General features: G+C 40.8%; 3 protein-coding genes and 1 non-coding gene across 9 annotated transcripts in view; 3 read left to right on the plus strand and 1 right to left on the minus strand.

Moving 5' to 3' along the window:
- Positions 1-52284: 52284 nt before the first annotated feature.
- pxylp1 (2-phosphoxylose phosphatase 1) lies at positions 52285-79414 on the minus strand. Of its 3 annotated transcripts, none has more exons than XM_004562815.3 (6): positions 79291-79414; positions 74640-74798; positions 62889-63077; positions 61353-61479; positions 54226-54365; positions 52285-54115 (listed from the first exon to the last, which is right to left on the minus strand). In XM_004562815.3, exons 2-6 carry the CDS (start codon positions 74719-74721, stop codon positions 53088-53090), a joined length of 1566 nt encoding a protein of 521 aa, XP_004562872.1. In that variant the 5' UTR covers positions 74722-74798; positions 79291-79414; the 3' UTR covers positions 52285-53087. The 3 variants fall into 3 exon arrangements, with proteins under 3 accessions (XP_004562872.1, XP_076748282.1, XP_004562873.1); XM_076892167.1 differs by lacking the exon at positions 79291-79414 and adding an exon at positions 74247-74366 and having other exon boundaries at positions 74640-74766; XM_004562816.3 differs by lacking the exons at positions 74640-74798; positions 79291-79414 and adding an exon at positions 65026-65152.
- A 13575-nt stretch (positions 79415-92989) lies between these two features.
- On the plus strand, positions 92990-93062 carry trnak-uuu (transfer RNA lysine (anticodon UUU)). Its single transcript has one exon. It is a non-coding gene; the product is annotated as a tRNA-Lys (tRNA).
- Positions 93063-93442: 380 nt separating this feature from the next.
- LOC101470053 (solute carrier family 25 member 36-A) lies at positions 93443-108070 on the plus strand. The gene is made up of 7 exons (XM_004562814.3): positions 93443-93898; positions 96400-96564; positions 98007-98084; positions 100236-100336; positions 103729-103795; positions 105017-105306; positions 105399-108070. The coding sequence occupies exons 1-7, from the start codon at positions 93858-93860 to the stop codon at positions 105590-105592; spliced, it is 936 nt and encodes a 311-aa protein (XP_004562871.1). The 5' UTR covers positions 93443-93857; the 3' UTR covers positions 105593-108070.
- Positions 108071-116653: 8583 nt separating this feature from the next.
- The window catches only part of LOC101469014 (SPRY domain-containing SOCS box protein 4), a 65138-nt gene continuing 37612 nt past the window's right edge, over positions 116654-144179 (plus strand). For 2 of the 4 annotated variants that reach the window (XM_023153236.2, XM_004562810.4), the window contains exon 1: positions 116654-116998. The gene's annotated coding sequence lies outside the window, so the exon portion shown is untranslated. The remainder of the gene's footprint in view (positions 116999-144179) is intronic. The other 2 variants (XM_012922322.4, XM_024804816.2) reach the window with 2 other exon arrangements.

Raw genomic sequence — 144179 nt, forward strand, 5'->3', positions numbered from 1 at the left:
GGACGTAGTACTTTTTACCCCTGAGCTGTAAAAGGGAGATGGGACAATGTTGCCACCTAGCCAGATCAGCAACAAATTTTGACTTCGGCCTCAAAGTAAAAGTCATAAGTCAAGTTTTTTTGAATGGGATAACTCAAAAATGAGGCTGTGTAGGGTTTTCAAATTCATCCTAGAGCTAGTTTGAATCCCTGTGAGGTCAAGGTATTTTTAGTATCTAAGTTTAACTTAAAAATGTGACATCAATAGACTGCACGCATCGGATTGCCCTGTGAGTGACATCACTGGATGGGGTCCTTTACAAGAATCAAACCCACCATTTTTTAAACCTGGCAACAAGCGAAATGGCCACACACAAACCAACGTCGAACGACAAAGTGCAGATGTTTTTGTGCTTGGTGGTTGACAACAGAATCCAGAGGGAGCTAGATGGAGTGATCCAAAATGTGAAACTGTACCACAAAGTCTCCAAGCACCATTTATTTGTGCCATATATACAAATGGCATCATGGCACTTTGCGGCTGCCTTACTATAATGGCCCCACCCACAGTGGGTGATACTCAGTTGTAATGGAAAATGACCAAGTAGACCAGTAGAGCTGAGTTGAGTCGAGCCAAATAGGTAATAGTGGAAAACAGGCATGAAATGTTGGTTTTTCCCATTATTTATCTCCAGTCTGTAGCCAGCATCCTTGACGGTTGTGTGCAAGGAATGGGTAACCTGTAAATCTGTAAAGGGCCCTAGTTATGCCGAACAATATTTACAGGCTTTGGAAACAACACTAACATAATGCTGTCATCCAGATAACTTCTGTTTTTTCCAAGGAAAACCTTCATTATTTCAGCAAGACGCTGTCCAAACCACACACTGTGCATGTATTCCAACAGCATGACTCTGTAGTCAGAGAGTCCAGGTGGTAAACTGCTGTCCAGGCCTGTCACCCACTGAAAACATTTGGATCGTGGTGAACCAAAAAATACGACACAGGAGGCCCCGAACTGTTTATGAGCTGAAATTCTATATCAAGCAACGATGGGAAAACAAGACGAGTAATCTCTTCAGTTCGCAGATACTTGTAGGATGTTTTTTTTTAGAAACAAAGAATTTACGCAACACAGTTCTGAAACATGGTTATTTGTGAACAAACCCGGGACGTTCTGTCAAAAAAACAGAAAGATTCTGTCCCAATACTTTGAAAACTTAACAAAATCCACATTGCCTGCATGTGTTCTCTCACCACTTTCTCTATTTATGCTCCTACACTGTGGATAAGTCTTAGTAATGCTTTAATTTCTGCATGGGGATCATTGTGTTTAATATGTTTAAGCTCTAAAATAAGTAAACACCTGACCCTTGACAATTACGTAAGCACGGTAATATTCGTCCAAGTGTTTATTTTTTGATGGAGCCGTGCTGTTGGATTTGACATCTTCCACATGTGTCTGTGCTCAGTCCAGTTCCCAGGTCTTTGGAAGGTGGAAAACTCTGGAACACACTGTGGGTCATAGCCGCGTCCAACTTTCCCTCCCCAGGTCTCCACTCAAGAGACCGGAGCAGAAGTTTACTCTGTGTCCGACACATCGAACAGAAAGCACACTTGGACGTGGATGTGAGATCATAGCACATTTGTCTTGCTTGACATCCATCGGTGATTTGTCCACAGTGTAGCCGGTGCCATTGCATTTACAATCCTCTCTTTTCTTTTTCCTTTGTGTCCCCCTTAGCTCCTCTCATTCCGTCTTTCCTTCACTTCCTCCCTGTCGGAACCCCAATGCAAAGCATCGCCTTTTAATGTGGCAAGCTCTAAGAGAAAAAAAAAGTTATTTTCATGCCATTAGGAGAGCGGCTGTTTTCCCCTCATTTCCACACAAACGGTCGATGGCGTGGTGCCACAGCCAATGCCAGTCTTTGTAGCTCTTCCAGGTGGGTGATTTATGCGTGGCGCTGAGCCCCCAATGCGCCACCGAGCCTCTGTCGCCTCCCTTCTGCCAGGCTTGGCCCCTGCTGGGATATAAATCCTTCTCAGACGCCATGGCCAACGCCAGCGAGCAAACAAACTTTTTTCTCCCCTCTTGTTTTCTTTTCTTGGAAATACACCCTCTGTGTTTTCTTTAACTCGAGCAATGAATTGATTTTATCTTCCAGTTTATGCCCATCTTTCCTTTTTTTGATTCATCAATTCCTTTTGGCACGAATATTAAGCAGGGACTTCTCGCATACCAGGACAGAAAATTTAATTAGAAGAAGAAAAACAGAAGCCACTTTGATTGATTTTTCAGTGTTAATCCAAAACATATTTCAGGACTGAAAGTGCTGCTAGCTGATGCTGTATTCTTATCATTTAGATTTGACCATGGAATATAAACTCTGAAAATCTGATTTTCCACCAGCATTTTATACTTGTCGATACAGAAACGCATTCGAAACAATTAATATTAATGGAATATGCCATTTGCAAATATAATCAGCACTTTTTACATTTGCAAACCTCACTTCAGTTGGATAAACATTACAATGTTACCTCCAAAAGCAGCCTAATTAGTTGGACGACCTTTTGTAGTTTTGAAGAATAATTCAGAGGGAGTAATCAGAGATTTCATTCGTTTTAAGGTGGAGTGTTTAGTTTCAAACCTGAGGAAAAGGCTCAGTCATTAAATAAGTTAAAGAACTATTTGTGGCAAAGCAGATAAAATGAGAAACACGCACAACTTTATTTCAGTCTCTTAATCACATAGAGGCCATCTACCAAATCATCAAGCATTTAAAGTAACATTACTGGAAAAATCACACTGCCACTCCATAGACCTGTTAACAGAGTTGTTTCATATTAAACTTATAGAGTAAAAACCCTCCTTTCTTATGCACAGAGCATCATGTACCCCAATTTTGCAAGTTTGTAGTCCTTCACATGCCATTCATATCAATATCCTTAGAATGCGCACTGACATTTTTTGCTACTGGAAAGCACGCAAAGCCTCCTTGAAAATAACTTGTTTTTCCAGCTAACTTCACCATTTGCTCCCTCGTTCTTCCTGTTCTTGTACAACCTCTCTGTCCCCTCTCTCTCGCTTTCCATCTTCCTCACTCAACTAGAAAACGAAAAAATATATAATCTTATAATGATTATAAAACGGGTCTAAACTTGCCTGTGCTTAAATCATTCTCCAAAATGATGAACATCAGTGTTTTGGATAGCTGCCCCAAACACTGTGTTTAAATCACTGAAAACAGTCACTCCCGAGCACCTCTTCAGCAATATATCTTCTGGAGGATTGCTCCCCCCATCCTCACACCAGGACAAATGTGCAGGCAGATCTAGGTACTTTCTACTTGTATGGGTTAATGGTGACGGTTTTTGCAATGTGAAAGACAAGGCAATGTTTAGTGCTAATTAGCTAAAGTTAGCTAGCTAAATAATACTAATCATTAGTTTCATAGATGTTTTAGTGAGCTTTCTGAAGCAGTAGTGAGAAAGCGGCAAAATAACAGATAAACCTTGACTAGAAATGTATTGCAAATGTCTTGTATTCTCAATCATCCAGGTAAGTAAATCTCCAAAAGTTGATTCTGTTCACCTGGACGTAGCGTTTTGTCCCACTGAAAACGCATCCAGATGAACAGAATCAACTTTTGGAGACTTGAATAGAAATTTATAGAATACCAAAGGTGACAGCTATCACACCTTATCAGCTCTGTAACCTTTTTTATGTACAGTAAAAGGACAAATTGCAGGAAAGAATTTTAAAACCATATTTGGGGGCAAATTCACAAAATTTTACATTTCGTTTTTAATCAAAATCCACTTTGTACTTGCACATTTGTATGTCCCAGTGACCACAACAAATTTAAAATTATGGCTTGGTGTGATGTGGCTGCTGTGGTTGAGTAACAAGGCTATACCAACCCTTGGCTGGCAGTTGTTAACAAACTAAGTGGCTTGTTGGTGGATCCATTTCACCAGCCTTGTTTTTGTCCCACAGGTGGGTGTTAACATGCTTTCACAAGAAAACTATGAATAATCAAGTTTGTTGTGGTTGCAAATCATACTGAAATGATTATACGTAGCTCGATCATCTGATTCATATGATGACATACTGCAGAACTGAGAATAGCAAATTAAATGAAATTAAGTGTCTATTATTCTCCTTTCAGTGCTTTTCCAGAACAAATCTGACAAAAGGTGTTGGCATGAGAAGAAGTAAAAGGCAAGGCTAATTGTTTCAAGGTTGTCTGATTTTTACCCAAAGGGTCAGCCACACTCACTTTGTCCATTCTATGACTGCCACAGATGTTGATGTGCTATTTTAGGGTTTTTTTGTAACCTGTAAAGAAGAAGAAGAAAAAACCCCCAAAATGATCAACTACTAATACGCTCACGCTCATGAAATAAAGATCAGGGGTTGAATCTGTTTTGCCTTTGTTTTCATAGCCTGAGTGAACTGTGCAAAGTGCTGCGCTGTAAGTTTAATGATATTTATGACCTCACACTCACACATCTGTCTCCAGCTGTCACATGCGTCTGTGAAGACATGCAAGCTTGCTACACAGTGACATACAAATGCGCACGCACAGACACACTCCCACACAGACCTAAGCACCGACAAACACACACACACACACCAGCCGATGCAATATGCATGCTGGCATAATAAATAGAGATGGGAAGTGGTGCTGCTGCAGACAGGCTCTCAGAGAGAGAGGGAGCGATATCAGGACAGACTTGAAAGAAGGTCAGAGGGTGGAAGAGTGCAGGAAAACTGCAAAAAAAAAGTGTTTTGGACAAAAAGAAGTGGCTGGTGTTTTGCACTACAGAATAATAAATGGATATATGTGCGTGCGCGCGCGTGTGTGTATTTCGCTCAGTGGGACCAGATGAAGTATTCCTCAGTGTCCGTGGCAATCGACCAGAGCAGCGCAGCTCCAATGATGGATACCACCGCACTAATCGCTCCTCCGATGCCTTCTGTTTCTCTCACACATACTTTGCTTCACTCTCACTCATTCATTTATCTCTCTCCTTTTTTTTCCTCCCTCGGTCTCAGTCCCCTCACTCTCTCCCCCAGCTCTCCCAACACTGCGGCACACAAACAGAAACAAATCACAGATTTAATGAAATTAAGTTAGGAGGGAGGCCCGCCGGAGGGGGCGTTCGTTTCACATCTCCTGACAGCTGCCGCAGTGGCGCACCTCAGCCACCTGACTGAATCTATGGCCCCAGATGACTCCTCCAAAAGAAAGTTTCAGACCCACTCGTCTATTCGCACACGGAAAACTGCATCCAGGCACGTAGCTTGCAGAAATTGCCCTTTGGGGAGGATAAATCATTAAGGCGGTGGTTTCCAAAATGGAGGCCTGGGACCAGAAGAGGTCCTTGAGAGGGGATCTACAACCTTCACTGTGAATATTCTGGAATTTGACAGACATGTAAAGGAAACTGAGTCCTAGCAAGTGACTTTCCTTTTTATTAAACATCTTTTTTTTTCATATACCTTTTGAACATGGGCAAAAAAATCAATCTGTTTAATATCAAAATTTGCATACCTAATTTAAATGTAGTCACTATCCCCTTTGTGCAGTTGTCCACTGTTCCCAGCACTCCTGCTATTTTCAGCATGCCCACTCAGAGTTATTAAAGCAGTGACACATCAACTTAAATGTCAATTTTGGAAAATGAGCCAGTCTTTTCTCTTAGATTTCTCCGGAAGTTATAATAGAGTCAAAACCATGTTACACACCTCCATGAAGGTCACCCTCCCCACCTGATGCTTTCTCCTCAGGCTTAGACAGTGCAGCTCTTACTCTGAATACTCTTTTTCTGTTTTACTGGATCACAGTCAGAAGCACAATCTGGTATCCTTTATAATGTTCTTCCTATATCCACGATCAACGTTGCAACTGACCAGTGTCATTGTCTGAGGATTCGATTAACATTAGCCAAGAAGTTAGCTAATGTCATTAAAAGCTATCCCTTGCAAACCAACACGAAGAACTTAAATTTGGATAAAAGCAAACCTGAATTTGAATTCAGGTTTACAAATTTAAGATTAAAAATGCTCCAAGAGACATCAGGAACAGATAAACAGTGAAGAAGTCTAATGATCAAAGTAGTGGATGAAGCCTAGCACTTTTTGTATGAAAGGTTTGCACCTTGTACGTTGCATTAGACCTTTCTTTAAGGGCAACCAGGCTGTTGTGGTTCTTGGCCTAACTAAAACCAAGGAAATGCGATGCTTATTAAAGAAAAACAGACACCAAACCAACTGGGAAATACTTTATGACATGAAGTGGGTGATTCCTGATGCAAAATCTCAACAGCCTTACATTAGCTTATCAGAAAGGCATAGGAACAACTAGTATATAGAGTAAATGAATAAAATAATGCTACAAAAGTTGAGCACAAATAGCGGCTGGATAAGTTATAAAGCAGGCAGCGTCATTGAATTCTATGTTGCGTATGGATAATGATATTTCCTCTCCCCACTGTCAGCACCAGCTGTCCTTGACTGGAACATACTCAGTCCAACATCCAATCTGTTATTGAAGCAAAGCACAGAAGTAATATGTGCTCCTGCCTTGAAGATTTGCCACAGATTCATCACTATATCATATTGAGTAGCAGCGCATATCTGCTGGGTGGGACGCATTTAGCTAAATGGTAATCTGTGGTGCAGCAGGCCCTGATAGGGAAAAGTGTGGGAACCACTGCAGTGAATCTCCAGCAGACATACTTTTAAACAGATTGTGAAAGTGTCCTTTCAGGAATGATACACCGGGGTGTGCTTGCATGCGGTTTCTTAAGTGTATCCTCGCAGCACAAAGGCCCACAGTTCCTACAGGACCCCCGGGTTCTAACTGGACATGCATGCTGACAGGGGAGAGATGGAGGAGGCGGGAGGAGCAGAGCAGGACAGCGGGTGTTGGGGGCAGAGTGGTCTCTTCTGATCCCCTACTTTGTTTTGGAACCACTCGAAAGCGCTTGCTTGAACAAATACACACTTCTCCAACCCACTAGCTTATTTAAGACACCTTCCCCCTTCCTCCCTCATCCCTCTATCCTCAGACCCCATAGAGGGCCTGTCACCGGCACTGTTTTTATTCTTTTTTCTTAAGACTACTCTGTTTGTTTTCCAAAATAAAAGGCTCATTGAGTTGTGCGGTAAATGTGAGTATGTGTGTTGGTAGTCGTTTTTGCTCTTGCTAGTAGAACCTTAATGACCTGAGTTTCACTTTGCCCAGCTGTCTCCACTCTGCATCAGCATTTAATCTGCACAAAGGCTACAAGACCACCCCAATGGGTCACACCGCAGAAGCACACACACACAAACGTACATATTTTGCTCACCAGGTAATTATGAATCGAGGGACAGAGCAGAACAGTCATCCTTTCCTCCCCCTCCTCCCATCCCTCCTCTGTCTTTACTTCACTGTTTCCCTAAGTCTATTCCCAAGGTTGAACACGGAAGCAATAAGTGTGTGCATGTGTGTGTGTGTGTGGGGTGGGGTGGTTCAAAGCGAACTTTGTGAATTATGAGGAGTACAGGAGGCTGCGCTGCAACTTAAACAGCTGAGTTAGCAGATGGGAGACAATGCACCTGAGGGAGACGGCGGGGAGAGAAATGAAGGCCTGGAGATCAAATCAAGACCTCGAGAATCTCATTCGAAGAGCAGAGGAAGTGCAACGCACAGGGTGATACGTAACTGCAAAACAAGACGCGTGGAGGGAGGTGGAAAAAAAACACAACTCGGTGATATTTGATGTCCTCCGGATATTGTTCTGAGCTGTTTTTATAAAGCCAAAGTGTGCTGTTGGGTTAAGTGTGCATCCACACTGCAAGAAACCCAAACCAATGTTATCAAAGCCAAAACATGCAGGCCAGAGGCCCTTAGCACACAGAGCAATGAAAATGCTCTCAGTGACACACCCTGTTAGTCTACAGGCCCTACAAAACTAGGTTGTTTCTTTTTATCTTCATTTATCTGAAAAATAACAGCTGTTCATTTTTGTTTTCTGTACTGTAAGTGCTATTAACAAAAAAGCATGCATATCAAATAACATGAGGCTAAATTAATGCTCCAGTGAGTCAATCGTGCCAACCTTAACCCATAGACGAGCCTGTCAGTCCAGACATAGAGCAAAGTTGTAAAGTTTAGCGGAGCAGGTAGCGTTAGTGCCAGTGTTGGGCAAGTTACTTTGAAAAAGTAATTAATTATAGTTACTAGTTACTTCCTCAAAAAAGTAATAGAGTTAGTAACTGAGTTACAAGATTCTAAAAGTAATTAATTACTTGAAAAGTAACTATTGCATTACTTAAAAAAAAAAAAAAAAAAAAACAAGCCTCTGGGGTCCAGGGTATAATTGGCCATTTTAACCACTTTTGATTTTTCCCTCAACATTTCACCTTTAAAAACTATTTACTTTGCCTTGCTTGGTATCTTGGTATTCTTTTCCGCACAACCTCACGCGTCTGAATTTACAGTTATGTTTTCATTTTGACATACTGTATTAACACAATTGATCTAAAATCAGACAAAAAACATCAAATTCGAGTAGAAAAAGGGATATTTTCACTGTAACAACCACAAACATGTTCATTGAATCATATTTCATAACCTTAAATGCAAATATAAATTGTGAATTTTAAAATCATATGCACAAGTTTTGCAAGGAACAAGTTATTTGCAACCAATGTCATGTCTATTATTTTTTGATTGGTTGACATGGTGCATTTTTCCACCAACACGAACGGACGTTTTTTTGTTTTGTTTTTTTATTATTTGCTCATAAGCAGAGAGTGCTTGCTTGCGCTGTCCTTAGCAAACGTGAATAAAATACTGAGGAAAAAACACAGCGTATATATTGTTTATCATGACTCTGGTTTTACGTGGCCCATCAACACAATTTAAAAACTGATATATATCACCTTGTTGCTTTGTGATCTTGAAGTGGTCATGTGATTGGCTCACCACGACTACTATACTCTTCCTCAGTCAAACAGCAGCACTCATGCGATTGTTTTCCCCCTAGTTCAAGGGTGTTGTGCCAAAAAGTGATCGTCTGCCAGAAAGTAATTGCCGCCCGCGGGAGCACGCGCAGCTGCTTAAAGCTGTAGCGCCCGGATTACTTACAGCTACTTCTGTGCAACTGATATAAGCGACGGTTGGTCTGTTTGTTGAAAAATAGTAACGCAACCGCACCGCATTTTCTTGTTAGTAACGGTAACAGCGTTGTAACGATAGGAATAGTAATTAGTTAGATTACTCGTTACTGAAAAAAGTAACGCCGTTACTTGCAACGCTGTTATTCCCATCACTGGTTAGCGCAAATGCTCGGAGAGCAACAAAAAGCAGAGAAGCAAAAGGAAAAGTGAAAAACGAATCAGTAAATTTCAATGAAGAATTAAGTCCTCAACAGTTTGCCCATCTCCAGTGATTTGCTCAACAATAAAATAAAGCCCGACTGGAAACTGAATGCTGTTAGCATTAGTTAGCTGTCTTTATTCAGACATTAAGTGGGTAGATAAACCAAGGATGCTGTTTAGTAATTACCAATGGCCTACAGCTAAAAGGCTGTTTTAAACCTCTTCGTCGGCCCTTCTGTGAAGAGTTTGGATATTCTACTGTATCTGTGCCTGCGGCCCATAAGTGTATTCAGTTTGTAGGTGTGGTCATGAACTGTGATGCACTAAAATTTTGCCCTATGTCACCTCTGATGTGAACTTTAGAAACAAGGAGAAAGAACTGCTTAATCTAAAAGGGATAGGAGTAAGAGTTTAAACGCTCTTACCTGAGACCAACTCTAACACCTCAGCTGTGGCGGTGATGAGACAGCATACAGGGATGAGGTCCAGAGTACGGACAACAACTTGGTCTACAACACTTCTAAGACCAAAGAACTGAATGTTGACTTCGGGAAGTCCAACCTGCAGCCCAACTGCATAAATGGGGAGTGCGTGGAGAGGGTGTCCAGCTTCAGATTCCTGGGTTTGCACACAGACGACATTTCCAACGGAACTCCAATACATCAGAGGTCGTCAGGAAGGCCCAGCATGGTCTCAAATTTCTGTGGATCCTCAGGAAGAATTTACTGATATGGTTGCAGCTGGTTAAAAAGTTTGAACAAAGTCAAAACATCCCAGGTAGAATATAGTTTTGGTTTTGTTATGTGGGGACATTTTGCAGCTTAAGTTACTTTAGTTGTTGTTTAGTAAGTGTTGAATAGTCATTTTAGAGTTTTACTTAAAATTGTCATGGAAAACAAAACCTTGGCTGGTTTTGTGCCTGCATTTTACCTCTGTGTCGCAACTATTGCACTATAATGCTACTGCTTGCACCGCGTTTCAGCAGATTCGGACTATTAGGAAGTGTGACATCATTGACAGAGACTCATTGGAAAAGGATGAAAACTTGCCTTCATTTGCTTATACTTACAAATGCTGCTACCTGCAGTTTGCAAGCATCAATACAACAATGTTCAGTATTTTTTCTATATCGTTAGAAATATAATTATAGCTGATTTTGAAATATCATGATATGATTTGGAGGTTGTATCATCCATTCCTAGTGCCTCTTGGGAATGTTATGGCCACACATACATGCATGGAAATGACAAAAAGAGAGGAACAACCGGAGGGAAGTAACTTTACCATTAAGGGACTCTTCTTGGTCATCAGTCAGTGCATTCTGTTCTGTTTTGGATCATTTCAAAAACATTTGGCTTCTCTATCTCCAACCCAAACAGAGGCCATCAAGTCATATTTCATGGGGAACTAGCTCATACAGAGAATGTCCTCTCGGCTGTATTAGTTATTTCAGCAAGTGTCCAATAATGACATGTGTTTATGTTTAAGTTGCAAAGACCTCTAGCAGCTGTAGTTATGACTGTTTTTCCACCGGGAGTCGAAGAGGAGTGTCCCTGTTACGGATCCATGAAGTTCAATAGGAGGTGGGATAAGTCAGCGAAACATGGGAATTCATCAAAGAGACAACACTAGTTTGTTTTCTTTACTACAAATAATGACTGTTGGATATTCAAATTCAAATTCAAATTTTATTTGTCACACACACACAACCATACACAGTATGAAATGGGGGTGAAATGCTTGTAGCTGTACAATGCCCGACCATTAAATGGCAGAAGAAAAGTTTTTCAATATTTACAATTTACAGTTTACTACAAAATTTACAAATTAACTTAGGAATTTACAGTAAATACTTGTATTTACTGTATTATAGGATACTTGTAACTATCATTTTTACTTAAGTTTATCAGTAGATAAAGTAAATACTTTATCTACTGATAAAGGTTTAGTAATCTTAACAGCGCTATTGTTGTAGTCCCACCCTAGCCAAGTCGTTTTTGTTACCATATTTCTAATGAAATCCTGGAAGGAAATATTTTAATCTTCCCACTTGGTCAATTGTTGACAACTGTTTTCTGCTAAGAATGTTATGAAAGCCCCTCACACCTCTATTCTCAGAGGCAGGGTGTCTGACTTTCTGGAGTGATTGGAAGCACAGTTTCAAGTTTACCGAGTCCCCGAGGATCCCATTCTCAACCAGATACAAGTAACACTCAAAGGCAGTGGTCAGACTGCCCTTAGGTTAGCCCAAGTTGAGATTTGTGTGGTGGAGGAAGTCTTGTGCAATGATGCTGCAGCAAAGAGAACACACTGTAGGCAAAATGGGGACTCTGTCTGTCTTCAGGACAGAGTGGTTTCGGGGAGCTGTAAATATTGTTGAGCTCTATGGATTCTTACGTGTAACAGCTGCTAAGTCTCTGGAAAGACATGCTGAAATATATTTTCTAAATTGCACGTGCTGAAAATGGACATCTTTATTGGGACTTGTGCAAGGGTGAAATTCCCAGGTGAGGAAAATAGTTTCATGTGCCCCTACAAAATTTCTGGTAAGTAATGCTGATGCTACTTTTATCTATTACATGTACACACATGAAATTTGGGACATACATGACATTCCAAGACGTACAGAAGGATCTTGGCACCATTTTCCAAAGCAAACAGAATGTATGTCATTTACTTTTACAGTTTCTAGTGCAGTAACAACACTTGCATCCTCTTTGATGAATCTTATCTCAAGAACAGCAAATAAGGTTTGCTGTCTTCCAGGACAATCTCAAGTGCATGGAAGAGATTCCAGTAGACAGGAAGTTATCTGAGCAGAGCTGGACAGGGCAGAGATGTCCTTAATCTATCAGCAGGACCAGTATCTGCTCCTTAATGGAGGTAGGATCAGGATGATCCTCCAAAGTGACCTCCAGCAGGTAACTGGTATGAATGTCGCTGACCAAACAATCAGAAACACACTTTATCAGGGTGGCCTAAGGGCCCAACATTGTCAAGTCCGGTGCTCAGTGCCCGGCACCGTGGAGCCCAGTTGGAATTGCCATAGAACACCAGAATTGGCAGGTCTACCTCTGGCACCCTGTTCTTTTCATAGATGAAAGCAAATCTGGAGAAGCCATGGAGAATGTTGTGCTGCCTGAAACATCGTTCAGTGTTTTGTGGCGGTAGTTTAGAGAGGCATATCCATAGAGGGACACACAGACCTCTGCAGGCCAGGCAACAGCACCTTGACTGCCACTAGGTATTGGCATTAAATCTTCGGAGCTACTGTCACACCCTACACTGGTGCAGTGGCTCCTGGGTTATTTCTGCCCCATATGGCGAGAGTATGCAGGCATTTCCTGGAAAAGAACTGATACCACTGACTGGCCTTCATGCATGCCTAATCTCAATCCAAAAGAACACCTCTGGGACATCTGGGAAGCAGGCAGGTTGCACCTCACACAGTCCAGAAGCTCGTTGAGTTCAGATCTGGGAGCAGGTCCAGTCCTCTGCAGGTCCATCATTTATATTTCCATCAAACAATGTTGCATCCTTTCATTCCTAACAGATTACACAACCCATATCTGTACAGATATCAACATGATTTGTTTCCTTCTTGAGGTGTGATGTGTTTTCAAAGTGTTCCTTTAATCTTTTTGAGCAGTGTACATACAACACACACTGAAGAAAGTGCAAGATGATACGCAGCGGTTAATTTTTAATACATTTAGCCCAGTAAAATAAAAAGCCTTTATTACTTTTAAATTGCTATTTTGAGTGTCTGAACTTGAATCTTCATATTATTTTTTGTTTGTGATTTACATGCCAGTTTTAAGGCATAGTTAAAGCACCACCCACTGACGGAAGGGTTGTGATCTACATTATCCTATGTAGATGAAATAAAATGCCTCTAAAGAATTAGAACTGTAAGACTCTTGGAAGCAGCAAAGTCTGCTAAGGTGTGAGTGTCAAGTAATATTTACCTGCTGTTTTACCCGTTCTACTCATTTCCATATTTTTATCTCGGACTCTCAGTGCAAAATAATCCTTACTTTTGGCTGGGTTTGTACTGCCTCCAAGCTGAAAGCAAGGCTGTGCGCGCTTTATTAAGTCATAACTTCATTAGACATTAGTGAGCATGCCGGGCGGCACTGCTATAGCTCACCTGGTTGAGCAGCCAACTCATATGCTAAAGGCTACTAGAAGTTGTTGTGTTCAAGTCTGCTGCAGACCATTTCCTGTGTGTCATCCCTGCTCATCATCTGTACTGTTGTGTCAAACAAAGGCTAAAAAAGTCCTATTGCACATCATCGTGACTGTATGCAGCAAAACTTGAATGCCTTTCTAGGGAGGAAGCAGCTGGGTTGTATTTCACAGATTCACAAAATATCCTGAAGATGAGTCCAACACCATCAAATCATTTGCGGCCAAAGCCCAAATATCATTGCCCCAAAGATCAGCATTTCTTCCTGCAGTGTGAAATGGATTATTACTTTTTCTCTTGTGCTGTTTAAATAAAGATAATTACACCAAGCGAGGAACTTACTTTATTACTTAATGAAAAACAAATCCGACATTTCTCGCCGGCCACTAAATTAAGTTATTATGTAAGTGTTATCAAAAAAATTCCACACCATAAGATTCAACTGTGGAATTACTGTGAATTATTGACAGGCTACATGTGGTTCACAACACAATGGAGTTATGGCAGCATGTGTTTCACTCATACACACACACACAAATATGCACAGTGGGAAGGATGTATCAGTCCCCACAGTGTGATCAATTGGCGGTTCACAGCAGAGAATTGATGGACTCCATGTTGAATGGGGTGTGTGTGTTTGTGTGTGTGATAGAGCCATTATTGATATCATATGGCTGCCTGCGGCTCAAATCAATAGCTGTTTCTCTTCATAAAGTTGTTTTGACCGCATGTGCTATATGAAACCCAACCACACACCCACCGGGCCCGATTCTATACAGTCGTCACACACAGAGACAAAGCAGCCAGCGCTTATAAAAGCGTGGCATTTCTTCTTGAAGGGCAATTAAAGACCTCGGTGTGTTCCTAAACTGGCCCCTCAAAACACCACAAAGCATGCTTTCCATTATAACGCCATTCTTTTAGACATGTGATTCATGCAGGACTTATATGGCCCCGCGTTGAACAAGTTCAAATGTGCGTATAAGCCCCGCAGTCCTCTCTTGAGCTCTGACCTCTTGACCCCCCGATCACTCATTCATTCCTGATTGTATAAAGAACGGACTGTCAACTCCTTCCCTGCTTTGCTTTCTGTCATCCGCCTCTGCTCCCTGGTTAGTAAGTAGCCGGTGGGGGCTCCTTGCACTTTGACACTCTGAAAGCCACATTCAGTCCAGTCACCTGAATCACACATGTGAACGCACACAGACCTCTCCTTGTCCCGTGTCAGCGGAAACCTCTCTTACCCCATGCAGTCACTTCTAATCACCTCGCTTTCAGCTGTGGAGAGGAAAGGGAAGAGAACGACGGAAAGAGGAATTAATAGGAAAAGAGAAAGAGGGAGAGAGAAGCTGTTACTAGTATTTGAACGTGTCGTGCGATTATAGATATTCCGTTTTTGCCTCTGCCGAGCCTGTTTCAATTGGAATAGTTTTAATAAGTTTACATATAATATGCACATATTTAGTTCTCTCCAGTGATTTTGTTTATTGTTATTTATTTTAAATAATGTAAGTGTCACAATGTTCTAAATTAGTAGTACTATACCAAACTTTATCCCTACTCATAAGGCAGCATATAAACCAATTATGTAGCAGACCAATAGGAAGCTAGACTCAGTGTCTAAGAGTGACTTATTGTCATGTGAAAAAGAAAATACACCCTCTGGACTGGATGTGATAGTCCTGTTAGATGACCCCATTTTTGGTCAAGCTTTAGCTTTTGAGAGGTGGCCTATGAGTCCTGTACAGTGGAGTTCATGATTAACTCAATGGCTGCATGGTGCCCAAGCCCTTTTTCTGCAAAGCAAGCCCAAATGATCACCCTGCCACCACCGTGCTTGACAGTTGGTAGGAGGTGTTTGTGCATTATAGCCAAACCTCGTTGCCTGGTCTGATCTCTCCAAAGGACATTGTTCCACGAGTCTTGCAGTTTGTTCAGATGCAACTTTATAAACCTAAGCTCTTCTGCTATGTTCTTTATAGAGAGAAAAGGCTTTTTCCTGCAACCTTTCCAAACAAGCCATACTTGTTCATCCATTTTTTATTTGTATTGTCATGAAGTATACAATTTAACATGCTGACTGAGGACTGTAGAGTCAGAGATGGAGCTCTTGGGTTTTTTGCAGTTTCTCTGAGGATTGCGCAGTCTGACCTTGGGTTGAATTTGCTCAGACATCATTCCATGGAAGATTGGCAGCTAAATGTTTTTCACGAACGATAAACTTTTGATGAACGATAAAGTTTCTGGTCTTAGAAAGGTCTTAAAACCCTTCCTGCATTGATGGGAAAAAACATTTGCTTCAATAAGATCATCGATGATGTATTTCTTCCATGAAATTGTATTAACACACACCTGAATGCTCCAGACCAGCAAACTGCCAAAACCTCTGATTTTATAGAGGTGATCACACTTGCTGATGATCAACTAATTAAATGCATTTGATTAGCAGCACCTGGCTGCTACTTACCATCTAATGTAAGCTGTCATTGTATGCTTAGTTTTTTTATACCCTGCTCCTGCCTTTTTCCCACTCCCTCCCATCATACCAAGTTTGAAACGCTATCTACCATATTGAATAAAGAAATACCAGAATTTTTTTTTAAATAAAATCCCATCTAATACAGCTTAGAATTTTTTGACTTTTGAAAGGTTAAGTTCAATTCAATTCAATCCAATTTTATTTATATAGCGCCCAATCACAACAAAAGTCACCTCAAGGCGCTTCATCGGTACAGAGAAAAACCCAACAATCATATGACCCCCTATGAGCAAGCACTTTGGCGACAGTGGGAAGGAAAAACTCCCTTTTAACAGGAAGAAACCTCCGACAGAACCAGGCTCAGAGAGGGGCAGGGCCATCTGCTGCGACCGGTTGGGGTGAGAGAAGGAAGACAGGATAAAAGACATGCTGTGGAAGAGAGACAGAGGTTAATAACAGATATGATTCGATGCAGAGAGGTCTATTAATACATAGTGAGTGAGAAAGGAAAAACTCCCCGGCAGCCTACGTCTATTGCAGCGTAGCTAAGGGAGGATTCAGGGTCACCTGGTCCAGCCCTAACTAAATGCTTTAGCAAAAAGGAAAGTTTTAAGCCTAATCTTAAAAGTAGAGATAGTGTCTGTCTCCCGAATCCAAACTGGAAGCTGGTTCCACAGAAGAGGGGCCTGAAAACTGAAGGCTCTCCCTCCCATTCTACTTTTAAATACTCTAGGAGCAACAAGTAGGCCTGCAGAGCGAGAGCGAAGCGCTCTAATAGGGTGATATGGTACTACAAGGTAATTAAGATAAGATGGGGCCTGATTATTTAAGACCATGTATGTGAGGAGCAGGATTTTGAATTCAATTCTGGATTTAACAGGAAGCCAAGGAAGGGAAGCCAAAACAGGAGAAATATGCTCTCTCTTTCTAGTCCCTGTCAGCACTCTTGCTGCAGCATTTTGGATTAACTGAAGGCTTTTCAGTGAGTTTTTAGGACATCCTGATAATAATGAATTACAGTAGTCCAGCCTGGAAGTAATAAATGCATGAACTAGTTTTTCAGCGTCACTCTGAGACAGGATATTTCTAATTTTAGAGATATTGCGCAAATGGAAGAAAGCAGTCTTACATATTTGTTTAATATGTGCGTTGAAGGACATATCCTGGTCAAAAATGACTCCAAGGTTCCTCACAGCGTTACTGGAGGCCAAGGTAATGCCATCCAGGGTAAGAATCTGGTTAGATACCATATTTCTAAGATTTTCAGGGCAGAGTACAATAACCTCAGTTTTATCTGAATTAAGAAGCAGAAAGTTAGCGGCCATCCAGGTCTTTATGGCTTTAAGACATTCCTGCAGTTTAACTAATTGGTGTGTGTTATCTGGCTTCAAGGACAGATAGAGCTGGGTGTCATCGGCATAGCAGTGAAAATGTATGCTATGTCTTCTAATGATGCTGCCTAAGGGAAGCATGTATAATGTAAACAGAATTGGTCCTAGCACTGAACCCTGTGGAACTCCATAATTAACCTCAGTGTGGAAGAGGACTCTCCATTTACATGCACAAATTGGAGTCTATTAGATAGATATGATACAAACCACTGCAGTGCGGTACCTGTAATACCTACAGCATGGTCTAATCGCTCTAATAGGATATTATGGTCGACAGTATCGAATGCTGCACTGAGGTCTAGCAGGACAAGCACAGAGATGAGTCCACTGTCAGAGGCCATAAGAAGATCATTTGTAACCTTCACTAAAGCTGTTTCTGTGCTGTGATGAGCTCTGAAACCTGACTGAAACTCTTCAAATAAGCCATTCCTCTGCAGATGATCTGTTAGCTGTTTGACAACTACTCTTTCAAGGATTTTTGATATGAAAGGAAGGCTGGAGATTGGCCTATAATTAGCTAAGACTGCTGGGTCTAGAGATGGCTTTTTGAGTAAAGGTTTAACTACAGCTAGCTTGAAGGCCTGTGGTACATAGCCGATCATTAGAGATAGGTTGATCATATTTAAGATCGAAGAATTAATTAATGGCAGGACTTCTTTGAGCAGTTTTGTAGGAATGGGGTCTAAAAGACACGTTGATGGTTTGGAGGAAGTAATTATTGAAGTTAACTCAGAAAGATCAATTGGAGAAAAAGAGTCTAACTTAACATCAATGGTACTAAAAGTAGCTGTAGATAATATTACATCTGTGGGACGATTATTGGTAATTTTTTCTCGAATGATAAGAATTTTATAGGTGAAGAAGTTCATGAAGTCATTAATAGTTAGCGTTAAAGGGATGGTTGGCTCAAAAGAGCTCTGACTTTTTGTCAGCCTGGCTGAAGAGAAACCTGGGGTTGTTCTTATTTTCTTCAATCAGTGACGAATAGTAAGATGTTCTGTTAAGTGAAGACATCAATTCCTCATCAATTAAGGCCATACTTTTAAATTAATTACTTCAGTGCTTATGAAACTTTTTAAGGATTTGTGGTTATCTTGTTAACTTAGTAAAATATAGAACATTTAGTAGAAACTTAGCTGTAGATGTAACCCAGCACTATGTCATAACTTATCTTTTTTTGATACTTAACCAGAAGTCAATCTTTTTTTTTCAACTGGAGTTTTCTCTAAAACTTTATATATTTTATTTCAAATCATTGAAATACTTTAATAAAAAGCATTGCTTTTTTAAACTAAAACACGTATGCACTGTATATATAAGAAGATATGGAGTGACACTTTAAACTGGTATTAAAACAAAGGATAAATATAAAATCAAACATAAGCATCAAACTGGGTTTATAGAGACGTAATTCAACATCTCATAATACAAACACGTTCACAACAACAGCCATCCATTTGATGTATGGTCCATGTATTAATCCAGTCTGTAGCCAACAAATGTAAAGGAAAGATTAAACCGATATTTACATAGCTTGTTTTAGACGTTTAGAGTTTATTTCTGTTTCAGAGCTACGGCAGATACGCGGTTACTGCGAAAAGCAGTGCAGCCAGTTTTACTCCCTCTGATTGTCAAAACCAAAGCTGATGCTTCTCTCAAGAGAAACATGGAAAATCAAGATTTTCTGTAGCTGTGTCAACATGCAGTATTTATCTTTTTGTACGGAGTAAAACACAGCACCTGGCAAATACTCCTTCTGTTGCTTGAAGATGAGCGGCCACAAATTACAAAACTGAGACTGAAGCTTACATTGTTTATCAATAAGTCAATGTAAATTGTTAGTTGCAGCCCTGAAAGAGGTCAAAGTGATGTGTTTTTCTGAGTGACATTTTAGGAAAGTGCATTTGGACTTCAGGTTTAACAGCTCATACTTTTAAATCCATTACTACATGAATATAATCCATATCTGGTGTTGCATTATTTTATGACACTGCTATTGTTCATATAGAGATGGGGAGTACTGCATCCATCGCTTGAGAACAAACTGTTTATGGATATGAAAATGTATCAGATTGACACTAATGTATGATCCATGGATATATTTCATCCTGCAGGCTTTGTGTTGAGTTTGTTCAGATGAGACTGCAGAGTTACAGTAAGCTAATAAAATGCCACTGAATTCAACTGAACTGACAAAGAAAGAAAGAAAGAAAGAAAGAAAGAAAGAAAGAAAGAAAGAAAGAAAGAAAGAAAGAAAGAAAGAAAGAAAGAAAGATCTATGAGGACAGAGGGAGAAACATCTGGCAGAAACATTAGACCCCTGCAGACCCATCACTTGGCCAAAGCCAAGAGACAAATAACTCTACGTCAAACACAAAACACACAACACTCATTTTATTTCTTTTTTACCAAAGACTGTTGTCCACACAACATACCTCGTATACTGGTTTAACACATAAACAGCGATATTTGTGCAATCAGCGGGTATCCCTTTTCATCTGTGGTGGACGGTCCCCTCCCCTCCCGTCAGCAGCTACAGCTATGCACTGTGCAAACATGGCGCTGAAAAGCCATCCATCACCTCCTGCCGCCAACCCCCCCCCCCCCCAAATTTCAAAACTCTCTTTCCTGTAGTTATGATTGGAATGAAGCGGAGAATTCCTGAGGAGGGAACAGCAAGACAGGAGAATGTAGAGTTTAATTTGAAATGGGGGGGGGGGGGGGGGGGGGGGGGGGTGTGTCAAGGATAGCATGAAGGTGGAATTTTTGTTGAGCAATAGAGGTGGTCGAAGTGTTTCTGTGCCGTCTTTCAGTTCTTATTTGACCTGTTCTCTTTTTTATCATCTGTTTCTGTCATATTTCTAGAATTGTTTCTAGGTTTTTTTCTTCATGCACCACTGAATCTTATGAATGCACTCCTAATGATTCAACAGTTCATCCAATAGCAGCAATTTAGCTCTTCATCCATCACAGGTACTCCGACAGTGATAAAGGATGAGATGTCTGTCACTGTGGCTGCCAAGACCAAACTCTGGTTGAGCTTGATTGATCTATCTCGCTGTGGGCAGGATAGGGAAAATATGTAGTTTGCACACAGGAACCTGTCAAACCAGAGCAACCCAGGGGCAAAACAGGTAACACGTTCGAACTGGCATCCGAGCCCCAGGGCTACGGCGACCCCAGCCCCCTGACAGCCAGTGACAATGGCACAACCAGATGCCTGACAAGAGGAAAGCTGCCATAGTGCAGGTTTTTATTTAATGAGCTTTGAATTCAGTCTATTTAAACTCAGTCTATTCTATTTAGTAGTACAAATGAAGTATGTATGTTTCACTGTGTAGTAAAATAGTCTCAGTTCTCTTTGCTGTTAGCATAGCTCTGCAGGCATGTTTCTCAGTTTGATCCTGATTAAAATACTATAAAAATAAGACACATTATTTACACATAACTTCATTGGCACACCTGTCCAAATGTTCATTAATGCAAATATCTAATTAGCCAATCAGATAGCAGCAATTTAGTGGATTTAGGCATGATCAAGGCAACCTGCTGAATTGGCATGGTTATTGTTGCCACGTCTGAGTAATGCCTGACACCTGCTGAGTCTGAAACTGCTGATCTACCTGGATTTTCCCACACTGCCATCTCCTTGATTTATAGAGAATGGTTGAAAAAATATTAAGTACCTGCATTAAGCTAATAGAAAGGCAAAAGAAACTAGAACTCTTTAGGGTACCTCTTCTGAATATCAATGTATCCAGAAGAGCATCTCTGACTGTACAACACATTGAAACGTCAGATTAATGGACAACAACAGCTAAAGTCTACACCAGGTCTTACTTCTGTCATTCAGAGGCTATAATTCACACAGGCTTACCAAAACGGGAGAACAGAAGCTCGCATCCCTACTGATGAGGGTCAGTTTCTGATAAGTCTCAATTTCTGCTGCAACATTCAGATGGAAGAGTCAGAATTTGGCAAAGAAAGCATGAAAGCATGGATCCAGCCTGCTTTGCATTTGGGTCATAGTCTACCACAGCCTTGTTGCAGACTATGTCCATCCCTTTATGGCCTTTATGATTACAGCATATAATTTTATTTATTTATTTTACATTCCTAAACAGAAAATTTGATTTTATGGGAGGAGGTCTACTTGTTTTTTTAAGGACTGTTTATAAAGTTATTTCTGTTTCACCATAAAAGCCACAGAATATATATAAGGAGAACAAGACAGGAGCACCACAAGGTGAGACAGAAAAAAATGCCATTATTGGGTTTTCAGGTATTATCAGCTTCCTTGACCGCTGTTTGCTTATAAACTGCATTTAACTGATGTTAGCCTGATGAGCTGTTAGCTCTCCTTCTATCAGAATGTATGGTTCTGCCAACACACTGCTGCAGCGTGACATACTAAACATACAACATCACAGAATTTCATAATTGGCCCATTATCGGACTGGGATCCAATAAATATCACTGGTGAACTTGTGTATCAATGTACTGTAATGAACTTTTAATGTTTTACTATCATCAGGTCAACTGTCCAGTACTTGTATTATGAAAAATGACTCCAAAACCTCCCTATTAATGACTAATGACATCTCTGTTACCCTCAAATGTACCTTTAGGACCAATTAGCAAATGTCAGCAGCCTCACAAGCTACAAGAAATGCTGTCTCCATATATCTAAAAGACCTGAATTACTGATTTAAAAAACACTACATGTCCATTAAATCCACAAAATCTAGAAGAATATTGTATTTCTTGCAGGTCTCGATAATTGTCATGAGTGGTTATGACTTATTTCATTGATTGTTTTTTTAGCCGCAGGAGACTCCTGGCTAGCTTTCATAGCAAAGCCCAGCCTCAAAAGGAACTTAACCTTTAAAATGTGTACATCTAACCTAACCTGGGGAATACTTGGTAGTATTTAACTTTCCCCCAATCAGTAAAACAGACCCAAAGGGAAAAAGCCATGTGGCCGACCTTGAGGCCAGACTGTATTGCATATCCTTAAAAAACAAGTGAAATCTATTCGTCTCCATGTCTGGGGACCATGCTCAACAACCACACCATAACTTAGCAACAGGAACGGTGCAACACATAAGAAGCCTTGCAGGATATGCGTTTAGCAGCGCTCTCCAGTCTGAACGGCAGCCATTGCGGACAGGCTATCCATCCTGTGTTTGCGGAGGCTGCATTAGTGCGCTAAGACAAGGTTGCTATCACATTCCCCGCAGTCAAGTCCCACTGTGAGCGTCCAGGGCTAGGGGAGGACAGCTGCCAAAGCTTCTCATCCAGCGGCTGCTCGTGTGTCCCGGGCCACGCATGACGGAATTGCACGGTTGTTGTAAAGAGTCTGAGTCAGACTGAGTTACCAGGCTGAAAGGCATTCCCTGTAAAATCACAGCGGGCCTTTGGCTTTTTCAGAGAAGTAGTGTGTGTGTGTGTGTCTGTGTGTGTCTCTGGAGGTTCAGAGGTGGAAGGGATGATATAGTATATGTGTGTCTTGTGCATTCATCCATGCGTGCCTGTATATGTGAAAGGCAGAGTGGGAGTTTTTAGTGAACACACAAACTTTGTCTGACGTACACACACCTACATCCACTATCTCTCATGCCCGGGCCCCTCCTGACAGATCCGACCTGGCACTTTGGATTTAAGAGTTCTTCAAAACAGAGGATGACTTAACAGGTTGCGGCACTAGAGGATGACCTAAAAAAGCATTAAACATAAAACACGGGCTTTCAAGGCCTCGCGCTTTCTCGTTCTTGTCCATTTCTACGGCCCTCTTGCTCCCTTATTTCTGCCTCTTCTCTTCTGCAGCTTAATGAGGTGAGGAAAAGTCAGAATGTGTGTAAGTGTGTGTGTTGGCTGTATGCATGTAAGGTGAAATACGGCGGCAAAGTGCTTGTTATGACAGGGTAACGAGTGAGACAGGCCAGAAGCAACTGGTCGTGGAGAAAAACGAAACACACGCACGCCGCGGCAATGACACAAACCTATGGCGCATGACAGATTTGAATCACATTTTCACACATAGTAACAGCAATAAAGAAACACGAACACAGAGTGGGTGAGTTTTTCTAATGAGCAAGCCAATACTCTGACTCTGAACCCAAACTCGGAGTGAAATATGTTACTGAGCTTTCCAGAAGGAATAAAACACAGAAAGTTCACCCAAAAAGGGTACAGCAGAAATGCACCCGTGCAGCCAAAAGTCGAAGTGAAGAAAGTGAATTGTAAATTGTGTCGCTGACCGCATAATAAGGACGGGTTTGGGCGCACACATCGGCGCCCGGGCTGCCTTGTAAAAATCTGCTAATTTTGAGCGACAAGCAGTTCAACACACGCTAACTGAACTGTGAGTCGGCACTCAATATCAATTAGAAGAAACCCTGAACAGGGGCAAATAAAGACGTCCACGTGAAAGGCATCGACAGAAAACTCCACTGACTCATTAGAGGCCCCCGTGGACTGTGGCTACTCGATGATCCAAAATGCGCACAGGGCAAAGTCAGTGGCTTAATGAGACTTGAAGGATAAATAAACTCCCACTGCGGTGACACAGGACAGACCAGCCTGACCGCTGCTTTGGTTCTTCTTTTAGCGTGAAGCTCATTGTGAGGCGAGGAGCCCGACATATAAACCATCCGTCGTCAAGCGTAATGGCTTCCTGCTCATCACACAGCAGCATAAAGACCATAATGTATGCTCAAGATCTGGTAACCATGACACTTAGAGGAGATAGTCATATGTGCTGGAATATTGTCTATGTTCTGCCATCTGCTCACACACATACACACTCACTTCAAAAGTCATTGGTTCTGACGGGGTGGACGTGAGTTAGGATGAGACTAGGCAGAGTAGCCGGCTCTCCCGTTCAGAGAGCAGTGGAGGAATGTCAGGCTAAATAAACACAGTGTCTGCGGGAGAACTGCGGCAGCCCTCCCGAACTCCCCTACATCATTCCCCACGGCGATGGAGAAGGGAAGGGCGGAGGGCGGCACAGAAAGGTACTTAACACTAAACAGCACTTCACAAGAGCGCATATATGTCAGGGAACACGTAGACACACAAGGGGGTTGAGTGATATAGGCTCGAGGGCATGTAGCTGTGTATGCAGACTGAAAAGGTGATAAATGCTGTATTCTTAAAAATGAACAAATCACTTTTTTTCATTCTACTTTTGGGAGAATAACTGTGTTTTTAAATTGTTGTGAAATGTTTCATGGATACTTACACTAACATAACCATATATATAACCAGGGTGTGTGAGTTATAATGTGTCTGTTACTAAAGTACACACGTCTATCTGTATGCACCTGAGCTGAACTGTGACCAAGTGACCTGTTTTTTGTTTTCATTTTAGATGCTTCAACCATTTATTTGATGCATTCTATACTTTTATTTTTTTCCCAAAATTGTTGCACAACGTTTACATGTTGTCTTCATTAGCATGGGCATTGTGTTTTACTGCTGTTGCACATCTATTCTACTAACAAGGATCTTTGCAGGGAGAAAAATATTTTTTAAAAAAACAAAAGATTAAAAGAAAAGAAAATGTAAACCAGAAAAAGAGAATATATAGATGAGTCATTCCTGGACTGTTGCTCATCTGAAACCGGTCACAGCAGATGGCTGTCTGGTCCTACTGGAGGTTTCTTCCTGTTAAGGGAAGTTTTTAATTCCCACTGTCGCCAAGCACTTGCTCATCTAATTGTTGGAGTTTTCTCTGTATTATTGTAAGGTCTTTACCTTCTACCTTATAATATAAGGTGCCTTGAGCCTTATATGTCTATATAATTACAATAAATTGAACTCCAATTCCTATATGACCAAGAGTAGAAACTACATGAGAAAACCTAAGCCCTAAAAGAAAACCATAGGCTTTTTTTCTGATCTGATCCTCTCTAAGTTGCATTGTTTGTTTTTTGGAGGCGACAGGTGGCAAGTGAGCTGAATTTTTCTTTTAAAAACACAACCAAACAGGTCAAGTAAGACAATAACGCTGCTGAGGTCAGTGATATAATTTTACACATAACTGTGTCATGCACATGCAAGACTTGCACATGCCGTGTTATCATCAAAATTAAAAGAGAAGTATATATTTTACAACAAAATCAGGACAAAGCAGCAGTAATCGACAAATTTATCTATGACTACTTGGCTTCTGAAAATATAAAAATAGTGTCCAACATTTTTTTGTTATTTAAAACTGTCTATTTCTTGCCTTTCTGGCCTATCTGGGTCTGCCCCTGGTGCTCAAGCAGCTAAACACAGCCAAGCAAGACTCAATGTAGAATTTAACCTATAGAAATGCACACAGGCATATGAACAGTTCTGTCAATATTAAAACAACACACAGAGAAGGAGATGTGCACATTTCACTCACTCTACTTGAAGAGGAAAGTTCTTGTTAGAAGAATGTTGTTAAGTCTTCTAAAATAACAGTCTGTGGATGTTTAAGCTGCTAAGTCTCTCCGAGTCTTTCTGACATGAAGTTTTTAAGTTGATAAATGCTCGATGGCTCATTGAATCTCTGAGAAAAAGAGATTTTGTCTACTAGCTAACCATTGTGCTCCTGCACATTCAGAGTCTGAATTCCTCTTTGTATAAAGCTTTCACTGGATTTAATTTAAAGTTGCTGCCATAGTTTCAGTTTAGTAAAATCCTTACTCCACATCAGAACTTCAGATCTCCACTATTCTTGCAGGAATTGCTATTGTTGGTTAATAAAATAGCTAATGTTTACTTAAAGGAACAATCAGTTTGTTTTTTGTTTTGTTTTTTAACTTTTTGCACTTGCTGCCTTCCCTCAAACTTAGAATTTATCCATTAAATATACACAGGAGCAGGTGCCGCTTTGTGGAAATCACCATGTTGCCATTGCCTCATCATCTTGAATACAGTGACTGCCATGGACATGGCCATCTTTCCTAATTGTGTTTTATTTTATTGGCAAGAGAGAGACTATCGACTGTAACACTTGGTACGCAAAAGGCGGAAAATAACTCTTAGGCATTCTCCTCACTGCCAACCTCATCTGCTGAACTAAAGTCAGTGCTCTAACACATGAAAACGTGCATAAACATCTGTATTTAGTCCCAATACTTTCACAGTTACAGCAGATTAGACAGATGTACATGTACTGAAGTACATCCAACAATGTTAGATGTACTTCAGAGTAAGTTTCACTAATGCTGGCTAACAGCGCCAAAAACAGCTGCTCGCACTGACAGAAAAGTTCAGGATGTCCTCAACAACTCACCTCAGCATCACTGTCATCAGACAGAAGTGAGCTTCGCTGACTAATCGACTCATATCAGACTCCATTCACAGTTTTACACTGTCCTCCAGAGTAAATAGATGTGGACACATACTGACAGCTGGGGTAAACGATGGACTGACAGCCTACTCTCACTACAGCATAACAGCAACTAGAGTTTTTTCTCCTATAGCATCCATGTAGCTAGGCTTATGCACTTGAATTGGGAAGTGTAAGAAAACAGAACTCAGTTGACTGCAATCTACTGACATCTAGTGGTGGGATTTGACATACTCGACCTTTAATGACATTGTAAACGTTTTATGACTTGACTGGAGTCAAAGGGTTTTTGAATTCATTTGCCCCTCTCCTGGCTAATCGCTGTCTCAGTTAGGCCTGGCCTCCTGCAGACATGTGGGAATATTTCCTGTAAGAGAGTTAGAGGAGCCCTGTTTCACTTTAATCACATTTGAATCCTATAAAAATGATTATGTCAGCACATTAAGAGTCCACCAACTGGACTCTTAACCTGATAGTTACATTTTTTAATGAATTAATGAAATATGAACAGTGAAATCAATTCATCTGAAATACCACGCGCCTTGTGTACAGTGTTAACAAACCGCACTATTCTCTCTCCTTACTCGGCGGTGTATATGGGTTCAAACCAGAGCCCAAAAAAACGATTTCTACATTAACAGCGCCACAATATATCATCCAGCAGTCTACTCTGCGCATGAAGGCAGACGGCAGCTGCCCAGTGAAAACATACAGTTGCACATATCAAACACACATCTCAAATACAGGGTCTGCATAACATCACAGCCCAGCCGCTTAAATGAAGCAATGTTGGGAAAAGTAAGTGCAAAGCAGAGCGGTGATGTTTCTTTTGTGGGAAAATGCCATGTCATTATCACATTACCAAGGCCACTGTCTGTGAATGAATGTCCTAATGCGGTTGTGTTTACACACATCTGATAGGACGGGAGGCGTGCATGCATGGGTTATCGGCATGTGTCTTGCAGGGAGGGAGGGGTGTCCCCGTTTTCTCCCAGTTTGACTCCCACATGACAGACTTTCCATCTCCTGCTTCTGCTTTTTGTCTCTCCGCCGCACTCTGACATATTTAGGCAAAGGCGTGACGAATCGTCTGCTTGAGACATCAGCTGAAAGGGTGTAAAAGCTCAATATCGAAAAACAAAGAGGCGGGGTGGGTGGTGGGGGGACGACCCACCAAAACAGCAGCAACAGAGTTATATTTGGATTTAGTGTTAAGACAGGCTGAGTGTTCTTACCCTCCCTGCTGTAAGTGCTCCATAAGTATGTAGATGTCATATTGGAAATTGTTTCCATTTATAAGACGTGAGCTTTAGCAGAGATAGTTCCTGTAAAGACAGATAATCTGCTTCTATATTGGGCAAAAGGGGTCTTTTTCTTGGCTCTCTCTTGACTTTTTATTAAATTGTGTTAAATGGACCTTTAAAATGTACTCACATTTTTTCCTCTTTTTTATTCAGAGCACTCATTCATTTAAAAGCAATAATAAGCAGATCTTAGCAGTGGCTCTTATTAAGCTGTGTGTGTTAAGAGTTTGAGACACCAGAGATCTGACGTGTTCTGCCCTATTCTACACCAGCACTCGAACCACTCTGATTCATGAGGCGTAGCTCCTTGAGCAACAGAGTAAATGCTCACCTTTGCTGACAAGAGTGCCCACAAGCCCTGTCAGATATACTCTGAATAAGAACAGCACTCAGTGTTTGCCACCATTCTCAGGTTTGCCTGAATCCTGACATACCAAATGATACATCCCATCAATTTTATTTACCTTCTCGGTTAGCGGATAACGTTTTGGCTCATGGTTTGGTTTGTAGCTTTTGGGCACAAGTTTTGGGAGCTCAAAAGATGAAATCCCTTAACCTCAGATTCAGCTGATTGGGGTGACCGTGGTTGAGGTGGTTGGGAAGCTCATCTTGTAACAGGAAGGTTGCCGGTTTGATCCCCACCTCTGCCTGTCTTGGTTGTTGTGTCCTTGGGCAAGACTCTTCACCTACTGGTGAGGGGCTGATGGTGTGATATGGCAGCCTCGCTTCTGTCAGTCTGCCCCAGGGCAGCTGTGGCTTGCCTCCACCAGTGTGTGAGAGTAAATGAATAGTGGAATTGTAAAGTCTCAAACAGTGCTTTATAAATGCAATCTGTTATTATTATTTTTCACTAAGAGTGACCTCCACATGCACTTGTGGATCATTTTTAGAACATCTGCTATTTAAAGTCCAGTTACATCGTCTTTTATTTGTGCCTCTGTGATGGGATCTCATCCAGTGTGTCAAAATGGTGATGCTGTAAGTTGTTTTCACAAAGCATTAAACAAAGTCTAACCCTGTCAATATTGCTTAAACTACTCCTTGGGAAACTGTGGACTGCTTGATTGTACCTACTCAGCTCTCACCATCAGTCATGATGCTTCCAAAAAAGCAAAGTGAAGTTGATTACAGCAAACGTGTCAGATCTTTGATAAAATTGCACATCGCGAGTGGTAAATGGACAGGAATCGTAGGTCTATTGTGCTTTTGTAAGCACTTCAAACTTTTTTTTTACTGAAAGCCTTATTCACCCTTTCACACGCACATTCATGCAGTGGCTTTTTATCGTATGCCTTTAAGCTCTTTGTAACTGTCACACACATTCACATAGGAGTGCATCAGGAGTTCAGTAATTTGCCCAAGGATGGTTCAACGTGTACCCACATAGCAGACAGGTCGACGCCGGACTTCTGGCATACTAAGTGGTATGTCATCCAGATATGGGCCAGGTCTGGCAATGGTGACACTGTTTATGTGATGGCATCCCACATCTGGTCCGATTGTGGTTTGGTTTATGTGGCCCAGGCCCATAGAAAACAGGTCTGGCCCAGATCGGGCATCAAGCTGGCACTTCTGACTAACTGGTGTCATGGCAGGGTGTATGTCAACCAGATGTGGGCCAGGTCTGGAAGTGATGACCCTGTTTATGTGTTTATGTGATGGTATGCCACATCTGGCCCAATTGTGGTTTGGTTTATTCATCTCAGATCTGTTGCCTAAGCTCCCTAAAAATACCAGCTGTGCTGAAAGCAACGAGACCACGGCTGAGAAGATGACCCCGAACAGGAGATCACCTCATACCTACTGCATATATATTATCACAGGCATTTAAAGTAAAATTAAATGATTCATTTATGTGTTTATGCAGCATGACTAATTACCAAATATTTCATAATTTTCATATGTTATGATTTTCTTTTTTTACATTAACGCAGCAAGAAATATGATAGCAGTGTTCAGAGTATTTCAATTAGGCTTGCACAGGTGTTTCAGAAAGAAAAATGTTGCAAATCTTTTATTATATCTGGATATAACCGCTTGAGATCCAACATCCCTTCTGGAGGGGATTCCAAAAATCAAAAGCTGGGAGTTAGTCTTTCTTAATTCCTGAGATTATACATAAATTAGGTCAAAACGGAAAAAACGCATATTTGATCTATTTGAATGTTATTTTAAAAGAACACTGCAAAAGCAGGTGGGCAGGTAATAGGTAGGATTTCCTTAAGTAGACATTACAGAATAACATTGACTGATGTAGAAAGATCATTAGACTCCGCTTTGAAATACATAAAAAAAACAATTAATGTTCCATCAGGGAATACAGTTCATGTTTATGTTTATTAATTGAAGATTTCTATCCATGCTTTTATTTCACTAGAGCTCCTCCAATAGTGTAATGGCAAACATATTTGCTTTGCAAGCAAAAGGTTGATGGCTCAGTCCCCTTCAAGTTCCTTTTGCAAGTGTGTCAGCAAGTGTATCTGGTGCACAACTTAGCAGCTTCCATGGCATTCAGATTATTGGTGTTCACTTGGAGCCTCAGAGCGCTGCCACATGACCCCTAACACTCTCTTTCACATGTCACGCTGATGTTTTTTATGGTGCATTTTAGCATTCTGATTCTGACTTTTAGAGCCCTGCATGTACATCTGTGAACTTTTACATCCATACATCTCCAGCAGGATCCTAAGGTCATGTGACCAGGACCTGCTGGCTCTATGGACTCTGTGGTCTTTAAACAGAACTTCTCTTTTTAAGCTTGCTTTTGGGAAACTTTGCTCAGGTCTGTTCTTTCATTAATTATAAATGAAATTAATGGGATGGTCTGATAAGAAAAATGTAATAGCATGTTGTGGCTTTCCGCCTTCATTATCGTGGTTTAGACATCATTTTGTGTCTGAAATTTTAGTCATGTGATTTCAGGTGGGCTCATGAGCCTGAATTGCGCAGTTACAAAAGGTGAACAGTCCTTAAATGCTGCTCTCAATAACCTCATGTCATCATTTTATCCACCTTTTATCACAAAAAATATTGTTGACATCAAAGAACGCTGTGAACACATGAAGTTCTGAAGAAGAACAGACAAGTGCTAAAAAAAGGCTCCGAAGTTGAGCTCTGATGAATGCAAATTATCCCCCCGACACACACTCCTTAATTGAGTCTTCACGTCCATTTTACCTGTGACACATCTTCATGACAGTAAACCCCAGGATGGGGCGAGTCAGAGGTGTGAGGCGGGAACACCCTTGAAGCACACTTCCACCAGCCTGGAATGAGCAGATAAGGCAAAGTAAGTCGGCTAAAAGTGAAATATGGGAAGAGCTGACATGTAACCTGAGCGCGCCTCGCTCTCAAGAGCCCTGCTGGATCACTGCCCCAGGGCTGCATCCAACAAGGTGAATGGGAGAATCCTAATGAAGCTGTGAAGGCTCAATCAATACCAACTCGGTACGGGGGGAGGGGGGCATTTGCAGAGCACAACACAGGAAAAGTGAAGTACAAAGAAGGAGAAGATGGATGAATGAAGGCAGAAGAGGAGAGTTGAGAGGAGGGGAAGATCACGACATGAAGAGGGGGAAATAAAGAGAAAAAAGATGATAAAGGGAAATGGAAAGAAAGAAAAAAGATAAGAAGAGAGACAAAGGGACTGAAATAAAGTCATATCATGTAGGGGAGGAAAAGGGAAGAAGGTAAGGATACAGAATGGAAAAGTTGGTGAAAATGAGTGAAGTATATGGCCATATATATATATAGATATATAGATATATTTAAAGAGAGAGATAGAAAGAAAGATGGAGAATGAGATTGCCTTGGAGAGAGGAGTGTGAGTCTAAATCGAAGACACTTAGAAAAAGCTCATTGATTGTGGTCATGGCTGGCTGGGCCCTCCTATTTGGTTAGTCATCTATTTCTCATGTATGCTGAGATCAAGCCCTCCTCCTTCTCCTCCTTCTCCTCCTCCTCTTTTATCTCTCCATCAGAGATGACTGGACCAACTAGACCTGCAACTTTCTTATGGAGAGGAGGGCAAACTTATAATTACTCCCTCCAACTTTCTGTAAGCATTTCTCCCGAGATCAGCACGGGTGCATCAAAGTGAACAACTTAGTCAACATTATAGCTGTCGAACAAGCACACTCACGAACTCGAAGAGACGTGCCGTTTGATGGAATATCGGCCGTTCTGACACAAATGTAGTCAGCTGTTAAAGGGGGAGTTCAACCCAAAACAAAAATCAGGAATTTTTTTTCATTAGTACTATTTACCCATCTAGACTCGACCCATGTAACTAGTAGGTGAATGTGGGGCTATTGTAGTACTGCAGGATTACTATTGCCATATTACTACATATTTACCCTGTATTAACCAGCTAATTAATATATAAATACTTTTCAGTTAAACTGAATTATTTCCACCTGGAAGACAAGTAAAAAAAAGTCAGCCAGGTTAACCACATGTAACAGTTTTACCCACGACTACATGAGCAGTCAGCTGGGCAAAAGTGGATAATTCTGGAATTATATTTGTGTCAAAAGTGGTCTGTGAGATAAAAACGTACCCAAGCACAGATAATTAGATTTCACAGGCACGACTATTCACCAACACTGGTGTGAGGAATTCAACAATCCATGTCTTTAGAGCTCAGCACCCAGGTACATGTAGATACCTCCTTTCGCTCACACATTTAACCTGCTGAAGCTTTTATTGATTTTTGGTTTTTTTCTTTTAGGACATCAGGAGCAGTATGTTTCCCATGTGTGTGTACTGTGCAATCCACTGACTGCTTAGCTACTCTTTTTAACATTTGTTTTTAACACATGGACTGTATTAAAACACTGAATAAAACTGCCAAACATGGAAACATTTGAGCAAGAAAGCAAGCAATTTATTTATATAGCACTTTCAGATCAGCCACCAGCTGAACACAAAGTGCTGTACACTTGACATGCCAAAAATGATACATTGAACATGTTAAAAAATAAGAAAATAATATAATAATAAAATAATAATAATAATATAAGATAAGTAAAATATATATATAAAAATGGTTATTAAAATGACATTTAAAATAATAAAATTAGCACAAATAGCAAAAACAATAATAAAATAGTATTAAAAAATGATGATGTGAATTACATTTAAAACAATAAAATCAGCACATTAGATTTGAAAACTATCTATGAGTGTTATCATTTACTTATTCATAGCCATCAATAAAATGGGCTATGAATATTCTAGTATGGGTTTCCCAGTTTGGAAGCATGAGAAATGTCTGCCAGTTCTTAAAGATAATTGTGGCAGGGCGTGGTCTGTGGTGCCGCTCCAGGGGAGGTGAACGCACCCGGGCGGCATCCGGAATCACACCTCGCCAGCTTAAAGTGTGGGCTAACTCCTGGGTTATTGTTGCTGTTTGTGTGTATGTTCAGTTGCGAGCTGGAAAGCTGCAGCCGTGCGTTTGTAGCAGCAACCGGAGTGTTAATAAAGATACTGAAAAGCATAAAAACCACATCGGGTCTGCTGTGGTTATGTTGCAATAATGAAACCAGGTAGCATTTGTTTGATATTGCTCAAAAGTAATGATGTAAGCAGTAATGTAATGTACGCAGGTTAAAGGATTGCACCTGCTAGTTGGTTAGCTAAACAGATAATGCTAACAGATATTGTTTCATTATGTAGCCAACCCAAAGCTAAAGATGGCAGAGAAGAAGAGAATTTGGGACTGAAAGCAGCTGCTGCAGATCAAAAGCTCACCATAAAAATGTCAAATCTAACGATATCTTCACTGATAGTGAAAGACATTTTTTATGACTCTACTACCACGAGAAGCTAGCAGCAGCAGTCTAACGACATAGCATTACAAAGAAATGTAAGCACAGAAGTGGCCTAGGTAGTGTTTTCCTGGACATTTTAAGTTAAGGTATACTATAACTGCTTAAAACTTTAGATTAACAATAACATGAGTCATTTAACCTTGTAGTTCATCAGGAGGCACACAATAAAGCTGAAAATGACATTTTCTACCTGGAATGTTCTATCTTTGGTGGAGTTTTTCTAATGAGCTGCTTTACTGCCATGTAACTGTATCAGCAAGTTTTCCAGCAATGCTCAGTCGGCTCATTTGTTTACTTTTAGCTTACAGGTCATCAGCTGCTAGCGCCGTACTCCTTTTGCATGGCTTCGTAGCCTGGCCTCAAGTTTGTTGTTTCTACCTGTAGTGGGAACAGTTTTCCTATATATTTTACAAAGTATTGTGCTTTGAAGATGATCCGAGCTTCTTGTTGGAGGCTGACAAGGCTCGAGCTCTTGGACATGTTTGGGCTTATGTCACTGTTGGACCTGGTGAGGAACGTGGTATGGTATGATGTCGCACATCCCTATGGTTTCGCACCATCACAACATCACCTGCTCATCTGGTCTTGCCAAGATTTTCCTGCAAAACAATGTAATTTGAGACAGAAGAAGTGGGTAGATAATATCTCTGAATGGATCGTACTCTAGCTGAGCGAGATGCTACAAATAGCTAAAGATCAGGAAGGACGGAGAGCAGTGGTTTATTAAAGATTTCTAATGCTTATCTTTTGTTCACAAAGCTGCCACTGAAACTACATGAATGATATCCAAGCATTGGTGAAACTTTTTATGGGACCCAAGTGTTTGGCTCACCACCAGACGTCCTAAGATGGACGTTTCTGCAGCGCAAGCATGAGCACACACAAAGTAGGACAAAGAAAGGAAATCAATTATGAAGCAGAGAACATTTCAAAACATCTACGGACCCTGGAGCATAATCAGTGTTTTCCTCCTACCGTTCAGCAAAAGTTCATAAAAACAAATTGGGATCAAAGCAGCATGGTTGGCTATTTCCCATCACGAAATCATCCAATTAGCACCAAAGACTTGGTGATCATGACAACAGGAGGAATATACATGTTGGGGATGGGGGCTGGAACAATGGAAATAAAGCTGTGTAATGAGAAAAGACAAGAATTGTTAACTGTGTAAATACAGCAATGGAAACCTGTCAGCAGATGAAGTTAGATCAGATGTGGCACAATGGGAGAAAGAAATCGAATGAGAGAGACGATCAATAGAGAGAGAAGCTGCCAGATTAGGGAAGAGACGGAATCAGGGGAGGAGGGAATTCAGCAAGGTCAACGAAGACGAGGGAGAGAGAGTGAGCTACAGACTGAGAGAGAAATAGAAAGAGGGTGGGCGAGCAAAGAGTATCAGCCAAAAAGCGAAATCTGTACTTTCAGATATGAGGACAGAAAAAAAAAGAAATTCACTATTGGTTTTTACTGCAAAAGAAAATTGAAGCGGCAACTATTGGGGTCTATCAATTACAGATTCCATCATGACTTGACAAGGTTGAGGCACCCCAGGCGCTTCAACATACTAACACACACTCACACTGTACGCTGGCTGGATGAGCTTGACACCTTACCGCTGCCGCCCTCTGCCCCGTCACACTAATAAACCTGTTGATCCCAGCTGAATAGATACGTGTTCATAAACCCATCATACTGTGTCATGTGATTACAGAGGAACTTAACCTCCTGAGCCATGACTAAATCAAGCCTCACAGGTCTGTGGAAAATATGCGGACAAAACATTTGAAGCCCTTCCTTCCGGTCTCCATGACTACGCAGTTAAACTGATACCACGGCACTCTTTGGTAGTTTTTGTACATCCTGTAACTCATGCGGACATGTCTCAGTGACTGTAACCATTAAACGTCGTCACTTAAAACTGCGTTCACCACAGTGCATTAGCACGGCTTGTGGTGGGTTAACACCCGGCGCTGTGGCATTAAGTGTCGATGAGAGATCATACGACTAATACGTGTTTATATTCTGTCGGCCAGCTTGCTCTGTGAAAGAGAGCGAATGGGAGGGGCGTGAAAGTGCTCCATCAAAACTATGTCAACTATTTAATTCCGCGCATTTGAGAGCTGCAGCAGCTGTCAAACAGAGACTTCAGCTGTCCTCTGCTTCTCAGGCTCTCCCAGAGTCCCCATCTGTGGCTCTCTGTATGCTGTCAGAGCTGCAGTTAGGCAGTATCCCCTTACTCAGTAACACATTAGACTAATGAGGGTTTTTTTGTTTTCTTTTTTTTTTTTTTGATTAATTAAGTATTTGAAAGTCATTAACTGCACTTACAAACCTTGGTATTGCCTTTCTTTTACATGTTCATGGTTTTAGACCAGGAAAGGGGTATTAGTGTTGATACTGCTTCCCTTAAACCAGGGGTGTCCAACTCCAGGCCTCAAGGGCTGGTGTCCTGCAGGATTTAGATGTGTCCTTGATCCAACACGGCTGATTTAAATGGCTAAATCAACTTGTCTTGAAGTTATCCAGGGGCCTGGTGATGAAGTAATCATGTCATTCAGGTTTGTTGACCCTGGATGATATCTAAAATCTGCAGGACACTGGCCCTTGAGTCCTGGAGTTGGACACCCCTGCCATAAACCAACCTTACCCCGTCCCAAATGCCTCCTCTTGTGACCATCTTGTGTTGTTCGAGGCCATGATGGTCTAAGTTGCTATTTCCCTTTAAAAGATGTTCATTTACAACTAAGACGTCATAATTAATGTAATGTTAAAAAAAATATCATTGGTTAACTCCAATTAAGTTTAACTCATTCTTTTTGCTTCTTGGCAGAGAAGAACTGGGCAAAACGTCTGCCAGAGAATCACGAATGAATTTGCCAAAGCCAACGTAAGCTTAAACAGACAAACATCTCTGTCCAGAAGAGCGCAGTCCTGGGAACAGCTAAGATACTGCGCAGGACCCTCAAGCTCCCAGGCCTCTGGTAGAGGACCCAAGCTTGAAGTATAAACCACCAGCAGGGGCGTGCTGGGTGTTTATATATATATATATATATATATATATATATATATATATATATATATATATATATATATATATATATATATATATATATATATATATATATATATCTTGGCATCTGTAGTAGAGGAACATGATTTGAAAGTTACTTCCTGAAAAGTGATGGGAAAAACATTCAGCAAACACCTGACACAGGAGCTGAGAAACATATCAGGTCCTTATGATGATCCATCCACTGTTCCCCAAACCATCAGAAATGGGCTCAGTTGAAGGGTTGCTGTCAAGAAGCTGTTCTTAAGAAAGGGGTGAGGTGTATCAAATTACACAAAAACTAGCCTTAAAATTAATGGTAACAAATCTATTAGAGCAATGAATCGAAATGTGAAAAATGTGGTTTAAAACATTATCAGTATGTAAGCAGGAGGTCACAAGATATATAGAATAATGAGTATCTACACTTGTATGTAAAACATGACACATGCTCTTACAGGGTTTGGAGATCCAAGCATACTCCCAATGCAGCAAAATCATACTGGGATAGAAAAATAGAGTGAAACCCTATCATTCATGTATTGGTATCCCCAGTATTTCCAAGGATGCTTGTCCACGTTTCAAGTCACTGCAACTCTTTCCCAAATGAGGGGTGGCTCGAGACTTTTGCACAGAAATGTATGAGTTAATATAAGAGATTTAAATCATGAAGCTTTATCATGAGTAATACATTTCCCATTCCACAGAGAAACAGGCATTAAGTAAATAAAGATTTCTCCAGGAAACATGGTTCTGGTTCATATTCCCCATGTTAGTGTCAAAAATGTGCAACACCACATATCTACATGTACAGCATGCTGATAGTGTGCACATGTACAGTGTTAATCTAGGGTGGCCATCTAAATGACCATAATTCCTTCAAGTCAGCTAAGTTTACACAGAGATCAAATCATGTCATGTTTCCATTGTCAGGGCAACATGTGCGCAGTATTAACTCCTCTGTGTTTGGACGTTTACGTTCAACATCACCTTCCTATACGCTTAATTCACCCCTAATGTTACTGATGTGTGTATATCTGTGTTAATGGTGTTATGTCGAATATCGGTGATTTGTTATGATGGGGCTGTAAACCAGACGAGGACAGAACGGGAGGAGGGAAGTGGAAGCAGGGTGTTGAGAGAGGCTTTGAGCATGTGCTGAGAAAAATCTGCCTATGTGTGTGCAGTCTGTGACCAGAGTGACAGGCGGATGACTCACCATCAGGACACAACGGGGTCAGGACACATCTACCGGGAGATGATGACTTCATTACCTCTTGAAAGATAGATAGAAACATCCCTCCATTTCCCCTCAAGCCACTCGGAGTGTAAACTACTCAGAGGAGCCAACGGAGGAAGAACTATTGAATCATACTAATCATAATACAGCAGTTCTTTTTGGTTTTTTGGGGGCTTGACCTATGCTGGGGGCTCCACGGGATGTGCTTTGTTTGCAATAGCCATTGATCTACTCTCATTGTTTCAACAAACTCCCACCCCTTTTAGCAGGGAAAGGGAAAAACAAGAGCAATGGATTTGTAATAATAGTTCAAAACAGTGCTATAGATTTATGCTGTAAAGCCATGCTCACTAGCAGAATTGAGACTTATTGATCTTACACCCATGGCGCTTCTTATCGGCAGAAAAGAGCATCAGAATTTATTTGGTAGCGGGAGGGGGGGGGCAAGCCATGCAGAGCAGTGCCATTATTTCATATTTTTAATTCTCATTTTTCCTTTCTTTCCATGTGCCTCCTTTTCTTTTTGACATTTGCTTCTCTACGCATAAATTACCCTGACATTTCTATCTGGACAAATTAAAACTGGTGTAATGCTTTTTTTCCTTAATCCTAACAGAGAAATATTACTGATTGTAATTCTATTAAATTAATAGCACTTTCCATGGAAAACACGGGTATATTCTACATTCAGTTCAATTCAATGTAATTTTATTAAGATAGAGCCAAATCCCAAAAACAGCTGACTCGAGGCCTGTTATGTTGTGGAGGGCTTTAGGGTTTTTTCCTACTATATTACAGAGAAAACCTCAAGAATGAGCAAGCACTTGTTGGCAACAGTTGGAAGAAAAAACTCCCTTTTAACCGGAAGAAACAGCCGGTGGAACCAAGCTCAGGGAGGGGCAGCCATCTGCCGCAACCAGTTTAGACTATGGAGAGGAAGACTGCATAAGATAAGATAAGAAACACCGTGCAAGCCAGAGTTTAATCATTAAATGCAAAGTGGTGTATAACCACATAGAGAGTAAGCATTTTTGCCATCATCATCTTAGTCTTTTGAAAGTGTGGCACTGACATAGGTTGCATTGCACTATGTAGGCTACATCAGCTTGATAAGAACGATCTAAAATCCTCATTATCTACCAATCTGTAGCACTTCGTGACAAAAGAAGCTAAAACCCATGTGCCCCTTTGATGCTAGCATACCTAACAAGACATGCACGCCAAACACATAAAATCTGCGAGAATATTTCATGCATTAAAAATATTTTATGAACTCACCTATTAATGAAGCACATTTTTTGAGGACGAAAATAAACCAAAAAGGCAACATTTTTGGTATTTCTATACGTTACATGACAAGTCTGCATCTGAAAAAAATCACAATTTTGTGTCAATGTGTAATGGCCCTAGAAGTCTAAATCGTAGGTAATAGTAAAGGGCTTAATCCTAGCCTTATAAACACACATCATAGATCAAAAACCTGATGGAACAAAACAATACAATGTTGTACACACCCTGACTTGCTAACACATTAGCCATTAGCTCACCAAGCAGTTCACAAACCAGCCCCGAAGTCACGATATCACAAAACTTTGAGAAACATACATTTCATGATGACCTGCAGAGTTTTTTCTTTTTTTTGTCTCTTCACCAATATGATTCATCTTCCCTTGTTGTCATATGACTGAAGCAATGATTGTTACTCAAGCTTCATAAAGCACAGAAACAGAATAAATTGAGGAATTGAGACAGAGACAATAAACAGTGATTACATCGCCTGAGTTCAAGGTGAGTCTCACACAGCTGAACTATGAAGCATGTAGCTCGGAAATGATTTCAGAGTGAAGGGGCTGTTGTCTCTTGGTGAGTGGCAGACTCATTAAAGCGCTGTCTCTCTTTTGTTTAGTCAAGACTGAAATAGTTTGGGCCCCATTAGCCTGCTGGTTTGACGGGAGATTATTGCTTTGGAGTTTTCACTTTGTTCTCTCTTTTATTTGACCTTGAATTGATTTTTACTTACCTAATTCTCCTTTTTCATTTGCGCCTTTCTATTTAAGCGTTACACTATTTAGCAATTTGATGCAAAAAGCTAAACAAGATTACAGACGTTGGATAAAAATGCAGATATCAAAGTCTAACAGTTCGTCTTCACTACCACCTCCCTTTCTTGTTCCAATGCAGTAATCTTGGTCTTCTGAGGCTTTGTTACACTGCTGATGCATTCATCCTCCTCACTCCACCCACAGTGGTAGAAGTGAACTTTTGTTTCAGTGCGCTGCTGGTGAGAAAGCCATCTGCGGGGAGGCTGTTCCTCACCAGGGTGGGAGTTCTTCTGATGTGTTTTTGTAAGGCCACGTCGGTGTGAAAATACCACAGTAGCCTCATGTGTCACAGTCTCTGTTCTTTGTATTTTGAATGCTTAAAAGGCATACTGTGATTGAAACAAAGTGTTATTAAATCACATCTGAAAGCAAACATGTCTTCTGCTGTTAGGCGTGGAAAGTCTGTTGTCTGTTATATTTGTAGAAGTTGGATAAAGATGGACATTAATTTTAAAAACATAAACTGTAAAAGATTTTTGAGTGTCCAGCTATCAGCTAGTGTGAGCTGACTTAGTTAGAAAGCTGTATCCACAGTTATGCACTGTTACACTTTCACAGTTGTTGATACAATGAAACATACAATGAAATAAATAATTAATCACTGCCTTTTTTGGGTACCTGTTGAAATCCAGGCTCTGGCTGCTGAGCTGGGGTCGCCATTCACTCAGCTTTAACATGACTCCGGGTTCTTGGCTAGCTTTGTGTTAGCATGTTGTTGTTTCTGTCCTACCTGCGGTTTGCATTACACCAGCAACATCCAGCTGTAGGATGCTCCACCATTTATCTCCTCGCACACACGAAATGAAATTATTACAGTAACATGTTCACATAAGTGAAAATAGCGCATTACTTTGGAAGCTCTTAGAGACTTTTACCCACACACAAAGAGAAGATGTTGTATTCTTTTCCCAGATTAAATATAAATTAATTAATTTCCATGTAACACGTGGATAATATCTAATAACCCACGAGAGTCCGTTCAGAATTGACCAGCTCCTCTGGGCCACCTTCTATAATCATATACAAGGTCAGAAAGTATGAGGCTCCTTGCTCCCCCCTGTCTCTTGGATCTCTCTCCCTGCTTGTCACCGGCTGGCTGCATGAGAATGAAATCACGGTGGCTGTATTGGCTTTCTGGAACATTCCTCAGCTCTGAATGGGAAGGTCACCCACAGCGCGGACAAGAGAGATTCAATTTAAAATCTGTGCAGCTCGCCTGTGCAAATGTGTGTGTGTGTGAGAGGGGGAGATACTGACATGAATCCTTCCCCACGACAAAGTGATTGCCACCTCACACCAAAATATAACACCACTGTTGAATTTCTGCTATTACACCAGCAGGAGTGCAAATAATGTTAGCAAGAGTTCTATTTCAGGCCGCAGAAAACAAACTGCAACTTCCTTTTTGCACCATTTTAACAAACACACACACACACACACCCTTCCACCAGCCCCACAGTGGCGCCATCCAGGGCCGTGGCAGAACAGGTAGTGTCACCCAAGGGCTGCATGCTCAATTCGCCAGGGGCCAGTGGGGAGATTGTCCCTCTCGGCCAGGAACCTGCCCACAAAGACAGGAAGTGGAACTCTTCCACCTGATACCGCAGCACCGCAGGGCCCTGCGGGAGAGAAACTTTTCAGCGTGACGGCCGTGATGGATTAACTGATATTCACAAAACGTGTTTACCTAGGCACATACAGACGGTAAGCAGCACGCTGCTGTGCATACAATGGAGACAAACAAGGCAGAGTGTAGCAGAAGCAGTACGGCAAATAAAGCCACGCATCAGGAAAAAAGAAAAAAAGTGAAACAGCGTGAAGGTATGGAGGGGAGTGGGAGGCTTTGGAGTCATTACTCATTGTTGAGTGTTGTCAAATGATATTAACCCTTTCATCTGTTCAAGCCAAGCAGCCGCGGAGCAGTTCTCACTTCAGTGACAGCCTGGCTCGTTTTCCTTTCTTCTCTCTCTTTTCTTTGATGCAGTTCCAGTCCACCAAACAAACTCGCCCGCGTCCTTTCATCAGGCGAGCAGCGTACCATAAAAAATGACTGGCGCGGCCTGAACAGCAGCCGGCAGAACCGCATTCAGCATCTCGGGTCAGAGTCTAACGCGAGGCTCTTTTAGTCACAGGTCAAAACCAACTTCCTCCTCGTCCCGTCAGACCCGTCATTCGGAAATTTAATGACAACACATGAATGAAAAAGAGCTGTGGTGTGATCTTGAAGCTAAAAGCTAAGGTTGTCTTTTTTAAAAATACTGTCCAGCAGATAAAGAAGCAGGTACACTGCTTTAGTAAGAACAGATTTCATCTTCTTGTACCTTTGCCCATGAAAGAATACCTGTCATCAAAATTAATCCAACTAATTTAAATCTGCAAGAAAGTAAAAATCACAGTGGTCATTAAAATGTGTTCAGAATTTGCAAACTGATAATAATTAACCTTATAACTCATTATATAAGCTGCCTTTATATGTTAAAAGTATTGATATCAATATTAGTATCGGCAATAATGCCCTGCCCTTGGTATTGGATTGATACCCAGATGTACAGTATCACACAGTCACCTGACATCTCCACCATCCCCGCTTCCCACGACTATACAACTGCCAAAAAGGTGAAAACTGAGAGTTTGCTGAAAAATCACACAGCCAGTGCACAGTGAATACAGCAAAGCTGCAGTTCATCAGCTTTCAGTCATTTGAAACCTCCTGCTTCGCCTCATCAAAATGACTGAGTGCTTTCCTGTGTTAACGTCCTTAACCTGAGTCCTGCGAGGGTGCCACTTCTGAATTGAAGTACTTTGTTTTCCTGGGAAGACGTTGTTCTTGGTGTAAACGGAAATCTCAGAGATCTCAACGTGCACAACAAATAAACAGAATCACTTTAGCCTATAGCGCTATAGGAAGGCACGTAAGAACATATTTTTGTGTGATTTGAGTGAACTGCAACTTTCATATCTGAGCTCATCTCTGTTTCCATGTCTGTTTTTCTGTGATCCTTCTACTTCTCCCTCCCCTCCTGCCGTCTCTCCTCTCGGCAGCATGTTGTACAGTCTGGGTCTCTCTCTCGGGGTTGCACACTGTGTGTATGTGCCTGGTATGGCAGACAGGCCTGACCCATTTTACTGAACGCTTTTATCCCCACCATCCCATCCCCTCCTCCTCCTTCACTCTGTCTCTGAGTCCCTCGCCGTTGACTTGCTGTATATTTGTATGCGTGTCTATCACTCGACTGTGTTTGGTGGTCATTCGTCTGCCTGTCTCATTTCCCTTCCCTTCCTGCTTTTCCTTCTTGAAAGATGCAGAGGGGGGTTGTTAGCCATTTACATTCGAGAGGGTGTTTCCAGGGATCTTAGACACACACATGTAGTTCACGATTTTTTTGGCCTCATGGTAACATAATGCATTGCTTCATAACTAAAAGTCTAACCCCACACCTAACCTACACCTGACTTTAACCTGAACTGTAAAATGCGAGCATGACCTTGAAATTTTTTGTCTCTAAAAGCACTAAAACACAGAGTACTTTCCAAAAAGTCCCATCATACGAGAGCTGTACCAATAGACTGTATATAAAAGATGGAAGTTGTTACTGTGACATCACATTGGTTTCTGAAAGTCTGAAGAATACTGAAGTTGGAACTAAGAGTTTTAGTCGCTGCTGTGGTAGGTTTTTTTTTAGCACTATAACTGGAAAAGAAGGGGGAGTGTTTAGTTAGCAGCTAATGCTAGCAAACTTGGTTAGGCAAACTTCCACGTTCACCTTGGCTGGAGATTGCTGCCTATCACCTGGTGAAATTGTACACATAAAGTGTGCCAACCCAAAAATCTCCTCGTAAAAGCTTTGGTTGCTAGCAGATTAACCCAGTCACCTATAGTCTGCATGAAAGATGCTGCTTTGTCTGCAAACACCTGTCTTCAAATTGAAAGCTGTGCCTTACTGCTCGTTTTTAAAAATTGTGTCACATTTTTCAGTTTCACTACCATTTGGTGAGCAGTTTGCAAATCTTTGCAGACAAATCAGCATGTGCCATGTAAACTACCGCAGCAACCTGCTAGCGAACAATGCAATCGCAAGGAGGTTTTTGGTAGAGCACGGTATCAACCACTTGCCAACCAGTTGTGGAATACACTTTTCTCCAGCAACCTGCAGTTCCCAGTGTCTATGACATGTCTTTAGGCCTGAGTAAATGAAGGTTTCATAGTCAGCGACAGGAGTGACAGCTGCCTCCAGCAACCACTCACCAACTGATGAGAGAAATCACGTTTTGGCCTACTGGTTGTGCCTGGACTAAATCTCAAATTGGTCGTTATAGAAAAAGAAATACTACACCTACCCTCCACACACAAACACACACACAATGACCTGGTTTGAGTAACAGCTAACAGTGGAAGACGATACAGACAAATACAGGAGAAGATAATAAAGTTGCAAACATCACAGACGGGCAAATGATGTCAGCATGGACATCAGGGGAAGACTAGCGCGAAGACAAACTGCTCATGCGGAAGCCGGGAACACTTTAGACATGCTCAAAGAATGTGTGTAGAGAGAGAAAAAGTAAAAAAGCACAAATTACTCTAAAGTGTGCGTAACTGATGAATGATTGACTGAATGAGCCTCGATGGAGGAGCGAGACAGTGATGAGCAAACTCGGTTAGCTGGGCTGTGTGCGCCAGTGTGGGGAGCAGCCTCCGGCCTGTCGCTTACAGCGCAGAGAGACTCATAAATCCTGATTATTTTAGCTAATGAGAACTCGCTCCCATCTCAATAAATCACAAACAGGTAAAGTGCACACACAAGGAGCATAAAATACAACGTGCATTTAAACTGTACAAAGACTACACACACTCCCCTCCCATGGACAAATACTTGGTTGCTGTGTTGTTTGCGTATCTAAAGGGCGTAACACAGCCTCCCATCTGAGAAAACATGGAGGTGGCACAGTCTAGACAGTGACAGACAAACCACACAGACTGCAAATTAGCTAACTTTTAGCCCAACACACAAACTCTTTTCACCTTACCCCCCCCCTCCCCCCACCAATAATACCTTTTATACTCTGCACAATGCTGTAATTTTCTTTGTGTGTATTTTATGAAGAATTTAAAAGGAATATAGTTTCTCTTCGCCAGGAGATATAGCTCCCTAACACTTATCTTAGATTAGCACAAAGACTATAAATCCTGTGTGTTTACTGTGCAACTTTTGCTAGCTTAGTGGGTATGCATAGCATCAATATAACTTAAAAGGGGGTGAGGATTTCCACAAGAAATCCTTCAATTCCAAGATCTATTTTTTTTACAAGAAAGGTTGCTGCTTGACTGCAAAACCCTTTTTTTTTTAGAAAACCCTTTAATATTCTCTTTTCTCAGTGGCTTTAACATGCTGATAGTGTGGAGTTTGACTAGCTTGTACATTAGCACACTACACTACGTTATAAAACTACCACCTTATGTAGCGTACCTCATAATAACCATTAAGAGATTATTTAGATGTTTGGGGAAATCTATTCACTTCCTTTAAAAGAGTTATATTGTTTTCAAACCAAATCGTGCTAGAGTTTTTGGACCCTAACCCCCAAGAGAAAGCGGAGTATAACCTCAACCTGAAGTAACAGCAACATGGTAAATTGACTAATTTGTATATAGCACTTTTCTACTCTCTCAGAGTACTCGAAGCACTCTATACAACATGACATAGTCACCCAATCACTGTGTTCTATGTTTCGTAGTGCTTCCTAACTACCATTCATACTCCAATGGACGCATCAGAGAGCAATTTGGAGTTAGGATCCTGCCCAAGGATACTTGCAGACTGGAGGAGCCAGGGATCGAACCACTAACCTTCCATCAGCAGGGGTGGGCAACTCCAGGCCTCGAGGGCCGGTGTCCCTGCAGGTTTTAGATGTGTCCTTGAACCACCACAGCTGATTTAAATGGCTAAATTAGCTCCTCAACATGTCCTGAAGTTCTCCAGAGGCCTGGTAAAGAACTAATCATGTGATTCAGATATGTTGACCCAAGGTGAGATCTAAAACCTGCAGGACACCAGCCCTCGGGGCCTGGAATTGCCCACCCCTGCATCAGTAGCTCACTGCGCTATCTCCTGAGCTACAGCCACCCCAACACGTTAGCACAACTTAGGACATCCTATAGTTTCTTTTTTTCCTCCAGCTGCCTATAGAGAGAAAGCTAGCAGCCAATTTCCCAGTGTGTCTTTTTTCCTGTCTTCCTTGATTCAGCCCCCAGCCAGTTGCAGCAGATGGCAGTCCCTCCCCGAGCCTGGTTCTGCTGCAGGGTTTCTTCCTGTTAAAATGCAGTTTCTTCTTCCTACTGTTGCCAAGTGCTTGGTCACAGGCGGTCATTAGATTATTGGGGTTTTCGCTATATATATATATAGTGACTTGAGGTTGTTGTTGTTGTCTTGTGCTATATAAATTTAAATCAGCTGAACTGAGTTGAATTTCTGATTGCTAGTGTTGTTAGAAAAATCAACCGTTTATGAAAGAATCTCCCCCTGTTAGACTTTCTAAGTAACCTTGCCACATAAAACTCCACTTTCTGGTTGTTCTGAACAAACTGTTAGAGTAAAAAGCTCAATACTGCTCTTAGTCATTTCTTTACAGAAAAAGCTACAACTACAGTGGGGCAAAAAAGTATTTAGTCAGCCACCGATTGTGCAAGTTCCCCCACCTAAAATGATGACAGAGGTCAGTAATTTGCACCAGAGGTACACTTCAACTGTGAGAGGCAGAATGTGAAAAAAAAAAAAAAAAAAAAAAAAAAAAAAATCCATGAATCCACATGGTAGGATTTGTAAAGAATTTATTCGTAAATCAGGGTGGAAAATAAGTATTTGGTCAATAACAGAAATACAACTCAATACTTTGTAACATAACCTTTGTTGGCAATAACAGAGGTCAAACGTTTACTATAGGTCTTTACCAGGTTTGCACACACAGTAGCTGGTATTTTGGCCCATTCCTCCATGCAGATCTTCTCGAGAGCAGTGATGTTTTGGGGCTGTCGCCGAGCAACACGGACTTTCAACTCCCGCCACAGATTTTCTATGGGGTTGAGGTCTGGAGACTGGCTAGGCCACTCCAGGACTTTCAAATGCTTCTTACAGAGCCACTCCTTTGTTGCCCGGGCGCTGTGTTTTGGATCATTGTCATGTTGGAAGACCCAGCCTCGTTTCATCTTCAAAGTTCTCACTGATGGAAGGAGGTTTTGGCTCAAAATCTCACGATACATGGCCCCATTCATTCTGTCCTTAACACGGATCAGTCGTCCTGTCCCCTTGGCAGAAAAACAGCCCCATAGCATGATGTTTCCACCCCCATGCTTCACAGTAGGTATGGTGTTCTTGGGATGCAACTCAGTATTCTTCTTCCTCCAAACACGACGAGTTGAGTTTATACCAAAAAGTTCTACTTTGGTTTCATCTGACCACATGACATTCTCCCAATCCTCTGCTGTATCATCCATGTGCTCTCTGGCAAACTTCAGACGGGCCTGGACATGCACTGGCTTCAGCAGCGGAACACGTCTGGCACTGCGGGATGTGATTCCCTGCCGTTGTAGTGTGTTACTGATGGTGACCTTTGTTACTTTGGTCCCAGCTCTCTGCAGGTCATTCACCAGGTCCCCCCGTGTGGTTCTGGGATCTTTGCTCACCGTTCTCATGATCATTTTGACCCCACGGGATGAGATCTTGCGTGGAGCCCCAGATCGAGGGAGATTATCAGTGGTCTTGTATGTCTTCCATTTTCTGATGATTGCTCCCACAGTTGATTTTTTTTCACACCAAGCTGCTTGCCTATTGTAGATTCACTCTTCCCAGTCTGGTGCAGGTCTACAATACTTTTCCTGGTGTCCTTCGAAAGCTCTTTGGTCTTGGCCATGGCGGAGTTTGGAGTCTGACTGTTTGAGGCTGTGGACAGGTGTCTTTTATACAGATGATGAGTTCAAACAGGTGCCATTCATACAGGTAACGAGTGGGGGACAGAAAAGCTTCTTACAGAAGACGTTACAGGTCTGTGAGAGCCAGAGATTTTCCTTGTTTGAGGTGACCAAATACTTATTTTCCACCCTAATTTACGAATAAATTCTTTACAAATCCTACCATGTGGATTCATGGATTTTTTTTTCACATTCTGTGTCTCACAGTTGAAGTGTACCTCTGGTGCAAATTACTGACCTCTGTCATCATTTTAAGTGGGGGAACTTGCACAATCGGTGGCTGACTAAATACTTTTTTGCCCCACTGTAGGAGATAGCTTGCTTAGCATAGCACACAGGCAAACAGCAAGCTGGCTCTGGCCATATATTATAAAGCATAGATGTAGCCAGCATGGTATCATCCACTAATAAGTGAAGTCCTGTTGTAAACCTTTGATATGAGCATTTTTGCCATTGCTATATTCGTGTTTTGAAACCAGATATTAACCTAAAGACGCTGCACACTCATTTGTTTACCCAATTCCTTTCTGACGCTAATAAGGACCATCACTGAAAAAAATTATGTTTTCATCAGTATGGCCTTATCCAGAAACTCATCAGTTAAATGTCCACCAACATCACAGAGAAACTGAAAAGTTACCCCATTTAAAAAAATGCACATTTAAGGCACTCTACTTTTATAACACATACCAGCGACTCCAAAAATGTAGCCTGGGTTTGGGTGAGGGGGGTTTACAGTAACGGAGCACTTTGTAAAATGTCAGACTTTTCTTTTGAAAAGTCTTTATCTCAGCATCAGGACAGTATAGCATCACAGCTTCCCAAATCACAATCTCCCCCCGATTTACAGTAAATTGTTAAACTGTCCACAATGAAACATGTAAAGATAATATCCTTGAGAGCATGGGACATTTATTTCTCTTATGTATTCTTAGTGGCTCATTTCTTATGAGTTACAGTGAATGAAACCGTGGGAAGACAGAGGAAGTTGCTCCCTTCGGTCTGCACTAGGCCTCCTTCAGCCCTGAGCCTGGTAGCTGTTGTTCCCGCTCTGAAACCTCTTCACAACATGAAATTTAATATCTCTCTTTAATTCCTCCAACCAGTGGCTGGTAAACTGTGGTTTTGGGAGCGAGCAGAGTCCGGGGATAATTCCATGAGGTTAATATCTAACCATGACCACAGCCTCTCCCTCTCTTCCATCTTCCCTTCTCTTTGGCGTTGACCGCAATGCTCCTCTCCTACTGTCTGAGCTGTCAGTCAGCTGCTTTGCCCTCATCTATCCAAAACAACACACACACATCCCAGTTTTCAGCAGCCTCTGTTACTGTTCTGGGTCTGTTTGGAAATCTATACAGCAGCTTTTGTGTCAAGTGGACATTGTTGGTAGGTCAACACACACACACACAAGGTTGGAACTGAGATACATTCACCGTGATCTGTCTTTACCCTCCTATGCGTGCGCGCACACACACACACACACACACACAGAAGGGTGATAGACACCGGTGTATAACCCAAAGCCGGAGGCGGCGTAGCAACATCAAAGATTAAGCAAGTTGTGGCAGGAGGAAATTGCTGCTCCACCTCGCTGTGGCAGGATGACATCAGTGGCGTGGGTGGCAGAGGGGTGTCAGGGCCTGGAGGGAAAGGCGTCGGTGAGAGAGGGCAGGACAAAAGAGGGAGGAATCAAGCCGTCCAGAGGAGGTTAGCTCCTATCATTAACAGCCCTGACGTCATGGTATAAAATGGGAAATGGCCTCGGAGGCTTGGGGAAAAGTTTGGGAATAAATTTGCATAGACTTTTGCAGTTTGCCTGAACTTTGGGATTGAGACACGAAGTGCCAGGATGCAACTCGAGTGATTTTTAATCCGGCGTTGCTGTTCAAATGCCGGAGTGACTCCTGTCTGACAATAAGATTCAGCGACTCAATGAAACTGTTCAATACGCTTTGAGAAACTCAGCACAAACTCGCACGGCTCCTGAAAACGACAGCAAGCCCTCCTCCCCTCAGACTGCAGCGTGGCTAAATAAAAAAACTCCTGCTAGAGCACATGACATTTGTAATCTGTCCTCAGCATCAATTGTGCACGCTTTTATTCACTACCAAATAGCCCTCTACCGCCAGGACAAATATCACATCCATATACTGCAAATGTAATTTACTGACTCATTCATGTTATTGCATTTTTCCAGTCAATACTCTCCTGATTCAGAGGATTCAGAAAAGACTAAAAAAAACACAGCGAACAAGCTGAGGCACTTTTGAAAATGAGCTGTACAATAGATACCTTGTCATCAATGTATTATGCTCCTAATGATGATGACACATGACTCGTCCGGTGGTGAGGAATAGGCACACATTTATATAAATGGATTGCCTCTGTGGTGTAGCCCTGCAGCTCTGCTGACAAAGTGGATAACTGATAGCAGCAGATGGGTCAGACTGCATAGGTATGCATGGTCTGTGGAGCTAATACGCCACCTAGTGGTGTAATTTTACTGTCTATGCAGTACAACCCGCTCTTATCACTTCAGTACTGAGCAAATTAGGCACAGAGTGAAGGAAAGCACCTTCAGTTCAGTTACTTTTCCTACATGTGAAAGTGTTTACTCCAGATTTCTCTGACGGTAGTAATTTCAACTTTATAAAGCAACAAGGTTACAGGGCAGATATTTTCAAACTAAAGCCACCCAAAAGTATCTAAAATAGCTATAATTAGCACTTGTAATTCAGTACAGATATGTAGGAAACCAACAGAGCCACACATAGAGGGAGATAAGAAGAATTTAAACAAGACAGCAGATCAGTCAAGACACTTTTTACACGACTTTAGGTTCAAAACAATAATAATCAGGTTTTATAGGTTAGGCGTGAATGATAGAAAACTTCCTTATTTCTCTTTTGATATCCATGAGGTCGTCACCCATGTAGGGATGGAACTGGGTTTTATTTTAGCTTCATGTTGTAGAGGCACACCTTCACTCCATCCATCCATCTTCTTCTGCTTATCCGAGGCCGGGTCGCAGGCGCAGCCCAAGCAGAGAAGCCCAGACCTCCCTCTCCCCAGCTACCTCCTCCAGCTTGTCCGGGGGAACAACAAGGCGTTCCCAGGACAGCCGAGAAATAGAATCTCTCTTCACACTTTACATTTCAATACATTCATACATTTATTTTGCCTTTATTGTTAGTTTATTTTGTCAAAAGCCTTTTCATGTGGGAGTTACAAATAGGAAACTCTGTAAGTGGTTGAAGATTAAGCCAAAATAAAACCCAATCCCAACCCTAGATGGGCAACTTGTGACCTGGTGAATGTCAAATATAGCGACTGTTGTCTCTTCACTGTCAGTGTGGGGCATAATCGTGCCAAGATCCAAAGCATTATCTAATGTTTGTAGATGTTCATGTCTGACAAGCAATTTTAGAAGATCTAATACAGACTGTCCATCCCAGAATCAAAGGGAAACTCCTGGAACTGTCTTTATCTAAACGTGTAGAAAGAAAGAGGTTTGAGCTTTGTGAACTGTGTGCCATCCACACACATTCATGCTCCATAAAGACTTTAAAGCAACAATTTGCCTTTTGGGAGGATCTACTCTCACAGATGAAACAAAGAGCCGTTTGGCTTCATTAACACAGGACACATTTGGCAGCTTGAAGCATATGCTTGAAGATAATTCAAGTTATCAGTCAGAAAGTTGGACCTGAGGGAGCCATTTCAACAGAATAATGATCCTAAACAACAGAAAATCCACCAAGTAATGGGCCGAGAAGTGGAAATCCAGGGTGTTGAAATGGCTTAGTCAAAATCAGAGACAGTATTTTTTTTTTTTAAAAAGAGTGAGTTGAAATGGAAGATGGTGGTAGAAGGATCAGCTAACACCTAAAGCAAGACATTTTTACAAGGGTGACAAAACAGGTGTATGAAACGACATCTGTTGATATTCTTGCAGAAATGTTTTTAATGACTTTTAATATAACTGGGTACATTTTAGATGCAATGATTTTATATCATCGCTTTACAAAAAATCACCAGTAAGACAAAGTAAGATTAGAAACAGCTTTTATTTGTTTATTCAGTATTTAAAATCCAAACCAAATGGGTCATAGCTGAAAAAAACAAAAAAACACTAAGAACAGAGCATTAAAACATGACGGCATTTATTTTACTGTTTTACAGTAACGTACGTCTGTTCGGAAAAACGTTTATTAGACTCAGTAGAAAGACCAAAATGAGAAGAGGGGCGTGATTACTAATAGCACCAAACTGTCACTATTAGAGTATCGCAAACAATTTGAATGAAGCCAAGAATAAAAAGACACACGGCAACGTGTGAGAATGTTACTGCTAAAAACAAAGCCTGCTGCAAAGATTAAATGTTAAAACAAAACTTGGTCATCTTGAGTTCTACAGCTCAAACTGGCCCAAAGTTTTGACTGAAATACATTATTATACACAAAATATTCCCATCATAGTATTTCCAGCTTCAATATTCCTTTTTCTTACAGGCATTTGGAAATAATGAAATGTTGCAGTTTCAAGTTGTCATGGAATGTTGGAATAAAGTGGCTGAGTGCTGTTCAACTTCCCTTGAATTGTTTGTGTTGTACAGATAGAGTCGAGAACAGATCTTTATAAAATGATCGTACGCTTGTAGAAAGGTTATAAAGTGAAGGTCATGTTGTGTGTGATTGTGTCACACTTCATGCTCAGAAATGTAAAAGGACTATGTTATAAAATGTGGAGACACTACGAGCAGAGTAAGAGTACACCGTCTTCAAAAACATTCTAAATGAAAGTACAACCATCTGCCATCAAGCTTTACTCAGTCGCCCTCCTCTCAGTCTGTCAACCAGGGCGCCTGTAGCAGGCCTCCTTGTAGGAGGTGGCATTGACAACGCTGAACATGTCTCTCCTAACAAAAGACAGGAAATTTTTCAGAGGGCAGAGAGGCTGGCTGACGTGGCGGTCGTGTGGGCGACAGAAGGAGGTGTGAAATGTCACGTCCTCGCCGTTGTACAGCACCCGGATGAATGTTTCGCCGTATTTGGCCTTTGACTTCTCACCTTTTCCACCTCTCTTTTTTACTTGGCCTTGTATCATCGAGGGACTTTTCCACAGTTCAAAGACAATTCTTGCTGCAAACCTTGGGAACCGGGCTTCTTCGAGACCCAGGGCACTTAGCAATGGAGCCACTGTGACATCATGGGCTGAAGAGAGAGTGAAGACCTCCTCGCCCCCGGAACGAGGCTCACGACCAGCCTCGATGCTCTTAGCGATCCGCTCCATCTTGGCGGCGGTTCGGTTGAGGTAGGGATACATCGCCAGGATGGCGTATTTGTGGTACAGCCCCGCTCTCCTCCGGTGCACCTCATCGTCCAGCTGCTGCCGTCGGATCACGGCAAACTGTTCCATAGTCAGGCATCCGCCGGCGCCACTATCCCCTATGGGAACACATGGGAACGAAAGGCCATGGCACAGGTGGCACAGCAGGGAGTCTATGGGGTTTGCAGCTCGGAGCTGCCGAGTGGGAAGACCCAAAGTTCGTGCCATATCCATGTAAGTTCTCTCCAGTTCAGTGTCGGCCGCTCTGAGCTGATACTGCCTCCTCTGCTCCTCCTCCAGGTACCTGTTCCTGGCAGGGCAGTCGCAGGCCGAGCTGCAGAACAGCGTGCTCCACTGGTGACGCACGGTCAGCTTCGTCCAATCAAAGTCCGGAAGGAAACCGTAGAGGAAGGCCAGCCCGCTCTGAAGAGTGCGACTCTTCCCTGTGGTCTCCACCCAGATCTGACGGGGCGCCCAATCAGAAGGGAAGAGACTGTGTTGTTTGTAGGCGTGGTGGAGGAGCTGCCCATTGCGAAGGTGCTGCACCACACCTGGACAACGATGGGAAAATGAAACGTGGCATGAATGATGTAGAATAAATTATGTGAGTACTCAACACATAACAATGTCTGTAAGAGTTCGGTTCAACTGCTCTTGTCACCTGTCTGCGTGAGTTCTCCCATCTCACAGGCACTGTGGCTGGGCAGACGAGGAACCGAGCCCAGAGGTGACTCCCAGTGGCCGCGACCCCCCAGGCCCATGTGATGGATGAAGGGGTCCAGCAGGGGGTGGGAGGGTTTCCTGAGGGTTAGTAGAAAAGACAAGAGGAGTTAAAGATGTAATCCATGGTCTCATGTTCACATAACACAGACTTAAGCCTCCGTTGCTGCTCAGGTGGATGTGGTTTCCCCACACAGCTGAAATACGTGACAGTTTAAAAGCTGCTCTTTGTTTCTGAACGGAGATCAGCTTTTTGATCTTAAAGACATCGTTAAATTGATCAGAAGTGTCACAGTTGACAAATGATGATAAATGAGTTTAAATCATTTAAAATGACTTAAAAAGTCCAATTACAATATTTCAAACTAATCATAATATTTTCAATCATAAGTGACTTCAATGTAACATCTAAATAACCAAGCAGAGCTTCATTCTCAGCAACTCTACACAATACCCGAATCAAGTTCAGTAAAGGGTGACAAACAGAGTATTTGAATGCGATTAATTGTTTCAAATAGTTCTGTTTATAGGTACTTTCGGCTGCTGCCACAAGGGGTCGCCACAGTGGGCAGTGCTGCATGTTTGGATGCCCTTCCTGACACAGCCCCACAGGGGATTTGTGTCTCCAGCTGGAACTGAACCAACAACCTTCCACTTACCAAGCAAATGTGTACAGCAATATTTGTGAGGACAGATTAATTAAACTGTGCTCAATCTTAAACATTTACTCAGCGTTTTCTTACTAAAGCTGCTTTAAAAAAAAAAAAAAAAAAGTCATCCAGTAGATCCACACATGGAATAACCTTTAGCTCATGTCATTACACCATATAACGCAGCATCGCAAAGGCAAACATTAACTCTCTAAACTGCTTCTAACCTTTCAACAGAACTTCCTGTTCATATTTCAGCTTTAACCATTGGCAGGCAGCTGTGTGACCCCTGAGTGTCTAACCTTTTTGCTAACATGATGCTTGCTCATTTTAATCCTGCTTATGTTTGTTGTCCACTCAAAAAGATTTTAAATGCATAAAAACTAATACAAATACTCCCTTTTAAATCTTAATGGAAAATCTGACTTACATAATGAATTGTTTATAAAATCCTCAAGGTTAATAAATTAGTAGGAATAATACAATAACTAAAGAAAGGTATTAATATAATGAAACACTCGTAAAGCTGAAACATCCATCATTGTTCTCTTTATCAAATTCACAGTCACAGGGTCTCCCTCAGGTGTCATGGGACAAAAAGTTAAGTACACTCTGGACAGGTTGCCAGTCTACCACAGGACCAACACACATCTACGGCTAATTTCGAATCACCAGTTAACCTAACGCGTCTTTGGACTGTGGGAGTCTCCCTGTGGACCGGAGAGAACCAAAGCTGCCATAAGGAGAACATGCAGACTCCACACAGATGGTCCCAGAGGGCCAGTGAATTCAGACCATGGACCTTCTTGGTGTGCAGTAAAGCTAAAACAGCAAGCCAATGCATCACTTAAGTCTATGTATTGAGGCTTTGCAGTAATTTTTATGAAGCCTGCTAGTATTATCCATCCTCTTACACTTATTCAAGTCAGATCCACACCATGGACAGACTCCCACACAGGGCCAACAGAGAGACAGACAACCATTCACACTCACATTCACACCTAACCCCACTAACTGCATGTTAGGAACCTAGAGTACCCGGAGAGAGCCCACTCAGAAACGGGGAACAAATGCAAACTCCACACAGAAAGGATGGTGGATTCAAACCAGGCCCTTCTCACTGCCTTGCCAGTATTATGTTTGCATTATATTTAAAAAATAAATAAATAAATAAAATGTACAGCGCGCTTCCAAAATGTGAGGATGTTTTTGTATTATACAATTTACATAATCTTATAACATCACACTGGGGTATGAAAAAATTATGAAATTGTCATTTGCCATCTTAGAAATCTTAACAAAGCTGATAAGATAACCTGTAATGAAAATAATCATCAGTCGCAGCATGTGGTGCCACTCCCCACATTCACCACCAGGTGTCTCTCCAGCACAACACTGCTCTGCAGCAGCAGCACTGTTCAATATGTGTGGGAGGCAATACGGGAAATGGAGATATAAAAAGATGAAAGAATTTGTTGCCTTGGGAGAAATGCACACATGTACACACGCACAAAGCCTAACACCCACTCGAGCACGCATACAAGCACGCACAAACACGTAGGGATGAGGGCAGCGAGAGGAGCAATCCAAGTTGTAGTAGATTAGAGATGATTGAAGATTACAGTTCAATATAACAAATCTGAGGGAGCTGCAGTTCAGCTCACTCAGATTAAAACGGGTCATGCGCACATACACAGTTTCCATAGTGATTACATACTGGTTCGGGAATGAGCCGTTTTAGAAAAAAACAAAAAAACAACACGCACACAGAGCCGTCATTACCCTTAAATCATGCCTGTGATTGTTGTGACGCAGCTCTACAGCTAGCAGCTACATTACAAAGGACAATTGCATGATGACAATGGGTAGTTTGTGCTTTTTATGCCAAAACAAAGGCTTCACAGCACTAAACTCTTAGTTTTTTAATCATTATTGCCTTTTCCTATCATGCTGCATCAGCAGCTGTTGTCACCATTTAACCAAACCTTTCTCTGCATTATCACAAGTTAATACTCCCTTAAACGACACTGAATATGTGCTATTCAGTGCCCACAAGTGCTCCAGTTCGGTGCCATCAACTGATGACTTTGCTTTAGGGAGTTTGAGACAATTCACATTTTAATTGGCTACACTGGGAGACTGGATGTCAGCGGATGGGGACACTAGTACAGACAAAGAGCCAGCCAGGCTGTCTATTAGGCTGATTGTTGCTAACCAAAGATTACACAGCCCAATTACATTAAGCAGGGATTATTATCACTGAATGGGATGGGGGGAAAGATTAGTGTGGCGGGAGGAAGGGATGGAGAGATGAGGAAAGAAGAGGTAGCATGAGTGGAGGGGGTGGGGTAAATAAAAAAGGGAATGAGATGGTGTGGTCAAAGCTGGGATGAAAGCAAATCGGATGACTGGTTCAGGGAGACAAAAACCTGGACAAAGACTGCATTGGTAGAAGAAGAAAAAGCAGAAGAAGAAGAGAAGAGATGTTCCCCGATGAAAGAGCTCAGTTAACCACAGACGGAGACAGTGGGTCGACAAGCTGGTGCCAGGGTACACACACAGAGGCGCACACACACAAGGACACACACTGCTGAGCTCTCTGTAAGGATCCTGCCCAGGGCATATGCTAGTTGAGATCCCTGTAATTACATGCTGGTCTAAATAAAAACAGAACTACCTATGTTATTACCAGAATAAACCAAGACATACAACAGACTCACCAAAGCAAGACAAATGCATTTCAGCTAGGTTATGAATCTTTCTGAGATCTACACCTGAAAAGAATTTTGAAGTGGTGACCAAGCAAGCAGCAATGTTTGGGACCGAAGCCAACAAGGAAGTGTCCAACCCCCCTTGAAACAAAGCTGAAGTTTGCTTCACAAGTGGATCATCCCCATGACCTCTTAGGTTAAAAATGCCAAAATTCAGCCATAAAAATGTCATGTTTACAACGTGGTTTTAATTTAAACCACGTTGTAAACGTGAGAAAATGTTAGCGTGACTATGAGTGCGAATGGTTTTCTGTGTCTACGTGTTAGCCCTGCGACAGACTGGCAACCTGTACCCCGCCTCTGGCCCTAAGACAGCTGGGATAGGCTCCAGCGCACCCCGCGACCCTGAAAAGGATAAGCAAATGGATGGATGGAGTATTTATTCATAAATCTTTAACAGATGAGATATTTCAGTTGGGACTAAATAGACTGAGGACTGACACTGAAAACATGGCCATCAAAAATGAAACACACTGTCATGATGGTCATTTAGTTACAGCCAAAAATGAAAAGAGGTGAGTGTTTAGACAGAATATTAACAGGGAGATGCAAAATGTGTGGCGACAGAAGAGCAAGTTGATGGTTCAGCTAAATATATACAAGCATTAAAATGCCCCTTATAATGCTGAACTTTGCACAGAACGAGCTATTTCCCCACAAACTAATCCTGCATAAATAAAACTGAGGAAACTCATATTATTGTAGCATTTTAGTGTCTAGACCTTTTAAATAATGCCCACTCTCAATCAAAGGGTTGTTATCAGCAAACTCAGCATGGTTAGGAAACCTGTCCATTCTCAGCTTATCAGGTTTCACATGCTGGACTTTATCATATTCTGTGGTGTTCCTGGGCAGCCTGAGCGGCACCGTGGAATTATGAACATAAGAGAGAAGCACTGCATCCATAAGAAGTTGTTCCTGGGCCTGTAAAGTGTTGTCACTGGCTGCTATATCACACTGGGCGAAGATAAGAACCAGGCAGTTTTGTGCAGGCTTCTCTGTACATAACTTTACATTTAAAGAGCTTCTATCTCAGTCTGCTGGTATGTATACATGTGTGCATGAAGCTTTTTCTGCTTTTTAGTTGCTCCTCTGTGAATATGTATTTGCAAAGTAGCTTTGATGATTCCGTAGCAAAGAACCAGTCGTCCTCCTGCTTAGAGTGGTCGTGCAGCTCACAGCAGCTCACAAGATCAGAAGGACTAACCATCTGCAATCCAAGACGGTGGAGGTGGAGAAAAATCAAGAGAGATCCACTCAGAGGGGTGTATCTGAATGATACAGAGGGCCTCAAAACAGCAAAACGCACAGCACTGCAGCCAGCAGGGAGAATGTGACGTGATGTAATGAGACGGGAAGAGTCAGGATTAGTCAGGACCAGTTGGTCAGCAGCAAAACAAGAAGAGTGGGGATGCTCTCAGACCGATAAACACGAAGATAATGGGACACTTCTGTGTTGGTAGTAGTATTAAAGTACAAGACTGAGTATTGAGACTTTTTACACAATACGCAGTCTTTTGCACATTTCTAATTACACTGTTGTGACTGCACTGTCTTGTGTCTGTATCGCTCTGTTCTGTCTGGTGTTGCACCATCTTTGGGGTTTTTTTTGCAATTTTTGAACATTGCACTTTATGTAGTCCTGTGTTGACTGTCTGTTATATGTCATATGTAGCACCATGGTCACTGTGTACTGTACCACTGCAGACGGTTGGACTAACAATGAACGGAAGTTAGGGTAGTGGTGCAACTTGAGATATTTAGCAAGTTGAGTCTTGAATACAAATAACACTAAATTCTTCCACAGTGAAGGCAGTGCAACACCAAACAACAAGACAACGCATCAAATCCAAAATCTGCTGCTATATGCTAGCTTTGCTATGGGCATGGCCATATTACTAAGATGATGTGACAGTGCTTTTTAAATATATTTTTACTTTTCTGTCACAACTAGTCATGGAATACTGTTTATGCTCTGCCCGACTCTGCTTAGATCAGCTGGTTGTTGATTTTGTAGAGTTGCCAACAGGGAAGTCCTGCCTCTGAAGAACAAACTCCAATAACCTGGTGGAAGGTGTTTCCTCCATCTCTTCTTTACTCATTTTAAATTTCACTTTAGACACAAATATATAATCAAATAACAAACATTGGCTCATATATGTGGATCTACATATCTTTGTGAATGAATTTATGTGGTAAAAATACAATCCAAGTAGAGAACTACTTTATTAAAGACAAAACAAAAATCTTTGAAAGTCAATATTCAGTAATAAGCACTAAAAACAAATTGCCACTCCGCCTGATGGGAACGCTGTTATTCTGTATCTCATTGTACAACCGTATAGTCACAATAAAGGCATTCTATTCTATTCTATTCTATTCTATTCCTGCAGGTACTTGATCATAAACCGCCTAAACCAAATAATAATAAATAAATAATAATCAAATGTTCATTGCATATCAGCTGCAACTAACTAATCTGAAATGCAACCCTTTGTTTCAGCCTGAGAGATTGGCATGTGGCCTGCACTGTCCAGATGTGCAGAGCTGATGTTGCTGCTTTAAAGCTTGGTGCAGAATTAAGTTAAGAAGTGACTGAATCTGAAGCCAGGTACACAGCCCAAACACACGACCGGTCACAGAGAATTTATTGACCATATGGTCCAAAATCCCACAGAGTGTGAGTGCACAAAACCCATCTGACCGAATAACAAGAAAAACTGCCATAGCAACGTGCATTTGCAATAACTGAAGTGAACACAACCACACAGAAGCAGACCTCTTCTGAAGCTCAAGCACAGGGGAAAGCTGGCTTTTAATAACTTCCTATCAGGAAGCCTTGTCTAGCCCCCTCTTGACTGAGCTGCAGAGCCGGGAAGAGCAGACGCACTGTAAAGTCTGGAGAATGGAGCATAATGAATAAAGGAAGATAACAATATTAATTTCTGCGTGTGTGTGTGTGTGTGTGTGTGTGTGTGTGTGTGTGTGTGTGTGTGTGTGTGTGTGTGTGTGTGTGTGTTTCCACGCATTTCTATAGGGAGTTTCTGTCCTGCCGCCTGCAATCGCTGGAAAACCAAGCGACTGTCTGGGGTATTCATATGTTTAATGCTTATACAGGTCCTGATTTACCAACTGTGATGCAAATTAATTGCTGTGAGGCTCTTGAACATCACACAAAAAAAAATCTAAAGCTGCTTTCTCATTGAGCTCATTTTCTGACAGCTGTTATCTAGCCAGCAGTTTTTGTAGGAGGATATCAAAGCCTGGTTCAGTAATTGGTGTCTCACTCTCACCCACTTCCCATCAGGTCTTCCTGCCAACCATTAGACAAAGGGGGCCAGAGTTCATAGCTGGGAGATTACTGCAAAGGAAGCACTATTCTCCAATCTGGTTTAATTAAAACAGTGGGCACAAAGCCTTCATTTTCACACTGTAGAAACCACTGTAACACTTTAGTTATGCCACTCATGCTCTTGCCCTTCTGTTAAAAGAGTAAAACACCACACTAATCAGCTTCCGCTACACTTTTAGATCAGTCCAGAAAACATTTCTTGAGGTTTATTGTAGCATCATGTTAGAATAAGAATGTGATTAATAAAAAATGCTGCAGGTTGTATTTGTTCATCTAATGGGAAACGTGAGTGTACCTGCTAGTGGACAGGGTGCAGTCAATGGCGGGTCGCTTGGTCCTGGGAATGGAATAAAGCGGATAGCGATCACCATGGCGAATCATCACATGGACAGACAGCAGCTTGTAGTCAGCAGGACTGTGACCTGTCAGAGGAGACCATCTTCAGCAATTTTCCAATGCATGCGGTGGAAAAAGGCACCATTATTCGCCATTGTTCTCCCTTTTGTTAGCAGATATCAGATTACTTATCCAAGCATCAAGACTGTGGTTAGATTAGGATGTAGCAGGCATATGATGATAAGAAATTAGAGCAGGTATGTTCATTTCTTTCTATCAACAATTCAATCACTTTACAAAGTGTGACTCTTAGCGACAAGTACATCGAATTATCTCCCGTAGAGTTTCTGGCAATCTCCACAGAGCTGTTTCCCCAACTATCACTGTTGTTTTTGTTACATAGTCCAACATGTACTCATTCTGACACACAAGGGAGAAATATTTTCAGTTTTAAAGTTCTCATAAATTCACTGTTTTAACCTAGTACCAAATTGAAGGCAGAGATAGTTAGCATATAGTGCACTATACAAAAAATATCACAAGATTTGAGACAATTTGAAGCAAAAGTGCTCTGCTCGGGGCATCAACTAAGGCTGGAGTTGGCAGCAACACGAGACACATCAAAGAAATTGGAGCACTGTCTGTGAGTGTATGACTGTGAGTGTAAGTGAGTTATTTAAAAGTCAAATCAGAAGATAGGAGATGCAGGGAAATGAGTGTGTGTCCTTGGGAACATTTCACCACCTTAAAACAAAAAAAACACCACTGCGCATGTTAATAACTTTGGATGCACAGTGTCTGTCAAATCTAGCTTTATGCCACAGATGCTATAAATCAACACAAGTAGCAAAAATACTTTTTATGTTTCCGTAATGGTTGATCCACAAGTATGTGTGGAAAAAAGAAAAATATAAAAGAGAACATTAATTTTTGATTAAGATGCAAAATGACACTTATTTACTTGCATAGCCAAACAGGAAAATCAGTATTTAGTGATTTATTGTCCAGTGTCTGAAACTGTCTAAAAAAATATATGATTATTTATTATTTCTTGTTCTTATGACAGGTGGTCTAATAAATCTAAATGATGAACGTGATTTATTTTCCTCCGGTGAGAGAAACTACCACGCAGTGAATTAGCGGTTGCTTGTGTAACTCATCTCAAACAGTGCAGGATATTTGTATGGTTGCCTCAGGCTAGAAACAGAGCTGTGCTGTAGTGAGATGGAGCTGCAGCATTACAGATGATGCAGTCCAGGAGAAGTGACGTCTCCAAAATTAACACATCCCTCGTGCCCTGACACACTAAAGCTGACATTATTACTAAATTAAGCATTTTTTGTGCTGTCCATCAAATCTGCTTCTGACTCGTGCAAAGAGAGAGCCGGCCTCAACAATATGTCTCTCACATAACCAAACTCACAATCACACACAGCATTAAGGTTTTTTTCAGATTTTGCTTAAATCAGATTTTGTGTCACTGTGCAGGTCTCACCCTCCCAGGCCTGTTCAGTGCGGTTGGGAATGTTGCAGTACCCATAAGCCTCAAATATGGGGTTGGGCTCCTGGGTGTGAGGCTGTGGGAACACTCGCTTTCTGCTCTTCCCCACAGCCACCCCGATACCTCCATCCGCAGCATGGAAAGGGCGCTCCTCCACTATCGGTGTGGTGGGGATCAGGTTCACTGTGGAGAAACAAAGTGGCATGAGAACAGGTAGAAATACAGTATATATATGTTTTTTAAGTTAAAAGTAAAGGTAGAAAGAGAAATGAAAGAATTAGGAAAACTGAAAAACATCAATCTAAAGCATCATAGTGAGCAGCTTCACTGGCTTAGAACTCTAAATAGTACTGTTTTGTCTTCTGCCCAGGGATCAACATGGGACTTTACTATTTCATTAATCTGTGTACAACATTTAAAGTGTTTTCCATAAAACTGGATTCTATTTTTGGCAGTAGCTTACGTGGGTCCCTGCAGGATGTTGTAAAGCCAACTTTATGATATCAATTATGCTCACAACAGTAACCTGGTCCTGCCAGCTGACAGGGAAATATATAGTGCTGAACATGGTGCCATCATGGTACCTTCTTATAATAGTAATAATAATAAGATGGAGTCTAAAACCTGGCAGCACGAGTTTCAAAGGGTTTTCATCTAATGGTAAATAGAGGAGAAAAGTAAAACCACAAAATAATGGAGTAGCAAGACACAGACATCTGAGAAAACCATTTCCATCTCAGTTCATCTCCATGTCAACAGCTCTGTATCCTAAAACCCCCTCACTGCCACCACAGTGTTGCCTAGGCACTGGCTGACCTGTGAACCCGAGGAGAAATGGTCCAAAGAGAGTGGAGCGGCAGTGGGAACTGGAAGGATCATTTAAACGGATCCAACCCTGAAGAAAAAGAGGCTGAACACACACACACACACACACACACACACAAAATCCAGGCTGGCAAGTCAACTGTGTAAACATTACATCCTGCTGCAGAGAAGAAAAAGAGAGGCCCACTGTCTGCCTCATCATAAAAGACCTAATGAGTTTTCATTTCTCAGAGTGAAATGACTGAAAACAACAACAGAGTGTAAATAATGTTACACAGCGCCGTGTCTCCAGCGGGGCTCATCAAGACCGTACAGTTTGCTCAAATATTTACTTCTGTTTGTACTTCACACTAGTATTTACACCTTTTTTATACAGTAACTTCAGATTGCCTTATGCCTGCTTTATATTTTACCATAATGCCTTTAAACCCTGAGAAAGCCCTCTGAATTTCCACTTTATTGAAATGTACTACACAAATGAACTGCCTTGCAGTTTTGCTCCAAGGATCGTGTTTTCCATTTGTTTAACTGTCACATGCATTGTGAGCTGTCTGTGAAAGACTCCATACTTTCTAATGTCCCGCTCTGAAAGGACATTAAATATCCTCATGGCCCATCAATGTAACCATTGTGCATATGTGCAAAATTAAATCTTGCCTATTACCTTAACCCGATTTAAATAATCCTTTAAAGGCATTTATCAATTGGAAAGACCCAGACTGTTGCTGCTTCCAGCTATTCAAATGTGAGCTTTGGCTGCTGTTTTTAAAGCGCATGAGCTTTTGCTTTTAGGATCCTTGGTTTTAGAACAAACTGACTCGCAACATCAGTATCTTTTAAATCCCTTTTTTTCTGTTTTACTTTGGTGCATGTGCATTATGAGTTTTCCACTCAGTTAGGTTTAGAAGTAAATATTATCAAAAGGAAAACACAATAGTTCACTCAATAAATATTTAAAAAGTGAGACAAACAGCTCTGCTTTTAGTAAAAGTAGCTGAATGGAGCCATATCTCACATCTCCCTCAGCAGCACAACAATATTATCACACACAATCTGTGCAGCTGATGTACGTAAAGCACAACCTGTCACAGGTGTTTGTCAATGCTTCTTAACAGGTTTGTCATGATAATCCTCGTCTAAGAATTGTAGTACACAAATACTAGAAAAGCTGGTAGACTTTTAGAACATAGAACAAGCAAGAACATCTAAGAACAGTTATTTACCAAGACAAAGCCTGATGTCTTTGTCTTGGTAAATAAAAAATGAAAGTCTTCATGAAAAGTTTTGAATTTGGACATAAACTCACCACAAATGAGAAAAACGACAAGCTCAGCGACACGAGTGGAGAGCATTTTGACGACCGTTCAGTAGCTCGAGGTCTGACTGCACACACTGGAGCTCATTCATTACCATAACTTGTCCTCCTCCACTCACTGTGCCCCATACACTGCTACCCCCCACCACCACCACCACCACCACCACCTCCCAACACACACACACACACACACACACACACACACACACACACACACACACACACACACACACAGTCTGCCTGGACAAACCAAACGTTTGGAGGCCAGTTCAGTCACAGTTGCCTCCACAATGGGGCTTTTGTTACTCCCTGCCCGACACTGTCACGTGCATACACAGAAACGGCAAACAGAGCATTACGCACACGGGACACAACAAATTCATGCAGACATGCTAAATGTGGCTCGATTAACATGCCTTCCAAGTATCCTTCCACCTCCGTCAGACCTGAGAAGAGGGCTACCTGAGTGTTTTCAGCAAAGGTGACAGCATGCAAACATACACGCATCCTGACTCACAAACTCAAAGCTAAACAGTCTGCCCTGTTAATTCTCCCACCTCTGAGTATGTGTGAGGCCATCATTATAAACACGCAGCCTGATTTTTACCTCAAGGCAAACAGGCGGCTCTGCCTCAGAAACGCACACAAACACATCTGTGTCAAGTAGAGCACCGCTGTGATTATGGAAGTATAAAGATACTCAGAGAATGTGGCTTGGCCTCAAATCAAGAAGGTGGGTGCCCACTTATAGTACCCAATTTGAGAGCACACTGTACTGTCAGCACTGCTGTAACCAAAGCCCAGTGGAAAAGATGGAGCAAATATTGACTCATAGTACAGACATAATGAGCAGCTGGAGGCAGCCAGGACTTGTTGCATCCTCACCTTATGTCTAGTGAACGTGAATGGAACAACTCGTGACAGAAAAGCTCATCAAGAATGAAATCATTCACAGCTGGAGGAGGCAGCGCTATGGGGCTTTACAAACAATCCACAGGGATGAAACAGATTAACATCCTCGTGGTTCGCATTTCATTAATCACTAATGGTCAGTGTTACAGCAAAAGCACCCATAAGCTCCTGATTGCCCCCGATATAGATCTGAGTCTTTTAATACCCGGTATCTGGTCGGATTTATTTTGTCATTAGGGTGGCAAAGCAGCTCTTTGGTTAGAATTATTATATAAATGTTAGTGGAAACTGAACCATCTGGAGAAAACAAACAGAAAACATGGAAATGCTAAATCATCGTTAAATGCAAATATGAGTGTTGGGTTTCTACTCCACCTACGGTCTGGTTTAGCTGGCCTTGGGGATGCAAGACCCCAAGGCCAATTATCAAAATCATCAGGATACCTCATTTGATCTCTTACATCCAGCTCTGTCAGCTAAGTCCTAGAAAGAGTTCAGGGCTGCAGGACAAAATGCATGTCCATGTCTACAGCATCTATATTAAACATCAATACCAACAACCTAATCAGCTTAGTTTTGTACTTAGGTTATGCCATTATCATGCCATGCACAGCTGCCATGTCCTAGCAACTGAACCACACTGATGATTTGCTGGATGATTTTTATGACCGTCACAGTTCAAAAGCTCTAAATGAAACTGTATGGTTAAAAGATTTACCAGAAAAAAAATTAGGCTATGCATGCACAAGACTCTGATTTTTCTGTATTTACAATTTATGATAAAACTCACATGTAATCTATACTACTCACTGAGATTGGACTACTTTGACTTCACAGGACAATAACTGCAGCACCTGTGGCAATTTTTACTCTTCCTTGCTTGACTAAGTGTGTTAACGCTGGGCTAAACAAACAACACCACATGGGCAAAAAGCCCCACAGGTCATAGACCATATGAAACACACAGGTAATGTAAAGCGTGGTAGTCTGTCAGTGTGTTACGCCTATGACAGACTGGCACCGTTCCAGAAGCCTGCATTTGGCAAAATGCATGCTGGGATGCATTTCAGCTCATACATCCTGGCATAAAATAAGCACTAGAGAAAGCTGATGGATAGAGTGAGGGAATATTCTCAATCTATCTTCCAGCTAATATGTCTGAACAGTGCAGACAGTTAGTCTACAACAGGCCACTTTAATAATTAGTGAAGCCATTTAATTTAGTATGCTTGACAGTTGAATAGCTTTGCATTAAAAATGTAGGCCGCACCACAATTTGTCTTTAATGCATATCTATACTACACTAGGTCTATTCGTATCGTGCTCTGCAGTATTTTGAGCTGTTTTGTTGAGGATGAGTAATAGCATCGAAATGTTGGCAGGAAAGGCTGAACATCTTCTCTAAAGTCATATTTTCAATACCCGTCTAAATGTTGTTTGTCATGCATTTGCAGCAAGCTGACTCTTACTCTGAAATCCAATCTCATCAAAATACATCAGCCTGTTTTACTTCAAGCGACTAAACAGCCCCACAGCAAACACTCACAAACACCACATCCGTATGTTCCGTATTTTCTATCCACCCAATGTAATGAATGTTTTTTAAGAGCAACACCTGTATTTGATGGGCTCTTACTATCAGTAAAGGCTAGTCTCAGTTGAGCCTTGTGAGATTATTATATTATCTTATGCCACGTTATACCCCTAATTAAAGATTGTGAAATCGTTATGTAGTTTTACGTTGCATTTAACTCTTGACTTAGAAGAAGGTGACAACTATTAGATTTATTAGACCGATTTGTATTACGTTAGACTGCTGATTTATTGTGAATGAATTGCATTGTTTTATGATGCATTACACTGCTGATTTATAAGAAATACTGTTTTCAGAGAATAATGGCCTTATTTGTCTGATTAGAAAAGAACAGAACGTACTACACAGGAAGCCATGGTCATAACTTAGGCTCACTGAGAGAGAAAGAATGTGGATGTTTAGGTTTTATGACTTTGGAGGGAGGCTGAAGCTATAAGAATGTGAGAAACTGTCAGACATTTCAAGATCTGGCGGACCCTCCTGTTCGGACGCTTTATGCTCAAAGTGTTGTATGGAATAAAGAGATTGTTGATTGAGTATTTAGACACCGAGTGTTGTTCTTCCTTCAGCCCAAAGATGAAAGAATTGGGGTATTTAACAGCCTATAGAAGAGGGGAGTCAAACGTAAGGCCTGGGGGCCAGAATTGGCCTGACAAGACTGGACTGCTTTGAAAAATGTGAAGGAGGCTCAGATGACCATACTACACCAAAGTAATTAATAAACAATTAAATGACATAAAAGTTCCTGTTTTTTCAGTCTATATTTTATAACACGTATATACTACTATGTTATATTAACATATCACTAGGATTAAATTGCAGAGAAACCTCTGTAGAATGACAGAAAGGGAAGTTTCACTGGGCTGACCCACTTAAGATTAAAGTGGGTAACGTAAAAGCAGTTTGACATTCCTGCTACAGAGGGATGATGCCTACTCTGTCCACGGTCTACCAATGCTGGAAGTTTTGGACACTCGGGTAGGATACACTCTAAGATAGAGTGACTTTTGCTGTAACAATTTTTGTACTTTGGCATAAAAAGTCAGCGTCTATATGCCCCCAGACGTCTATAGATACGTTCAGTTACGCACCTTGTGGTCATGTCCGATGACTTCTTTAGAATACATGTTGAAAGCCTATAACCAATTGACAATAATGAATATAAAGGGCAGGTGAACAAGCTGTTATAAAAGGGAAAACTATTCAAAGAGGCTAAAATGTTTCATATACCAGTCTGTTAACTTGCTTTTATTTTTTCTTCTGCGTTAGCTTCATTTTTCAGCTCTGTAGGGCGTCACTTATTGTAAACCAATAACAGAACTGTGTCTAGAATAAGTAGAAGAAAAGTGTGGAATGTGTGTCTTCAGAGATGCCCGTACTGTAAGATATCATCATGTGGATGCAAATGATATGGTCCGAGACTTTAGCTGCATTGTGTTCAGTCATAGTGTAACGTGAATGTGATATCACAGAGATGGTATCGCTATACAGGCTTCATTCATAAAATGTGTGCAAAAATAGCAGGTGAAGAGAAACTATGGGCAGCTTCTTTACATGATAATAAAAATGACAATGTTGCTAACAGCTGTCTTTGGTCTACTAATAAAAGTGCCAGCTTTACAGATGCTGCTGTTAGTAATGTACAATTACTGACTCCATTACTGATGTTTGTTTTGTTTTTTGTTTTTTTTTTGGGGGGGGGGTTGCATTTCAATTGTGATTTCCAGCAGAAGAAAGACTTTTACTTGTTTGCACAGCTTTTCTTACACCACAAAAGTAATGCAACTGTATTCATACAGCCATGACTTCCACTCTATTTGTTCTGTTTTCCTTTTCAGGGAAGGGAATGATGATCAGCAGGTTACCATAGCAAAAGGGCAACGCTTTTATATAGTGCAAGAAAAACAGAAGACCACGAACAGAGCCTTGAGCCTCACCATATTTAACCTTAAATAATAAAGATGTAGACTAGCAGTTCTAACATTTCTAAACGAGAGCCAGACCACATACGTTCCAGATGGTTTCCAGCTAAGAGGATACCAAGATTGATGGTGTTGAAAACCACACTAAGACTCATGAACGATGGAGTCATAGTTCACGGTTTTCTGCTTTGGTGAGCTCTGCTCCAGCAACTCTGGAAATGGACTGAAATGACACGATTCTTGTTGCACATTTGGGCTAATAATGGCTGGAAAATAATTATTTGGAGAATAAATATAAAAAGAACAAAAAGATAGACAATGCTTTAATTATAGACGCTGGATGAAGGCGTGGTTTCTTAAGTGGAACTTCAATGGCCACAGAAATTATAGAGTAGAATCAGCTGTTCAGAAATGTTCAGAAAGCCAAGTGGGCCGTTGAGTACAATCCCTTCCACAAGATTTTTTTTTCCATAGCATTTTCACTGCATGTACTGGTAGCTCAAAAGCATATCCAGATTTTGCTCAGACACCATCACTGTCGCTGGTAGTGACTGCAAGGGAAGGAATGTGAGAAATGTGGAGAGAGGAATTTGACATGTGCTTGGAGGTATGCCTATTAAACACTTAAGGACACTCATTGGTAGATTATCATTTCCAAAGTAAAAAAAAAAAAAAAAAAGTCAAGTGATGCCCATGCCTGTTAAAACACTGAAAAGAAGCTTTCAGTCTTTTTTGATCCGTCCAAACAGCACTTTGTTTGAAGGGTATACTTATGGGACTTTCTTTTATCGTTGTGTAAACCTCACAGACAACCTGCCTTTCTTCTTCTTTTATATCCTCCCATGGCAGTCCTCTCTCACAGAATCTGACACTCTAGAAGTGCTTGACTCTCACAAAGTTCTGCATCACCTTTACTTTCGCTGCTTACATCTCAAAATAGATTACTCTGAGTTCTCTGGAGTGCCCCAGAACACTGTCATCACCGTCCTCTGGGAGTTCCCTGTCAGTCCCTTCCCCTACCTTTGCCTGCCGAGCTCTAAAGCATGTATTGGTTTTTTTAATTTGAGGTAGTCTGGAGCCAGACAGGCTCATTTACTCCGCTATCAATAATCCTCAGTGACGCTGTCTCTCACCGTAATGATCAACAAACAACAATAAAAATAAGGATGGGCTTTTTCTTAAAAGCAGGCTGGGGGTAAGAAGGAAGAGCAGCACTGGAGCAGATGAACCGAGCAATAGCAGAAAAGTGGAACAAAAACAGAAGCTGACCATCTATTAAACATGAGGAGAAAATCCCTCATGCTTTCGTACCATGCTTTTTCTGGATAATGGCTCAATTCTTTTTCTATTTGTGATGAATAAATGATGACAGCAGCTTTTCTTCAGCAGTATTACTGATCAAAAAAAGGTTTGTGAGGGCAGTTTTAAACATAAACAGTGGTCTTGGGAGGATTGCTACTTGTGAGCTTAACTACAGGTCTTTTTTTCCAGACTGTGTTTTGCTGCACTCCTCCCAACTACAACGCTGCTGTAATTTGTGCTTTGTCTATCTTTGTCTTGGTGGTTGTCTTTCCTCTGGTCTCCATGGCATGCTTTGTTCTTTCCCGGTAATCTGGCACATCTGCACAAGCACCATAGCACTGTATAGTTTACAAATTCAACCATTCATTTGACTGCTATAAGACTAAGCCATGGATATGCTGGTAAACCAGTTAGCCTGACATATTTTAGACTGCTGATTGATCTTAATAGTTCTAGTTAGCTATCTGAGGAGCTTGTGGATTTAAGTTGCTGACTTGACCTTCAGTGAGACTCCTCCAGTGAGTCCATGTTTGTATTCCTTCATGTTCAGATCTTTGAAGGTAGCAAGAATGTATCAAAAAGCAGAGACCTGATACTCATGTGTGCCAAGTGTTGTCCAGGACGAATGTCGATTTACCTCTGCACTGCTTCTGGCCAGCTGTTCTGCACCAGTAGGGGGGTAACGTTGGGCTGAACATTATTAGATCAATGTAGCTGGGTGTAGGAATTGCCTGCATTGACTGACTGAATTGTGGGTCAAATCTCCAATCCCACACTGAAATACAAGTCCTGATAAGCCACAAGAACTCTCTCTTTGCTAAGAAACCAGAGAATTTAATACTGTTAATGAAAAGGACGATATCAAGTAATGAGGATGCCATGAATGTGAAATTCTGGGCTGATCCCAATATTAAATGTACACTGTGTAAAATCTTAGTTACACTTGGTGCATAAAGTATCATACGATGTGAGAATGTGGTCAAACTGTTTATCAGAAGATACGTGTGATTTTAGGACACTCAAGCCTAATATTAGCTGGCGTCATGTTAGCCTATAAGCAGTTGTTATTGTTGTTTAGCTGGCTTGTTGTCAGGCGTCCGGAGACAGGAGGGCCACATGTCTAATCTGCTGACCGTATGTAATTATGACAAAATAAGCAAGCATGTTGATGCATGTTTTCATGTGTTAAGAGTTCTGAGTTCAGTTCAAGACATGAAGCTTGAGGTGGAGAGGATGAATTGGACATGAGGAAGGAGAGAAAGCAGTGGAGGCGGCAGATGATGAGGACATGGAGAAAGACATGATGAGAAAATTATACATGTACAAATATTAAACCTTTGAATTAATTAAAAGGCGTATTATGCATGTGCCCGGTCTCTAACTACATAAATAAAACCAGATTAGGGGGAACTTTGATATCCAACTGAGTTACTGTATTCCAGATGGTCGAGCAACATGGTGGTTTCCACAAACTGGTGACCGCTCCTATATATTTTCAATAGAATAATTCTAAGTTAATAAGAATGCATCAGTTTGTTGGAAGACACATTAATCAATGTATATTTATACTTACAACATTCTTTTTGTCTATCAAAGAACCTCAGCAAATTATTCACTGTACCTTTAAAAAGAAAAAAAAAGTGTCTTTTTGCTTGTTTATTTTTGTTTTCTACTGTTTTTTGTGGGAAAACAAAATGAAATGACCATTATGACCAAAATGAAATGACCCAAATCAACACCGGCAAGACAAAGGATCATAGACTTCAGGAGGAAGTCACCCCCTACAACACCGGTGAACATCCAAGGGAAAGACATTGAGATAGTGGACTCTTATAAGCACCTGGGTGTTCACCTCAACAATAAACTGGACTGGACTACAAATACAGACGTCCTGTATAAGAAGGGCCAGAGTCGACTCCACCTGCTGAGGAGACTGAGGTCCTTTGGAGTCTGCAGGACTCTGTTAAGGACATTCTATGACACTGTGGTAGCATCTGCCCTTTTCTATGCAGTGGCCTGCTGGGGGAGTGGATGCACGGACAGGGACAGGAGCAGGATTGACAAACTGGTGCGGAGGTCTAGCTCTGTGCTGGGATGTCCCCTGGAGTCTGTGGAGGTGGTTGGTGAGGGGAGGATGTTAGTAAAGCTGACATCCATCATGAACAACCCACATCACCCACTGCATGAGTATGTGAGTGGGCTGAGCAGCTCCTTTAGTCAGAGACTGAAACACCCTCGCTGCAGGAAGGAGCGCTTTCACAGATCATTCATCCCAACAGCAGTTAGACTCTATAACTCCTCAATCACGATGTCATAAGTCACTGGACACTGTGAACATCCACGGTCACCACTTCATGCATAATGGACCTTCCATGACCTTCCAAGCTATATAGTTTATGTCTTCCATATTTCCAACTATATCCACAATCACATACTGTGTATGCTACCATTGTATATAGTGTATTATCTTACTTTTTTTCATTGATTGTACTTAATTGTATTTTTGTATTTCCTTCATATATCTGTACCTGAGCTGGGGTGATGCAAAAATTTCCCCATTGTGGGATCAATAAAGTCTTATCTTATCTTATTATAAAAATATTCAGCTAAACACTAAATGTCATATCATTTGCTAACACACAGTCAACAAAGCTGATATTGGCTGATATATTAGTCCATCTCCACTTTATAACATTTTTAAATACACTGAGTTATAGAGGGGTATCTGGCACTTTTACAAACAAGAAAATTGCAGTCTAGGAGACAAGCATGAGACTGATAGCATGGCACTAATATTAACTTACACAGCAGCTTCCTCCAACATGCTCAACCACTTCTTATTATGTGCGAGAAGGGGAGAGAGCCAGAGAAAAACAGTCTGGATTTAAGGTCCCAAAGTGCAATAACTAGATGAGCAAGAGTCACATCCAGCTTGCTCTTGCATTATTTTCCAAAAGATTAAACTCCAAATTTGTGTCATTCAAGGCAAAATATGAGGAATAATAAAGGAGCAGTAAATGCAGTCATTTCAGCACCCGATCTTACACTTGACTTTTTTTTTTTTTTATACGAGGACAAAATGTTAAAACAGCTGATGAAGGACAGCTCAGGAGATTTTAAAGTCCAAAATACCAGCATAATCCTGTGAGTGTGATTTATGGCAGTCTAATCCTATACGCTCGTCCAGACACAAGCTTGCGGTCGCTATTAACACTTGTGCTGCTTCGGGGGTATTCATGAAGCCAGCGCAAAACAGCTTTGCAATTTGTTCACCACACCCCATCTGCTTCATCAAGCAGCAATATTCCCTTTCTCACCAGCACGACTTGCAAATCACATCCAGAGCAGGGCAAGCTTGTCTCCTTTTACAGAGCGGTGGTTTCCTTGCATTCACTGCGGCCGGCCGGGATATGCTATCTAGACAATACCTGAAGGGGATGCTGAACAATGACTTGATTGAGAAAAGACACAATTGAGTTCACCTAGACATTCCACAGCAGATGTGAGGGCGACAGAGTATCGACAGAGGGCCACTGGTGCTGCTGGTTATTAATAGACAGTCAATGGGGGATTCTGCTTTGTTTAGATACAAATGGGGTCTCCTGAATGGGACAGCAATGACAGGATATGCATGTGTGAAGACAAAACCACAAGCAGAAGAAAAAAATAACAGAAGCAACTTAAGAGGAAATAGCAGAAAAAACACACTAGTTTATACCTCAGTGTTTCTTTAATAGCAACAAGAGTTCAAAATAAAAAATAAAATAAATGGTCCATGATCCCGACCCCTCCAAAAAAAACAAATCACTCACTTCACTCATTACATGAATGATCTTTAAAAATCGGACATCACACTTCAAACACACCGTACTTACAGAACTGGAGGCTCAGGCTGAGGATGGCCAGCGCTGCTCCACCTACCACCACCAGGAGGAGGAAGCGGTTACGAGCCAGCATCTTGTCATTTGATCATGTGATTGGTCTGCTGCGCCCCTGTCCATCAGCCATCCAGACCAAGTCCAATACCCTGCAGTCTGGACACAGAGCCAGGGAATCCATGTCAAACAGTATCTTTACCTTTGCCTGACACCCCTGAAAGTTTCATGCAATAAACTTGTTTCTCCTTGTGCTTCACAACATTTCAAATATTTCAAACATATCAGCAGATAAAGGTTTTCAACCCTTTATGTCATGAAGTTCACTGATATAATACATTTGCCCATATGAAACAAATGCTGATGAATGGACACCTCACGAAAGCACAGCTGAGCCATTCTGGCACAAGCTCCGGACTGTTTCAGGAGAATCAATTTGAGCGTGCATCAGATGTGTTGTCTCTGCTGGAAATACTCCAAGCGGTTCGGGCTAACTGGACAGCGTGTGCAGGCGCTGAAAACACCACGTCCACTCGCTTGATGTGAATTTACACCAGACAACCACATTTGTCTGTCACATAGATGTAGTACTAAGACACTTTTCTGAAATCGTCATCTAATGTGATCATTTTTCAACTCATCGACTGGAGATGTGACAGAATGAAAACACATTTAACTGTCCAGCGTTCTTGATGTCATGATGCATCTAGTGCTGGTTTGTCATTAATAAATCAGACTTTGGTTGCTGCAGCAGAAAAAAAAGACAAAATTTCATCGCACAAATCAGTGGTGCAGATTTACACTTTGCCTGAAACAGAGCAAAAGTGCAAATTGGTTTGCAAATGCAGGGCATCATTGTCACTTAGAAAGTGTATGAATCAGAATCAGAATACTTTATTAATCCCGAAGGAAATATGCTTATGCATATTTGCTCTCTAAATTGCTTAATGAATATTAAGCTAGTGATGAGTTATATTAATGAGCCTCCCAAGCCATCAGTCCTCTGGCTTATTGCTAGTTACCAGCCAGCGAGCTTGTGTACTTTATTATTTCAGCATATTGAAGATTGCTGTTCTTATTCTGGTCACACTTGGCTTCATTATTTGTTTACAGCACAGCTACAGTTCCAGGTGACTTCAAGTCAAATGGATGTTACATGTCACTGGCCAGCAGCAGCCTTTATTCAGTTTGAATTTTGCTGTAAATGAATATGGATCAGTCAGTATGGAGTAATGCTGCTTTAAATTCTTGACGATTTGGTGGACTACCTCTACTGCATGTGGTTAGGAGACTGAAACGGTGTCTGGTAAACATAGCTGATCCTTTGCCCTGGGTTCAATAACTAAAGAGTCCACCATAAAGCCAATGTATTATACTGAAATCTGTGATTATTCATTCTGAATTATACTTAAAAACTGCAACAGGTCATTCAACTAATGAGACTGTTTTAAGGCAAGACTGTAATGTGTAACCACCTAAATTACGGTTTGCAAATTTAAAAATGGTCGACTACCTTTGCAAACAGGATATTCAATTAATATTACTGCAAGGCACTTTTACGCATGGGCATTATGATCAGAGGCTGAGCCCACCTAAAGGTTTCCTGGAATCGACCCTTTTTTAGGTGGTCTTAAAAACAGAAGTATGACTGCATTTTAGGGTTGGGGGGGGGGGGGGGGGGGGGGGGGGGGGTTACCGGATGTTTCGGCATACATACACTTATGTTAAGCCCGGGTTGTTTTTTCAGAAGCCCGGGGTCTTTTGGGGTGTGATTTTTTCATAGTTAGATGCCTGGCTGATAACTGTATAAAACAAAAACTACACACAATATTCGAAGCACATAGTGCACACTGTGGGAATTTACGACTGTGCGTAAATCCCCCCTAATATTGGTATGATCCGAGCTCAGACACTGAGCGAGGGGGCGGGGGGAGCTGCTGCCTGCGAGTGTGCTGTTGGAGAAGCGCAGCCAGGCAAACAGAGGAGAACTGAAGATACCAAAGCAAATCATTCATACTGTACAAATAATGTCAATATGACAGTGTATCACAAAAGAAATGGATCACTTAACCCATATTACGTTTCTTGCTCTTCAAGTGAATCAACAAATGGCGAAATGAAAAGCCGAACAACAACAATGCTGTTTCTTTAGAGAGTCTTAGCTTACATGTGTTTATTTCATAGTTTCAGTTGTTTCCCTCCATGGCTAAATAAATCTGTTTCAGTAATGCACTGATATACAAGAATGGGCATAAGGGGCTTCTTTCAAAGAAAAAACTCAGGTAGATGTTATTTTATATATTATGCTTTGTATGTTGTTCAGTATATTTCTATGCAAAACAAGAGGAATTTCAATACACAGCAGTATATTCACAGTTGAAACCAGATATTTACATACACTTTATGGAAAACACAAAAACATTTTTTCACTGTACAACATTAATTTAGAGTAAACTTGTTTTGTTTTATGTAAATAAATATTGAAATCCATCCATCCATCCATCCATTCGCTTCCGCTTATCCTTTTCAGGGTCGCGGGGGGCGCTGGAGCCTATCCCAGCTGTCATAGGGCGAGAGGCGGGGTACACCCTGGACAGGTCGCCAGTCTGTCGCAGGGCCAACACACAGGGACAGACAACCATTCGCACTCACATTCACTCGCACATTCACACAATGGCAATTTGGATTTTCCAATTAACCTATCCCCTCAAGCTGCATGTCTTTGGACGGTGGGAGGAAGCCGGAGTACCCGGAGGGAACCCACGCAAACACGGGGAGAACATGCAAACTCCACACAGAAAGACCCCGGCCTGATGTTGGAAATGAACTCAGGACCTTCTTGCTGTGCGGCAACAGTGCTAACCACCGTGCTGCCCCCCTAAATATTGAAATATCTTTTGAATTACTTAAATGTCAGAATAAAGAGACCGAGCTGTCTATTTTTATCACTTTCATCAAATTTAGGAGTACATATACACTAAGTTTATTGTTAATTAATAAGAAAACTCCAGACGATTCTGTTCTGAGCTGAAGAAGCTTCTGATAGGTTAGTAGAGTCCATGTGAGTAAATTGGTGGCACAGCTGTGGATGCATATAAGGCAAAACACAGAGCCCGTTTCTTTAAAATGGGAAACCAAAACACCAGGAAAAGAATTGTGGAGCTCCATAAGTGTGGCTCAATTTTGAATACAATTTGGTGCCATTTATAATTAAGAAATACAGATAGAAAGTTAACAAATATGTTTTTTATATTTATCAATCTAAAAAAAATAAACATTTAGTCTGATTTGATGTTACAGTTAAAAAAGTGTTTGTGATTTTATCTGAAGAGTATGTAAATATCTGGTTTCAACTGTATATTTGATTATGTTGGTGTTTGGCTTGATTGTCAGCACAAAGAGGGAGAGAGAGGAACAGAGAGGGAAAGGGAGAGAGAATGAGGACAGAGCAGATGGAACAAGAGCAGGTGAGAAACACATGTTAGTCAAATGGTTGTTTACCAAAAGTATCACCGTATCATAGGTACTCGTGTATCTCATACCTAGTGTTTCTTTTTAGGTTTGTTATTTTTTCAAATTCTGTATTTATTAAGTTATGCAGACTTGTTTGCACAACAAGGCTAAATAATTATATAAACTTTTCTAAATAGTGGACTTTGGTACAATTAAAAAATAAGTGTAGTGCAGCTCTATGATGATTTTTAGTGCTACTATCATCTAGTTCTGATTCTGGTTCTGTCTTGATTAAGTCCTAAGTAGTCCTGATTTTGAACTGTTGTAGTCCTGCTTTAATTCCGGATCAGTTCTGGGTCTGGTTGAATTGGGGTTTAGTCCACGTGTCTTGATACAGCCCTGATTCTGTTCTGCCTTGCTGCCTAGTTAAAAACCTAGTTTAAGGTGTCCTGCATATGTGATATATATTTTTCGCTATATGAAGTCATTCTTTTTTTAACAAAACTCAAAAAAATCTTTCAGCCATTTCTAACCCCCCCCCCCCCCCCATCCCACATGCATACTACCCTTTAGGGCTAAACCCCGGGTGTATCAAATGCCTGCCTCCGCCTCTGATTTAATCCATATGCTTGTTATCTTTTTTTTTTTTTTTTTTTAATGAACAAGGGAGGCCTATTTTAAGTTAACGGGGTGCTACTTTGCACAATGCTTTCACGTGGAACTCAAAGAATCCAAAATAAAGGAGTCAAATAACATTGAGTTATCTAGAGTCACGCTTTAACTAACAGAAAAAAACGGAAGTACTTGAGAGATGCGGGACAGAAGGGTCTGTTAGCGTTAGTTAACTAGTTAGCTAACATTTAGCTAGCTGGCGTTCATTAATCTTTCATGTTGCCTCAGCAGTCCCGCTGACTGACAGCTTTATGGACAATACAGTACTGTTGCCAGTGTTATCAGGGTTACTGTGACTCGACTTCCTTTCACTTTATTCGTCTATACCTGTTGCTTCAAAGCGCTGGAAAAAGGGCAAGTTATTATGTTAAAGCGTAGCTTTGTGTTACCAAGCATGAATACATTAAGTTGCCACATCAACAATCCGACTCGCTCCAAAAAAAGACGAACAAGGAAACACTAGTTGCACACTTTCGAACAGCTACAATCATCAGCAAATGAATATTTTATTTTTTGTTTTCCTTACCTGGAAGAACTGACGCTGTCAGAGCCACGGACAACAGGGTCAAGCACTTGAATCCAGCGCTTCTGTGTCCGCGATACGACTGACTGTGGACAGTGTGAAGAGACCGGCGTCGAGTCAGAGATGATGTACAGCACGACTTCCTGTCGCAATTTTCAAAATAAAAATGACCATGGCAAATATCCTGCCACATTTCGCACATGAACGAGGGCATCAATTGTGTGCCTTATTTTTAGATATGCAGTTTTTTTCTAATTCGCGAATTTAAGCAGGATAATAACTACCGTGAATATAAATTATGAAAGCGTGAAGTACGACAAAACAAAAATAGTTCTCTTTTGGGTTTCCGGCTTTAATTTAGCACTCTTTCTCTAACTTAACAAATGTGTAAAGTCAGTCAAAAGCGTAGCGCGACGGCTCCATCTACTGGACTCTTTCTTTCATTCTTTCTCCCTGTCCTATCCCCCAGTCATGTCTGTCCCGTTTGTAGGAACTGAAAATAAATTAAATTCATAATTATAATAAAGGTCAATCAAATGGACCAATATGGCAAGGCCATGATGATCCACTTGGTAAAATAAATCCGCTTGGCATCTTTCTTGGCCTTAAGACAACAATTCTGATGGCTAAAGATCCAAACGGGACACAAAAAAAGAAAAAAAAATACATGTATATTAATAGTTTTTACATTTAACTGCAGTTAAATGTAAAACCTATTAATATACATGTATATTAATAGGTTTTACAGGTTTCCCAACAGATAAAGACCTCTATCGTAAATATACTTCACCAAAGTAATTAAGTAGTAGATAAATCACAATAATGTTCAAGTTATTTAAAATTACAGAAAGATTTATAGAAGAACTCCTATAAAATCTTTCTGTAATTTTACAGAAATTATTTATAGAAATGTTTTTTCACAGAGAGGAACTTTTTTTTTTTTTTTACAATTTAAGGCCAAAAAGTCATGCTTAGAGCACTATTTCTTTATCACATGGAAATCCAGACATGCTGTTGAAATTGCTCTTTCCTTTCTAATATAAAGATATCTCTGGCATTAAATGCACAGTTCATCTTCTTTACAATGACAGAAGGGAGCGCTTCACTGGTCCTTTAAGATCAAAGTGGGATGTATGTGGTCCGGTATTTAAATGAGTTTGACAGCCCTGCCCTAGAATATCAATAGTTCCCACTGTGTCTGCGTGGGTTCTTTCTGTTTACTCTAGTTTCCTCCCACAGCTCACAAGAAAAAATAAATATCATTAAAATTTGCAGTCCTGTGTGACCTTCTAATGATAGAGACAAGTCCAACTTAATTTCTTTGTCTTTCACAATCACTGTTCAAATGTAACTTTCAAAAGTAGTTTTAAGTATTTCACAGGAAAAGAGACACTCCTTTCCTTAAACATACTTGCAAGTTAGGCAAAATTAAGCTTCATAATACAGCCTCCACGCTGAAAAGTACAGTGTACTTATAATGTAAAATGGAGAAATATTGTTTGTATTTGTGCAAAATTACCTAGAAATTATGCAGTACTTAAAATTACTTATGGAGTACTTAATTTACTAACAGCATATTTATTTGTTTCCTGTAGAAACCAGATTTGTTACCCCCTTACTCTAGCTTGCATACAATTAAGTATCTGTAGTTAAATATAATTAATATGTAATATCAAATAAAAGAGAGCAACATAATACATAAGACACTCACAATAATCTGATTAAGTGTAAATAACATAAATAATTTAACTAAATGTTGAATGTTATTGTTCAGCACACAAGACTGACAGCACACAATGTGCTTTGAGGTCATTGAAATTCCTTTTAATTACAGGGGAATTACAGCCTTAATCATAGGCTATAATATGAGGGGTTACTTTGTAAAGGTAAGCCTGAAGCATGCTAAGAATAAGCATGAATGGTCCAAAAGTCAACATGCAGAGATAGTTAATGACATTCAGAAATTAATTTAAGTTACTTCAGCCGTTATAAAATCACCAGCACCAATGACATTAACTCAAACTTTAAATTCTTCTTATGTAGGAAACAACAGCAGCCACAGTTTAAACTAAATGAAAGCACAAAGATTCCACTGTTATGCGTTATTTTCAGACTTCTATTGAGAAATATCAAAATTTAAACATTATTTTTATTGTGTGTTTTCTTTTGTTTTGGTTTTATTTTGCCAAAGTCAGACATATTTGATGCCGTTCTAAAAGTGCCATAACACTTCCTTTATGATTTAAATGAAAATGTCACCACTGAAAAGTTTTAAAAAATGACACGATTGGTTCAAAGTTAATGGTCCGTTTCTTTCTAGACTACTGCTGCCAGTGTCCTGCAGCGCTGCCGTCTGGCTGCCACTAATCAGTGTCATCCTGCCTGCAGCACACCACTGTCTGCTCATGTGGTTAACGAATTCTGCAATGACTTAACTCGCATTCAGCCTCGGCCGAGGCAAGACGCTGAGACTTTTGCTGATAACAACATCTTATTTCAGGACGCATTTTCAGTCTGCTTACCTGCTTAACTCACAGCTCCATTGTTTATTTCAGTGTTTTCAGCCTTTGTCTACCAAGACAAACACACTAGTCAGTTCATCGCTGAATGTGATGTGGATTTAGTGGATACATCGATATGTTTTAAGAGTGAAAAGTTACATTTTGCCGCAATCGAATTTATATTCATCAAATATCTGTACAGAAGATAAAGAATATAAGAAAATGAGTATAAAAAAATACATTCTCGACAAGGGAGAACTCCCACTCTTGGTCTTACTAGGCGGTGATCATGAGATAGTCAAGAATGAAAGGGATCCTAGAGATCTTTAAATAAAGTTAAGTTAAATTAAAAGTCAAAAATAATCACACTTTTATCTCGTGGTTGAGAGAACAATAAGTTTCATTCAAAAGTTTTTTCATCAAAAGTTTTATTTTTAGATCATCTGCAGTGGTTTGGCTGCCGGAAAATACCTTTGTGGAAGTTTTAGGGACATTCCAGTGTCAACATCCCCTTTATGGCATTCACTTGTGGTCAATGTTTCTTACAGATCTGTTATTGTTTTAATCTTCTGCTCTTAATGTTTAGTGTAGTTGTCATTTTTTACTGATCAAGGGACATGTCTTGTCATAAATCCTTAATCAACCAATTAGCATAAGTTAGCCAAAATGCCAATTTTGCAATCAATATCTTTCTTGATCTTTCTGAAACTAAAATACAGTGGCATTGTTTTTTGTCTGGAAGCAGGTTTTTAGCTCCATTCACTCCTATTCAATGAGGATTTCTTGTAACTAGAGCCAAACCACAATTTAAAATTCTGCTATTCTGGTTCCGGCAAGAGGCTCACAGTTGCTAGGCGAAATCAGTCACAAAGGAGTTGCCACGCTAAAAACCACCTTGTGATTGCTTTGGATACCCTGATCGCCAATAGTTTGCATGGAAGATGCCAAATTATATGCAAGCACTCACTCACTAACTAGTAGCTGAGTCGTAATAAAACTTGAAGAAACACAAACCATAAGAGGCGAATATTCACCAGGCAGAACCATCTTCTTTTCCAATTTGTGTTGCATGTTTCACAGTCTTCTTAGTTTGTATACAAGTCAAATAGAAACTGCCAGAGCAACGTCCTAGCAACCAAAACAATTGCAAGGAGAGAAAAAACTGAGGTGACCCTTGCACAGCTAATATGTAGATGTAAGAAGGCACTTCCTTGCCCTCACTTCAGTGTGTTTGTTAATACAACAGATGAGTAACCCCAAATTCGGTTACACCATTGTTCAATAACCCTTTCCTTTGAAAACGTTTTCATGGAACAAGCTGAAACGACTGTTAGCCACTGGATCAGCATTCTTGGAGGAAGCTCTCAGGCCCTCAGTGGCTCATTGTCTGTAACTTCCTCCTGCTTCTTCTGCAGTAATATCTGAAGGTACGGCAGTCATATGAGCAGAGCTGTTGAACGTGCAACCACTTAACTTGAACAGTTTCCTTCCCACTCTACTCTGCACCAATGGAAGTCATGGGATGGGGATGACAGGGATTATGCGGGTGATTGGGAATATCATGTCTGTGCTCATGTGTGCGCATTTGTGTTGCCACGTGAAAACCTTTAAGAAGTTAACTGAGCAAATGTGTACTATGTTTGAGTGTGTCTTTTTTTACAGTAATGCTAAGGCTGTGCTAATATGATTTTATAAGAATTCAAATCAGGCTTGGGGATCAGATGTGTGTGTGTGTGTGTGTGTGTGTGTGTGTGTGTGTGTGTGTGTGTGTGTGTGTGTGTGTGTGTGTGTGTGTGTGTGTGTGTGTGTGAACATCATGAGATATGGGTTGGCAAGAGACACACTGAGTCTGAGAGACTGCAGTGTGTGTGAATTCCTGACATCCCAGATTGATTTTCAGTGAATCACGGGTTTCATTCCTTGCTATGTGAATGGAGGAGATTATATAACACTGTCTCTCTTGTTTTCTTTTTCCCCCAATTAAACTAGATAAAAGTAGGACTTTTATCTAGTCCCACTAGTAGAACCAAATTTGAAAAGGTTAGCAGGTTAAAACACACACTTAAGACTGTGAACACGATAAACACTGAAACTATGTGTTAGCATTGAAAATTATTTACTTGTTAACATATTGATGTTAGAGTGCCGAGCATAATTGCACCTGGAATACTTTTATGATAATTGAACGGCTGATTTGGGCAGCATTAGCATGAATGCTAATGCTAATGTTTTAGCTAATGCTTAGCTAAAGCCTTGAACATATAGTTACTTTAAATTTACATAATAAATTTATGTTCAGTAGTAAAGTTAAATATGTTTAAGTCAACATGACTACATCATTTGTCATGGCTGTCAATTAAAAAAAAAAACAGTACAATATTAATATATTATCAGTAATTTGATGTTGAAATCGCCCCAGACAACTGAACCGAATTTCTGGGATTTCCTTACCTGGATGATTGAGCATGTATCAAAAAAATGTCACACAAAGGGAGGTGGAGCTTGACTTGAGTTTCAAATGGAAAACAAGCCTTTATTATGGAAAATTACAAGAAACCGAAAACAAAGCACCAAGGACAGTGGCAAAAACTAAACTAGAACCTAAACTGGGAAAACTATGAGGACTGTGGTAACTATGAATCAACTATGACAACTATGACAAGACATGGAGGAAGGTAACACAGATGACCCGACAAAGACAGAATGAAAACACACAGACTAAATACACACAGGAGGTGATCAGGAGAAGTGGAAACACATGGGAAAACAGCTAACACAAATGAATATCATGACAGCACAGGGAAAAATAACACTAAGCACAATGAACATAGAAACAAGACTTTCAAAATAAAACAGGAAACATAACGAGATGCTGACATGACACGAGCGTGACAACATGAAACACATGACAGACTAAGACTAACATGGTGGACTGACGAAGAGAGCGAACACTGTAGAACAACCAGAGGGAAAAGGGAAGTGGAGATGAAACATTGAGCACAAAGAGAGACTTATAAATTAGAAGTTATAGGAAACGAAACTAGAATAAAACTCAACTGAATCCTAACTAGTAATGCCAACACAAGAACTTAACATATGAACATGACAAGATGCAGACATGACACGAACTGGGTAACGTGAACCACACAGACATGAAACAGGACAGGTTAGACACACGAACCAACAAAGGAGACTAAAGCACCGGGGGTGAAGACACAAAAGGATCTAATAAGGAGGAACTATAACTGAGGATCTAGGAGCTAACGATGATTAAATGGACCAAAACATAAACAATGAAAAACCAAATACAATGAAACTCAAAACACTGGGTGACACAACCCAGGACCATGACAAATAAGTTAGTATTTTGCACTTCCTGTACCCTTTTCTCAAACTCATTTGTTGTTTTGAATGTGATTTCAGGTACATGAATGACATTTTCACATCTTGTTTTACCACATAAAACACACAAGTAAATATCCCAGTTATACAATGAAACTTGTATAATGTGTTATAACTTGTAACTTGTGTATATAACTTGTAACATGCGTCTTGGTCATTGTGTCCTTGGGCAAGACACCCGTTGCCTACTGGTGGTGGTCAGAGGGCCCGGTGGCGCCAGTGTCCAGCAGCCTCGCCTCTGTCAGTGCGCTCCAGGGCAGCTGTGGCTACAATGTAGCTTGCCACCACCAGTGTGTGAATGTGTGTGTGAATGGGTGGATGACTGAATGTAGTGCAAAGTCCATAGGGACTAGTAAAGCGCTATACAAATACAGGCCATTTACCATTTAAATCAAACTTGAAATTGCGTGGGATATTCAAAGTCATGATGTTGAATTCAGGGAATTAGTGGTGTTGATGTTATATAACTGTACTATACTCAGTGTTTTATCTCCTTTGACTGTATTCACTCTCCAGAAATCATAAACTTGGAGTAAGTTTGTGGAAAATATCTTGTTGAATAAAGCATGTATGTGTCGTAACTTTTTATTTCTTAAAGCATAAGAGAATAACCAATTAGCCCTTTGTCAAACAAACCAGGACAATGCTAACTTTGAGGCCGACCTATGAAAACCATGATCCCTACACTTCTTTGTAGCAGAGAGGATCCCATTGTTAAAAACAATGAAAACTGTTGGTTTTCTTCTGCTTTTTCGATTGCATTTTGCTTTCAGACTACTTTGTCATGTTAGTCACCGTTTCGGTTTCTTCCTTTCCTGTTCAAGCCAACTTTTCAACCACATACCTACCTACCCATAAATCAGCAGTGAGCTAAGTGGAGTTTGGGTATTTGGATGGCTTCTCCATTGTAGCCTCTTCCTAGGTTGAATTCCTACAATCGATATAATCGGAACAATAAAATTAGCAACAACAACAACAACAAAAAAAGATGCCAGCCATCCTGGAGTTTAATCAGGGCTTAAAGATGCCAGGCAGCACGTGAGTACAGCGTGGTTATCTCTGTAATGAGTGACTATGCGAGTGTCACATGTGCTCCACACATAAACCCAGTGCCCTGGAAATGGTTAAACTTTAACTGGCATTACCCTAATAAATTTCACTCGTGTACAAAAGAAAACATCTATCTTATCTCCACAAAACAAAACACACGATTTCAGGCCGTATAATCCCTGTGAACTGTGTTCTTGGAAATACTGCAGGTAAACTGTATAAGTGGTAAAGGCATGTCTGTCCGTATGTCATTTGTCTTAATTATAGAAGTTGAGCTGCCCAGGTGATCAAACAGTTGTTTGATCATTCATGTGTTTACTGAGCATGTGCGTTCCCGATGTGTTTTAAGCACAGCAGTGGTGTGAAAGGTCTGCTTTTCTTCTTCTTCTGCAAAAAAAGAGTCAGTATTCAGAGTAAAATACACATATTTTCTGTAGTAAACACATCATTTATTGCTCTTGTGGTGGCCAAAGAACTGCACATTACTGCACAGTCATACACAAATACCTGTATTTCCTATATACAGCATATAAACTAGTCTCCTTATATGGTGCACAGACCTTGCCAGGGATTACTTCAGAGAGGGTTTCCCCAAATCAATTTTCTTTATAAGGGAGCACCCTAATATGGCCTCCGCCAAGCTACACAGTCACTGTCTCCCTAATACAGTGGGTGCAGGAACCTCTGGCGTCAACTCAGGGGGGCAGTGACCTTTTCTCTTCCTTTAAATTACTGCAGTTGGATAGATATAAGAGCTAAAGATATCCTATATACCCTAAAAGTGAGCCCCTGGTTGTTTAAACAAAGACAACAACACTTTTGCTGAACCAAAGCAATCATGTGCCAACATGCCATATAGTTAAATAACGTCATATAGTGATTGGACAGGAAAAGTATTATTCAATGTATCGAAATAGTTAGCTTAAGTTGGCTAAAATCAGCTACCATCACAAAAGGGGAAACACAAGAGCAATATTAAGCAACCGAGTAAATCCTGATAATTGCAGTAGGTTTAATCCCCAGTCTGCATATAAAATAACCGACTGGCCACAGGATTGCTTTGCACGCTCTGTACGCGATTTGTCATTTTTTTCAAGACGTTTTTGTTGTTCTTGTTATCGTGTTTGTGCTCAGAGGTTAACCAAGAGGCACAAAAAAAGTTTGCTCTCAAAGGTCAGACTAACTTTGTATTTGACTATTTCCAGACAAACCAGCAGGAAGACACCCACCGAACGCTGTTTGCCTCTGCACTGACAGCCAACACAAACACACCGAAAATACATTTCCTCACAAACAGACAGCAAAGAAAAAAATCTATACTCGGCTTGTGCGAAGGGTTGGCCTGTCTAGTTTGAAGAGTTTGTGCAGAGTCAAAACTTACTGCTGTAGAGACAGACTTTTGGGAGACAGGTCTTCCTACTATGCAAAAGATCGTGTTAAGAGGCAAATCGCATTTACTTTTGTAAATAGTAATGGACATAGTAAATGCACAACCTTGCAAAGATGTCCCAATAAAGAAGCAGTCTGTGGGAGCAGGACAGATCACATAAAGGTAGTAATAAGGACCCACGCGGAGTGAATCATGGTTTAATTACCTTACTGTGTATCATTAGAGCAGTACAGTAGATAGTTAAATAGGTTGCAGACAGTATTGGTTAGACTGAGTTATCATGAAATTGAGGGAGCTGGAGGCAGGGCAACTTACTATAGCCGGATGGCTTCAGGGAGATCAACATAGGTTAGATCAACACTAGTTTCACCAAAACTAAAATACACAATATGGAGAAGAAAAATTGGACCCCACTGCATAATCGTTGAATTCAAGTGTTTTCAGTGTCACAAAATCAAACACTTGCTCATGGAGTTTGTAATTTTTTGTTAAAGAAAGAGTCATTGTAAAGGGCTCACTGGATTTAAGCTAGCATTGCGACAAGTCAGTTTGTGAAATTTCTTCTCTCCTAGATATTCCATGATCAGCTTTAAGTGGTATTCATTACAGAATGGAAGTGTTTGGGAATCACAGCAACTCAGCCACAAAGCTTCAGACCACATAAAGTTACAGAGTGAAGTGCTGAGGCACCTCTGGCATTAATATCGGCACAAAAGCTATGCACTGGGAGCTTCATTGCATGGGTTTGCATGGCTGATCACCACGTGCAAGTTTGCCTGATGCATGTCACAATAAAAATCCCTTTTCTAAATTGCATAAAATGACAAATGTTTGTCCGATCACAAATTCATGGTAGCCTCCGCACTTTGAGAACATCAGGAAAATGATATATTTACATAACATTAAGTTCTTCTTGAGTAAAGACCATAATTATATTCCAACACATGTAACACCAGCAACTGTAAAAACTTGCCACTGTTAGCACGCTAGTTAGCACTAAGCTCGCTGTCTCTACTGACAAAGTATCCTCCTCTAACATAGCTGTTACATAGCCACGAGTGTGACCACTGTGAATGAAGGTGTAAAGCATTCCACACTTAAGACTGTGAGTTCTTCAACTTTCGATAAGTCACTTGTCACTTCCTGTGTTATATATATATATTATATACAGAGGTGGGACCAAGTCATTGTTTTGCAAGTCTCAAGTAAGTCTCAAGTCTTTATCCTCAAGTCTCAAGTGAAGTCTCAAGTAATGTCAGGCAAGTCCGAGTCGAGTCTCAAGTCACTGGTGTAAAAGTCCGAGTCAAGTCACAAGTCTTAAACTTTGAATTTCAAGTCCTTTCGAGTCTTTAAAAAACCCCGAAAAAAAGCATGTTGCAGTTATATGCTAAATGTAAATATTAGACCATGTAATTTTAAAATCTGTGTTTTTCTCAACACATGACAAAATAGTGAACTTAGAAAATATACACAAATTGTGAAATTGCACCTCTATAAAATGCAGCTCAATTAAACCTAGCTCCAAGAATAATTTTCACCGACAGTTCTGAGATACGCTGCATGTTATTCTTGGATGCGGTTGTAGGACCAGCTTTAAAATCGCATGACAAAAATATCATACACATTAAAAAAAACTGCATCACCAACGTAGCCTGGACAACATTTGCTAGTTAGATGAAGTCAGCTATCTCATCGTAGCATATTTATATGCATATTTATAATTATACGGTTCTTGGAGTGAGTGCACACACTCATGAAGTTTAGTAACTTCAGGTCACTGCAACAAGTCCAGGTACAGTTTACCGACGGATGGGTGCAGGACCTTGAAACGCACCGTGTAGAACGAAAGACCATCGTACATATCATAAGTTTACCAGTCTCACAAATCGTCGTCATAAATACACATTCGTTAACCGTTTATTAATAGGACCTTTGAGCTCAACGGTAATTAGTCAGTAGTGGAAATAATTTCTGGTACCCATCACAGAAATGTAGCAGTGACAATAATACTGTATGCTGTAATCGCACTGGGCAATTAGTGATACAAAAAAACTGTTTTATCCTGTGAATAAAAGTATATGTTTTTGTCAATGTACCATAATAACAGAAGCGAAACGCAATATTGTGTCAGGACAATTCACTATTTATGCACAATAAATAAAGGAGCATAGCGCGACAATTTCTGTTCAGCGCCAGACTTGCTTGTAACCTATATCACCAATTATGTTATGAAAATGACGTATTAACTACTAAAAAACACTGACCTTCGTGTAAATGCTTGGAGCAGACTAACCTGTGAGCTGGAGTGTTCTGGGACGTTATATTTGATCTTTGAATGGCTGAAATCCAGGCCATCCGTCGCCTCTTTGTTACTTCGGAAACATGGCTTGAACAATTTCTCTTCAACGTCATAATCCGATAACAACCGATCTCTTTACCCGTCGGCTTCCCGTGGCTGTCATGCGACCGGCTATTGCAGTTAATGATACAACGGCTTCTTGACATTTTTGTGTTTCTTTTTATCGCTGTGTGACTGATTTCAATTGAAAGCCTGCGTGCGCTAGTACCTCTTGCCACGAGTTCCCAGAATCCTTTGCAGTTTTACCCCTGAATGACATCACATTTTCAATCTCTATATAATATGCATGTTAAGTTTTATATTTGGGGTAAAATATCAAGTCTTTTCAAGTAAACCGGTTCAAGTCCAATTCAAGTCCCAGGTCATTGGTGTAAAAGTCCAAGTCAAGTCACAAGTCTTAGAACATTTTTTCAAGTCAAGTCTAAAGTCATAAAATTAATGACTCGAGTCTGACTCGAGTCCAAGTCATGTGACTCGAGTCCACACCTCTGATTATATATATAGGTTCTGCAGCATCCGGTCCCATACCAGCAGACTGAGAGACAGCTTTTTCCATCAGGCCATCAGACTGCTGAACACGTCATAGACACCTCAGCTTCACTACTGGAACTTCAACATTATGCACTCCACACTGTATATAAATGCCACTTGTTTTGCACATATTCAACTCTGTATATTTTATATATTTTATTTATTTATTTATTTTTTTTATTTATTTATTTTTTTTACTATTTAATTTGTAAAAATGTGTATACACACACACACACACACACACACACGTAGGAAAATATTTAGTATACACATCCAGAAATGCATACACTATTATATATTGTACATATATTTATTAGTTTCAGGTTGGCCATTCTTGTATTTTGCTCGTTTGTGTTGTTGTGTTTGCACATCTCTGTTGCTTGTGGGGCTCGCACACAAGAATTTCACTCGCATGTGCTGTGCCAGTGTGCCTGCACATGTGATGTGACAATAAAAGTGATTTGATTTGATTTGATATATTTTGAGAGTTGACATAAGACGCAGCCTCACAAAACCATTAGTGTGGCTGTAGCTATACTGACTTATCAGATCGTACCGTAAACTGCAAATTAAAGAGCAGATAAATAATAAGATTAAAAGAAGTGAATGTAATCTTTTTTTCAGCTAATACTCAGTGAACATCAGCTCTACACATAGTTTTTTAGTTTTTTCCCTTTTAACAACATATAAGATTTGGTTTTAGATTTTATACTAATAAAAATCTCATAAAGGCTGCCAGGGCAAATTGCCCTACAAAGGTTTCTGTGGTTTTACGTCATATATTGTCATGTACATGACAACTGAGTTATGACAAAAATGCTATATGAGTAGTGCAGTTCTGATAGAGGGCTCCTCTGTGTCCAGAAGATGTAAGAAAACTAACTGCTTTTGTTCCCACCCTCCCTCCCTTTTAACAGTCAGACAGTAACATGATTACACGAGAAACTTGGGCACATGATCTGACCTTAAGTTCAGCTTCAACTCTAATTATGAAATTAAGTGGCGTATGGATTTTATTCTGCTGCCCAAATTGAAAAACCTCATTTTAGTCTCTGGCGAGAGTTTATCTATTTCTTTCCCCCCTACACTCACACACACAGTTGCCCATAGTAAATGCACAAAGAAACTCTGTATGAAATATTTGGGTTGCACATGGATCCAAACTGGATTGAGATCCAATGAGCCCATAGTGGAGCAACATTTTCCCCGCGTCTGCATTCATCATATCAAACATGTCATACATCAGTGGCAACAGAAGGCCCTTTCTTTTAAAGACTGCAGGATCCAGTCTAGTAGTTGCATTACATAGCCACTGCATTACAGCCGCAAGACGCAAACCACCTTTAGCAGCCTCTAAACCCTCCTGAATGGGAACCTGTCTAACTACCTACACCTAGAAGGGGCCTATCTTGTGGGTTTGGGGGCATCTTACATTAACTTTAAGGGGTCACATAAGGAATATATGTTAAAGAAACAGTTTCTAAACTTAAACAAACATGTATGTATATATATATATATATATATATATATATATATATATATATATATATATATATACACACATATATATATACACATATATATAGTGATATACTGTAGGTTTTGTTGTTGTTGTTGTTTTTTGTTTGTTTGTTTGTTTTTTTAAATTTAATCACCACTGGTAGCAGCACTGAGCATCTGTGTATGTGAAAATAATAACCTGTCATGTAACACACATGACATACTGGCACTCTGCTACAAGCATAATGATTAAACCAAAAACATGATTACTGGAATGCGGCTTGACAAGTTATATTTTTCAGAATTCTTTGCTTGTTCGATACAATGAAGTGTCACGTAACAGCTGCTTCCCAGCAGTAAATGCTTGATAGGCATAGTAAGTGTCAAAACAGGTCATTGTAACGTGATTTCACTTATCCAAAAAGGTTTGGATCATGGCTACCTTTTATTTGACAAGCCACTAAATTATCAACATGTTGTGTCCTCAGTCATGACAACTGACCTTTAGAAGATAAATTATTGAAATTAAATAATGATATTCAGTGAGTTTAATTATTTTAAAATGTAACACAAGTACATTGTAAGTAACTGTAATTAAAATACCTAAAAATGAACAGTAATCAGTTACTCTACTTTTTCAGTGGAAAAGTAATTTAATTACAGTAATGCGTTACTTAGTAACGCGTTACACCCAACACTGCTTCTGAGGTATCTGGAACACAGCATTAAAAAGCAATTGCTGAGGTTATTGTGGTTACTTAACATATTTTATATACAGTCTGTGATCACAACACTAACAAAATGACTGCATAGATGGTTGCGTTAAAAAAATGGGAGGCAGGAAAATAATAAATCCTTGTAACTACAAAACTACTCTAGGTGTTATTGCATTTTTAGGGAGCTTCGCTTTTAGAAGTTGAACTACAGATTTGATGGAGAATTAAATACGTTGAAGCCACCATGACCAGAGCCCGGATAGCTCAGTCGGTAGAGCATCAGACTTTTAATCTGAGGGTCCAGGGTTCAAGTCCCTGTTCGGGCGGCGGAAGTTTTAAATATCGAGACTAAACACTGAGCATAAACAAAACCCAAACTGGAACTACATGATATAAATTTTAGGAGTCGTGATTATGTAGTTCTCCAACTAAATGCTGTGGCTTGTATTCAGCCATTGTATTCGTTTATATGAGTGCTATATCCTGGTGTCCTACTGTAACCTGAACGAATACAAATAAAAGCTTTAGATCAGCCTCGTTTCGTGTCTCTTCTACGTTACATCAGCCCAGCTCGTTTCTCTGAGTCCAGTGACGATCTCTGCCCTCAAACGACATCACGTGAAAGAATAGTGACAGGGCGGGCTCGCGGGATCCCTCAGCCAATCGGCTCCTCTGTTTTGCGGCTTCCCATTCGACGATAAACATTGCGACGTGACCCGCAGAGCTCCTCAGTGAGGCAATAGCACGTCAGCGGGAGGGAGGTCGAGTGTAGTCCATAGTTGATCTTATTACCACAAGACTGGAATTACCCGACAACATTAAAGACACGCACACTTTTACGGTGAAGCAGTGTCCCGTTCAGAAAGGAGAAGACGCTGTCCTGTCGCTCTGACGTCTGCCATTACCAACGCACTCCCGCTAGCCGTGGCAGCTAGCGCGAGCTAGCTAAGTTAGCTGTTACATACCCTCGCTTTTAGCACGCAGCTGACCTCCACCACAACACAGACCTGCTGAGTAACATTTGCTTGCTACGACGGGGTCGACATTCCCCCGTCTCTTCACTTACGTTCCCGTTGCCCCCTGTGTGGTGCCCCGTGGACGCTTCCCGAATATGATCCACAATGAGTCAAAGAGATACCTTAGTTCATCTGTTTGCTGGAGGGTGAGTATATTCCTCGTCTTCCTGTCGTCAGAGCGGGGCTAGCTAGCCACACACTGTGAGTTAATTGCAATCGCTATAGACGCTGTAGCTGTCCATTATGCGATATCCGTATTGATGTTTTGTGTATTTTGGCTTTGGGTAGTTGCGTAAAGGTAACCCAGAGATAACTTTTTGCATCACTGTCAGATGTCAGCTAATCTTGTCCTCACGTATGCGCACTCGCAGTTTTCTCAATGACATTTCAATGTATGAATGAAATGGCTTTTTACGAACACTCGGAAGTCTTCGTCAGAGTTGTGTATTATCATATATTATTTATAGCTACGACCAGGAAAATTTTGGCTTTAGAAAGCCGGCGTCTTTAAACGTCTGTGCGCCTTGTGTGCAACAAAACAAATGTGGGCAGACTCCCAGTAAAGGTCACTCGAAATAGTGACATCTCAACTATGTCAGCGTATCTTAACTATAGGCTTGTATCAAACTCGTTTTCCAAAGCATATTCGGTATATAGCACGTTCAACTATGATTGAATCACAGCCTGGGACTGTTACGAAAGGGTGTGAATCAGCAATCCTGTATTTTTGCAGATCCGTGAATTTTGCAGAAACGTTCATCTTCCGTCTGAAAGACTGACCTGGTACACAGTGAAACACAATACTAGTGTTTCAGCACTAGAAATGGGCAAAGGGATCATTTATCAGCTTAAATGAGCTCTTTGCTTCTCTTTAACAACATGCAGCAGTTTATTACACTGGCATACTAAACCATATTTAAGAAAAGCACGGATAAGAGTTCTGCTTTTGTAGGCCTGAACATGTTGAGTGGGTGTTATCTTGTTAAAGGAGTCAGTTTTTGCATATTAAGCTGTAGTCGTATGATGTCTCTGATGTCCTGCTTTCCCTTTATATACAGTAATTATCTGACTCTTGATTACTTCACCTCTGCTAAAAACTGTGTTTTGGGGACTTGCTTTCCCTGTTTATCTGTGTGTGTGTGTCTCTCTCTCTCTAACACACAGACACACACACTCTCTGTTTTGGTATCAGTTGAAAATTAACTTTAAGTGTAGATAACTGCTGTTTACAATTCTTTTGCTATTGCCTAGCCTAAACTAAACCTAACAGGACCTGACCAATACAGTCCTGTTAGGCTCAGTTTATTTATCGAGTTCATGTAGATAATATTCTTGTGCTTTGTCGATGCAGTTTGTTTTACTTTTCGTACCTGACTGTACGTTGTACCTGCTGTTTGAATATTTGTAAAAACTGTAAAAAAATAAATAATAACAGTATGTTTACAAGATATGTTAGCCACCATATCTATTGTACCTCATGCTTAAAAAAAGTCTGTCTTAAAAATTCAAAATTAGCAATGCATGGGAGCCCCGAATATTGCAATGAACATGGTGTAGGCATTAAGATAATTTAGAGCATCAATGATATATTAGTTTTCTTTTCACATTCAGTTTCATTACAATTATACTAAAAGTGATACATTTAACTTGTACATCCCCATGATCTAAGACTGCAGCGTTAGCTTTGTACACATAAAATGAGGTAGCCTTTAGTTTCTGTGAAACATAATTAGCTGCCATTGGTTGAAATAACCAAGCTTTATTACTACATTTACACTGTTCTAAGAATCCTCTTCTAACCATGATGATCTAAACCAAGGTTCCAATGTTTTCTGCACTTAGCTTTCTGATATTAATGGCCACTCAAGTGGCCATTAATATCAGAAAGTATAGAGATTTATTTTTATATTTGAATCTGCCTGACAAAATCCCCTTGTTGTAATTCTAAATGTTTAGTTGCTGCAAACTGGCTACTCTTGGCAGTTTCCCTTCTCAGCTTCCTTTCTGGCAGGCTAACCAGGTCAGTCTTCAGTGCTGATCCTACTGTGATCTTGAGATCCAATAAGCTTGCGAGTCATTCCAATCAGAACTGGCAGCTAGGGGAGAACTGGTTCACATGGCACTACAGCAATGTAATTGATTCTGCAGAGGAGAACAAGGGGTATAACTGAAAAGCTCGCTGGAGAGGCAGCTGATTAGGAAGAATTTATAGTATTCCAAACATATACGATTACTTATGCTTCAGAGAAACTAATGATACATCTTTGTCCTGATGTATGACATGATGAATACAAAGTGGGGCTGGCTGCACCTGACTTTGAAGCCTGCTAAAAACAGAAGTATTTTTATTTGTTTCCTAGTTTATTAAAATCCACATATCTAGGAATTTTAATATGGTGTGGTGCTAAATGGGAGCATGCTGTTACTTCCCAAGAAACACAAAGCATTCCTGGCTGGCTTTCTATCCCAACACTGTGCTTTTTCTTGTCTACATGCCTGGGATCTTTAGAATTCCACTCACCACACCGGGTGATTCGTTTAGGCAACGCTTTGCGGATCTTTTGGTAAAGAATACAGGAACTGTTTGTGCCGATTTTATCTGTTGTGCTTTGCTGGCTCACATCAGCCTTCTCTGTTTTTGCACCAGATGTGGGGGCACCGTAGGAGCCATATTGACTTGTCCACTGGAAGTAGTGAAGACCCGTCTCCAGTCATCCTCCATCACCCTCTATGTGTCTGAGGTTCAGCTCAGCACTGTCAATGGGGCCAGCGTGGCCCGTGTGTCTCCACCGGGCCCCCTGCACTGTCTCAAGTGGGTATCTTTTAACATGTCACACACATACACACAGAGCATATTTTGACATTGTACATAATGTTAGCATTGCTTTGAATTAGCAGCTTACAGTTATTTGAGCTAAAATGAGTGGAGCTGTTCACATGTGTATTCAGTTGTCTGTACTCTCCCCGAGAGGTGGTTTAATCTGGCCAGTGCCCCCCTGGCAAAACCACTCTCTCCCTGAAATACAACTCCTCAATAGCAGCCTTTGGGAGAGGCACACACAGGAGAACACACTAGTTGCTTTAGTCAAAGAGGACATTTCACAGCAAATCCAACTGTTACCATTTATTTATCTGTGATTTTATTTGTGAAACTAATCATCAGTCACAGTATCTGTTATGACAGTCACAGCAATACCATACAGATTTAGGCAGAGGGTGTAGTGGTTTACACATTGGACTAACACGTTAATGATCCCTGGTTCAGTCCCAGAATGAGACACAAATCCCAAATGTAGGGTTTCATTAGCATCCGATGTAAAAACCAAACCCATTGTGGCAACCCAAAAGCAGCATGGCAACTTTAGAAGAGGAGCGAATGCTACTCTGAAAAAAGTGTGTTCGATGGCAGAGTGCCACCTTTCCAGTTTAGTCATATGGGAGTTGTCAGCTGCAGCTTTGCTCTGCAGGATGTAGTGTATTCCTAACTTATTCATGTTTTATATGTTCTCCAGCTGCTGCTGAGTACAGACATTGTTGACATGTTGCAGGCTGTAGATGAAGGGGTGCAGTCAGCAGGCCTGTGTGAAAACACCTGGCTACCCCTGCTAACTAAAGCTGAAACTGCACACCAGTATTTAGACCTGATTCATGACTGGAGACTGAAACTCTTCAGCTTTTGGAAGCTGTTGCCAAAGACTGAGAAATGAGCAAAATCATATCACAATTTCTGGCTCTAGTTTAATTATTACTACTTGTAAATCTCATGTTGATTTGGGTGAAAACAACCTGCAGCATAGCACATTGGGTGCTGCCACTCTTTAAAGTGGTGGAGTGCTCCTAATCCTTGGGAACAAACTGAGACATTGTGTTTTATTGTGTGTCCCCCTAGACCTTGCGGTGTTCATTACACACGACAATCCAAGTGTTGGAGTGACAGTTTTTGCTATTCTTAGATTGCCTGCTTGTTTTAGGGCTTTGAAACTAGGTTAAGGTTCCACACAGAGGGTCTGGGTTGGTGATGTGGTGAGGGGGGCATAACAAAACTGTAATGACTATAAATAGGGCTGGCACTCTGGGATTGTCTGACTGGCATCATCTTTAGGAAAAGACTTTCTGTCAGATAAACCTTGGAGTTTTGTGCAATACGTTGCTTCTAATCCACGTGTGTGTGTGTGTGTGTGTGTGTGTGTGTGTGTGTGTGTGTGTGTGTGTGTGTGTGTGTGTGTGTGTGTGTGTGTGTGTGTGTGTGTTCAGATTGATATTGCAGAAAGAGGGACCTCGATCTCTCTTCAGAGGCTTGGGGCCAAATTTGGTGGGTGTGGCACCTTCCAGGTAAGTTATGTGATACGTTGTGTTTTTCTTACTGTTAGCATTACGTACAAAAGCACGACCTGATATACCCGTGTTGGTTTTGTTAATGCGTCATCATAACATAGGACCAGGATCAGTATTACAACTAAATCACGTTGTCTGAGCATTCAGTTTGCATTAGAAGTTAGCTAACAGCAAACTTAACTTGATAATATAATTTATTATATTGGCATATATTTATATAATATGGTTATATATTGGCATATAATATATTTATTATATTATAGAGCCATTTCTTGTTCATTGCAAAGCTATGACATCCCAACAGTATGACTGGTCAGTTGCCATATTGATCCTGGAACATCAAACCGTGCTTTTATCTATATCCAAGCACTTTTAGCTAACATCACAAACACTCACACTCTGATGCAGTTGGGTCAACTCGGGATGGTAGACGACCAGTTCTACCACCTGAACCACAGCCGGCAAATGAGGGGCAGAAAGAGACTGTTAGCCAAGTACTAGTTTAATAGTTATAGTTAATTCTATCATCATTATTTGTTATCAGTTTCAAAACATTGTGGAGTCAAGCTGAACAGATAAAATGGTTTGCTCTGATGGTTTTATTCTTATCTTTTTTCTCACTGTCTTCCTGCATTATTATTTTGACCATCCATAATCCTCCATTTCATCTTTCTGAGTCATTCCTAGATGATGATTATCCCGCTATGTTCAGCTTCCAATTTTGGAACATGTGTCCAAATGTTTACTGGTTATTAAGATTCCGTATTCGTGGGTGAATTAATGACTGTTAGACAAGAAAATTTCCACCACCTTGTTTTAGTTGGTGTGAGGTAATTCTTTTGAACAGGTGTCATTGATCTACTCCAAAAAAATTTATTGTTACTGTGGCCAAGTAATTGGCCTCTGTTCCTTTTTGACACCAAATGCCTTTCTTGGCATCATTTCTATGCAGGTCAAATTTGTACAGCCATGTTCTGATTGTAGATTGATCCATGTGCACACAGTAAGCTACAGGAGTGCAGGCGTATTTAATCATCTTCTGCACTCCTTGCTGCTGTTGTAGATATTTTTGTCTATATTGTTACATAGTTTGATATCATAAGCTCATATAGTTTTTGACAACCTTGAAGAATCAAGAGCACTAAAAATACTGTGTGCTTTAAAGAAATGTTGATTTAAGTATCTGGTAAAAAGTCTACAGCTCCATAGCCTGTGAAAAACAGTTGTGCTCTGTAACTACTACAACGTTTGCTGAGGTTACTTGGTGACGAAGAAGAATCAGGGATCCACACTCATTAAGGAGCCATTCATTGTCATGGCATTCTCAGCAGTTTGTGCACCACTGACTTCATGGCGACGTGTTCACATAGTCTAAGCCTGGGGAAAACTTCTAACCAACTGCCATAATAGTTTCATTTCATTAACCGCTCTGACTGGTAATGAGAGAAGCAAAGTGGTGACTAATGGCAGTGGGCAGCAGCTAGTGCTGCGGAAGCAGGTGCCAGTGCTAAGCATACACTAAGTGTTTTGTTAGTGTTATATGAACAAATGGTTAGGTAGAGGAAAGGAAGGAAAAGAGGACTCCTGAGTACAGATGGAGATTTAATGAAAAGCAAGCAAAGATTCGCACTACAATGTGACGGATGAACTCCAAACATCATTAAAAGTCTGACTAAGCACATTTGACAAACCGGTGTACAAATGAACCAGATGGCGCACAGCGTAGTGCCATTACTGGAATAAAAGCAAAAGCAGCGCTCCTATTTAGACACAAGTGTGAACATGATCATTATGACCATTTTAATTAGTGAAAACAACTAAAGATAATTACTGCAAATAAATGAAGGCATGCTTTTTTTGCTGAAAGCCTTATTTGTCCAACTAGGCTGATTTGCTGAGAATATTAGTTCTGCTCTTGGCTTTACACCTAATGAATTTTTAAACCCCATTAAACTGAACCAGACACGAGGGCAGTTGTACACTTGTTAATGCAGTGTAATTGATGAGCTGTATTGCTACTGGAGGCAGTGGCTCAGACTAATTAGTTGTGCACTGAAATACAAAAACATGGCATATATAACTTGTTTTGCCTCATTCCAGTTTAACACATGCTGACCCCCTTTTTTTGTCCTCCTTTTCTACTAATAGAGCAATCTACTTTGGTGCTTACTCCACTGCCAAAGAGAAACTGAACGGCGTGTTGGAACCTGACTCCACACAGGTGCACATGGTGTCGGCTGGAATAGCAGGTAACTACATGTCTGCAAAAAAGTCTTTTTTAAAGTCAAAGTTAAATTAGTTGCATAAAACACTCTCAAGTCTTTTTCTTACAGTCTTCTTCTATGGATTTAAGATTTTAACTTCCTTGCCTTAAACTTAAAGAATCCCCACAGTGGTGGTACAAAAGACTACTAGTACCTACTCTACTCAACTCAACTTTACTGTACTCGGTTTCAGTCATTTTTTTCATGATAATTGAGTACCACTTAATATGCATAGGGTCGTTATAGCAACGCGCCCGAAAGTCCACGGCGTCATTTCTATCCAACAAACAACATGACAGCAGGGGATAGTGATGCAATACCTGCTGCTCAGTGTATGGCTTTTTCAGACTCCGGGACCACCGTGTTGTTTTTGTGTAGCCGTTTCCCTCGTTGCTGGATTTCAAAAATGGCGTTTCTGATTTTTGTAAGAGAGTGGCTCTCATGAGTCATCGAGTTACGCCATTGACTGGCCAATCAGTGTCATGCACTGATTGGCACATGTTGCACATGTTGCAGTCACATTTCCAGAACCATAAGTCAGTTTATTTGTACATTTGAACACTGGAGTCTGTGAAGAATGACTCACTTTTGGAACCAGCCTCAAGTGGCCAATGTGGGAACTGCAGGTTTTGGCACGTGTGTGTTTTTTGTTTGTTTTTTGTTTTGTATTTAAATTAGCTTTTGTTTTTTGTGCTTTCTTTTTTTCTTTATCCAGCACAAATATAATCTCTTCATTCTTAAACTAATTTGGTGGTGCAATAAAGGTCAGACTGCAAATATGAAATGCACATCCATATCGTTTCCTTAAAAACTATAGAGTTTTAAATCTATAAAGTCTTTTTCATTGCAGTAAATGGCTATGTCAAAAGAAGAAGAAGGAGAAAACTAGAGGTGTTTTATGCAACTAGTCCCCAAGGCATCAGACAGACATGCATCATCGTGTCCTGCTTTTTAGAAACTAAAATAGCAGTTGTTTCTAATGTTGTGAGCATATTGATCTTGACTCTTCAGTGTTGGTGAGCTTCCACAAATAGTCATGTTACATGAAAGTTAAAGTGGTAAAACTAATATTGTATCAAATTTGATTAAAATCCAGTTCCATACAAGTTGTGACATGTGTACAATGTAAATGACAACAGAATACAATGAGTTGTAAATCTCATCAACCCAAATACTGTTCCCAGTAAAACATAAAAAAAAGTCATGAAATGTTCAAATCTAGACATTTTACTTTTTATCAAACATATTAGCTCATGTTGAATTTGATGGCAGCAACATGCCCCAGAAAGTTGGGTGAAGACAGCAGAAGGCTATAAAAGTCAATTGGACTAAAAAGAAACATTTGGAGGAACATTTTGCAACTAAATAGGTTACCTGGCAACAGGTCAGTAACATGATTGGAGCATGATGATGAAGAGCATTTTAGAGGGACAGCCTTTCACCAGTTTCCAGGAAACGGTGTCTATAAATTTCATCATACTGTTAATCAGACATTAAATATCTCATCATCTACAGTATATAAAATCACTAAAAGAGCTCTAAAAGAAATCCCTGTGCACATTCTGGATGTACAGACAGAACTTCAGTAAAAACAGGAATGATTCTGTCATGGAAATCAGTGCATATTTCTGAGATTTTCAAATGCATTGCATTCAGTTTTATTTCAATTTTACTGCGTCCCAACTTCTATGGAATAGGGGTTGTAGGAAAATCCTACAGGCATCACTTGTGTTTCTTTACTAGTTGCTGTGTGTGTGTATGGCTCCCTTTGCAATGCTGATTAAAATAAATGTGTTATGAGGTCAGATTTAAATACCACTCCACAATTCTCTGATGCCTTGCATGTCAGGGGTGGGTTATCTGCTCTCAAGTGGCTGATTGTTTTGGGAATAATAAACCTGTATGATATGGGTCAGTCAGACTGCTTCACTGAGTTTCTGGGTGAATCCAAAGTTCACAGTAACACCACTTGTAGCACACCATGACTTAGACCTTTCAGCAAACCAGTCAAGGTCAGCGTCACTACATTTCCCTCCAGCAGCAACCAACAGAGCTGCCTGAGCTGAAGTGACAGGTGACGAGGTGTTAACAGTCATCTCATCTTTACGTGACACACATAGCAGAGGCTAGAGCAGTTTTCTGCTGTTGATAGCAGGAAGAGTAAGCGTAGATGCTAGTCTTTCAGCCTCAGGATGGTTGTGCATTCGATGATTCCTCGTTTATACTATTCCCACAGTATTTTAATTTATTTAATAAAATATCAATATCTGGTCTCCATGTATCGATATAATATCACCATGCAAAAGATTGCGATACTATGCTGTATTCTTTTTTTCCCTTCCCTACCACTAACATTTAAATACAAATATTAAGTAATATTAAGATGTATGGAATATAGATTGCATAACCTAGTAAAAATCCGAATCGCAGGTGAAAGATGACATTAAGAGGCTCTATATAGGAGCGTAAAGTATAATAGACAGTGCAGAGTGTTTTCAGTTTTAGGGTTTGAAATAAATTGTTAGCAGATGATTCTCTGCTTGACACACTTGGATATGATGGTTGAGGAGCTGCAGAAAGGCTCAGTAAAAATAAAAAGATAATGCAGAGCTTTTCTAGTAGAGCTGAAAATGAGCATAACCGTCCCTATTATCCCTTAATCCCTCAGAACTGCAGGTATCCATGCAGCATTGTAGTTTTGCAGTACTCTTGCATTAAACTGTTATTTTTATGTAAGTTTATTTCAATCAATGAACAGCTGTTCTCTCCCGTCATATCCATTCTGCTGTCTTTGTGTGTGTGTGTGTGAGTGTGAGTGTGAGTGTGAGTGAGTGAGATTTCACATGACGTTGTGCATTATGTTAAATCCTGCGGGGTGATGGTGGGAATGGGATCTTGAATGGTTGCATGCCGGGTCTTTTCGCAAACACACAAGCCCTGTGTCTGTTTTAGGCTTTTACTCTACCGTAGCTCTCCTCTCGCAAGGGCATGAGACCCCCGCACCACCAGGGGTCTCTAGCTGCATCTGTGAGGAGTTACTTGGGTCTGCGTGAGTACTCGCCACAGATCTGTGCTTCTTCTTATGTCTGGTTCTTCTTTCTCTAACTCTCACCTAGCTCATTGGATAAGATGGAGTTTTTCTCTCTTTCTTACAGCTGTTAGCATGACATACAAATCTTATAACATGCAGTTTCCCCTCTACTTGGGGCTACCTGCTTTTGTGGCTTTGATATTTTTTTAATTTAATTTAATTTATTTTTTTTTACTAAAAGAACCTGTTTATTCTTACTTTACTGTTAGCATCTTGAGAATTAGCTTATCATATTTCTTAATTTTGTAGAAGAGTAACCTTGTTGTGTTTTTTTTACCCTCTTTAGGTTTTACAGCCATCACCGCAACCAATCCAGTATGGCTCATAAAGACGCGTCTACAGCTGGATGCAAGGTGAACAGTTCATGTAGCTTTCTTTTTCTTTTTTGTCTGTTGCTCTGATATGCGTCACCACACAGATATTCGCTGTCATTGAAGAACATGTTGCTATCTTTATTTCTGAATCCTCCTTCATAGTTTAAACCAGTTCTACTGAACGAGCGCTGCTTTTGTTTGGACCTTGTGCAGCTCGCCTGGCTGGGTGTGGTCTGTCTTTCATAACCATAAAGCTTCAGGCTTTGACTTTCCTTTATTTTACATGTACAGTAGGTTTCAGAAGTACTTGTAAATCTGACTCTGAAACACTAAGAACAAGGAGCTGTCTGTTTAGATATTGGTTGAATTTAAAGAGATCACACTCAATGCTCTGCATTTAGCTTTAAGTGTTTTCGTGCCCTTCCCACGAGGCTTGCTATGCAAAACGTTGCCAAACTGACTAAAGGTTAATTGGCATGCGCTTCGGTGATCATAGAACAGTTTTCACTTTACACACTCGAATGTGTTTTCAGTGTAAATTTAAACAGTGAACTGGAGACAAATCCTGTGCTTTTGTATTTTCTGCAGTGTAATCGAGGAGTCCATCTTTGCAGGAGCCTTGCTTTGTTCTGTAAACGGGTGGCTTTGTTTGTTTTGTTGAGTAATGTTACCCGGACAAAGGTTAAATTTCATTTGTGTGGAAGTCAGGTGGCTCAGCTCCCTGTTTTATGTTTTATATTCTTAGTAACTGTGTGCAGTTTTCTTTCGTTTAGGGGTTTGGGGGGGGTTCTGTTTGTATTTTTTTTTGGGGGGGGGGTTACCCCTGAGCCATGAAAAGCTGATGTGGCATTGTCATCACCTCGCTGGACAGATGGCTGGGCGGCGTGAACACCCAAGTTTGTGACTTGAGAACGAGTCACTCTAGCATTTTCAAATTGATACCACAGGTGTGTCTACTGAGGATCTCTGAGGTTGAATCTCAGTGATCTCGACCTCAATATCAAGGTCAGAGGTCAGGTTTTCTGAAAGTCATCCAGGATTCTGAGCTTGATATCATAGGTGTAACTAATAAGAGGCTGAGTGGCTGCTGGAATTGTTAATTATTTTACATACTGTGCTCTGTAAATGCAACTTCTGTACAATATCTCTTCATCCCTCCTTAAAGTCTCTGAAGAAGAGCAGTTTTTTCTCCAAATCCACAGTGAGAGGAAGCAGTATGCTACACAGCTTGTAATCCCTCCATTTTTCTTGTGTTTTCAGGAATCGAGGCGAGCGAAGGATGAGCGCTTTCGAGTGCATGCGTCAGGTGTATCAGACAGACGGCTTTCGGGGCTTCTACAGAGGGATGTCGGCATCCTACGCCGGCATCTCAGAGACTGTGATCCACTTTGTGATCTATGAAAACATTAAACGGCGCCTCCTGGAGGCCAAGGCACCACAGAATATGGACGAGGAGGAGGATTTGACAAAAGATGCTTCAGACTTTGTGGGGATGATGCTTGCTGCTGCCACCTCCAAGACTTGTGCCACATCTATTGCTTACCCTCATGGTGAGAGGCTGTTACTAGCTGTTCTCATCTGGATGTCTGATCACCCCCCATTATGTTCTCTTACCCACCCTCTCTCTTGTTCAAATTTGCAGAAGTGATTCGCACGCGACTACGCGAAGAAGGCAACAAGTACCGCTCTTTCTTCCAGACGCTAACGACAGTGCCCAAAGAGGAGGGCTTCCGCGCCCTGTACCGCGGTCTCACCACCCACCTGGTACGCCAGATACCCAACACGGGCATCATGATGTGCACCTACGAGCTGGTAGTCTACCTCCTGAACGGTTAAAGCCTCCCCACCCCCCTCCCTCCTCTATTTGGAGAAAGGAGACCCAGAGCACCTGCACACCAGCTAGCACAGCTAACAGCCTGCTTCCAGAGACAGCACCTCAACTGCTGTCTTGGTGACACAAGACAACACGAGCGGTCGTTCATAAAAAAGTCTGGAGTTTTGTTGTATAGACGAAGAAGGAGTGTGAGAAAGATCTTTGCGTTGGTTTGGGCATCGAGGTTTAGCAGTGGCAAAGAAGTAGATCCCCTATTTTCACTTTTATTCCATCCTTTTCTCCATTCTGACGTAAACTTTCTTCCTTATGAAGAAAGAAGCTAACTTCCAGTATATTCTATCTCTTAACATTACCGTACTAATAATGAAGCTCCGTAATACCAAGTGAGCATAGAACCATCTTAAGTAAAAAGCTTAGATCCAATCCTCATTATCACTTTCTTTTAAAAACAGTTTAGCTCTAGTGCATAGTCCTCCACATATCCCTCAGAGAACCAGCAGAAATCCAGAATACAAAGGCCCCGAAGTCGATAGCTCATCTCGATGTGCATCACAGAGGTCCTGAGAGCGAGGACGAATCGGGGGTTTGTGGCTCACAGAGGGGTGGAGGGAGGTGGATGGAAGAAGACGTGCCTTGTGTGAAGACCGTTGAGCAGCTGGAGATGCATCTCTGGCTGATCTAGAACAACAAAACGTCAAGTCATACACTGGTGTTGTTTGATTTCAGGTGCCCTCAGTCACCGTTTTTACATATCATGAAGGTAAATGCAGTCACCTGCTGGTTTTCAGCGTCCCTCACACTGACTCTGTTATCATCCAAATGATTCAATTCTGTAATCTCACCAAACTAAACAACAGTATAATCCACCGCTCTAAATGCTGCTGTGGTTCATGGTGTGAAGTAAAAAACAGTAGAGGTAACTAAGCTTAACAGACTGTGGCATAGATGCAGATAAATATATGAAATAACTACCTAACGTGATTGTATTTGTCGGGCCAATTTAGTCGAGATGCAGACGTGTAGTGTGTTTTCTTTACTGGAGCACTTGGTAGTTGTTACCTTTCTCTCAGAAAACGTTATTGTTTATAGCGGCTTTTCTTTCTCCATAGTGCTCATCTCATTGTACTCTAATTTTTATTCCCTTAGCTGGAAAATCCAGGCTAGTTTTCCAGGCGAGGACAATCCTCTTGAGTTTACACTGGAACACTTGTTGTACAGCTTAGCCAGCACGTGGAGGAGGTTGGCCAGGAATATTCTGTGTCATAAAACACACATTAATTAACTGCAGTTTAAAAACAAAAAAGAAGTTTGTTTTTCTTGATTCCCTATAATGTTGTTGTTGTTTTGTTTTTTTTCAGTCGTTTTCAACCAGTTAGAAAAATCTTTTTTTGGGTGAGTGTGATCAGAGGGTCAGTGTGTTTTATGTCTTCTTTGGAAACCTTTGAGGGTTTTTTTTTTTTTTGTGGCATCTTTGTTTAAACATTACAAACAATACAGTGTTTTTTTGTTTTTGTTTGTTGTTTTTGCTGTGATTGTATTTATCCCGTTAACTTTCCTCCTGTTGTGATCCTCCCATTGTAGAGTCGGTATGTTAAACGGTGATTCAGCCCATTACGCTAACAACGCACATCTCGCTTTATGACCACGGGCTCGCCCTTCAGATGTCTTTATCCAAACACTTCACCGCTCAGCTCTTGGTTTTACAGCACGCACAAAGGATGCTCTAGACTCTTCTTTAGACTCTCTGTGTTAAAGTGCAGAGTGTGTGCGTGCGTGTGGCATACAGTACCATCAGCACACACTCTTGATGTCGTGCAAATCCACGAGTGATCTGTTGCTGCTAGTAGCGATCGGACAGTTGCGTATCATGGTGCTGGCTTCACTCACGTGGATTTTGAAGGCTGGACAGATAGTGTGAGCTGATTGTACCTAACCCGATTAAAGGGTCATTTCACTCAAATAAGAGAAAATCTTTCCTCATCTTTCCCCCTGACTCCTAAAAATCTGGAGCGTAAAAGTGCTAACAATGAGTACATTTTATTTTTTAAACTTCGGGTGATGTGACCCTGTACATGTGCATTTCTAAGCATCTCTTCATGTTATTTGTCAGATGAACCAATCTTCCCTTGTTATTCCTCAACCCCCACACATTTGCATTATGTACCAGTGAGTGTGTGTGTGGGTTTTTGTTTTTGTTTTGTTTCTTTTGCGTGCGCTTGCCCAGATCAGACTCCCATGTGTGTCATTCAGTTGTATTGTGTGGGCGGGAGACCTGCAAACAGTGTTGTTGTTGAGTTTTGGTTTTTTTTGTTTGTTTTTTAAGTTAATCACTTGAAATTTTTTGCCTTTTCCTGACGCTCTTTGTTGTGTTGCTCCATGTTGTCCTTGATGAGTCGGCTGTGAGTGCGACTCACTATGCATTCTCTCATAACTGTTTTTGTAAAACAAAGTGTCAATAAACCAGAAGGAGTGCAAATGTATTCTGCTGTCAGAGCATCTTTCTTAACTACTCTGAAATACAATTTTTGTTAAAAAATCTTATTTCCTCCCCTTAAAGCAAATATTGAAATCTTTCGCCTGCTCACGCCTCTAAAATGCATCACAATAACATAGTGTGTTGTCAGGATCTGTCAAATTAGTATTCTTCCTAGGATTAGCAAAAACATGAAACTATATTGGCAATATTTAGGTGTAATAAAGAGGCACTATCTTCTGTAGGTGGCTACATAAGATATTATACTGCAAAATGTATATAAATGGAAAGATGAGTGAATACCTAAAACTTAACGGGTAAACAACACTGTCAACAACAGGGTTAGATAAAATTATGTACAGTCACTGGTCACTTTATTAGGTACACCATATTACTGTTGGGTTGGCCTCCCTATTGCCTTCAGAAGTGTACGAATTCTTGGCAGAGATGAAATAAGGTGCTGGAAACATTCCTCAGAGATGTTGGTTTGTATTGAGGTAATGAAACAACGTCACACAGTCAATGTTGATTGGCCCAAAGGTGCTTTTTGGGTTTGAGATGTGGTGACTGTAAGGAAACTGTCAAGAAACCAGTTTGAGATGATCTGGACTTGTGGTGGACGGTGGATCACAGGGCTGGAAGCAGTCGTCAGAAGATGTGTACACTGTGGTAATAATAGGGTGACATGGTCAGCAAGAAACTATCCACCAGCAGCCTGAATCACTGACACAAGGGAGGCAAACTCTGACCCTACAACCAAGTGCTGCAACAAAAATCAAGACTCATCACACCAGGCTCTATGTGATTTGTAGCCTCAGTTTCCTATTGATGACTTTAGTTGTAACAAGTGCTTCTTTGAGTTGCTGTTTCCTTCCTATCAGCTTTAACCAGTCTGGTCATTCACCTTTGACCTCTGTAATCACCCAGAGAACTGCCACTTGCTGGATATTTTCTCTTTTTCCATTCTTTGTAAACCCTAGAATTAGTGGTTTCTGAGCCACTCAGACCATCTTGTTTGGCACCAGCAGCCATGGTGCTAAGTACCATGGTTACTAAGAAGACAAATAATTTGTCTTCTTTCCCATTCTAGTGCTTAGTTTGAACTTAAGCAGGGTATCTCAACTTTGTCTACATGCCTAAATATATTGACTTGCTGCCATGTGATTGGCTAATTTAATATTTGCATTAACAAGCAACTAAACAGGCCTAACAATGTGGCTCGTGAGCATAAACAGAATAAGGCAGAAAGAGACCTAACACTGCACAGAAGAGCATTTAAGGTTAAAAAATGAATGGCCCAGGGGCCAGAATCAGCTTGCCAAAGTCTCCTGTCCAGCCCGCTGTGCTGCTTCCTGCACAACCAGAATTAAGGTTAAAGTGGCCCACGGTGTAAAATGAGTTTGACATCCCTGATTTTAAACAAATATGTCCACTGTGTTTATAAACTGTGGTTTTCATTATTGTGAAACTTGTATTTGTACTTGTGTTTTTTCAATGTGTGTTATCATTATTTTTGCAAAGGACTTTTGTTAAATTCAATGATATTATTGTGAGAAAATGTAATAAGGTTCGTTAATTCATTCAAACCCCTGAATGTGGTAAGTTACAGCTAGCTCACTAACCTTAGCCTGCCTCCTTGTTAATGTCATTACAGGCAAAACACGTCCTGAGTGGATGTTTCTGTAGCCAACCAGACTCAGAAAAACGCTGACTGTAACTTGCATGCTTCAAAAGGCTGCACGATTTCATTCTGTAATTAAGGCTAAGAGGTATGAAATGATGATTCTCACACCACAAGCCAGCATACTTCCAGGCCCGCTCTGAGCTCCTGTGTGTGTGTGTGTGTGTGAGTGTGTGAGTGTGTGAGTGAGTGAGTGAGTGAGTGAGTGAGAGAGAGAGAGAGAAAGAAACGAGTTTGTGCTGATTAAATAGCAGGGCAAAATGTCAAGTCATTACATAACATATAAATCTAATTTAACATACTGCTATTAGACTCACAGCACCAGTGTACTGATATTATACTGTTTTCTTTTTTCATAAACATAAGTTTGGACACAATTATCAAAATAATGACTTTTATTCTGTTACAATTATTGGTGTAGCCTGATGATCTGTTTGACCTCTTATGTGATTTGGCACCAAACAGGCTGAAAACAGCATGTCGCAGTTTGAAGACATGAAGACATGACCGAGGAAGAAAGAAGTGAAGAGAGCAAGGAAAATGAAGGTGGTCCCTGGGCGTGATGGGAGAACGAGGAAAAGGCAGATTAAATGATGCTTGATGCTTTGTAAGGAAAATGCATTTGTGGGTTGAGCAGTAGTAATTCAATTCAATTCAATTCAATTTTATTTATATAGCGCCAAATCACAACAACAGTTGCCTCAAGGCGCTTTATATTGTACAGTAGATCCTACAATAATAGATACAGAGAAAAACCCAACAATCCCATGACCCCCTATGATCAAGCACTTTGGCGACAGTGGGAAGAAAAACTCCCTTTTAACAGGAAGAAACCTCCGGCAGAACCAGGCTCAGGGAGGGGCGGGGCCATCCGCTGCGACAGGTTGGGGTGAGAGAAGGAAAACAGGCTAAAGACACAAACTCAGTAGAGTTGAGTTTACACATGAAAAACTTGCCGGATCTCCTCTGCCAATACCAAACAGCTTATTCTGCTATTGGCCCTTATTTGGTGTCAGTTATTGGATTGGATGATTGGAGTTTGATGAAACAAGACATTAGGAATTTAATCATTTATCCATTTAACAAACAAGGGCTTCAGTATCATGTGGAAGAACCATACACAGAGAGCCATACTGGTGTTCACTCTGTGTTGTAGCGTCCTGATGACACCGAGTTTATGCTCCAGTGGATGATGAGAGTCAAACCTTACATACTGATCTGTATACGTTGGTTTATGGTACACATCAACATTTAAATGTCACCCATTACTGATGGAAATCTCACAGTCTAAGAAGGCTAATCTGTCACTTTTTATATCCTCCCTGCTGAACTTGTGTTGGTCCACCGAGTTAATGTGATCAGTGAATTGTAGTAGTAGCAGTTCTGAGATTTGATTTTCACCGAGGTGTCATACCTGAACCAACGACTTAACAGAGCCCTCTTTTCCACTTCTTCCTTGTTCAAGTTGGCCACCATGGGTGAAACTGGGGAACCCATGGCACACCCACGTTTCTGACACAGTTCCAAGAGCCAACACACTTGGTCGGAGCTGAGAGTGGTCCTGTTGCTGAGGTTGGGGTGTAACATAGTACGAGATCATTGTTTCATCTCCCTCCATAATGCCATCTCTCACCTTCTCAACAAAATCCAAGCTGTTCTTGATGTGGTGTTTAGAGCTGCCTACCAACAAGTTGAGGGTCAAAGCCAGAAAATTTGAGATGTTATAGGTGACCAAGCTGATCATACAGACAATTGGTGTTAGAGGTACACCCTGTTTGTGTATCTTTGGTAAACCATACACAGTGAGTCTCATTTCAGGGGCTCATAAGTATTTTTGTCACTGAGCAGTGACAAAACTTAGCAAAACCATGCACCTAACCTTTTCTGCTGGAAGGATGATAATGTTGTGTCATTAGCGATATGAGCGCCTTCCTCTCCTCCATGCTGATTAATGATCAAGAAACTGACCTCACAGCCCATTGTTTGTCAGTGATGGTAGTTTCAGTCATTATGCAGATGTACTGTTTGGGAACACCTGCAGTCAGCTGAGAAGAAGTCACCTGGATTTGTGACGGAACATTTTTCCCACTAAAAACACTACATCCAGATGAGCAGAATCAACTTTTTGAGATTTCCTTTTGAGCATGAATCAAGACAGCGATCTTCTTTATGTGTTGTTAAAGCTAAAAAGGTGATTATAACTAAAATGGGTATTTGTGCTGTTAAAATGTGTCCATATGGAAACTATGGCTGGGGAGAAAAGGCCCTGCAAAAATGTTCTACTAGAAAGATTTATGCCATTTCTGTGTTTCAGTGGTCTGTTATCTGTGATTTAGTGAGTGGTTGATTTGCTTTTACTGCATGTTCTGTTCTGTTTGTTTGATATCAGTCAAATTTAATTGAATTTCATTTTATTTGGTCTCAACAGATTGTTGAAAGCACATTACCTTCCAGCAGGTGGCAGTGTCGCCTGCTTCTCTGCCCCATTTAACTCTGACTCAAAGACTCTCAAAGTCAAGCCAGTGGAGCAGATGACAGCCTGCTTCCATCCCATTGCTCAGTCCAAATGCTTGGAGACTGGGGAAGAAAACCCCAAATTTTAATTCTAATTGACACGTGAAATTTGCATTGACTTTTTTGCCAACTAAATCAGAATATAAATGAACTGTAAAAGACACAACAACGGATGAACAATGGTGTAGCTTTCAGCTGACAAACATTCTTCCCTAATTCACAGTTAATTCCCTTTGCTAAACAACGGGCATCGCATCATCATATTAGCTCTAGCAGGACCAGCCTGACTCACACACCACATGTATTTAGTTAGTGTCAGACTGAAAGGGACGAGTGTGTTCCTAAAACACGTTCCACAATCTGCCAGTGTTCTTGGAATAGTACAAAGGGCTTCAGGGTGTTGGTTGTGGCTCACTTGTAAATTGAGCACTGGGGACACACTGAAAAGCAACAGCTACGACAGAAAGTGATGGAGCCAGTAGGGCGTTATAACTGGTACCTTGTTTACCTCTAGAGTTGAAAGGAAAGGAGATTAGAAAGAGGCAGAAAGATGCTGTGATGGGAGCTTCGGGCAGATTACACAATGGATGGAGCAGAGGATAAGATATCTAGACTGCTGACCCTTCGTGTGGGTCAAGTTACAAAAACACATTCCCATAGTGTATTCTAGGAGCAACTTAGAACCTGTGTCTCCAGTAAAATAAATGCTAATAATTGACAAAGTTGTCCTGAAACAGGCTTCTTGTTATAAATTTGACTTGTCAAGCGATATTCAAGAAGAGAACTTGTAAATACCAAACACATCTCCTTTTGCAGCTCTCCCCTTACCCCACTATCACCAGCTTATGCACGTATTTCATATAGAACTGGCAGCTAGCTCAGCCAGATCCAAGTTCTCTGCTCACCAATTTTTACTTCTCACAAGGACCTTTTTAACTTTTTGTACTCACCCGATCAGATCATTAAAGAACTGAGTTTCCAAAGCTTAGACTGTACATTAAACATAGATATAAGCACTGCGATATTACCTACTGGTTTTAGACTCCACAACCTCAACAAAGGTGCTTTGGTCTCTGTTTTTTCTTTTCTTTCTTTTCTTTTTTGAAGGTAAAAGTGGGCATGTTTGGACAAGAAGGATTTGTGCTAACACTAGCAAGCTTGGTTAGCAGCTAATACTAGCAAACTTGGTTAGCAGCTAGCAGTAACAAGTTTGGTTAATTGTTTCATTCTAACCCTGAAATGCTACAATCTGGTAATTGGAAGCTGTCTGCCTGTTGCAGGTTTATATGAGGGTGAAGCACTAGGCTCCAGATTCAGACAAGCAATCCCCTCTCATCTTGCTTTAGATGTCTTCCACGGCTCATACTGTCAGTGAAAAAAACCACAACTCCGGCATATGGCTGACATGCACAAGGCATTATGCACACCACATTGCGTGCATGGATTAAAAAGGAAATGCATTTTCTCTCTGTCTCTAGCTCTTATTCTTCCCCGAGCACTTAAATCTTATATTGTTCCTGGATCTTAAAAGCCACCCAAAACTAACACTAAGTGTAGCTTTTTGCATCTTAGGCGCGACTGTCTGTGGCCTGACAATCTCCAGCCATGCTTGTGGGTCTGTGCTGTAAGGTTGTTCTTAGGCTGCATTCTGGTCATGTACTTCAGGCCATAATTATGAGTTTTAGGGGGAAAACCATTGATATCAACTTCCGAGTTGCAATCCCAAGTTGGAAAAATAAGGGGCACAGAAGCATTTCCAGTTAGCTAACTGCAATGTCAACAGCAGAGGATTGCTGACAACGTGTCTGCACAGATACCAGTGCTCGCATTTCAGAATTAACCAATATTTATACTATCTGTATATGTCTGTTTATGAAACACATTTTTAAACCTGTATTGTGTTTTAATGGCCAGCAGAGGGAGAGGTCTCTAGTTTTCAAGCAATTGAGATTACTAAAGTATTTGAATTCTTGGTTTACTACTGATTGATTAACTCAATAAATATTTTACTAATGGTTTTATGATCTTATTCACCAGTTTTGAGTGTTAATAAATCAAGAGTTTGGTTTGCCCTAGCCAGCGTATCATATCATACAGGTGTACATACAGTGCTTAGACCACCTGTATTTTTAAATGTTTTTTTTAATGACAATACTGTAATGTAATGTTTACATGCACACACACACACACACACACACACACACACACACACACACACACACACACACACACACACACCTGTTGTTATCTGTTTAGATTTTTCAGGAAGAACTACTTATTTGGTGTCTGGAGCACCATAGACAGTACAGATTCATCCTGTGGGCAGCAAGACCCAGACAATTACACAATTACAGAGACAGTAATTCAGCCACAGCCTGACTTTTAAGACTGTGGACTTAAAAGTCAGACTGGCAAGGTTAAATTTAGAGACATTTCTTTCTGTCTGAAACACACAAACACTTACATCACTGTATATGTGAATGTAAAGTGAAGGGAAATACAGCCAAACCAGAGCAAAGTACTTCCATTTATTTTCTCACAAGCAGCTATCCTCATGATGATTCTGTGACACCACTTCGGCTGTAGGGACACTGTCCAATTACGGTCGGCCACACAACCTGGTCCACAGAGGGATTAAAAAAACTCAGACACAATGAAGGTGTGACACATGAGGACTGGATAGAGACAGATAACCAGTGGGAATGGTAGGCAAAAAAGATTAGGATGGGTGTAGATGTTGGGAGGTAGAGAGACAGAGACAACATAATGAAAGGCAGTGAATGAAAACATCCCATGTAAAGTGTCTGTCAAAGGACTCGCAGAGGATTCGGTGTGTGCTTGGTGAGAAGAGCCATGGCAGCTTCTTCTGAAGTCAGCACTGAAGAGCAGGGAGACACACACACACACACACACACACACACACACACACACACACACACACACACACACACACACACACACTAACTTTCACAACTCTCACAGCCTCTTTCATAGACAATAGATACGCTCTTACACAAGAGTAGAAATTCACTGCTTGCACACTCACACAGCATGCAGCATGAGTCATGTTCGGTTGAAGTTGCTTCTGCCTCAAGTACATCAACTTTCTGACTTTATGAGTAACAGGCGTTTTACTGTCTAAGGTGACAGCTTGAAGATTGATAGGTAGATATTTTCATGCTTCTTTCAGGCTAAGTTAAGCACACCATCTCCTGACTCCAGCTTCATATGTAATAGACAGACACGAGGGGTGTTATTGATCCCATCAACTAACTTTTCTAGAAAGAAAATGAAGCGTGCTTACCAGACAATGTTGAATTATTCCCTTAATGACTCACTGCAGAGGAGCAAGGGGGGAAAAAATCAGCTGATTTTTATTGACTGACAGGCGAGTGATCTGGGCTGTGTTAAACCCATCAGCTTCAATTCTCTGGTCCTCTTCGGAATTGATTTGAGGCCAGCTGCTTAGGGAGCCAGTGGTCTACTTTCTACAATGAGCCTCATTTCATCCAAACCTTTATTACTCACAGAGGCTTACTTGCCCGTGTTTCCATACGCTTTTAATACCGTTGCAGGTGAGATGAGCACAGCTGGAATTGGACTGGGATGATGGAGAGGGAGTTAATATTGATATGAACTGACATTAGGTGGAGTCACAGTGGTTACTGTGAGCACACACCACACCTAAATCCAAACAAACCAGTGTGATCGTCATTACCTGAACTGGTTTGGCTTTTGTGGCAAGGTGCATTAGAAGTGAGAAATAAGCTTGCTGAGCCATTAGTTTTGGATAAATCAACAGTTTTAGATAAATCCATAAACAATGTCAGCTTTAAGTTATTTATTTAAGTATGCAACATTAATCAAAGACAAAAAAGATCAGGAAATGTTCTATGGAATGGTTGGATTACATATTGTGTGTGTCACCAAGACATAGTCTCAATTATAGAAATATTTTCTTATATACTTTTTCATAACAAAAAGTAGAACCAGTGCTCCAAGTTCACGTTAATACACTGCAAAGGTACTGAGCCGTTGTGATTAAGCTCAGCGTAAAACTATGTAAGGCATGAAGTGGTCTCCACCCTGCCTCAGCTGTAAAAGCGAGAGTGTAACAGGAAGTGCGGAGAAGCCGACACACAAAATAAAAGCACACATGTAGACACCTTCAGGGAAAAAATAGCATCTGGCAACAAAAGCTCACAAAAACACTCCACGACGTCGTTCGGTGCGTGTTCTTATAACGCCATGCTTGTAGACTGGACACAAATTCGCTTTAAAAAAAATGCCGTTTTTAAGTGAAGCGTTTCTCTTCGGGCGTCGTGACCGGAAACGCTTTGCTGGGCTGCTAGCTTAACGCTAGTCACCTTTTCTTGATCCCGACCCTCCAGCCAATCAGCGGCTGTCAGGGACACATGAACGGCGATAATATCCGCGGAACAGCCGCTGCAGGCAGGAGGAACAAAGAAAGCCGCTCGCTGTTCGTAAGGCGTCCTTTCACTTCGTCAACACGGACGTATACCGTGTTGGATTAGGTCTGTGTGGGTTTTTGTTTGTCTTTAGCGTAAAGTCATTACCGTAACTATTACATGTTATTCTACGTATTAATTCCGAGCAGTCGTTTTCACTGAGGAAAGAGGAAACTTGGCGTCGTGAGAGGTGGTTTAGTTTTTTCTTTCGTCGGGTCGGCTTTCTCGAAACCCTCCAGCTTTGGATGCGCTTGCCGGAGGTCTGTGTGTGGTAAGTTAGTTTTTCTTTTTCTATCAGTCAGAAACTACAGAGTCTGTAAAGGACGCTCGTCGCTTTGCATTGCGGGAAGCAGAAAACTCCTCGAACTCAAACTTTGCCTGTTTGATTTCTGAGGCTCGAGAAAGCGACGTTACCTTCTTCTCACGAACAGCCCGGAGACGGGAGCGTTCTCCCGAACTCACTAAATGTTCGGGTCTTGTTTTCGTGCTCCCCTCCTTGATGACAGACGACACAAAGAATAACTAAACTTAAAGGTGTTTTCTGAGTATTTCGGCATAAGCTTTTTGAGAGCAGGTCGGTCATTGTTATGTTTAAGGCTAACTTGTTGAGCAGCTAGGACTGGCGCTTCAGCTGGCGTATATAGGCTTGGTATACTTATCTAAATGGCTTCGTAGGGAGTCAGTCGTGCCCGAATGCATTAAGATGACATTGCTGCAGCATTAAGTCAATCGATCTGTATTGTAGTTGACTAAAATGTGTCAACACCAAACTATTTTTTTTAAAAATTTATTTCTTTGCCGTTTTAAAGGATCATGCATGAAACTAGTTTTCCTTGTGTTTATAAGCTGCTTAAAGGCACTTTTTAAGCACAGTTTTCACCACCTGAATGCCTGAGGTCTTGAGATGTTTTCACATGTGTGCTGCCTGATTGGTTTAATTTCGCTAGTTGGTGAACTTCTTTTTCCTGAAACGGGCTGTTTTCCATGTGAGCAAACAAGGTAGGTAGCAGAGTGTGTTTCAACCAATAGCAGCTAGGCTGTTTGACTCCATTCAGTGGCCATTTAATCTTAAGCCTGCCTGCTATTCAAGGCTAAACGCCTAGCCTGTAACCACACCATCTGCTTTGCCCTCCAGGGTATTGTCAGGCTACTGTCCAGATCAAGTGTTATGGGAGATTTGTGTGGGTGGACCACAGCAGATGGTAAGATGGAGAGCATAGCTGGCTGATGTGGCAGCTAGGCAAACCATTGTGGTGGTTGGTTGGATCGTGTTTTTAGTTGTCAACAGTGTAATAAACAAAAGCCAGAATCTTTCAACAGGCAAGCACTTTCCACAGCTCCATCAGAGGCGGCACTGAACATGGTGTGAATGTTAACTAGCTTCCCATACAGTACAACGGCAAGCTTATCTTCTCCTAATAGAGGGGCTAATGACCCCTGCACTCCACTTCCAGCCATCTGGATTTCGACCCTGTGGCTATCATGACGTCAGCTCACCTCACTTTGACCATGCATAAATGTAAACATGGCGTTAGAAGTCAGCAGTTGAGTTCTGATTTATGTTTAGTTTATATTATGGGTCATCTTCAGTCATATAAAAGATAGTAGCCACTTCGTGCATTTAAAAAGCAGGGAATTGGTATTTCTTCAGCTTCTGGATTTTTATGGCTGATTAGAGCCCACTGACTGTGGGGTATGTGTGTGATAACAAACCGCCTCTGTGACATAGTTTAACCTGCTCAAGTAGACCTTACTTAATGATCAGTGATCTGGATTGATTTTTAGTGAGTGGGGTCTTTGGATGTGCATTTCCCCCATATAGGAATCTCACCAATTGGTGCTATGAGGTTCACGAATGCAACGTAATTGCTCATCACATACTAGTTTTGTAAAATCTTTATGATAAACTGATCATAAGGTTATGCCACTTAGATTGTGATAGATAAATGAATTTTCCACCTTCAGACTATACTGAATGTGTCTTTTGTTCACCAAGGTACCAACTACCGCCATTTATTTATCCACATCTAATGCAAGCCATAGATCGTTGTGACGTATGCAGAAGTGGTGCAGTAGACCCTTTCTGGCTCTTATTTACTGCTTTCCATCAATAATCTGCATATAACATAAAGACCATAAATTCTTCGGCGTAGCATTTCTGATATTTCTACAGTCTGAACCACGAGTTACACTTGGACAACTTTCTAAGGTTTGTCTGGATCCAAACATTGAAAGACTGAGCCCTAAAAATGGCAAGGTCATTTGGTGCAGCAGTTGGAGTCTCCAGTTATCTGATATACAGTTTGAACAGAGCATAAATTTTGCTTTACTGTCTCCTCCGGCTGTTACAAACCCTGTCCTGCCAATGTCTCTAAAAATGAGACTATCTGCTTTTTTGTTCAGGATGTGGACAGGAAATCTATTCTTAATATTTGTTGTGGGTTTTTTTTTTTAAATTTTATTTTATTTTTTTAAACAAACTCGCTTTGCTGCTAGGATGTTACCATTGAGACACCATGATTAGCTCTCCCTGTTATTTTAAAGTTTTTAACATAAAATGTGGTTTGGACAAACCCTTGTGCTTACGGATACTCGTTTACTTCACAGGGATCAAAGTGTACCCTAGTGGACTCGCGGATGTGGCAAGAATAAATCCCCTTTTCTATTGGACCTACTTGGATCAACTCGGCATGGTTCGCTATGGTTTTCAGGTTTTTCCATTAGGTCACAGTACCTGGTTCTTTTGTTAGTACCTGCTTGCCCGGGCTTCCAAGCGCTCCGAGTAGGTACTAAAATGTGATGTCTTAAGACTGCATGCCTGTGGTGTCACTTGATGAATTATGAGAGTGACTTATTCATAAAAACCACTTTTTTTTTTTTTTTTTTTTTTAAAACCTGGCAACAAGGGAAAATGCAACAAAAAAACAATGCTGTGGTCACTGAGTCTGATAAAAAGCTCATACACCGAGTAGCAGGTATATTCTTGCCTAGACGTCCACCTTTGTTGTAGTGTTGCGGGACTCTCAGACGCGTTGCAATCGGAGTAGAGTTGTGGCGATCCAAGGTGAGTCGATCTGAGTAGGTACTAATGGAAAAGGGGCTTTAAATCCACTTGAGTCAGTCTGCACCAACAAGTGGAAATCTTCTGTGATGTGACTCTTTGCCAAAAGGGACTTGACTCGGTTGGTTGCCAGAAATATACTGGTTAACCTTGAGTTTAACCAGTATATTTCTGGTTAACTCAGGGTTTCCATAGGTGAGAGTGTGCTGTGGAGGGATTATCGGTCTCCCACTCCAGCATTTGTCTCCAGATCGCTCAGTGTCTCATGATCCACTTATACACAGGATAGCCGTCAGCTTTCTGGTCTCCCTGAGGCAGTCAGTCCCTTTGTGTAAACATCCTGTGGTGATGGCAGGCTTGCAGAGACTGGTGGTTGTCTTTGTGAGATGGACTCTATGGTCGGTGTCCAACTCATGTCTAATGTTAAAAGACCCTGTGTCCTCGATCACCATCAAGGACACAGGCTCAGGCTTTTTTAAATTTTTTAAATTTTTTTGTCTTTGTGTTTATTTTCTTTTTTAAATTTTCTTTTATATAATGTTCATATAGTATTAGAACGTTTGTTTTAAATAATTACAATATTCAAGAAAGTAATCGCAATTTCTGCCGTAAGGGAGCAGTTGTGCTAGTCAGGCAATCATAGATGGCGTCATTATCACAAGCTTATACAGAATGCTAAAATGTGCTTTGATGGTGGTTAGAATATCTGTATGGATGTCCCAAGTAAAATATAAATGTGGGACACGTGACAGAGCCTGGGATGACCGATGTGGATACTTTCCAATTCAAACATTGTCAGGAAAGAGCACTGTGCTGAAATAAAAACGCAACAGAAGGGTGTGTAACCCAATTTTCAAGCAGCACTTGCAATGCTCATAATTTTTTAATAAATGAAAAAAATGGATTGAAACTGTTAGGAGACACTTTCCCTCCATAGACAAAAATTGAATACTGTCTCTAGAATTCCACTTTTATCTGTCCGGTTAATCCCTCCATCCCACGCTCACTTTAACAGAGACTTGCACTCGGTAGTAAAGATGTACACTCAGAGCCCAGGCTGTTTCAGCAGAGCAAGGCTGTAGTCAGTGTGTCTGATGCTGACTCAGTAGAATGTTAATGTTGTGAAATCCCATTAAGAGCAAGCCAGTGCTGAGCAGGGCCCAGCCTGGGCTTTACGGGACAGCAGGTCATTTTAAAAGGCCGGCAGTGTCCCTGTGTTTGCACTCTTGTAATAGGATCTAATTACTTACTGGGGCGATCGTGGCTCAAGAGTTGGGAGTTCGCCTTGTAATCGGAAGGTTGCCGGTTCGAGCCCGGGCTTGGACAGTCTCGTCGTTGTGTCCTTGGGCAAGACACTTCACCCGTTGCCTACTGGTGGTGGTCAGAGGGCCCGGTGGCGCCAGTGTCCGGCAGCCTCGCCTCTGTCAGTGCGCCCCAGGGTGGCTGTGGTTACAATGTAGCTTGCCATCACCAGTGTGTGAATGTGTGTGTGTGAATGGGTGGATGACTGGATATGTAAAGCGCTTTGGGGTCCTTAGGGACTAGTAAAGCGCTATATAAATACAGGCCATTTACCATTTACTTGAGTGGCTCACAGTAAATTGAACGGCTCTTTTAAATTGCTCCCACTCATGTTTAGTTGCTCTTCAAGGCAGTTTAGATGAGTTTTTTTTTTTTTTTTTTCTTTCTTAACAAGTGTTACTGATGGAGGATAACAGTTTTCAGAGAGGCTTTAGTCCAAAGGGCAAATGCTGGATGGATTTGCCCTAAGGCTTTAGCCACTCTTGTTGGCTGGGGTTGGGGGTGGAGAAACAAATCCACCTATTGCTTTTGTTGCCCTGTCCTGATAAGGGTGATTGAACAGCAGGGACTGTATGCAAAGCAGCAACATTTCCCACCAGGTTCAGCTGTGACTACCACTGGCTTTCAGATGGGTCGTTTGTGGCCTTTGTCTGCTATTGAATAATAGTGTCCACCCAGTCTCTATCATGACACTGATAATAGACTGTATTGATGCAAAGCCTCTTCGTCTTTTAAGCAAAAGGTTTCCTTTAATATGCAAAACAATTGAGAAAACCCTGCTCATTGCATTCTTACTTCAGGCACTGAATGTATGACTAGAACATCAGAATACTGCGTGCCACCTGGTGGTACCTGGTGCTATTTAGGGTTTTTTTTTTTTTTTTTTTTTTTTTTTAACCCAGCCCTCCAGGCACACCAAGGATTTTCTCAGCAGAGTGTGTAGAGGGAGCGACAAAATACCAGGGCTGTTTATCTTTCGCATCTAAGAAGGATGTGGTGTAAAGAGCTCCTCTTGGAGAAAGTTTCCACCTACGCTTCTGTACTTTTCACAGAAGCTGGGCACAGTGTGTGTATAGAAGTACAAACTCCTATGAATGAAAATTACTCTTGTAGAGCTGCACCCAAATGTTCAGCTACTTAGGATATTTGTTTACTGGTTTTATTTTGGAGATGTCATGATCATCCTGTAGTCTCTATTTTCCTGTCTTGAAACGGTCTATGAGCCAAGCTTTCATTAGTTTCAGCTAGTGCTGGGCGATATGGAAAACATATTTATCACGATATGAATTATTTTATATCACGATATACCACCTGACCTGTGGTCATCGGGAAAGTACGCAGTCTGTAAACAGCGAGCGCAGAGGGTGCAGTCTTTGTTAATGAAATGGATGGTTACGCTCATGTAGGGCTGCGTATCTCTGCTCATCCATAGGTCAGTCGTCAAGGCATAATGCACGACACTGCAAACATCCTTCTCTACTTTGGCCCGGCATGCGTCATACAAGCGAGGCAACTTTACTGAAGTGCTTACGTACCTCGGATCATGGACTTTGACGAGGTCACGAAAGCTGTCCTTCTCAACTACATAAACGGGGATCATGCCTTTACAAATGTAACGCGAGATGGCTCCTGTGGTTTGTTTATGGCGCTGGGACGTTTTCTCACAAGGGCCTTGTGTGAAAGACTGTATCTTCGGCTGGCTATAGTTTTTCTTTTCCCAACTTGCTGCAAAGAAACGGCATGTGCATCAAAAAAAAACTATTTCCAACAGTGTAACACTAGTTGCAACTGATTACTTCCAAAAAAAGTATTTATTTTGCTATTAAGCAGTAAGATCTTAAGTTTGCCTGCATGTGTCTTGATCTGTGGATCACTTTCAATAGTTGACTGCAGCTCTTTTGTTGCTAACACTGCGACTACAGTCTCCTGAGGCATTCAAGCCCCATTTGGCTCTCTTTGCCTTTGCAGGCAAAGGGAAACCAACTGTGGTGTAGGAAGGCTGTAAAATGCCCTGTGAGATGGGCTTTAGGGTCAGGAACGCCCCCAAACTTGGCAACTCATTCCATCCCTCCTGTTTTTAACTCATTCACTGCCATTGACGTCTATAGCCGTCAATTGCAGTGAATGAGTCAATGGGTTTAACTCATTCACTGCCAATGGCTGGCAGTGAATGAGTTAATTTGAATTGCATTTAAAGTGCTCCTGTCTGTGATCTCTTTTCATATGTGCATGATTTCCAAATAATCAAGATTCCATTATTGATATAGAGATGCAAAACTACCAGATTTATCTGATTGACCCCACTTACCTGTCTGTAGCAGTATATGCGGTCTGTGCTGTCTCTCTTTAACTGCTGCATGCAAAACAGTGTACCCAAACCGCTGGGTCAGCACAAGGCCACAGTCCACATACACAGCCTCAGTGAATCATCTCACCTCGGATAACGTATTATGCAATGGTGTGTTTGTGTATGTTGGTACAAGAAGTGCAGACGTACACAGCAGCCTAGGGCTGCTCGATTATGGCAAAAATGATAATCACGATTATTTTCACTGAAATTGAGATCACGATTATTTGACGATATTTATTTAACCCTTTAAGACCTACTATGGAACCAAGTCCACCAGAGCTTATATTATTTTTTTTACATGCTGTAGTGCCATTTGTGGGAGCATTTCAAGTTGCTATACATCAATACAACTGTTATAGCCCATATTTTAATAATATGTATGCATTAAGTCCATAGTAATTACATAAATTGCAAAAAAGTGCAATAAACTACAAAAAAAAAAAATTGAAAATCGCTTTTGTTTTGTTTACATATATTTCTACTTGGAGAAATTTAAGAGGTTTATCCCTCAAAACTTTAAATACAATAAAGTTGCAAAAAAATAGTTTCCCACCACAGGAAATTTATTTTGAGTGTCTTCATAGTTTTATTTTGGAGATACAGCAATTTTTATATACTGCAGGAAAAACAAAAAACAATCCTATGATGCAAATTTGCAAAGAAAACAGCATGTGCATCATTTCACTGTGGGAAGTGTTACGAACAGCTGATAGGAACGGCAAAGCGTGTTTCTGGAATATTATGTTTTTGTTCCTGCAAGCGCTTTTTATGCAATTTTTGCAAAGCTATATGTGGAACGAAACCATGACCGAGGACAAGCTGATGGCATCAGATGTAAGTACAACTCCTCCGGTTTCATATGCAAAACAAATTATTGCGCTAGCTTACACGGTTCAGGTTCTACAGGGATTTAAAAATAGTTACGCAAAACGGAGCGTGCTGCTCTGACCGGCTTTAAAGGGTTAACAATGACTTTAAAAAATAAATATAAAATAGTGTGCAACACCACTGAAGTTTTTTTTTTTTTTTTTTTTTTAAACTCTCTTTTCAACCAACAGCAGTCACTCTCCAAATAACTTCTGCTTAGCTTTCCGAGCTTCCCTCGGGTCCTCTTAATCAGCGGTCTCCAACCTTTTTTGCGCCACGGACCGGTTTATGCCCGACAATATTTTTACGGACCGGCCTTTAAGGTGTCGCGGATAAATTAGGGAGGGGCTAATAATCGGCTCAGTCATTTTTAATGATCGTTGAAAGCCCAGATCGTAATCGTGATTAAAATTCGATTAATTGAGCAGCCCTACAGCAGCCTGCTGTCAGCTTACTGAGACCGAATTGAAGGGATAACAGGAGGGTGGTGGATGCATTTTGTCAATATGCTGAAGCAGAGGCATATGATTATCAGAGTGTGAGTAAACCAACTCCAGATGCAATGTTTAACTTTGTCGATAGTCTTGTGGCTTTTTCATTTGGAGCTGTGCACTGACTATGGTAAATCTTGTGGCAATGGGATAAGTGTGTAGCAAAACCTGTATAAATTGTTGTGGAGCGGTCACCAGCTGTGCTCATTTCATGATAGTGGCCTTTATGTCCAACTATCCATGTAAATACTTATTGTGTTAACAGTCAGTTTCTGACAGGAAAACATTCTACATGCCACTGAGTTCAGATGAACGTGGTTCAGACTTTCCCTCTCAATAAAGTAAGTCTTTTTAATCCTCATGGTTTCTAACCTTGTTTACTGCTTTAGTGGTGCCTAGTCAGTGATTTGGACAATGTTATTTATTTATTCTTTTGCCACCTGCAGTTGTTGTTTGTGCGTCCCTGCCTCCTGTATGTATTTTCAGTAGGGCTGCTCAATTAATCGAATTTTAATCACGATTACGATCTGGGCTTTCAACGATCATTAAAAATGACTGAGCCGATTATTAGCCCCTCCCTCATTTATCCGCGACACCTTAAAGGCCGGTCCGTAAAAATATTGTCGGGCATAAACCGGTCCGTGGCGCAAAAAAGGTTGGAGACCGCTGATTAAGAGGACCCGAGGGAAGCTCGGAAAGCTAAGCAGAAGTTATTTGGAGAGTGACTGCCGTTGGTTGAAAAGAGTTTAAAAAAAAAAAAAAAAAAAAAAAACTTCAGTGGTGTTGCACACTATTTTATATTATTTTTTTAAAGTTATTGTTAACCCTTTAAAGCCGGTCAGAGCAGCACGCTCCGTTTTGCGTAACTATTTTTAAATCCCTGTAGAATCTGAACCGTGTAAGCTAGCGCAATAATTTGTTTTGCATATGAAACCGGAGGAGTTGTACTTACATCTGATGCCATCAGCTTGTCCTCGGTCACGGTTTCGTTCCACATATAGCTTTGCAAAAATTGCATAAAAAGCGCTTGCAGGAACAAAAACATAATATTCCAGAAACACGCTTTGCCGTTCCTATCAGCTGTTCGTAACACTTCCCACAGTGAAATGATGCACATGCTGTTTTCTTTGCAAATTTGCATCATAGGATTGTTTTTTGTTTTTCCTGCAGTATATAAAAATTGCTGTATCTCCAAAATAAAACTATGAAGACACTCAAAATAAATTTCCTGTGGTGGGAAACTATTTTTTTTGCAACTTTATTGTATTTAAAGTTTTGAGGGATAAACCTCTTAAATTTCTCCAAGTAGAAATATATGTAAACAAAAACGATTTTCAATTTTTTTTGTGGTTTATTGCACTTTTTTGCAATTTATGTAATTACTATGGACTTAATGCATACATATTATTAAAATATGGGCTATAACAGTTGTATTGATGTATAGCAACTTGAAATGCTCCCACAAATGGCACTACAGCATGTAAAAAAATAATATAAGCTCTGGTGGACTTGGTTCTATGGTAGGTCTTAAAGTAGAGCTGGGCGATATGAGATTTTTTCATATCACGATATGTTTTTTTTTTTCATTTCAGTCGATAACGATATCTATCACGATATAAGCCAAATAACTATATTTGTAAGATTTAAATGTGCCGTTGCTCACAAGTAAAATGTGAAATAATCAGCAGCTTGTTTTTAAATATTTATTTCCCATAATAAGTTCAACAGGGTAGATGTACTTAAGGAACATGAGACTTTTTCAGATAAATAAAGGCAAATATTGCAAACTACACAAAAGGCAGCCGCTAAAGCGTTTAAGTTTCAAAATAGAACAAATGAAACAGACTAAATTGTCAATTCCACTTAGAAACAAAGTATTAATTCTAAAAATAAATCTTAGTTTGTTTTACAGAAGAACAGACAAAACTGACTAACTTTTGTCAATATCAAATAAACTGAGAACTAAAAGGAAATTCTCAATCTCTCCTTGTTGTATAGCTTAGCTTTTCAAACAGTTTTAACAGTTACTTTAGTCTGACAAAAGCCGAATGACGAATTAGCGCTTCCAGTCAGAGACTGAGGCTACGTCCACACGTACACGGGTATTTTTGAAAACGGAGATTTTCCGTTTTCGTTTTAAAAAATAATCCCGTTCACACATAAAGGCAGAAATGAAGGAAAACGGTGCTATGAACATGCCAAAGCAGCAGGCGGCGCTAGATTCCTAACCGTGCAGAAATGTTGGCCAATCAGAAGTCTAGAAGCCTCGGTGGGAAAAAGTAAACAAAGCTGGGGCATAGAAGCAGAACCGAGTCGTATGTGTGGACGGACAGTAACTGTGTGTATATGTAAGCATTTAAACACTGCAGAGAGTAGAATTAACAGTAACAGTATTGTAGAAATTCATTTCACCGAAACAATAACGTGGCGCACAGTGTGACGCATGCACCAGTTTATTGTATTTCCAGACTTGCTTTCGGCACAATTTACAGTGCACGCTACTCTGTTTTTTGTCAGACTTGAAATAGCCGAAATACCTTCACACTACGGAACTTCTATGGCTCTTCCGTTCGACAATCTCTCCGGCATTGGAACCATCATCTGTTTTCTCTTCGGTCACGCTCGGTTGATTTTTCTAGTCGGTACACTCATTTCCTCCATTACCCGCTGGCTGCTTCCCAAACAAACACACGTGCGGCTTGGCACTTGTGCTGTACGTAACAAGTCACGCGACGTGAAGCTGCGGCTGTGATTGGTTCGGCTCTGCGCTACTTAATTTGGATCGGCCGACCTTTTTTTTTTTTTTTTTTTTTTTTTTTTTTTTTGAGGACAAGAGCGGCGAGGTCTATCGCAATAGCTTAATTTCTCTATCGAGTAAAAGTTATATCGCGATAGATATCGTTATCGTTCTATCGCCCAGCTCTATCTTAAAGGGTTAAATAAATATCGTCAAATAATCGTGATCTCAATTTCAGTGAAAATAATCGTGATTATCATTTTTGCCATAATCGAGCAGCCCTAATTTTCAGTAACTGAAGAGCATGCACTATTGGGTTGAGATCAAGGGGCTAACTTGGGCATTGAAGAATATTTCAGTTCTTTGCCTTGAGAAACTCTTGGGTTGCTTTTGCAGTATGTTTTTGGCTCATTATCCACCTGAAATGTGAAGCACTGTCCAATCAATTTTGCAGCATCTGTCTAAGTCTGAGCAGAGAATATAGTCTTGTACACTTCAGAATTGATTCTGCTGCTTCTATCAGTTGTCACGTCATCAAAAACACTAGTGGCCCAGTTTCACTGGCAGCCATACGTGTCCATGCCGTAAAATGTCTCCACCCTGTCTGACAGATGATGTGGTGTGCTTCAGATCAATAGCTGTTTCTCCCCTTCTCCATACTTTTCTCTTCCTATCATTCAGGCACGATTTTTATTTTGACTATCATTTGTCCAAAGTCTAATCTGGCAGTATTGTTCTTGAGAGAAACCTGCAGTTACACCCTTGCTATTTCTGTTAAAAAGCCATTTGAATATATCCATCCATTCGCTTCCGCTTATCCTTTTCAGGGTCGCAGGGGACGCTGGAGCTTATCCCAGCTGTCATATATTATTTGAATATATTATGTTATATTATATTTTTGGATATAAAAACTGATAAAACAAAAGGGAAGGCTCTCTGTCCTGGTCGTTGTGTCCTTGGGCAAGACACTTTACCCTCCCGCCTACTGGTGTTGGCTAGAGGGGCAGATGGCACAATATGGCAGCCTCGCTTCTGTCAGTCTGCCCCAGGGCAGCTGTGGCTACAGCAGTGTGTGAATGTGAGAGTGAATGAATAGTGGCATTGTAAAGTGCTTTGGGTGCCTTGAAAAGCGCTATATAAATCCAATCCATTATTATTATTACATCCACCACATGCTTGTCCTGTCATATAAGGTGGAGATACCCAGTCTTCCGGCAATGCTTGGTTGATTCATTTGCTTACTTTTTGGTCTCAGGTTGCTAGTATATCATCTTTGCTTGGCTTCATAGCTTGGTTTTCATTAGTGTGTTTCTATTTTTTACGGGGAATAATTTTCTTACCTGTTTTGCAAAGGGTTGTACTTTGAAAGACATCCAATCACTTGTAACCAGTCCACTTTCATAATACTGAATTTAGCTCTCTTTATAGTCATTGAGTGATAGTAGGGCTGAACGATTATGGAAAATAATCTAATTGCGATTTTTTTTTTTTTTTTTTTTTTTTTTTTTTTTTTTTTTTTTTTTTTTTTTTGCCCCAATATTGCGATTGCGATGCGATATGCGATTATTTTTTAAGGTCTTTGTATTCTGTATTATTAAACAAAGACAAGCAATACATCATATAGTATGGCCAATACTATATTACATTAATTTTAAACTGTTCTTTCCTGGAAGACAGACCTCTGTTATGATGACATGAGGTGATGCATGAATTGATGACTGACATTTTTATTTAACTTCTTCAATCACAACAGTATATTTGAACATACACAATAGTTTATTTTTAGCTTACAAACATCTGAGCATAAAGTGCTGACAAGGAACCCTGGTGTAAACATTAAAATGAAAGTCAGTACAATGTGCAGATTGCAGAAATATACATAAAAAAAAAAAAAAAAATCAGTGGCTTTACCACACTCAGTTTTTCGACATCTGTGAACTACTAGACAGTCATTCAATTAAAAAATAATATTAAATAAATAAAACTAATAAATAAAAAATACACACATCTTACTGATCTCTGCAGTCAGTAACATTACACATAAAGTGCAAACATAATAGCAATTGTATAAACACACACACAAACACGCCTTTAAAGTTTAAAGGCGTGAAATTGGACGGTCTAGCCAATCAGAAGGCTAGTTCTGATTAGCGTCACCGCTGTCTCGGTGGAGTTTAATAAACTCGGCCGTCTGCTTCTTGCTATCTAAAATATAACCAGACACTGGTGTAAATTCTCGACTGTCTCATACTTCTGTTTAATAAGTTTTCTGTTTGACGTTTAGTCAGCTGTGTGAAAACCAAGGAGGAACCCACCCGGGGGATTAATAAAGTTTTATTTTGTCTAATCTAATAACTTTAATCTCAGCCAAACCGATTTACTCACGAACAAACAAAACACTGAAAAAAGCCCAACAATAACATTTTTAGGTTGTCTAAGTGACTTATATATTACGTTTAACCCGAGCAGCGAAACTCCGCGGTGATCTGAAAATGATGTGCCGGGAGTTGTGCCGTTCTCGGCCGCATCAGTAATCCTCGAGCTCCCGGCTAGCTGTCGAGCTGGTGGGTAGCAGACGCCTCTGAAAACGTCGAAGCACTTTTGCAAATATGGGATATCTTGATAAACCGAGCAGATATTTGATGTTTACACAACTACTTTCTCGCCTGAAAATATGTTAAAAGTTTATTTTGTGACCCAGAAAGATTAGTAGGAGTAATTTTAAAACTTAGTAGCGGCCGCCATTGCTGGAAACTGGAGTTTGGCTGGGCCGCGCTATGAATTCTGGGATATGGTAGTAATTTGGACAGCCTTATAATCGCAGCCTTTGCGGTTAGAAAATTGCACTTGATCATGTCGCGATATTATCGCAAATGCGATATATCGTTCAGCCCTAAGTGATAGGCAGCTCTCGCTCTCAGACATGTTTGGGCTGCTAGAGAATGTAAACAACTGATGTCGCTTTAGCATTGATATCCAGTCTTTAAGTCTGATGTCATTAGCCGTGCCTGGGCCCAAACTCTGCTGCAGGTCCCTAAGTCCAACGATCACTGCGCCATCGCTGAGAGTTAAAAACTGTCTAAATCCTTTCGTCTGTAATAAAATGATCAGTGTTGTTGCTCTACCAGGTGTAACAATTAATTTTAACATCTAGGCATCCACGAAAACCGATTTGATGAAATTTAACGGAGTTAGAAGTTGGCAGGAAGTAGAGCTGGGCGATAGAACGATAACGATATGTATCGCGATATAACTTTTACTCGATAGAGAAATTAAGCTATCGCGATAGACCTCGCCGCTCTTGTCCTCTTAAAAAAAAAAAAAAAAAAAAAAAAAAAAGTCAGCCAATCCAAATTAAGTAGCGCAGAGCCGAACCAATCACAGCCGCAGCGTCACGTCGCGTGACTTGTTACGTACAGCACAAGTGCCAAGCCGCACGTGTGTTTGTTTGGGAAGCAGCCAGCGGGTAATGGAGGAAATGAGTGTACCGACTAGAAAAAATCAACCGAGCGTGACCGAAGAGAAAACAGATGATGGTTCCAATGCCGGAGAGATTGTCGAACGGAAGAGCCATAGAAGTTCCGTAGTGTGAAGGTATTTCGGCTATTTCAAGTCTGACAAAAAACAGAGTAGCGTGCACTGTAAATTGTGCCGAAAGCAAGTCTGGAAATACAATGAACTGGTGCATGCGTCACACTGTGCGCCACGTTATTGTTTCGGTGAAATGAATTTCTACAATACTGTTAATTCTACTCTCTGCAGTGTTTAAATGCTTACATATACACACAGTTACTGTCCGTCCACACATACGACTCGGTTCTGCTTCTATGCCCCAGCTTTGTTTACTTTTTCCCACCGAGGCTTCTAGACTTCTGATTGGCCAACATTTCTGCACGGTTAGGAATCTAGCGCCACCTGCTGCTTTGGCATGTTCATAGCAGCGTTTTCCTTCATTTCTGCCTTTATGTGTGGACGGGATTTTTTTTTTTTTTAAAACAAAAACGGAAAATCTCCGTTTTCAAAAATACCCGTGTACGTGTGGACGTAGCCTCAGTCTCTGACTGGAAGCGCTAATTCGTCATTCGGCTTTTGTCAGACTAAAGTAACTGTTAAAACTGTTTGAAAAGCTAAGCTATACAACAAGGAGAGATTGAGAATTTCCTTTTAGTTCTCAGTTTATTTGATATTGACAAAAGTTAGTCAGTTTTGTCTGTTCTTCTGTAAAACAAACTAAGATTTATTTTTAGAATTAATACTTTGTTTCTAAGTGGAATTGACAATTTAGTAGTCTGTTTCGTTTGTTCTATTTTGAAACTTAAACGCTTTAGCGGCTGCCTTTTGTGTAGTTTGCAATATTTGCCTTTATTTATCTGAAAAAGTCTCATGTTCCTTAAGTACATCTACCCTGTTGAACTTATTATGGGAAATAAATATTTAAATAAAAACAAGCTGCTGATTATTTCACATTTTACTTGTGAGCAACGGCACATTTAAATCTTACAAATATAGTTATTTGGCTGATATCGTGATAGATATCGTTATCGCCTGAAATGAAAAAAAAAACATATCGTGATATGAAAAAACTCATATCGCCCAGCCCTAGCAGGAAGTTAGTTTGCATCTAAATATAATATACCATGTTGTGACTGAGGGATTTATAAAACAAATTAAGACGTACAGCTCTGCTATCACTTCCGACATAAATGAAGACAGGAAAGTAAACAGCAGGGACATTTGTAGGTTTACTGAAATTTGGCTAGCTGGTATATAATGATGTGCTACATGATCGCTAGTGTTACGATTCGGTGTTGTCAGTGTTTTGTTTTAGGCGTAACTGTTATGTGTTTCCTGCTTTACTTTGAAAGTCTGTCTTATCTCAGTGTGTTCAGTTTACGCTTCCTTGTCTCGTCAGTTCTGATTTGCCCCAGCTGTGTTTCCCTCCTGTTGTCCATTCCCTGATTGCTCCCTCTATGTATTTAAGCCTTGTGTTTCAGTTTGTCAGGTTGGCGATCTTTCCCCCCCGGTTGTAAGTAGTTTGGTGCTTTGATGTAAATAAATGTCTTATTTTGCTTTGATGTAAATAGTTGTCGATACTTTCGTTTTGGGATTTTTGTGGAGGCCCGTATTAGTCTTTTTTTTGTTGGTTCGCCCTCCTTAAGAGCAGTGAGCGTAGGGGCATTTTTTTTTCCTTTATTTTTATTTTTCCTGTGTTGCACGCCGGTTGCCTAGGCCGGGGTGTAACACTAGCGACACAGCTATGGTAGTATAATATAAACGGTGAAGGTGGAGGATAAACACTAACTCCCCCCCCCACTCAATTAAAGTTAACATGAGGGTTCCCGAAGGTTCGGGACAAATGCAATCGCATGGCAGGATGCTGTAAACAGACTGAACTTCAGTCGGGAGAACAACTGAGATAATCCATCCACAATACGAGGTTAGTTATCAATATACTGCTGCATGGGCTGAGCTGTAGTTACATCGTAAGGTTTTAAAAGCTGAGCTTCAAAATGATTAGCGGTAATAAAAACCGAGAGGCCGACAGTGATCACTGAATGTTTTCAGGGGCTTGTTGAGATTAAACAACATACAAAGCATTAAAACATGTAAAAAAACACAAGTCTTATTAAACGCAGAGTAGTTTGGACCCGGAAGCAGGATTCACCACGTCATCACTCAGACCGGATAGCAAGATGATACTTACGGCTTTAAAATTTGTAATGGTAGTGGCTGTGTTGGTCAAAGCATTCATTCTTAAGAATGTACCACATTGCTGATTTGGCTACTCCTTAAGTTTTTGCTACATTTCTCTGATAGGTTTATTTTAGTTTTTCATTCTAATAATGGACTCATTAACTTGCATCCAAGAATCTTTGGACATCATTAAAGACTTTTAGTGAAAAACTTTTCTCGTTGAAGCTTTTTGTTATGGAATAATGAGAGAACGAGCCATGAAACTGCCTGTCTTTCAGTTGTTGCATTAGTTTTGAGCCTCTGAAAATGGGGCACTATGTATTTAAATGGGTGCTGCAATGCCTAGTTTTAATTCAAGCGGTTTAACCAAGTCTGAAAGCCTGCATTTAAAATCCACTGCTGGCATACAAAGGTAAAACCTTCTCTAACCACATGTTTTGGGATGTTCACAAAGTGACATCACCATTTAGTTTGAAGTCCTCTTTGGAGAATTCAGCTTTAGCTTTTTGACGGTCTCTGTTTCGGAAATTTGGAGTCAGAAGTGAGTGGTTTGTTTTTTGTCGTTGTGTTTGTTTTTTTGTTTTTTTGTTTTTTGTTTTTTGTGTTAAACATGGTTTACTAGGAGTTTTCCTACATGTGAAAGGGAAAATCACTTTTAATTTATTTAAGCTTAAAATGCACTTTTGTTAATCAAATGTCTTTAAAAAAACCCCAAAACAAAACAGGGTAATAAGTGTATACATCTGTCGTAAGAAGGCAACATGGACTTATTGCGTCAAAGATATGCCATCAGCAGTGCTTACAGAGTTTGAGCGCCCAAAGGTCTATTTTTATCCAGGAATTTTAACTCTCACACCAAAAGGTGGTTTCTCATCTTATTTTTGTTGATGGGTCTTGCACATACACATGCCTCCACCTGTATTTGCAACCGTCCCGAGAGCCTAACCATTGTTTAGCTGTAGTTCACTGACATGAATAATTGAGCTGTGCTCCTACATCTATGCCCTAGGGATCCTGTTGTTCTACTGATGTTTAACGTCTTTGTTGCCTGCTGTATTGTTCTGCAAGATGTCAGCATCCTTTGTTCACAGCAGTTGGTCCATCTAAAGAACCCTATTAATCTTTCCACTTTCTCTACATTTTTTTTTTTTTCTTGAGTAGTTTACGGTTTAGTAGGTCAGGTGTCCGGTTTAAATGAAGAGAGGAATATATTTTAATGGTGGCAAATGCCAATCTTTGTTTGAAAATTTAGCCTGTAGATTTATTGCACTATTGTTTATCTACATGTTCAGAGAAGGTAATTGTAAAGCTTTGTTTTGTAGTGAGTTCTCTTGAGTTTGGGACAGACGAATGTCTTTGAGGCTGAGTGTTTCTGGGACACTGGGGGAGGAAATTGCTTAGATGAAAGTGACACAAACAGGAGAAGACAGTTTTCACACCCGTGTCTTTTTTTTTTTTTTTTTTTCCTTCCCCTTTCTTCCAAATATTGTTTTGCATTTTTAATTGGACGTCAGTCAAGTCCTTGAGCAAAAAACCCATTAATTATCCAAGTAAATTCAGTCCGTGTTTGACTGTAGCTAATGACTTATGTGTGACTTCAGGGTAGATGAGGCCACAAGCTCTCAACTATAGAAGATTGAGCTTATTTAACTGCTCAAAGTGACATGGCACTTTTGATCTGCTAACATGCCTTCCAGTTAAGCTCAATGTCGTCACGACCATCCCATGGCCTACATGCAGAGCTTGTCAAGTCATTTTTGAGCACAGCTCATTATGCTATTAAAATGTCGTTGTTTTTTTCCCTCTTGTAGCAGGAGGAATCTGAACATGACTCACAAGATGACTTATCTTTAAATTCTAAAATGAATGAATAAAAGTGGTCTTGAGCAATCGTTCGCCAAGCTTTCTGAAGAAGTCTGAGTTTTTTTTTTTTTTTGGGATATTGGCTGCTTTTTCGCTCACTTTCAGCCCAGTCAATGTATCTGATCATTTTCAGATGTTTCTTTTGTTTGGTAAGCTACCCACCAAATCTATGAATCGAGCAGTAAACCTTGTTGATTTGAATCAACAAGGTGATTCTGAAAGATTTATTGGCCAAAACCTTAACATATCTCAGCATGGTGTGCAGTGGTTTCTTAAAAAAGTTTGAGGAGACTGGACAAGTGGGGGACCAAAGTAGTGGAGCTATGACTGTGTCTAATAATAATAATAAAAGAATAATGTTAGTGTGAGAGCAAGGCAGGAGGTGTTATCCAGCCTGCCCGATTGTAAGTAAAACTTTCTATGTCTGTCATAAATTCTTAGATTGATGTTTTGAAACTTTACCAGCAATTAGAAACTGTGGCAGCTGAACTTACCCACTCTGTTTGATCAGCAATTAAAAAAAATAAAAAATAAAAAGTTTTGTGCCAAATTACCAGATGCACAGGAAATAAACGCGGGTGGTAGCTGAATACAGTTGCATGAACCAGCATTGTTCTAATTTTTTATTTTATTTTTTTATTGTAAAAAAGTGTGTCCAGTGTTCTGGATATCAGTTTTCAGTTTGAATTTCTAGTTTCAAGAAATTGCCTCACGTATTTCCCAATTTCCTAGTAAATTATAAAGAACTGAAGAGTGAGTCTTGACGTTTGCCCAACGCTGTATATGATGGGGAAACATCCCCAGAGCAGTTCTAGTTGAATGCTACAGAAAGATATAATGCACCCCTGCGTGGTACTATGTACAAGTAAATTATTTACCGTGAGGAGACTCGCCACTAAATTATCAAACTCAATCACTCAAAAAAAAAAAACCTTCCTAATAAAAGCACTGGCGATGGATGTGTCATAGAGCTGGTATGTTTGTTGCCCAGCCATAATATAGCACACCTAAGAAGATGAGAATTGTGACAAAGGAGTCAGCCTCTGGCCAAAAGATAATCATTTGCACTGGGGTTAAACATTTATAATGACATTGCTCCTTTTTTTTTTTTATTTTTTTATTTTTTAAAGTGGCGTTTAATTTACTCAGCTCAAGTCATGTTGGTTTATCAAATGAACAAAACCTGCAGGAAATTTAGAATTGAATTTAAGTGTGATTAAACAGACGCATGACCTTTTTAAATATACAGTGGGGCAAAAAAGTATTTAGTCAGCCACCGATTGTGCAAGTTCCCCCACCTAAAACAGAGGTCAGTAATTTGCACCAGAGGTACACTTCAACTGTGAGAGACAGAATGTGAAAAAAAAAATAATCCATGAATCCACATGGTAAGATTTGTAAAGAATTTATTCGTAAATCAGGGTGGAAAATAAGTATTTGGTCAATAACAAAAATACAACTCAATACTTTGTAACATAACCTTTGTTGGCAATAACAGAGGTCAAACGTTTACTATAGGTCTTTACCAGGTTTGCACACACAGTAGCTGGTATTTTGGCCCATTCCTCCATGCAGATCTTCTCGAGAGCAGTGATGTTTTGGGGCTGTCGCCGAGCAACACGGACTTTCAACTCCCGCCACAGATTTTCTATGGGGTTGAGGTCTGGAGACTGGCTAGGCCACTCCAGGACTTTCAAATGCTTCTTACGGAGCCACTCCTTTGTTGCCCGGGCGGTGTGTTTTGGATCATTGTCATGTTGGAAGACCCAGCCTCGTTTCATCTTCAAAGTTCTCACTGATGGAAGGAGGTTTTGGCTCAAAATCTCACGATACATGGCCCCATTCATTCTGTCCTCAACACGGATCAGTCGCCCTGTCCCCTTGGCAGAAAAACAGCCCCATAGCATGATGTTTCCACCCCCATGCTTCACAGTAGGTATGGTGTTCTTGGGATGCAACTCAGTATTCTTCTTCCTCCAAACACGACGAGTTGAGTTTATACCAAAAAGTTCTACTTTGTCATGTGGTCAGATGAAACCATTCTCCCAATCCTCTGCTGTATCATCCATGTGCTCTCTGGCAAACTTCAGACGGGCCTGGACATGCACTGGCTTCAGCAGCGGAACACGTCTGGCACTGCGGGATTTGATTCCCTGCCGTTGTAGTGTGTTACTGATGGTGACCTTTCTTACTTTGGTCCCAGCTCTCTGCAGGTCATTCACCAGGTCCCCCCGTGTGGTTCTGGGATCTTTGCTCACCGTTCTCATGATCATTTTGACCCCACGGGATGAGATCTTGCGTGGAGCCCCAGATGGAGGGAGATTATCAGTGGTCTTGTATGTCTTCCATTTTCTGATGATTGCTCCCACAGTTGATTTTTTTTTTTCACACCAAGCTGCTTGCCTATTGTAGATTCACTCTTCCCAGTCTGGTGCAGGTCTACAATACTTTTCCTGGTGTCCTTCGAAAGCTCTTTGGTCTTGGCCATGGCGGAGTTTGGAGTCTGACTGTTTGAGGCTGTGGACAGGTGTCTTTTATACAGATGATGAGTTCAAACAGGTGCCATTCATACAGGTAACAAGTGGGGGACAGAAAAGCTTCTTACAGAGGACGTTACAGGTCTGTGAGAGCCAGAGATTTTCCTTGTTTGAGGTGACCAAATACTTATTTTCCACCCTGATTTACGAATAAATTCTTTACAAATCCTACCATGTGGATTCATGGATTTTTTTTTTTTTTTTTTTTTTTCACATTCTGTCTCTCACAGTTGAAGTGTACCTCTGGTGCAAATTACTGACCTCTGTCATCATTTTAAGTGGGGGGAACTTGCACAATCGGTGGCTGACTAAATACTTTTTTGCCCCACTGTAGTTGGTTCCAGTTCAGTAAATTTATAGACGGATGTCACAACCTTTATGAAGTTTCTCATATTTATTGGTTACAACGTGGTAGTTAAAAAAAAAAAAAAAAAAAAAAAAAATCATCCCTGGAACTGCAATCAGGTCAGTTGTAGAAAGGAACTCGTGGTGCCAGTCATGTTGGTTGTAATTTTTATATTCAAATGTTCTTGCTTTATCACTGGGTTTATTTGTTTCTCATCTGTCTGGTACATACGAGGAGGTGGTGGTTCAGCACCTCAAAGCAGCTAACAGGGTTGTTCATCCTCATACCAGACATTAACTTGTACAATAAAGATAAAGCTTATCTTTACTGGCCACTATTTTGGTCTTGGCCCATGAGCTGCTCAGACAGTAGAAGTGATTGGTTATGAAAGTGTTTTTGAATTGAAACAGAGCTGGAAACTATCGTGGGCTGTAGTGTCCCAAGGGCCTTCTACTGATAAATGGTTCACTGCCTCTTCCCTCTAACCATCATTAAAAATGTCAAATCGTTAAAAGCTGCACTTCTTCATAATCACCACTCTCCTCGCTGATGGGCGATGTCTCCTGGCCTCATCTTTCCTGTTTTGGAGAATGCTTAATTGCTTTCCCTAGTGTTTGTAAACTACATTTGAATTGTTCCTCAGTTGCCTCAAACCGATTGTCCTGTTAATTATTAGTAGATGATAAAAGACTGAAGCAGAGTTGCACTGGCAAGGCGACAGGTGCTCAACACTCATGCACCTAGTTAAAGATGCCAGTGTAGTCAGTGGTTAAGGGTCTTGTACGAGGGCAGTGTGTTCTTTAGGAAGTGAACATTTAAAAGAACAGAAGTAGAACACAAAAGTGGTTACACCCATTTAAAAATGGCTACAGTTTAGGCCGAGGTGGTCCAAATCTGTTGAGTTATTTAAATAAAATCGTAGGTATAGAGGTTCTCGCAGGAGTTATTAGACAGTAAGGACACATTAGCTGTAAGTTACCTGGCTAGTTGACAGCTAATAATTGCATGCCCATGATCTAATAGAGAAAAAAATATACAAATACATGTAAAAGCAGTTCCGTAATAATGGTTTTGAATGAAGATGAGAAAACTTAAAGCCAGTGGTTATCATACTCTGTGGCTAACTGTAGGTGTATTAAACAATGTAAAACAAACAAAAACACTTAATGCAGTTTTCAGGTTAATGGGTGCAGTTTCTGGGTCAGTCCATGACAAGAAGTTGGCACTTAAATGTAGGCAATTACAAGCACGAATGTAAGCACAAATGTAAGAATGGTAATAGGTCTAGACCCAAGCCTGTATCAGCCAGCATATTTTAAGCCAGCCACAGTGTCCATGCCCACTAACTTCCCCCCCCCCCCCCCCCAAGTGCTATTTAATATGTTGCAGCGTGGTTCAAATTATTTTGCTGCTAAACACTTCTAATCCTTAACCCGTTTGTGCCCAGATTTTTTTCAGAGTTGTAAGGCATATCATTTTATCAGTTGAGTCCCTCTGAATCATGTTATGTATTTATTTTTTCCATTTTGTACTTTTTTTTGAAGAAAATAGCATTTTTATGACTGGCAACAATTGTTGCCAGTAGTCACACAGCTTGTCACTAGGTCAAATGTCACCTAATAATAATAATAGAGAAGTAATAATAATAATATAATAAGAACAAAATAATAATATAGTCATAATAAATAATAACAAAAAGGTGGAGCCTCAGGTTCCCCCTGTATAAAATTCAAAACATCAAACAATTTGAACTGATTTCTTTATTCTCAATTTTTTTATACTCAAAAACTCAACAAACATTTTTTTCTTAGAACCTCTAAAAACATATATACATATATAACATATTTCTTCCCATACATTCCATCATCTTTCATGCATGTTCTACTCAGTGTGGTACTTCTTGAAGCACTCCACATGTAGTGGCACATCACACTTTCCACACGCAAATGATGTGCGTCCGCCGCAGTTCTTGCATCGCTTGTACCTGCTACCAGTGTTGCAGGGCCAGTGGTTCAAATTATCAAACCTGGTGGCATCAGTTATCGCCACCGCCATTGAAGATCTTCTGCCCTGCCTACTTGGCTTTGTTCCATGGCGCAGGAGGAGGGTCTGGGCTACCAGCCTCTGGAAGGAGAGGAGATCCTTCTCCCCGCTTTTCCAGGACCTAAATGAATGACAAAACAAGCATGATAGATGCATGAATGTGCATCGTTTCATCCTTTCTACAACGTCATGCCCCATATGTAGAATGTTCTGTAAAAGCAATATCACACTTGAGTTTGTGATGTTGGTCTGGATATCATCACTGTTGCTCTTGTCGACCGAAGAGCACTAGCGATGACCTCGAGTCAAACATCACCAACTCGATTGTGATATCACTAAATAACATACAGCCTTGTGTACCTGTAATAGCACCAGCTGTTCACCATGGCACTGTTCAGGGCCCAGCTGAAGCATGGCCACCACCACTTCTTGGACCGGATGTTGACTCTGTAGCGGCTGACAAACTGGTCATGCAGGTCCACTCCTCCCATGTGTGTGTTGTAGTCCTGGATACACTTGGGCTGTCTGACCTTGTCCATAGTCCGCTTCTGTTTATTCCATCTCTTCGCCTCAGTTTCGGTGAACTCCCTCTCCATGTTCGACACCACGGTGACCACGCTGTTGTCATTCCACCTTACAATCAGCTTCTCTGCCTCAACCAGATACTCAGCATCTCCTCTGGGTGTCTTCTTGAAGGTCTGGGGTGCTGTGAAGGGAACGTTATGGAGCTGAGTTTGTCGCATCGTGCCACAGCTGCCATAGCCTCTCAGGGTCATCTCATCCACCAGGGACAGGGTTGTGAAGAGGTTGTCGTGGTAAAACTTGACTCCAGGTGGCACTTCAGCTTTCTCTGCCAGGCCAAGAACCACACTTGGACCCTGACCAAGTCCAGTTTCCACCAGATGTGTGTGGCTTCCTACATATGGCTCCATCTGATGGACAAACCCGGAGGAGGATGCTAAGCTCCATATTTTATACCCAAAACGAATAGGCTTCCCTCTAATAAACTGTTTGCACCCATGCCTTCCAAAATACTCAATCATCATCTCATCTACTGCCACATGTTCTGCTATCGGGATTGCGTTGTTGATGTCATTTAGATGCTTAAAAAGGGGACGCACCTTGAAGAACGGGTCAGCTGTGATCTTCATGTTGTCTACTAAATGAACAGAAGACATAATTTCATCAAACCTGTTCCTCTGCATGGCATCTTTTACAGCATTGTTGCTGACATCACAATCGTCTGACCAGAGAAGACGCCGCCTTGGGACTGTGTTGTATCCACTGATCAACAGAATACCGTAGAATGTAAGAAGTTCATCCTCAGTCAGGTTGAGCGTTTTCCCTTTTTGTTCAGCGTAGAGATTGGACATTTCCAGTGTGACATCTCTGAGGGACTTGGGATAAAATGTGAGGAAGATATCCACTGGATCATCTGATGTGAAGCCAGGATCATGTTCTTTGGGGACATAGCGAGGGATCTGATATTTTTTGTTGGCTTGTGCTGGTGCTTTGGCCGCAATTTTGATTTTTTTGAATTTCCTGTCTTGGTTCTTAGTTTTGTGGAGCATGGGCCCAACAATCTGACTGGTCACATTTTCATTTGTGCCACTGACCTTTCTAGTCTCTGTCTGACTCACTGAGGATGAGCACCCAGGATCATCATCGGGGGGATTTGGCAGCTGCATGTCCGAATTAGGTAGAAAGCCTTCACCTTTGAGTATTCTTGATGGGAGGCGGTTATGGTCACCAGTGGCCTCATCATCAGATTGGTCACTGTCACAGTCTGTGTCATGTGCGTGCATTTCTGACTCAGGCACAACTGTGATGTCCGCCACAGTTTCAGAGTCCTGCAGCATGGCCAGGATCTCTGCTACGGTGTACCTAAGGAAAGGACAACATACATGTTAGCTAGCAAGCGAATTTTAGCTAGCAAGAAAATGATGTATGGTAATGTATAAAAATCCTATATACAGAGGCCTTGAATACCTGTGAATTTATTTAGCTAGGAATTATTCTAAAAGGACTAAAATGAGCCATTGTACATCATTCTACAATTTTAAATAAGTAAATTAGGAGCAATCCTGCAGACAGTGTTTTCCTTTAGTTAGCGACATGCTATGTGCCCACTGGCAACTTTTGTTGCCACTCACAGAAATAAGCCCATGAACAAAAAAATATTTATCCTAGGTACAATTTTTTTGGGGAGGGTTACTCTAGAGACTTGAATGATTAAATAATTATAAATATGTTTGGGGGGAAAGTCATAAGAAATTTATGAAAATTACCTCTTTCCAGGATGATTTGCATCCGCCATGTCTTCAGCCAGAAAGAGCGGGAAGCAGATGATGTCATGCGATAGGAAGCACTTGGAAACGATTTTTTAAAAATCAAAACCTTTGTCTAAGTTGTCTACTAGCATATAAGTGGAAAAAGTTGCATTAGTACCTTTGAGATTTTTTATTGTGAGTCGAAAATGACAGTGATAAACTTTGGCAACAATTGTTGCCAGTGGGGCAAAACGGGTTAACTTGACCTCCAATCTGAAACCATTATTGACCACAGAATGATTCATCTTCTGTGAGGCATCCAAAACCCTGAGACCTGGAAAGAACAATATCCAAGAGTCCATATGCCATCACCGAACATTGGACAGGATGTTGAAGCCGTGGTCCCTTCTGACCTCTATGTAGCTCTCCCATCGCTGTGTGTGTGTGTGTCTGTGTGTGTGTGTGTGTGCGCCTGCCTGCCTGCCTGCCTGCCTGTCTGTCTGTCTGTCTGTCACGGAGCATATTGGCACCTTGACTCCAGATTGAAAAGTGGTTTTGATGGCGTTTTCAAGAAAAGTCTTTTGTGCCTAATTTCCAGTAACACAGATTTGAAAATATAAATGTGCATCATCTTAAACCTTCAGATAGGGCGGGCTGCTCCTTCACTGGTTATGCTATGGCGATGAATGCTTGTGTGTTACTGATATCACCTTGACTTGAGTTTCCACACCAGCTCGCTGCCTGTCACTGGAGCTGTGTGGAGGCAGAGTGGGAGGAAACAGTTGGCGACGAGTGAGGGGCATTGGAAAGCGGCTACCGTGTAAGCTCTGTGAGCCGTCCTGCTGTTTGGTCAGACTACACACTGTCGGGGCCCGGATCAGTTAGATGTGCTTGCTTTTCTTGAGGGCTGACAGTAGAAGAGGGGCACTCTGTTGCCACCGTGCTAAATCCATCATTTTTTTTCCCCTCTCCTATAAGTGCAGTTTAGCTGAAAAAGACACAACGCTAGAGTTGCCATGGTAATATCATCCTCAGTGCTGACAGTATTTTAGGTAAATGTCTGAGAAATGATCTTAAGTGTTTGCATCAATTCGTCTACAGTTAAGCAGTCACAAAGAATACATACAAAGTAAGATGTGTACTTGGGCAGGTTTTCTAATGAGCTCAGTAGCTTAGACTTCATAGGAGGGGGTATCGCTCTTTTTCACATGTAATGCTTAAGAGGGCATCTGTAATTCATGCACGTGTATAATTGGTGAAAGGCTTGAATCTGGACTCAGATGACCGTAAGTGACAACATTTACATGCACAAGCTAAGGCCTCTATAAGGAACTGCACATTTCTCAGACAGTTTTTTCTTAAATGAATAAAAGCCCTCAAATACTTATTGGAAAGAATTACTGCTCTGTTCTAGCTGTGCTCATAAGGGTTGAGGAGCCAGCATATTGAGGACTTGACAAGTGGAATAAGATGAGAGAAACCTTTTGTTAGTCCCACATGTGGGAAGTTTGTTTGTGTCACAGTAGAAAGTGAACAGTGCAAAGCTGCAGTGTGCATGACCATGGGGAGGAATGTTGTGCTAAAGCCACAGCAGTGCACCTCCCTGCCAGTCAGACATCCTCCGAGCTGCACTGATTCAGTAATACAGCTCACATTCATGACATTTAGGAGTCTGTAAAAGTTAAAATTTATCTTGAATTTTTTGGCTCCTCCCCTTTGTGAGTGTGGACGCTTCATCTCTTTGCTCTTGAATGCTTTGCTTCTTATATTGATTTTTATGCTGATTTTTTCCCTTTTTTCCGTGTGAGCTTACCTGCGATAACTTCTGGACTCATCGAGACGACCCCTCCTAACTACAGTTTTATCAGTGAGGTCAGGGCGAGCAGGAGAG

The sequence above is a fragment of the Maylandia zebra genome, linkage group LG14 (genome assembly GCF_041146795.1).
Source record: "Maylandia zebra isolate NMK-2024a linkage group LG14, Mzebra_GT3a, whole genome shotgun sequence".
Classification (NCBI taxonomy): Eukaryota; Metazoa; Chordata; class Actinopteri; order Cichliformes; family Cichlidae; genus Maylandia; species Maylandia zebra.

What these genes read in the sequence shown, in the direction of transcription:
- LOC101470053 (XM_004562814.3), top strand. Translation starts at nt 93,858, where the DNA reads ATGAGTCAAAGAGATACCTTAGTTCATCTGTTTGCTGGAGG. An exon ending in GTTCATCTGTTTGCTGGAGG is followed by an intron (nt 93,899 to 96,399) that starts GTGAGTATATTC and finishes TTTTTGCACCAG; the next exon opens with ATGTGGGGGCACCGTAGGAG. An exon ending in GTGGGTGTGGCACCTTCCAG is followed by an intron (nt 98,085 to 100,235) that starts GTAAGTTATGTG and finishes TTCTACTAATAG; the next exon opens with AGCAATCTACTTTGGTGCTT.
- pxylp1 (XM_004562815.3), bottom strand. Translation starts at nt 74,721, where the DNA reads ATGCTGGCTCGTAACCGCTTCCTCCTCCTGGTGGTGGTAGGTGGAGCA. An exon ending in CACTGAACAGGCCTGGGAGG is followed by an intron (nt 61,480 to 62,888) that starts GTGAGACCTGCA and finishes CTCCTCTGACAG; the next exon opens with GTCACAGTCCTGCTGACTAC. An exon ending in TGCACCCTGTCCACTAGCAG is followed by an intron (nt 54,366 to 61,352) that starts GTACACTCACGT and finishes ACTAACCCTCAG; the next exon opens with GAAACCCTCCCACCCCCTGC.